The 144,179-nt window shown below is 39.7% G+C and overlaps 5 protein-coding genes across 9 annotated transcripts; 2 read left to right on the top strand and 3 right to left on the bottom strand.

The window, feature by feature from the left end:
- Window positions 1–44,953: 44,953 nt before the first annotated feature.
- Window positions 44,954–60,495, top strand: LOC143715070 (cationic amino acid transporter 2). Its single transcript, XM_077206680.1, has 12 exons — window positions 44,954–44,985; window positions 46,919–47,289; window positions 47,686–47,841; window positions 47,931–48,093; window positions 49,331–49,467; window positions 51,325–51,547; window positions 52,569–52,705; window positions 52,954–53,056; window positions 54,781–54,905; window positions 57,464–57,630; window positions 59,187–59,295; window positions 59,748–60,495. The coding sequence occupies exons 2-12, from the start codon at window positions 46,920–46,922 to the stop codon at window positions 59,912–59,914; spliced, it is 1,857 nt and encodes a 618-aa protein (XP_077062795.1). The 5' UTR covers window positions 44,954–44,985; window position 46,919; the 3' UTR covers window positions 59,915–60,495.
- Window positions 60,496–61,359: 864 nt separating this feature from the next.
- Window positions 61,360–85,297, top strand: LOC143715071 (uncharacterized). Of its 4 annotated transcripts, none has more exons than XM_077206684.1 (19): window positions 61,360–61,434; window positions 64,928–65,505; window positions 67,542–67,656; window positions 69,236–69,282; window positions 69,373–69,489; window positions 70,750–70,875; window positions 70,991–71,158; window positions 71,444–71,565; window positions 73,141–73,486; window positions 74,792–74,876; window positions 75,546–75,562; window positions 75,677–75,799; window positions 76,507–76,632; window positions 80,729–80,869; window positions 80,988–81,118; window positions 82,404–82,521; window positions 82,784–82,913; window positions 83,112–83,233; window positions 84,968–85,297. In XM_077206684.1, the coding sequence occupies exons 2-19, from the start codon at window positions 64,969–64,971 to the stop codon at window positions 85,016–85,018; spliced, it is 2,622 nt and encodes an 873-aa protein (XP_077062799.1). In that variant the 5' UTR covers window positions 61,360–61,434; window positions 64,928–64,968; the 3' UTR covers window positions 85,019–85,297. The 4 variants fall into 4 exon arrangements, with proteins under 4 accessions (XP_077062799.1, XP_077062800.1, XP_077062797.1 ...); XM_077206685.1 differs by having other exon boundaries at window positions 61,365–61,434; window positions 64,961–65,505; XM_077206682.1 differs by lacking the exon at window positions 61,360–61,434 and adding an exon at window positions 61,946–61,966.
- Window positions 85,056–105,307, bottom strand: tagln3a (transgelin 3a). Its single transcript, XM_077206686.1, has 5 exons — window positions 105,054–105,307; window positions 104,339–104,556; window positions 102,208–102,382; window positions 88,855–88,957; window positions 85,056–87,570 (listed from the first exon to the last, which is right to left on the bottom strand). The coding sequence occupies exons 2-5, from the start codon at window positions 104,528–104,530 to the stop codon at window positions 87,387–87,389; spliced, it is 654 nt and encodes a 217-aa protein (XP_077062801.1). The 5' UTR covers window positions 104,531–104,556; window positions 105,054–105,307; the 3' UTR covers window positions 85,056–87,386.
- A 16,980-nt stretch (window positions 105,308–122,287) lies between these two features.
- Window positions 122,288–131,773, bottom strand: abhd10a (abhydrolase domain containing 10, depalmitoylase a). 2 transcript variants are annotated; one of them, XM_077206689.1, is made up of 5 exons: window positions 131,608–131,773; window positions 130,991–131,174; window positions 127,447–127,558; window positions 125,647–125,784; window positions 122,288–124,473 (listed from the first exon to the last, which is right to left on the bottom strand). In XM_077206689.1, exons 1-5 carry the CDS (start codon window positions 131,690–131,692, stop codon window positions 124,132–124,134), a joined length of 861 nt encoding a protein of 286 aa, XP_077062804.1. In that variant the 5' UTR covers window positions 131,693–131,773; the 3' UTR covers window positions 122,288–124,131. The 2 variants fall into 2 exon arrangements, with proteins under 2 accessions (XP_077062804.1, XP_077062803.1); XM_077206688.1 differs by lacking the exon at window positions 131,608–131,773 and adding an exon at window positions 131,326–131,536.
- Window positions 131,774–138,263: 6,490 nt separating this feature from the next.
- gsx1 (GS homeobox 1) lies at window positions 138,264–139,160 on the bottom strand. The gene is made up of 2 exons (XM_077206275.1): window positions 138,739–139,160; window positions 138,264–138,616 (listed from the first exon to the last, which is right to left on the bottom strand). The coding sequence occupies exons 1-2, from the start codon at window positions 139,112–139,114 to the stop codon at window positions 138,264–138,266; spliced, it is 729 nt and encodes a 242-aa protein (XP_077062390.1). The 5' UTR covers window positions 139,115–139,160.
- Window positions 139,161–144,179: the final 5,019 nt, after the last annotated feature.

The raw sequence follows: 144,179 nt of genomic DNA on the forward strand, positions 1-144,179 counted from the left end.
GGCGGAGTATTCCATCCTCTCCAATGCACAGTTTGTCCCATTGACGCAGCAAACTTCTACCCTGTGCACTGAATGTCCTTAATAAGTGTCTGGAGGGTTTTTCGCCAGCCCTCTTACATTGTACCACAGGTCCAATGTGGATATCAATTCTCTGCGCTTGTCATACCTCATCGGTGGAAAAAGACTGGCCTGACTCCGCAACACTCTGTCGGGTCATAAAGCAAACTCATGGCTGTCCACGACATGGCAAGATCTTGAACTTCTACAGTCTGTATGGTTGCTTCGATGCAATCGGATGAGAGTTCCTCTGTATATTGCTCCATCATGGTTCCAACTTCCAGCGGCATCCTGGATAAGCTGTCTGCATCAATGTTTTTTTTGCCAGGGCGGTATTTTATGGTGAAATGGAAATCCGCGAGCTCCGCAACCCACCTGGATCCAGTCGCATTGAGCTTGGCACTGGTCAGTACATAAGTAAGCGGATTGTTGTCGCTGTATACTGTGAAGGTAGGTGCGTAGTACATATAATCACGGAACTTCTCTGTGATGGACCACTTCAAGGCTAAAAACTCAAATTTCCCTGAGTGAAGATGATAATTTCTTTCAGAGGCTGTCAGTGTACGGGATCCATAATCAAAGCCTCTAAGTTTCCCCTCTTGCCTTTGGTATAGAACAGCACCAAGTCCCTGGTTTTAGGCATCCGTATGGAGTATAAACGGCTGAGAGAAATCAGGAAATCCAAGGACCGGAGGTTCCGCCAAGCAGTCTATTAGTGTCTCCAATCTCTGCTGATGTTTTTCTGTCCATTAAATGGGCTTCTGGGAAGGCACTCCTTTCTTTTTGTTTTTTGTACACTTGGTGGTGGTTCCATTGTATCCTTCGCCCTTTGTCTCCACTTCTCCTTTCAGTAAGTCATAGAGCGGCCCAGCAATCTTGGAGAAATCTTTGATGTACTGCCTATAGTAACTTAACAGGCCAAGTACGGCTCTTAACTGTCCCACTCTGCTGGGTCTTTTCTCTCTCAGGGCTCTCACAGCCTCGGTGTCAGCAGGGTCAATTTTACTTCCTTCCGCGGACACAATCCTCCCCAGGTAACGAACTTCCCGCTTGAACACCTCACATTTACTAGGCTTGAGTTTGATCCCATATCGCCTTAAATGCTGCAGGACTCTTTTCACACCATCGACATGGTCTTCAAAGGATTTGCTGAACACTAGCGTGTCATCAAGGTAGGGGACACAGCAATCGTCTCTGAGATCCTTCAGGCACTCTTCCATGCAGCGTTGGAAAGCCGCGGGAGCGTTCATCAGACCAAAAGGGATACGAATCCATTCATACAACCCCCATGGCGTTACAAAAGCTGTCATGGGTATACTCTCTTTGGCCATGAAACCCTGATGGTATGCTTTTCCTTGGTCAAGTAGTGACAACCAGCTGTTTCCTCCAAGACTGTCCATGATATCCTGAACACGTGGAATGGGCTGTCGGTCGGGGTTTGTTTTCCGATTTAATTCTCTGTAGTCAATACACAACCGCAAACTACCATCCTTTTTCCGGACGCAGACCACTGGTGAGGAATACGGCGAGTTTGACTGTTAACCCATCCTTGTGCAATGAGATCATGTAGGTAATCCTTCATCTCTTTGTACAGGGGACAAGGTACTGACTGGTAAGTGCGTGCGACTGGGATAGTGTCTGTTAGCGAGATAGTCAACTGCAGCCCATCTATGCAGCCAATGTCATCATCGGATTTCGAAAAGGAAGCTGCTTCCTCTCTCAGCATCTGTCTTACAATGTGTCTTCTAGACTCACTTAGATGGCTTAAGTCCAGCGGTGGTTCCCATGCGATGTCAGAGGTATGGCAGGTTTCATCTGTTATTTGATTGACCCTCACAGAAGTTAAGTCAGGTCCCTCACAAGTAGCAGTTGGATACACTGCCTGTACAGGTTGCACTGTGCCTATGACCATTTTGCCTGCTAACAGTAGGTCATGATCCGTAGGGTTCTGTACACTGACAATTATGTGGGGAGATGTATGTTGTCGCAGGGTTACAATCGTCTCACAGAACTCCAACCCCTCCGCCCACTGTGGGTTAACGTCAGGCTCAAAAATTAGCAATGTATTTACTTTTGGTCGGTGTGACTGCACTCTGCATTCAATTTGTACTGATGTGTGTTTGGGCACATGAACATTTTCTTTTTTTGTTTTGACTAAATATTCACATGACGTTTCTGCATGAACTTGCTCAATGAAAGCTTGAACTTTTTCTCTCTCCACCGATTCATTGGTGATTGGCTGAGTTAATTCCTTGTTATTCAGTATTTGCTCAATCACGTTGTATCCAATGATAGAATGACGAAGCTCTCTGCCCTTCATTACCAACACAGGTATGACCAGTTCTTTTGTTTTCACTTCATTTGATACCAACCCAAAAGTCACTTCCATCCACCCTGCATAAGGTATGTCCTGCCCGTTTGCCGCCACAAGGCAGAGTCCTTCAGGCACATCAATTGCCTCTGCAACATTTCTCAGTCTGATATTTGACAAGTGTTTGTTTTTCCACAGTTCATCCACTATACACACTTGAGATCCTGTATCCCATAATACATCAACAATGTGGCCTTGGATGTAACACTGTACAAGACATTGCTTCCCTACAAAAGCAGTACCCATAGACATTTTCTCTTTCGATTTCCTTTTTGGCAGGGGCGGATCTACGGGGTGGCAAAGGGTGGCAGCTGCCAACCCTGGGATACAGTCTTGCCACCCCTGGGATACAGTCTTGCCAACCCTGTTGCCACCCCATTTATAAATCAGATTATATTTTTTAAGTATTATTTATGTTCATAGCCTACACGTTGAAGGTTTAGAATTTAGAATCCCCTCCCCCTCACAATGGTTTCACCCATCACAAGCACGGCAGCGACCCCCGCGAAATTTCACCAGTCTCGCCAGCAGGGCAGCCTGGACAGTGCCTCGGAGAAGACAGGCTGATAAGCAGTGAGTTTAGAGGTAAATTTGACAGACACCAAGTCGAAAAAGTCCATCAGACAGTTAACCCTGCAACAACCACATTGTTACGTTATTTACATCCGCAATACTTTGTTGTCTCATCGAATTTTTCTATGATCGTCAGGTCAGATAAGGGTCTAACGTGGGTCAAGCTCTTTGTGTGTTTAAACTACTGCAGTCACAAAATTGGCATGCATCCACTTTCCCAGAATCTATAAATATCCAATTTTGAAAAATGGTCGACATGCCAAATTAAACTGAGATATCTAAGCGGTGTCATAAACTGGTGATGCACAAGCACTGCACGTTTGACTCACATGGACACCTGTTATCAACAACGTGACCGTTTTCTCTCTGGTTGACCACGCATTTTGCAGTTAAGTTAGCCCTACATGACTGAAATTCTACTCAATCACAACAAGTAAAAGTAGCCCACTACTTTCAAATAGGGGAACGGTACGTATTCGTATTGAACCGAAATGGTACGGGCGACACGGTTCGGAGTGTGTGTGTGCGCGCGCGAGAGAGAGGCACGGGCGCGATCGAACTGTGTGTGTGTGTGTGTGTGTGTGAGAGAGAGAGAGAGGCGCGGGCGCGATAGAACTGTGTGTGTGTGTGAGTGTGTGTGTGAGAGACAGAGAGAGAGAGAGACGGGTGGGCACGATCGAACTGTATGTGTGTGTGTGTGTGTGAGAGAGAGAGAGGCGCGGGCGCGATCAACTGTGTGTGTGTGAGAGAGAGAGAGAGAGGCGCGGACACGATCGAACTGTGTGTGTGTGTGTGTCTGACTAAATCTGTCCATATTTCCTCAAAACTCACTAGAAGACATCATTTGAGTGGTCTTTTTTTTAATCTCCTGGGGAGCATACCCCCAAACTAGGGCTGGGTAAAAATATCGATTCATCAATGCATTGCAATTATTTGTTTCTCAATTCAATATCGATTCATCAAATCCTATGAATCGATTCATCCCACCGGCCAGTGGCGGCGCTGTTTGCAACACTCTAGTGAGAGCGTTCAGCGTTGTACAAGCAGTGTACAAGACGCGCTTTACCAAAACAACAAGATGACGGACAGTAGCTGCACTCCGTTCAAGCCTGCACCACCAACCAGGGACGTTGTTAGGCCTATTTTAGGGGCGCTGAAGCTACCCCAAAATGTTCCTAAGCCCCCCTAAATGATAATAAGAACAACAATGACCCTGCATTCTATTATTGTCAACGATCCGACTCGGCCCTCGGATATGACGCCACTTCCACACTTCACGCCCAGAAAGCTGTTGCTATGGTAGCACTGGCCGAGTACCAGGCGTTTATCAAAACGCTGCCATTTGAACTTCTAAAATTTTCACTTTTTTTCATGTTTTAGTTTATCTTCTGTTAGCAACGCTAGCCACGTTAGTAACACCCGTTTGAAACGAGGCTTCATTCAATATTGCTCTCACAACAAGACCAATTCCCATACCCACAGGCAGTGATACGGACGCAGTGAGGTATTGCAGTAATACGAGTGATTAAAATTGTCATTTAAACAACCAAAGCGGTCCAAAATCAACGAAAACAATTCATACAAGTCACACAGACCGCAGCCATCTTGGATTCCTTATCGGAATTCTTGCTCTAACATGGTGGGTTCTATTATTTATCCGTGTCGGAGTTCCGACTAGGTAGACAGACGTTGCCCAGCAACACGTACCAACACCCCTCCTTTTCTCGGATTTCCCAGCTCGGACGTCGGACAACCATGAGGACACCGAGCAAGAATTCCGATACGGAATCCAAGATGGCTGTGCCCTGTGTGACTTGTATGAATTGTTTTCATTGTTTTTGGACCGCTTTGGTTGTTTAAATGACGATTTTAATCACTCGTATTACTGCAATACCTCACTGCGTCCGTATCACTGCCTGTGGATATGGGAATCAGTCTTGTTGTGAGAGCAATATTGAATGAAGCCTCGTTTCAAACGGGTGTTAACGTTACTAATGTGGCTAGCGTTGCTAACAGAAGATAAACTAAAACATTAAATAAAGTGAACATTTTAGAAGTTCAAATGGCTGTGTTTTGGTACTCGGCCAGTGCTACCATAGCAACAGCTTTCTGGGTGGCGTCCATGTTTTTTCTCCGACTCGGACGCGCAAAACATACCAGAACTTGAAGTGTTGAAGTGGGTCATATCCGAGGGCCGAGCCGGTTCGTTGACAATAATAGAACGCAGGGTGTGTCCTCACGGTTGTCCGACGTCCGAGCTGGGAAATCCGAGGAAAGAGGGCGTGTTGGTGCGTGATGCTAGGCAACGTCTGTCTACCTAGTCGGAAGTCCGACACGGATAAATAATAGAACGCACCATGAGTCTCCCTCATATTATTAGCGGCTCCCTGATGTACGCAAATTAGTTCAAATCTCCCGAAATCTAGAGCTCGCGAGCTCCAAACCGCGTAGCGCGCGCACGACAGAGAGGAAGAGACGGAGAGTCCTTGCGCGCGTGTGCCTCACGAAGCGCTTTTTTTTTTTATGAGTATGCACATTTTGTGTTTCTGTTTACATTTCTTTTATAACTTGAATGTATAGGAAGAAAGAAATATACTTTCTATTACAGTTACATGCACTTTAGAGGTGTGTTAATAAAGCACCTGTTTGTTACAGTTGTGGTTTGTATTCAACACATGTACAATATTGTACAGTTTGTTCTGCTAAATAAACCATGACAGGAAACATGCTGGCGTTAATTTGTTCTTAAACAATGGTAATACTGCACACATTATTTAAAAATATACTCAGGTCCTTAATTACTTGTGTATTTACAAATTATTGAATCAATATCGAAGCTAATAAATCAATATCGAATCGAAATCAAATCAAAGCCTCAAGAATCAAAATCAAATTGTGAAATTCCTAACAATACCATGCCCTACCCCAAACCCCCCAAGAATTGCTTTTTCACAAAGTACAATTTAAGTATAGACTACACAGACTGTTGATAGTGATTGCACAGAGAAAGGGTCCACAATTCACAAATTAAGACCCACACCATCCAAAAACCCAGCTACTTCTCTGATTTGACTCCCACTCCGTGTAATGTAGTGTAGAGAACAAAACACATTCAATGAAAACCGTAGCATTTTAAATTATGAATAATGTCCATGGCCCCCCTCCTGAAACCTCATGCCACCCCTTTGCCACCCCAGGAAAAAATCTCTAGATCCGCCACTGCTTTTTGGCAAGGCAGAATTTATAATGACATTGGAGGACTGATTGTGTCGTTTCTTCTCTTCTGTCCCGTGATTAGATTGACATGCTTTAGAGCGGTACAATGTTTGTTTACCAGTCTCACAGTGTCTCAATATGAGGTCAGGGTGGATGGTGCCACCAAATGAACAGCTTTGACGGGACTCTTCCATCGCACTGGTCACTGCCTGTCCCGCGGTCGTGACCTGTCCTCGTTTAAAGAAGCATCTCTGTGTGTCATGGGCATCCGTGCTCGACAGCCAGCTGAGAAATGGTCGCTACCACCACACTTGTAACAGTGACTACAGTAGACATCCAATCCACTTTGTTGACATGCAAAGCATTTCCTTACTTGAGTCGCAGGAGGGTGATAGCGTTGTGCTGGGAGCCACTGTGGTCGTGGAACTGTCTCTCTCCTCTGGTCGTAAGGCTGCCAGTAATATTGAGGTGGGTATTGAGTCTGTGGTGGGGACGGACTAGTTAAAGGAGGGCACTGAGTAGAGATGACTTGAGGTTGCTTGATTGACTCTTTAATTTCGAGACACCTCTGCACTGAGGTCTTTCAACAGGGCCATACCTGAACGCATTTCCCTCAGCTCCCTTAAGATCTGAAGTTTGGTCTTCTCTGGATTGTGCTGAGGTAGTGTTTTTCCCTTTTTCTCCATGGTGGTAACACTGGATTGAACTGTGTGTACTTTAGTGGCGCATGGCTGGATGAATTTCTTTTTAGTTTGGCGCTCAGCTTCGTGGGCGCACGCCAGATTAACTTTATCAAAGAGTAGTTCGTCACTTACATCAGTTTGTGTCAAAAAGGGTCGCAGATCACCTCTAATGCTGTCATTCAGTAGTCCCGTCAGGATAGTGTGGAGAAACATGCTTTGGACTAGCTTTGGGTCATACTTCAAACTTGATTCGGCCTCCTGTAATGCAAACAGAATCTTTTGTCTTAAATCCAGACAGCGGACAAGGAAGCTCTGCGGGGTCTCTCTGCTGCTCTGTACCTCTGAGGTAAGTTGTTTATACAGCTCAGTGGCACCCTTTTCTTGGAAATGAGCCCTGAGAATCCGTCTTAATGTGGGCAGTGTAAGGTCTGTCTTTCCCTCTAAGTAGCTACGAAGCTGCATGCCTGGTGCAATTGCTCGGATTACAGCATCAACCATTTCAAGCTCAGAGAAACCTCTGCTCCGTCCATGTTCAATTTGGTGGGCTAGACTTGAGAAGGAGAGTTTGTCTTTTTGCCCAGGTTCACCTATCTGGCCAGATATTTTGAACTCCCTGCTCCATGTTGAGATAACTGGTCGTGTTGACGCTGAGTGACAATTTAGGTTGGTAGTTTGTGTGTCTAAGCTTTGCTGTGTGTTTGTGTGGTGAGGGGCACTAACATTCTGCTGTGTGCTTGTAACGTTGTTATGTTTTTGTTCAATTAGTTTTTGCAAAGCTAACTGCAACGTATCAATTTCTTTTTGTAGCTTTTCTTGCTCTGTGACCTGCACTACTGAGTCTTCAGTCACTCTCTGAACCGCCTGTGCTGTCTGTTGCTCGGAGGTATTTTCACTCCCCTGTTGAAGTTCACAAATTTTGTCTCTTACACACAACAGTTCTGACATGCCATTATCTTCCAGTTCATCTAACCCCTGCCTTTCAAGATGTCTCACTAGTGCAGAAATGACAAATGAGCGGCTTTTGTCGATAACATGTTCACTCCCTTCAATATTCAAGAAATCACACAATTTCACAAGGTTTTCTCTTGACAGTGAATACAATACTCCTATCACTTCAAGTCTTAAGTCCTCTAACTGATCCATGGTTCACTTGGGCTGTGGGTGTGTGCAGTGTGTGATGCAGAAAAGCAGTCTTAGCTGGTCGGAAAATGGCAATGTTCCGGGTAGCGACGATCAACCTCAGATAGCACGCACTATTCTTCCGAACTCAATGTGGACGCCAGCCGTTCTCACTCTGTTCTCCTCAGCCGCAAGTCAGAATGAATGACACTGGAGGTAGACCATCATCTATGGACGCCGAGCTTCACTGCATTTCATCCCAGCGGTGCCTCCAAAATGTAGTACCCTCACCGCCTGATAAGGGGAGATATATGTATAAATTAATACAGTACACGGAGCTGCTGCTGCTTCACTTATCAGAGTCTGTATTGTTTGAGCAGCGCGTGTGAGCCCCCTCCCTCAAGCAGCCGAACACTCCCAAAAGGTAAAAGCAATCAAATAATCGAACGATTGAGCAGGGACATTAATCGTGAAAGAAATAATCACAAAAAAAAACATGTATTAGAAATACATTCTCTTGTCGTCACATCTTACATATCATATATTTATTTACTACTATTTATCTACTTATTTATTTACAATTACTTATCTACTTTTGTAACCACCACATATTTGCATGTATAATTTTAGACGTAATGCTTTAGTTTTGATCAAGGACCTAAACAAATGCCAGCGCTGGCTTTAGTAGCCATTAGTTATGCTATTTCGTGTGTCTATGACTAAAGATCGACCAATTCATCGGTTTTGCCGATTAATCGGTACCGATAGTTGATTGGTGTAACTATCGTTATCGGCAAAAATCCACACCGATAGTTTTTCCGGGTTGCGTCTGTTGCTGGAGCGGCTGAGAAGTTTGCGGAGTCATTACACAGTACGAGAGCGCTGAGAAGAGACTGCTGGCATTATACAGAGCGAGAGTGGCCTCTAGAACAGTTGTTCCCAACCTTTTTTTGTCTGAGACCCCCCTTTTTCCCAAGAAAATATTTTAGGGCCCCCCTTCACATTTAATGATATTGTTGCTCTTGTAAGCTTGCACCAAGGATGACAAAATGTTTTGTTTTGAAACAAACAGTATGTTTATTACTATAGCCAGATATGTTTATGCACCAATAATAGCGTATACTGAAAATACTATAACAAAAAAATCAGTTGGCCGTTTGTAATTTAAAAACGTAAGCCTAGGAGTAGCCTATTAATTGGCCCTATTTGAAATGCGAAAACAAAAATATCAGTATTCACACTGGTGTGTAGGGAAAAAATAATTAATATAGGCTAGGCCTATAACGATAATGACTTTTGTCTGGGACCTCGTTGAAAACCCATTTTTTGGTCAGCCAGGGGATCGTGAATAAAATTAGCTCATGTAATCTGATCGTTTGGCGCTCTAGCGATTAATAAACAAGGGTTTATTAACAGAATAATGCGTTTTGCAGAAGAACATTCTAGCCCGAGCTACTTCTCTCTGCTTATGTCTATGAAGGGTCACGCAGGTAATGGGCTACATCGCAGCGCTAAGACCCGAACCAGTGTAAAATAGTCCCAATATAAACACTTATTATAGGTGTACCATAGTGACTCAGGATAAGACAAAAACACGGTTTGGAAAATGGATTCATGATGTACTCGCTCATTATACAAATTTAGTAAATTTTGAACACAAAAAAGGATACGGACTGCTGCTTTAATGTTCACTGTTCAACTCTTTTCAAAATATGACGTGACCCCCCAAAGAGCTCGCTGAGGCCCCCTTGTGGGCCCCGAACCCCCTGTTGGGAACCGACGCTCTAGACTAGAGGACAAATAACAAACTATCACTGGCTGGGTTGTTTACGTTAGCACGTGAATCTGCGCGCAGTACGGAGAGAACACGCAGCACAGAGAGTGCTGACACTTCAGACGCACATTTAAAACACCGACAGCGAAATGGTTTGAATACACAAAACTAAAGTATATTGCAATATCATTATAAAGTAATTAATTTGTTGACTAGATGCTGCATCAGCAGAGAAAGAACAGAAGTATGTTTGCCATCGAGCCTGAGAGGACTCTAACATTAGTTCCTCAGTCAAGTGGTTTAAACAATATGACAAAAACACACGCAGACTTGACCCAAATGTTTTATATTGCAATTGTTACAATCTATTTGCATTATTTTATATCCAGCTGGTCACTTTTATGCATTCATTAGGCGACAAAGATGCATATTTAAAACTAGTGACGTGATTGCTTTCTCAACATTGATATGTTCAAGTAGGGAGAGCGGGGTAAGTTGTCACATGGGTAAGTTGTCACACTGTTCATAACTCCAACACTAGAGGCTCTATCTCAAAAATCAAATAGCCACTTTGTGTGACTACTTCTTCTATAGTCAACTTCCTGTTCACATGTGGTCAAGATCACTCTAATCTGAGGTTAGCACAATTTTCTTATTTTTCTGCTTAAAAAGTAAAAAATGTGCACTTTACATTTTATGCAATACAACTTTGTTAGGTATGAATGTTAAAAATATTTTTTTTGCACAAAATAGAGGAGACAGTAACGAATCTTTTGATACTTTAGCTAAAGTGCTATGTTGAGCTAACCTTGAGATTTAGCCAACATTAACACACATGTCGGTTTGAGGCAAGTTGTCTCACTGACTTTGGGGCAAGTCGTCACGTGTGACAACTTGCCCCTGTACAAAAATCACTTAGAACATGCTCAAAAAACATTATAATATTGTAGGCTAATTTATTTGTAATTGCAATAAGGTTTTCGAAGGAAGGAAGGAAAGGCAGGAATTAAGTAAGGAAGGAAGAAAGGAAGGAAGATGGTTCGAAATTATCAACGAAAGACAGAGCATGGCAGTACACCACCTGACATAATGTTAAAGGCAGTCAGGCAGGTAAAGTTGCAGAACAAATCAATCAGAAGTACAGCGAAGGATTTTGACATAAATTACCGTACTCTAACTCGGTATTGTCAAAAGATTACCAGAGAAGACTTTGAAAGTCAGACAGCCATGCCAACAACAACGGTTGGTTATACAAAGCCACGGAAGATTTTTTCACCTGTTTTGGAAAAGCAGCTTGTTGAGTACATTACTAGGTCAGCTGACATTTATTTTGGTCTGTCGCCAAGTGAGGTCAGAAAGCTTGCCTACCAGTTTGCTGTGGCACACCAGCTGAAGTTTGCGCCTTTGTGGGCAGAAAAAGAAAAGGCCAGCAAAGAGTGGTTTACAGGCTTCTTAAAGCGACATACAACGCGGTCACTGAGAAAGCCAGAGGCTACTAGCCTTGCCAGGGCAAGTAGCTTCAACAGAGAGAATGTTAATGCTTTCTTTGACAACTTAGAGAATGTGTTACACAGATATGAGTTTGGACCAGGAGACATTTGGAATGTTGATGAAACTGGGGTCACCACTGTACATAAACCAGACAAAGTGTTGGCCAGACGTGGATTCAAACAAGTAGGGTCACTGACCTCTGCTGAAAGGGGAACCCTTGTCACACTGGCCTGTGCCATCTCAGCCACAGGGAATAGTATACCTCCATACTTTATTTTCCCCCGTGTCAACTTCCGCGATGATTTCCTGATCAATGGGCCACCTGGCAGCAAAGGAGGGGCAAATTCCTCTGGATGGATGAAAGACACGCACTTTGTTGACTTCCTGAGACATTTCAGTGAACATACAAAGTGCTCAAAGGAGAAGCCCTGTTTACTCCTTTTGGACAACCACGAGTCTCATCTCTCCATTGATGGACTCAATTATGCCAAAGAAAATGGCATAACCATGCTGTCATTCCCACCCCACTGCTCACATCGGCTCCAACCATTAGACAGGGCTGTCTACGGACCACTAAAGAGGCACATCAACAGTGCATGTGATGCCTGGATGAGGAACAACCCCGGGAAGACAATGTCAATTTATGACATTCCTGGGATTGTGGCAATTGCCTATCCCCTGGCTGCAACCCCCTTGAACATTCAGGCTGGCTTTAGGGTGGCTGGGGTTCAACCTTACAACAGAGATGTATTTTTGGAAACCGAGTTTGCACCATCCTACGTCACAGATCGCCCTATTCAGAACCCTGCCATGCCAGGCCCCAGCACCAACTCTGCTCTGCCAGGCCCCAGCACCAACTCTGCTCTGCCAGGCCCCAGCACTAACTCTGCTCTGCCAGGCCCCAGCACCAACTCTGCTCTGCCAGGCCCCAGCACCAACTCTGCTCTGCCAGGCCCCAGCACCAACTCTTCTCTGCCAGGCCCCACCACCAACTCTGCTCTGCCAGGCCCCAGCACCAACTCTGCTCTGCCAGGCCCCAACACCAACTCTGCTCTGCCAGGCCCCACCACCAACTCTGCTCTGCCAGGCCCCAGCAACAACACTGCTCTGCCAGGCCCCAGCAACAACACTGCTCTGCCAAGCCCCACCACCAACTCTGCTCTGCCAGGCCCCACCACCAACTCTGCTCTGCCAGGCCCCACCACCAACTCTGCTCTGCCAGGCCCCACCACCAACTCTCCTCTGCCAGGCCCCACCACCAACTCTGCTCTGCCAGGCCCCAGCAACAACTCTGCTCTGCCAGGCCCCACCACCAACTCTGCTCTGCCAGGCCCCACCACAAACTCTGCTCTGCCAGGCCCCAGCACCAACTCTGCTCTGCCAGGCCCCACCACCAACTCTGCTCTGCCAGGCCCCAGCAATAACTCTGCTCTGCCAGGCCCTAGCACTAACTCTGCTCTGCCAGGCCCCACCACCAACTCTGCTCTGCCAGGCCCCACCACCAACTCTGCTCTGCCAGGCCCCAGCATCAACTCTGCTCTGCAAGGCTCCAGCACTATCTCTGTTCTGCCAGGCCCCAGCACTAACTCTGCTCTGTCAGGCCCCAACACCGACTCTGCTCTGCCAGGCCCCAGTAATAACTCTACTCTGCCAGGCCCCAGCACCAACCCTGGCCTGCCTAGCAGGCCCAGTTATGCTTCTCCTATCACCAGCTCACCCTTACCCAGCAATGCTATTGCTGACAGCGGCCTACCTTCTCCAGAAGACATCCGGCCATATCCAAAAGCTGGCCCCAGAAAACCAGCCAGCAAAGGAAGAAAACGACGCAAATCAGAAATTCTTACTGACACGCCAGTGAAGCAGCAACTAGAAATAGAAAAGAATAAGGCTAAATCTAGCAAAAAGCTGTTCCAAAAGAAACAGAAGCAAGGGCCAAAATCTGGACCAACAAAGAACAAGGCAGCTAAAAGAAGAAAAATCATACAAGAGTCATCATCAGATGATGAAGAGTGCTTCTGCCTCGTCTGTGTAGAGCCATTTTCAAACAGTCGTCCAAAGGAGACCTGGGTAAAATGTGTAAAATGCAACAATTGGGCCCATGATGCTTGCACCTCCGGCCAGGCAATTTATGTGTGCCAGAATTGTGACTCTGGAGATGAGTCTGATTAGTCAGATACAGGGCATCTGTTTTGTTCAGAGGTTAAACATGTTAAATTAAACACGTTATCTGCAGCATTCCATTCAGTTATCATGGATGTGCAAGCCAGACAACGTTTGAGTTTAAAGCTCAAAGTAAAGTGGTCTTGCCACTTAATGTGTTTTGATTGAAATGTGCATTGTTTGGATTTAAATAATTGTTTTTCCAGGTTCTCCAGGCACAATTGTTTATATTTCCAGCTCTGGTTTAAAAAAAAAAAATCATAAATAAAAAAAATTAAAAAATCAATATTCATATTGAAGTAGTTGTGTTCTTATTTTTAGATAATCTAGTGTGACAACTTACCCGCCGAAGGGGCAAATTGTCTCAAGTGCACACTCTCTATTCTACAGTCTACAACTCTATAATGAGATAAGATATGAAAATGTTATGAATAGAACATATGTGCCCAAGACTTCCTTCTTTCATTTAGTATGACATTCATACCATTGTGATGTATGGTGCTCAGTAAATGTTAGACAGTGTGAAAAGTGTGACAACATACCCCGCTCTCCCCTAAGTTAGCCGACAGAAACATAAACAAATCAGAAACACGTTCGATTTAAGTTCTTTTTTTATCACTACAATACATCTTGTTATTTTGATTAGATAATCATCAAGTGTTCTGAAATAGAAGCAAATAAACCGAGAGACTATACATAGGCTATATTACGTAGCCTATACGTAGGCCTATATGCATTTTAATGGCCATCTTTAAGAATGACTCTTTGGAATTATATGAAATGGTAACACTTTACAATAAGATTCCATTTTTAGCGTTAACTAAGGTTAAAAAAAGTTGTGGAAGTATTATTCATTGTTAGTTTGTTAATTTCAACATTTACTAATACATTTGAAAAGGAGTTTGAATTCTTATATTATCTGTTATTACCTTAGTTAATGTACTATTAACTAACATGAATGATAAAGGTTCAATTGTATTGCTCATATTAATACATGCAGTAAAAACGTATATTGCATAATGCATATAGTTCATGAAAGTTAGCTAATACATCCTTGTTAACAAACACGACTTGCAAAGTGTTACCTATGAAATGTACGTATGTTTCTAGGTTATAGCTAACGAAACTTGTAATATTTTAATGTTTAAATTATTTTCTATATAGAGTAGGTCTGTAGAACTTCTTATCTTAATATATTCATATTTATATATTTATATATACCTGAATTTGTAATTATGTACTAATTTTGTAAATGTATTTCCATGTATACTTTATGACGCAATTTTTCAAGCTTGCATTCGTCTGGGAACCTGATAACCAATGTTAGCAATGAAATGGTAAAAAAATAACGAAAACATAAAACTATTATTCATTTTACATAGATGTCATAACCTATAAGTTACCTGACAAATTAAATTACTGCAAATTATAATATTTTTCTAAAATAACCTCATCACTTGAAGACTCATGGACGAGGTCGAACTGGAAGCCATGTTAATCTTGGACTACATTGGCCACCGTAGGAGTTAAAACGAAATCGGAATTGAGAGGAACAGAAACTAATATTCACTGGATGGTCATATACCTTTTCACCGCTAGATGGGGGTAAAGATCACACAGTGTAGCTTTAAGAGTAAAATGCAGAAGTGTACCGCCCCACTTCGAGGGCTGGTCTGAACGAAGATGCGATGCGAAGTCAAGTGGCTGTTTATGCGAAGTTCTATCTGTTTACAAATATGATTGTATTGTTGTACTGTTTTTTCTTGGTTTAAAAATAGAGATATGTGTTTATTTAGAATTTTTTTTTGTCCATATGTGCTAGTGCTGAGTTCCCAATTGATAGGCCATGCAGGTCCCAGCTGCTACAATGATTTTTTTTTTTTTGCCCCCCCTGGCTTGAATGTCAAACTCCGCCTATGATTTTGAGGTAATTCTTTCCAGGATTATTATTACTATTACGTTCAGTATATTTTGCTGCTATGTGAAAAAAATATCCAGCAAAACGCGCGTTTGTCGACACCAGAGGGTTAACTTTAGCCAAAGGAACATTAATTGTGATTAAAAATATATGCTTAAACTCACATCATGACGATCGTTTTCAATACTCGTAATTCCAACTCCTGACTTGCTACAGTAGTTTTGACGGAAGCAGATGCTGAGCTCGCACCAAGGGCGTGACAGAGTTACCAGAGAGTACCCCTACTTCAGCAGCTTTCCGTTTAACCTGAAGAGGGCAGCCCTCAGACGTTTTTACACCATATATTTGAAAATTAAAACACTTTATACCCAAATGTCAAAAACTGTACTCGAATCAAAGAACAGCATTTATGAAGCTCTATTCTTACAGATCATTAACAAAACAAAAAAAGTTGTTTCAGTGTTTAGTTACCCTTTAACTGCGCTCTCTTACCGGTAGGGCGTGGCTTAGGAATGGCAAATTCAAAAAATAACTTCACATTTTTATTACATAAATGACCCATTTTAAATACACATTCATCTTCACAGAGGTGAAGTATCCCTTTAAGTTAAAATCTATCTACCTTTGCCATTTTAACCTGTAAAAACAAATGCCAAAAACATTGCAACTTTCATCACAACTTTTTAGAAAAGTGGCCGCAACATCAGGCATTTTAGGCCGCAACAATCACAAAAAAGGCCCGCGAAATCCTGGAGGGACTAAATTACCGCTGCGGTATGTGGACCTGAAGCCTCTCTCGCTAAAAACAGCTCTTACGAGCGCTCGCCTCAGTCAAGAGTGGGCGATTTACAAGCGCTGTCAATAAGCGCTTCCTGCCTTGAGTTTGGGCCTAACGACTCCAGAGTCGTCCTTAAGCCAAGGCATGGTTATGTTCCACAAGCGTTCCCGTCTCTGTTCAGAACGCAGGTTATTTCACTAGCAGCTCTTTTCTCACCAGAAGACGAAAGAGGCGCGAGTTTACTCTGTCCCGTCAGGGCTATCAGAGTTTGTGGAGCGTTCAGTCTCATTCAGACAGTCAGATCAGCACTTTATGCTTTGGCGGCCGCACCAAGGGGCTCGGTGTGACAAAGCAGAGATTATCGTGTTGGATAATAGACGCTATCGTGCTGGCTTATGAGTCTAAGGGCCTGCATTGCCCCTTAGGGGTCAGAGCTCATTCCACAAGAGGCATGGGCTTGGTCAAGTGGGACACCCATGGAAGATATTTGTGCTATTTTGGTTACCGTCAACATTTATCAGATTTTATAATCCGGAAGTTCCCGCTTTGCAAGCGAGAGGTCTTTCAGTGTAAGTGCAAGCACAAACCCCCCTAGGCCATAGGGCCCGATACATATCTGGTTCTGGCTAAACTCGGACTACGGTCCTTATATATATTTATATACATACATTATAAGGATTTAGCCCTGTTAGGCCTATTTCCTTGCTTCCTATACGAGGCTCGTCAAATGACCGGTTTCTATTGGGATTCACAACTTTACTCATCTATGGGCCTCAGACATCTTGCTTCGGGCTACAGTATGAAGTGAAGTTAAGCACGCACATCGTTTTGAAGTGGGTTCCCATAGCGTAAGCTAGCTTACGCAATACGAGAGGCCTCTCCAAAGGGAACTAGTTTGGTTACTAACGTCACCTCATTTCTGTGCTGTGTTTGGGTATCGCTTCAGTCAATTAAACCTGGGCTCTCTAGGCGAGGCCTGGTCCTTTTATGGACATGGACCACGCCCATTTAGGCGGGCTCTGACGAGTTTAAGCGTCTGAGCTGCCTCGCCATTTTTACATTTACATTTATTCATTTAGCTGACGCTTTTATCCAAAGCGTCCATATCCAATCCATACACAGGTTCATATCACCGATAAGAGTCAGAGACAGGGGTCATCATACAAAAGTAAACTTTGACAATTTTAAAAGAGAAAAATATTCAAATGGTTAGGGAACACTTTGTTCCAATTCAACAGGCCGCCAAGGGTTTAGGACAAAGTCAAGGCCACGCCACCTCGGGTGAAGGAACACTGCACTTCAATGTACACACACGCACAGGTGTTAATACCAATCACAGCACCCGGTGAGATGGTCACAACACACGGTGAGGAAGATACCATCACCCACATAAGCCAGTCCTTTACCCCTAGTGCTCAGGCCCTGCCAACACACACAAAAAGATGTACATCAAAATAAATAGTCACTTTGGGCTGGATTTGAGTATAAAGCTCAATCAACTTAGTCAACGGACAACCAAAATAAAGACAAATAAATGTTTTAACTGATGAGTCAAAAAAAATAAAAATAATAAGCCCGTAAATAACCAGTTACTTAGAGCAAAGAATACAAAAATAACAAAAACAGCAAAATAACAAAACTAAACAAATATATTTCAAAAGAAAAATCAATAAAGAAAACACCAAACCTTATACAAAACTAAATATCCAACAAACAAATCTAATGCAACTGGACAGAGCAAGTAAAATAAAACTAAAGAAAACCACAAAGAAAGATTATTAGAATTATAGAAAACGTAATGGACAATTCAGACTTTAGAAACGATTCTAAGAGTCAAAAAGACCATTACAAATCAAAAACATCATAACAGTCGAAAATAAAAAAAACATCAACACAATTAACTGAAAACATACTCGGTTACTAACGTAACCTCGGTTCTCTCTAGAGAGGGAACGAGTACTGCGTAATATCTTACGCTACGGGGAAAACCTCTTTTCCAGGAGATATTGAAGCCAAAAATCATCCCTGCTCTTGGAGAAAAAGTTCGGACAGTGAGCGTTTTCTTGGGACGCGAACAGGTTCACCTGCGCTCTGCCGAATGTGTCCCACAGCAGTTGGATCGTCTGCGGGTGCAGCGACCACTCCCCTGCTGGGACATTGTTTCTGGACAGACGGTCTGGTCCCAGATTCAGGCGACCAGGCACATGCGCTGCTTTCAGTGAAAGCAGGTTGTGCTGAGCCCAGACCAGGAGGCGTTCCATCAGCCTGTAAAGGTTTCGGGACCTGACGCCACCCTTGTGATTTATGTATGCCACCACTGACATGTTGTCCCACCGGACTAAGACATGGCGGCTTTTTATCTGGGGACAAAAGCGCCGTAGCGCGTTGTCTACTGCTAGCATTTCTAGACAGTTTATGTGCAGGAGCTTCTCCCGTTCTGACCACTGGCCGAAGAACGGTCTGCCCTCGAGCAACGCTCACCATCCCGAGGTGGAGGCATCCGTGGACACCACCGTCACACTCGAGGGAGTCCCCAGACTCACACCTGACTGATACCAGTCGGCTATTTTCCAAGATTCCAGAGCCGAGGCGCATTTCATGTCGACCCTGAGGCGAAACCGGCCAGAGGTCCATGCCCGGGGTGGAACTTGCACTTTCAGCCATAACTGCAGTGGACGCATGCGACGCAAGCCCAGCTGGAGCACTGACGATGCCGAAGCCATAAGGCCCAGCATCTTCTGAAACCTTTTGAGCGGGACTATAGAGCCACGGCGGAAGGATTTCGCGGCGCGCTGAATGTCCATTTCTCGCTCTGGCGATAGACGTGCTGTCATAGACAGTGAGTCCAGCACTGTTCCCAGAAAAGAGATTTTCTGGCTGGGAAACAGAAATCTTTTCGCCCAATTGACTGTGAGACCCAGATTCTCGAGATGCTCGAGGAATGTGATCCTGTGTTCTATGAGCTCTGAATGTGATCGAGCTAGAATCAGCCAATCGTCCAAGTAGTTCAACACTCGCATGGCCCGAAGTCTCAGGGGTGCGAGAGCCACGTCCATGTACTTTGTAAATGTACGGGGTGCCAAAGACAGGCCGAACGGTAGGACTGTGTATTGATAAGCCTGGCCCTCGAAGGCGAATCTCAAGAACCGCTTGTGACGTGACGCTATTTGTATTTGGAAATAGGCGTCCTTCAGATCTATTGACATAAACCAGTCTCCTTGGCGCACTTGCGCGAGGATTTTCCTGGTTGTCAGCATTCTGAACTGGCGCTTCATAAGCACTCTGTTCAGCTGTCGCAGATCGAGAATGAGTCTGAGACCCCTGTTTTTCTTTGGTACCAGAAAATATCTGCTGTATAGCCCCCCTTCGCTCTGAGCCTGAGATAAAGGTTCTATGGCCCCTTTTCTCAGCAGTTTCGCTATTTCGGCTCGAAGTAGATGAGATACTTCGTTGTTCACCGAGGTTTCGACTCGCGCCGTGTAACGGCGGGGACGTCGAGCGAACTGTAGTGAATAGCCTCTCTTTATAGTGTTCAACCCCCACTCTGATACCCCGGGCAGCTTTGCCCACGCATTTGCGTGAATAGCTAGGGGTAGAATCAAATCCGGGCTCTTGCGGCGGCATTGCAGCGGTTGCAGAGCTCCGGTGTGCTGAGACATAAACACTGTGTTTACAACGTGCGAGGCGGGAGGCGTGCCGATCACGGCGGGCAGCCTGGTCGCGCTCGAATTCTCTATGACCGGTTGTGGAGAGAAAGCGAGCGGGACAAACCCCGTGGGGATGAGCGTGTCTGTGTGGGAATGTGGGCGCGGGACAGCGGGCACATACACTGCACTTATAACACCGTCGGCTTGTGCTGACTGAATGTGTGTCGGTTTCATTTTTACAGAAACCGAGGGACACGCATTGTGTAGTGTTTGTGGGCACTGTGTTGTGGGCACATTCACTACATTGTTTGCACAATCGACCTGAGTCGATTTTATTTGTGCTAGCCCTGCGCTGTGGCGGGCTGTGTCTGCGTGTGGGAATGGGCACTGGGACGTGGGCATTCTTACAACACTCATAACACCATCGGCCGTGGCCGGAACACCAGAAAATACACTCTTTATTGGATTTATCTGGGTAGACGTAAAAACGGCTTTTGTGTGCAGGCAAGCGGGCAAATGAACCGGCTTGTTGACTGCTAAATACACTGGAACAGTCACATTGCATGGAACTGGACGAGCGAAATGTTTTGGTGAAAACCCGGCCGCAGCGGGATTTGAACACCGTTGCTTTCCTAGAGAGGCTAGGAAGGCTTTGAGACCTCGGGCTTGATTTCGATCCTCGGCCGGGGCCCGCGCTGAGGGGGGCGGCGTCCGGTAGAGCGAGAGCGCGGTCTCTGCTCTCGGGCCTGGCGGCGTTGAGAAGCGGCGGCGGCGGGTGGTGCAGGCTGCGGCTGGGAGCTCCGGGCAGGCGGCTGTTTAGAGCGACCTGTTGCGGAACTAGAGCGCTTCGGGAGGAAGTGCTTCATAGCCTGCGATGTCTTTTGAACCTCTTGGAATCTGTCCGCAAAATCTTTGATGGCAGATCCGAAAAGGCCAGTTGACGAAATGGGCGCATCGAGAAATACAGCGCGCTCCGCTTCAGTCATTTCAGACAGCGTCAACCACAGATGTCTCTCAGCCACGGTGAGAGAGGCCATGTTCCGCCCAATGGCCTGTGCAGCTGATTTCGTAGCGCGTAGAGCCAGGTCTGTAGCGCTCCGTAAATCCGCAACGCTGATCGATTCAGCGCCTTCCTCGTCCATTTTTCGGAGAAGGTCGGCCTGGAAGATCTGCAGGATGGCCATTGTTTGTAGTGCTGACGCGGCTTGCCCGGCAGCGGTGTATGCGCGACCGTGCATGGATGACGTCACTCGGCAGGCTTTAGATGGTAGCGTTATCTCAGCCCGCCGTCCAGCAGAGGGCGGGCAGAGATGGGAAGCTACCGCTGCTTCCACTTGGGGAAGAGAAAGGTATCCTCTGTCCTTCGCACCGTCCACTGTGGAGAATGCAGCAGAGGCAGAAGTACGCACCCTGGCCGAGAGGGGGGCGTTCCACGACCTCGCAACTTCTTCGTGAAGTTCAGGAAGAAAAGGGGCGGGTCTGGATTGTGACGGCGCGTGGTCCTTTTTGAGGAAGCATCCGTCCAGTCGGTTGCGCGCGGGCTGCGCGGGCGCCTCCCAGTCGAGGCCGAGGTTGCGACGGCTTGAGAGAGCAGAGGCATCAGCTCTGACTCGATGCCGGCCCGTTTCCCAGCAGGCTCGCGGATAGCAGGGGGGAGGTCCACAGAACTCGCCCAATCCTCACTATCTGATGCCAGGATAGAGCAGACCTCGGCTGTTTCGTCAACCTCGATGGCGGAAGCAGCGGCGGACAGCGGCCGCTGTCCGTCGGTGAGCGACTCGAGCGATGCCGGCGAAGCTGGCGGGCGAACCGGCGAGCTTTGGCGGGCAGGAGAAGGCTCGAGCCGCGCTGTGCACGGCGCTTTTTACAGCGGCGCTGCAGCGGGTTGAAGTGCAGGCTCTGAGAAAGATGCCAGGCGAGTCCTCAGTCACCATAGGCAGTAGCTCACAGTGATGGCATCCGCCGTCGACGAGAGCGAGAGCCGCATGCGAGAGCCCACGAGAGCCCACTCACGAGAGCGAGAGCCCACTTTTTATGCTCGATTTGAGGGAACTAACATCCCCCTCGCGGAGAGAGTTCTCGCGGCTGAAGCTACAGAGGTTAGTACACTCTCCGTCTCTGTAGCGGATGTAACCCGATCTTTCCGTCGGGTGAACATCCGTAAAGCCGCGGGTCCAGACGGTATTCCGGGCCGCGTCATCAGAAAGTGCGCGAACCAACTAGCTGGTGTTTTTACGGACATTTTCAATTGGTCCCTCTCCTTGTCTGTAGTCCCCACATGCTTCAAAACGTCCATCATCGTACCTGTACCGAAGCAAACCAACATCACCTGCTTAAATGACTGGCGCCCTGTTGCTCTGACCCCCATCATCAGTAAATGCTTTGAGAGACTAGTCAGAGATTACATCTGCTCTGTTCTACCTTCCTCACTGGACCCACTGCAGTTTGCATACCGCAATAACCGCTCCACTGATGATGCTATTGCATCTACAATACACACTGCTCTCTCCCACCTGGAAAAGAGGAACACATATGAGAATGCTATTTGTAGACTACAGCTCAGCATTCAATACCATAGTGCCCTCCTTGCTTGATGTGAAACTCCGGGCTCTGGGCTTAAACAGCTTGCTGTGCAGCTGGATCCTGGACTTCCTGTCAAACAGACGCCAGGTGGTTAGAATAGGCAGCAACATCTCCTCATCACTGACCCTCAACACTGGAGCCCCACAGGGCTGTGTTCTCAGCCCACTCTTGTACTCCTTGTACACATATGACTGCGTGGCAACTCACAGCTCTAATTCCATCATCAAGTTTGCTGATGATACTACGGTCGTAGGTCTGATCACCGACAACGATGAAACGGCCTACAGAGAGGAGGTGCTCACTCTGACGCACTGGTGTCAGAGGAACAACCTCTCCCTCAACATCAGCAAAACCAAGGAGCTAGTGGTCGACTTCAGGAAGAACGACAGAGAACACAGCCCCATCACCATCAATGGAGCACCGGTGGAGAGAGTCAGCAGCTTCAAGTTCCTCGGTGTCCACATCACAGAGGAACTCACATGGTCCGTCCACACTGAGGCCGTCGTGAAGAAGGCTCATCAGCGCCTCTTCTTCCTGAGACGGCTGAGGAAGTTTGGAATGAACCGCCACATCCTCACACAGTTCTACACCAGCACCGTCGAGAGCATCCTGACTGGCTGCATCACTGCCTGGTATGGCAATACTACCAGCCGTAACCGCAAAGCCTTGCGAAGGGTGGTGCGCACTGCCAGCCGTATCATCGGAGGTGAGCTTCCCTCCCTCCAGGATATTTATGCCAGGCGGTGTGTGAAGAAAGCTCGGAGGATCATCAGAGACTCTAGCCACCCGAGCCATGGGCTGCTCTCACTGCTACCCTCAGGCCGGCGGTACCGCAGCATCAGGACACACACCAGCCGACTCCATGACAGCTTCTTCCCACAAGCAATTAGATTTCTAAACTCTTGATCCCTCATGATCAATAACCATAAACATTCTAACTGTCAACACAGCACAACATAACCTACTGCATTTACATAATATATATATATATATATATATTTGCACCTTACGAGTATCTACTCTATGTATAATTACCTCTTTTTGTATTTTTGTATACTGTTGTATATGTAAATTGTTGTATATTGTATATTGTTGTATATTGTAAACTGTTGTATATTGTACATTGTATATTATTATTGTTCTGTTAGTGTATATGGTACTGTAAATCTGATGTTTGCTGTAATTGTTTTCGTCACATCGTGTCATACTGCTATGTTGCTCGGAACTGCACCTAAGAATTTCACCCACTGTTGCACTTGTGTATATGGTTGTGTGACAATAAAAGGATTTGATTTGATTTGATTTGATGATCCTGACCCAGGCAGGAAACGCAGATGACATGGCGATCCTCTTCACTGAGTGTGGCTCGACACGAGCCGCAGGACCTATGCATCTTGAGAAAGACGCAGCTCTTTCAGGAGGGAGAGAAACAATGAAAAAAGTGCACACACTTGAATGGAAAGGATATGACGCCGGAAAGCGTAGCAGGTACGGCGGCTAAAGGCGGCGATGCCAGCGACTTCAGACTCAAGGCTTGTCCCGCTGTATGTTTTTCCTCAGACGGCGCAGCTTCTCACTCCAGATCCAGCGATGCAGATGTTTCGCTGAAGAGATGAAAATCAGTTTGTATCAGCCTATCGATCTGTATTTATAGGCCAAGGCCACACCTATTCTGGCGGGACGTGACGTATATTGGCGCGAAGTGCCCCATTGGGTGTCATGGCTCGCAGGGCCTCTGTCGATAGGCTGCTGCTTTTGCCACAGGTCAGCCAATAGGCACGCAAACTGCCTTGCCTATGTCTGCATGCTGTCGCAAAGCGTTTTACATTGATTAAAAATTAAGGATAATGCTTAGCTTCAATATCTCGTGGAAAAGAGGTTTTCCCCATAGCGTAAGATATTACGCAGTACGAGAGATACTCTCGTAAGAGAACCCAAATTATTTTGGAAACAGAACAGCACTGCAGCCGTCAATGAACGCGAAGCACCCTGACTGGAATGCAGATATGGGCCTTCACGAACCTAGAAACAAAATGGGACTGTTATTCTGCTAGATTCATTCTCTCCCAAACTCATGCAGGTACAGGTAAAACTAATACCGAACGTAGAGAAAATGAGTCAGTGCTTTAAGAGACAGTGGCAGAGTAGCTTTCTCTGGCGAGGAACAGCGCAGCGAAACAACAGCAACCCAATTACTGCATCAGTTTCTCACAACTGAGAAAGGGAATAGATTAGGCCACGTTCTTAAATAAAGACCACCGCCTCGAGAACGTGCACCTCATACCACTAAGAACCATTAGCAAGAGAGTAACAGCAAATTCTCCCTACGGTCTCCTGTGTCCACATCCAGTTTTTGCAAACAGCGATAACACCATAACAAGCTCGTACAGCGGAAGCACGCTCTCCAACACAAATCAGCGTCACTAAAATGTACATCAGAAAGAACGCACATCACGTAACCTAATACACTTCATACTACAAACTAGCTGTATATTCTCCTTACCGTCTCGGGTGCTCGCATCCAGTTTCCAGGGAGCGGTGACGAAGTGCGTTTACGACGCAGCAGTTAACAAAAAGTGACGTATAACAGGCAGCACAGACGTTACTGCACCCAACTGCTGCCTGTGCATGCTGCAACCTTACATTGTCAGCTCTCAACTGGGCTACCAAATCTCTCCATTCTTGTAATTCATCCTTGTAGTGGAAATTTTAATATTTGCTAATCAATAATAGACATTGCATTGAAATGCCATGTGGGTTCTGGTCTGCATTCTGTGTACAAGAATGGGGGCCTGTTGTTCTGATATTGTGTTTACACAGTTTAAGGGTTGGGTAAGATAGTTTGGAGATGGTTGGGCGATCTGACCCCAGTGATAAAGAGATCCTGAGTGGAGCCATAAAGTTCTTTTTGGTCATGTTGTCTAAACAACAGCTGACAAGAGATAGCTTGAAAAGAACACTGTTAACTGCCAACCAAATCTCAATATCTATCTTACCCATCCTGCAGCTGTAGGATTGACCAAGCCCTAATTGTTTATACATCTGAAATACAGAAGAGAGACACCTCAGGAACGGCTGAGTAGGGGACTTTTGCCCCTTGGGGAGCAGAGGTCATTAAGTAAAGGGGGCCTTTTGGGCCAATGAGTAGTTTACATGAGTATATTACAGCTATAACTCTGTTTATCTAAAGAATTTGATAAGAAGCCCTGCTTCTTTGAAGACCTTGGAGGGAAGCATAAAAGCTGCTCAGCCTTTCTTTGTGTTGTCTCACTCACTTTACAGCGTAACTTCTGTGTGGTGACTGGGTCCTTCTTGCAAGAATAAATACTTTTATAAAAGACCGTTGGGTTTCAGAGTGTCTCTTACGCAGTGATGATGGTTTGTTAATTTTTGCCACAACATCCTCCATTTTGATTTTCTTTTTCAAGAAAAGACCTACCACTGCAGGGAAGACGCCACCAAATGGAACAACTCTGGTACAATGCACTGCTGCCCTGTTTCCAAAAAAAACACAATACACAAGACACAGAAAGTTTTAAAAAACAATGTCTCTGACGCAAAATTGTGGTGATGTCCTGCCGACTACCCTACACCGTGGCGGGGTTACGAAGGTAAAACGGGTTTCCTAATGAATTGTAATAAATTAACAAAATTGTACCATTAACCCTCTGACTACACCACCCTGGGAATTTCTTCCAAAGAATTAAATTGAGCCCCTACAAAAGGCATACACAGGTTCATATCACCGATAAGAGTCAGAGACAGGGGTCATCATACAAAAGTAAACTTTGACAATTTTTAAAAGAGAAAAATATTCAAATGGTTAGGGAACACTTTGTTCCAATTCAACAGGCTGCCAAGGATTTAGGACAAAGTCAAGGCCACGCCACCTCGGGTGAAGGAACACTGCACTTCAATGTACACACACGCACAGGTGTTAATACCAATCACAGCACCCGGTGAGATGGTCACAACACACGGTGAGGAAGATACCATCTCCCACATAAGCCAGTCCTTTACCCCTAGTGCTCAGGCCCTGCCAACACACACAAAAAGATGTACATCAAAATAAATAGTCACTTTGGGCTGGATTTGAGTATAAAGCTCAATCAACTTAGTCAACGGAAAACCAAAATAAAGACAAATAAACGTTGCAACTGATACGTAAAAAAATAAAATAATTAAGCCCATAAATCACCAGTTACTTAGAGAAAAAAAAAAAAAACAACTAAACAAATATATTTCAAAAGAAAAATCAATAAAGAAAACACAAAACCTTATGCAAAACTACATATCAAACAAACAAATTAATGCAATTGGACAGAGCAAGTAAAATAAAACTTAAGAAAAACCACAAAGAAAGATAATTAGAATTACAGGAAACGTAATGGGCAATGTAGACTTTAGAAACGATTCTAAGAGTCAAAAAGACATTACAAATCAAAAACATCATAACAGTCGAAAATAAAAAAACATCAACACAATTAACTGAAAACCCAAATTATTTTGGAAACAGAACAGCACCCGTCAATGAACGCGAAGCACCCTGACTGGAATGCAGATATGGGCCTTCACGAACCTAGAAACAAAATGGGACTGTTACTCTGCTAGATTCATTCTCTCCCAAACTCATGCAGGTAAAGGTAAAACTAATACCAAACGTCGAGAAAATGAGTCAGTGCTTTAAGAGACAGTGAAACCGTAGCTTTCTCTGACGAGGAACAGCGCAGCGAAACAACAGCAACCCAATTACTGCATCAGTTTCTCACAACTGAGAAAAAAATCCATCTTGATTTTTTTTTTTAAGAAAAGACTTACCGACTTCCGGTTTTTGCCATGCAGTGGAGAGACGCGTGGTGTTAGTGCTCCGAGTCGAATTTCATATTTTTTCCTCATAACACTACATTTGGAGGCTTTTCAGCTATTTTTGTGCTACTGTTGGTCTTTGTTATTGTTATATGTTCCAGATGAGTAAGGGTACGCGAGCTGGTGGTAAAATAAATCCACAAACCAAGGCGCCTAATTCTGGGCACGAAAGCGGCAAGATGTCGGACGACGCCTCAAACCCGCTAACGACTGACACACTGGTGAGCGAACTTGATAAACTAAGGAGAAACATAACTGGTGAACTCACCGCGCTGCTGAATTCGTCGCTGGAGTCCATTCACTCATCCATTTCTTCTATTGGGTCTACCTTGGCGACTCAAGCGACTACCATCACTGACATGGAAACTAGTTTATCCGACCACAGCGACAGGATTACACATCTCGAACAGGAGGTCTCTACTCTTCAGTCGAAGTTGGTGTCAGCCACGGAGGAGAATGTCGCTTTAAGAGCTAACGTGGAAGACCTTGTTTCACGGTCCAAACGGCAGAATATTCGTTTGGTTGGTCTTCCGGAGGATATTGAGGGAAAGGACGCCAGGCAGTTCATGGCAGATTTATTCACCGAGGTCGCCGGCGACTCTCTTCCCTCCGCACCGGAGCTTGGTCGCGCCCATCGGAGCTTAAGGCCCAAACCCCGTCAAGGTCAAAATCCCCGTCCGATTATAGTGAGATTTCATCGCTACATAGAGAAGGAGGCTGTGCTAAAGTTCGCGAAATCGTCAAAGGAAATGACTTTCAATGGACACAGAATCAAATTCTATGAGCACTTCTGCGTTTCGGTGGCTAATAGGAGAGCTTCGTTCAACAACATCAAGGGCCTGTTGTATAAACGTGGTGTTCGTTTTGGCATGATCTACCCGGCCAGACTTCGCGTGTCATACAACAATACGGAGCATTATTTCGACTCTCCTGAGGCTGCAGAAAAATTCTACCACCAAAACTTTGCTGAGTAACTTTACGAGCGTCGTTGACGATGAGGAGATCTCTCTCTCTCTCTCTCTCTCTCTCTCTCTCTCTCTCTCTCTCTCTTCTCTCTCTCTGCGAATAGCTGTTAAATGCCAAATGCTTTAGACCATAATTTTTTCTTTCTAATTAATTCTTTCTTTCTCTCTCTCTCATCTTTTCTTCTTCACGGAAGCATTATGGGTGGGTGCCTGTATTCTGTGTATGTGTTTATATACATGCACATTTCATTTTTATTAATGTATTTTTATTATTTTTGTATTTTATCTTATTATGATGGGGTTGAGAGTTGAGTGCTTGACAGGCATAGATTGTCTTTAAATATTCTTCCTTTTTAGTCTTACAGCCAATAGCTATGTGCACTCGTTTTGCACATTTGCTGATATGCGGCACCCTGTCCACTCTTTTAAGGAGTGAATCCTCTTATTAGTGTTAAAGTCTTTGTTTGTTGGAGCCAACTTCACTACACAATCGGTTGTGATAACGTTTTTTTTCTGGCAACTCGTCATGTCTAAGTGGACGAGTATCAGAAGGGATTTTCTTTTGCTATTTCTGAGCAAACATGTGTTTTTGTTCTCTATGTTCTGGGTATGTTCGGGGGTTATGTTTGATGGAGGATTATTTTGTCTTACTTGGCTTTTAATGTCTCTTACACATGCTAAAAGGATTGAGCTTAAAAAAGCATTGTTTTTTTTTCTTTTGTACCCTATTTAAATTATTATGTTCTACTTTGCAGTTCTATGAATAAGCCACCTGTGAATTCTAAGGGGGGAGGGGTTGGACACAATATTAGAATCATTACATGGAACGTACGTGGGATGGGTGGCCATATTAAACGCTCCAGAGTTTTTTCTCATCTAAAATCACTGTCCTCTGATATTATGTTTCTCCAGGAGACACATTTGCGTACAGGTGATCACACCAGACTGCGTAAACAATGGGTTGGTCAAGTATTTCACTCCAGTTTTAATAGCAAATCCAGAGGTACTGCAATTCTGATACATAAAAGAGTCATGTTCCTAGCAGAGCAAGTACTTTCAGATCCTGAAGGCCGTTTTGTAATCGTCAGTGGTATTCTTTTTCAAACCCCAGTAGTGTTAGTAAATGTATATGCCCCAAATTGGGATAACCCTACTTTTATGTCTATGCTTTTCTCAAAAATCCCAAATCGTGACACTCATCACCTTATTTTTGGAGGGGACTTTAACTGTGTTATCGATAATAATCTTGATAAATCTGCGACTAAATCTTCTTCTCTTTCCGCTATGTCCAGGTCTCTAATTTCGCTAACAAATCAAATAGGCTGCATAGATCCCTGGCGCTTTTTTCATCCCTCTGACAAGGTATTTTCTTTCTTCTCTGGTGTGCACCATGTTTACTCTCGGATTGATTATTTCTTCCTTGATAAAGCCCTGCTTTCTTTGGTTAATTCTTCAGATTACTCTGCCATTCTTATTTCTGATCATGCCCCGCATGTGTTAGATATTTCCTTTATGCCCGCTTTTAAGAGCCGACCTCAATGGAAATTCGATGTAGGCCTTCTTGCTAGAACTGACTTCTGCGAATTTCTTTCCAAAAATATAGACTTTTTCGTTGAGACTAACAAAACGGAAACCGTGTCTGCTTCTCTTCTATGGGAGACATTTAAACCGTTCAATTTTAGAGGTTGATGGACAGTATTCAAGCGATCCCAAACCTGATCTTAAGTTAAAACGTTCAAAGTTACAAACTGAATTTGATTTGCTTTCAACAAATGAAGCTGAATATTTGATTAAAAGAACTAGAGCCACCTATTATGAACATGGGGATAGAGCAGGTCGTCTTCTTGCTTCCCAGCTTAAACACCAGTCAGCATCACGCTATATCACGCAGATTTATGATAACCATTCTAATGAGCTCGTTACTGACCCTCAAAAAATAAACTCTGTCTTTTCCTCCTTTTATTCCAGTCTTTATACTTCTCAACCTCCTTCTGATGCTTCCTTAATGGAGTCGTTCCTACATAATTTAACTATACCCACTATTAATACATTAACAGAGGAGACATTAGAGGTACCTCTCAGGCTAGATGAAGTTACCACCTGCATTGGTCTCATGCAGTGTAACAAGGCTCCAGGGCCTGATGGCTTCCCCCTAGACTTTTATAAGAAATTGTCTGCGCAGTTAGCCCCCTTATTGTTTGATATGTACAAGGAGTCATTTGAGCAGGGTTTTCTCCCACCCTCATTAAATCAAGCATCTATCTCTCTTTTATTAAAAAAAAATAAAGACCCAACTTTATGTAGTAGCTATAGACCTATTAGTTTATTGAATGCTGACATTAAAATTCTAGCAAAGGTGCTGGCAAAGCGCATCGATGCATGTCTTCCTGATATTATTTCTGAGGATCAGACCGGGTTTATTAGGGGACGTCAGATGTCATCTAATATCCGGCGATTGCTAAATATACTTTTTAGTCCTTCTCTGTCTAAGGCCTCTGAAATTATCATTTCTCTTGATGCTGAAAAAGCATTTGACCGTGTGGAATGGAATTATTTATTTACTGTATTAAAAAAGTTTGGCTTTGGGCACAATATTATCTCATGGATTCGCCTTCTATATTTGGCTCCCTCTGCTAGTGTAAAAACAAATACGGATAGTTCATCATTCTTTTCCCTCTCTCGTGGGACGCGGCAGGGTTGCCCTCTGTCTCCTTTGCTCTTTGCTTTAGCTATTGAGCCACTTTCTATCGCCTTAAAATCATCTTCGTCTATACGCGGGATCCATAGGGGAGGCACAGAACACCGTGTTTCTCTCTATGCTGACGACTTGTTGTTGTACGAACAGGATCCAGTTGGCTGCGCCAATGAGATTATGCACTTGCTCGACACCTTTGGCTCTTTTTCAGGTTACAAATTAAACTTTACCAAAAGTGAATGTTTCCCCATAAATGACGTGGCTAAAAAAAATTCTAAAAGCACTCTACCTTTTAATTTTTCTCCTTCAGGGTTTCGATATTTAGGTGTAAACATTTCACAGTCTTTCAGTTCTATCTTTAAGAATAACTTAACGAATTTGGTTGATCAAATTAAACTAGACTTAAAACGATGGGGCAGCCTACCCCTTTCTCTTGTTGGGAGAGTGGAGACCATTAAAATGAATGTTTTGCCGCGACTTTTATTTCCATTTCAATCTCTCCCTCTTTTTCTACCTAAATCTTTTTTTTAAATGTCTAGATAAAATCATCTCCTCATTTATTTGGGCTGGTAAAAATCCTAAGGTGAATAAAACTATTCTGCAACGAAATAAACGTGATGGAGGTCTAGCTCTGCCAAATTTTCCCTTTTATTACTGGTCCGCCAACATTTTTAAGATTTTCTCATGGTGTAATGCGCCGGAGATCAACTGGTGTACTCTAGAAGCTGATACTTGTCTTTCTTCTTCTGTTTCTGCACTTGTCTTTGCTCCTGTGTCCCTGTGTCCCTCCAATTATACTAGAAATCCTATTGTGCTATCAACTTTAAAAATCTGGAAACAATTTCGACAACATTTTCGGCTAGAGTCACTATCTGTCTTAAGTCCTATTTGCAACAATCACTTGTTTTTACCACCAGCTATTGATCACACTTTTAAAAGATGGAAAGATAAGGGGATGGCCTGTTTTTCAGATCTTTTTATTGATAATTCTTTTGCTTCATTCACCAATCTTATGTCCAAATTTAACCTGCATACTACAGGCTTATTCAGGTATTTTCAACTCCGCGGTTTTGTTAAGGCGAACTTCCCTAGTTTCCCTCAATTACCAGAAAAATCTCTGGTTGAGAACTTATTGTCAGCCCCTACAGGTGGCAGTCGTATATCCTCTGTCTACACCTTGTTACTTTCATCTAGTACGTCCTCTCTCTCCAGCCTAAAGATGACTTGGGAAAATGAGCTGCAAACCAAATTGTCGGAAGAGCTATGGTCTGAGGCCCTTGCTAGAGTTAATTCTACTTCTATATGTGCTCGGCTGAGTCTCATTCAGCTAAAAGTCTTTCATCGAATTCATCTTACCAAAGCTAAACTTCATAAATTGTTTCCAGAAACAGGAGACTACTGTAGCAGATGCTCCTATTCTCCCGCCGATCACACCCATACATTCTTCAGCTGCCCAAAACTGGCCTCATACTGGGCTTCTTTTTTTGACTTCATGTCTAGAGCTCTGCACGTTTCTCTATCTCCATGCCCTCTAGTCGCGATTTTTGGTGTATCTCACTCGTCATCCATCACGAGGCAGAAAGCAGAGGTTATTGCTTTTGCTTCTCTTATTGCTAGACGGTGCATTTTGTTGTTACTTTGTTGCTGTGGTTCTTTTTCTTTTTTCTTTCTTTTTAGTTATATGTTGGTAGGGAATGTGTAAAAGATAAAAGTGCAGACAATGTTTTCTCTTTTATGCTTGTCTCTTCAATGATTTAATGTACACTTTTCTTTGTCTGTACAATAAAAATTGTTATAAAAAAAAAAAAAAAAGACTTACCACTGCAGGGAAGAAGCCACCAAATGGAACAACTCTGGCACAATGCACTTCTGCCCTGTTTCCAAAAAAAACACAATACACAAGACACAAGACACAGAAAAAAAAGAAAAATAAATGTCTCTGACGCGAAATTATGGTGATGTCCTGCCAACTACGCTACAATGTGGCGGGGGTACGAAGGTAAAAAGGGGTTTCCCAATGAATTGTAATAAATTAACAAAATTGTACCATTAACACTCCGACTACACCACCCTGGGAATTTCACCCAAAGAATTAAATTGAGCCCCTACAAACAGGTTTGTATCACCGATAAGAGTTAGAGACCGGGGTCATCATACAAAAGAAAACTTTGACAATTTTTAAAAGAGAAAAATATTCAAATGGTTAGGGAACACTTTGTTCCAATTCAACAGGCCGCCAAGGGTTTAGGACAAAGTTAAGGCCACCCCACCTGCGGGTGAAGGAACACTGCACTTCAATGTACACACACGCACAGGTGTTAATACCAATCACAGCACCCGGTGAGATGGTCACAACACACGGTGAGGAAGATACCATCACCCACATAAGCCAGTCCTTTACCCCTAGTGCTCAGGCCCTGCCAACACACACAAAAAGATGTACATCAAAATAAGTAGTCACTTTGGGCTGGATTTGAGTATAAAGCTCAATCAACTTAGTCAACGGACAACCAAAATAAAGACAAATAAATGTTGCAACTGATGAATCAAAAAAAATAATAAGCCCGTAAATAACCAGTTACTTAGAGCAAAGAAAAATAACAAAACTAAAGGAATATATTTCAGAAGAAAAATCAATAAAGAAAACACCAAGCCTTATACAAAACTACATATTAAACAAACAAATCTAATGCAACTGGACAGAGCAAGTAAAATAAAACTAAAGAAAAACCACAAAGAAAGATAATTAGAATTACAGAAAACATAATGGACAATTCAGACTTTAGAAGCGATTCTAAGAGTCAAAAAGACCATTACAAATCAAAAACATCATAACAGTCGAAAATAAAAAAAACATCAACACAATTAACTGAAAACCCAAATTATTTTGGAAACAGAACAGCACTGCAGCCGTCAATGAACGCAAAGCACCCTGACTGGAATGCAGATATGGGCCTTCTTGAACCTAGAAACCAAATGGGACTGTTACTCTGCTAGATTCATTCTCTCCCAAACTCATGCAGGTACAGGTAAAACTAATACCGAACGTCAAGAAAATGAATCAATGCTTTAAGAGACAGTGAAACCGTAGCTTTCTCTGGCGAGGAACAGCACAGCGAAACAACAGCAACCCAATTACTGCATCAGTTTCTCACAACTGAGGAGGGAACAGATTAGGCCACCCTCTTAAATAAAGACAAGCGCTTCGAGAACGTGCACCTCATTCCACTAAGAACAATTAGCAAGAGATTAACAGCATATTCTCCCTACCATCTCCACATCCAGTTTGTGCAAACAGCGATAACACGTCCATAACAAGCTCGTACGGCTGAAGCACGCTTTCCAACACAAATCAGCGTCTCTACAATTTACATTATTAAGAGCGCACTTCTCGTAAACAAATACACTTCATACTACAAACAATTAGCAGTATATTCTCCTTACCGTCTCGGGTGCTGGCATCCGGTTTCCAGGGAGCGGGGACGAAGCTTGTTAATGACGCAGCAGTTCACAAAAAGTGACGCATAACAGGCAGCACAGACATAACTGTTATTATAGCCCAGGGGCACAGATAATAGGCTGTAATGGCAAATAAAAATGACGAAAGCAAAATCACCCTTCCTGCCACAATCTACCCCTCCATTTGCATCAGCTCCCCGACGATGGACTAAAGGTCAATTATAAACCACCCCTCCATTTCACTAACTTCAAGGCTTAAACAAAGCTGAAATGGTATTGGTTACAATCCCAGAAGCACTGGTCACTACATTTCTTACCTCCCCTAAAGCCCGGGGAAGACGATGTAAATTCGGCCTCGACCCGACCACTGAGGGGAAAACAAACTCTCATTATGGGAACTGGGAGATGTTTCACTTACCCTCACTATAAGTTCTACATCCCGTTCTTCTGATTCTACTAAAACCGCACCACCAGGAGGTAGATCCGCCGGCAAAAACTCTTCTTGCACCTCAAGCTGTACTGTGCGCCCAACACCCCGAGGTCCCACACCCTGGACAATCTGAGGAGTCTCTGGCACCAACACCATCAAATCGCCATCGTCTGCCCCTTTGTACTCGTGGGGGTCATTTTGAATTTCTACAACACCAGCAGGCTGATCGACAGGCAAAACCACCTCTGAACGCAAGCCTTTAGCAGAGAACGATGCACTCGCTGTACCTTGCCCAAATCTAACTGGCGCAATAGCATACACGACATCTCCTTCCTCTTGGGAACCGAATCACCTGATATGTCACTGGATTCCACAAGTCCTGAATTTTGTGGTGACCCCACACTGCATGATCTCGTAAGTAGACTAACTGACCCTCTGAAAAAGGTAGATCCCGAACACACTTGTCATGCTGCCTCTTCCGACGGTCCGCCGCGGCTCTCAGCAGAATATCCTGGCAACGCCTTCACATCTACCTGTGCTCCACACCCTATGCCAATGGCCTGCTGCAGCAATTCAGTGACTACAACACCAGCAGCTAAACTCTCGATCTCCCCTCAAACAACTAGGTTCTGGCGAGAGAGAGCATCTGCGTTACCATTATATCTTACCTCAAAATCAAAAGCAGCCAACTCTGCACCCGAACGTTGTTCCATGGCTCCCAGCTTTGCCGAGGCTAAATGACTTAAGGGATTATTATCCGTGAACATGATACACTTGTGCCCTAGGAGATATTCCGTGAATTCACTTCACTTCGTACTTCACTTCGAGCCTTAAGAAAGAACATTTCTTCAGCTTTGCCTTGAGTCCTTTTCTCTCCAGACGACACAAGACCATCTCCAATCTCTCTAGATGCTGAGCTACGGAGGAGGAAAACACAACATCATCGTCAAGATATAGGAGCAGGGACTGACACCGTTGATCACGAATAGTCTCTCCATTAACCTCTGGAACGTACTTGGAGCGTTACAAAGTCCAAAAGGCATACGGATCCATTCAAATAATCCAAACGGCATACAGAACGCAGTCTTTGGCTTATCCTGCTCAGAAACAGGTTACCCGCTGGCCAAATCCAATGTAGAGAACCAGTGAGCCCCAACTAGTGAATCCAAAGACTCCTCAATATGAGGCAGGGGAAATGCATCCCTCCTAGTCTTGGCATTCAGGTGACGGTAGTCTACGCACGTAAGCAGACTACCGTCCTTATTTTTAACCAGCACAATCGGTGATGCATAAGGGCTACAACTTTCGCGAACTATTCCAGCCTCCAACAACTGATGGATATGGGTCTTTTCCACCTCATATTCAGAAGGGGGTATTTGTCGGTATCGTTGACGCATCGGGACATTATCCAGAAAAGGTGTCGTGGGAAATGAGGCGAGTGCAACCTAGATCATTCTCATGACCTGAAAATACTGCCTTGCATTTCTGTACCAGAGCTCTAACCAGACCCTGCTCTGAATTTGACAAAATTGATAAATCAAGAGACTCCATTTGTTGGGACAAGGAGGGGCTCCCCACCACACTATGGGACTGGACAGTGGCAATTACTGGCTCTACTTAAACAACTCCTGTTGGCAAACTGGCTACATAAACCTCCCTTATATTACCCACCACCGTTCTATAGGGCGAAGGGTCACATCCACTGTGCCAACATTCACTACAGGCACATACACGGTGTCTTGAATCACCCTTACCAAAGCAGGTGATGCTAAAAGTCCAGCTGGGAGGCCTGACTCAGGGGGCTCAAATAGAACAGTACTGCCAAAATACTGGGCCAAACAGGGTGGCAGCCACTAGCTTAATTGTGCCACCTGGTATGCGACACACCCCACTTGATCCAAGCGCTCTCTAGCACTTACTTTCTGTCTTGTATTGTAGTGCACTTGACACACCTGGTAATTGCGTAACTACAGGTAGGTCAAAGAGAGAGGTGCCATGCAGCCAGAAAAGCTCTTTATATCACCGGCCAAGAATGTTCATCCACAGTACCTAGAAACAAAATGGGACTGTTACTCTGCTAGATTCATTCTCTCAAACTCATGCAGGTACAGGTAAAAATAACACAAGAATGTCGAGAAAATGAGTCAAAGTCAAAGGGAACAGATAAGGCCACATTCTTAATTAAAGACCAGCGCTTCGAGAACGTGCACCTCATACCACTAAGAACAATTAGCAAGAGATTAATAGCAAATTCTCCCTACCATCTCCTGTGTCCATATCCAGTTTGTGCAAACAGCGATAACACCGTAACAAGCTCGTACAGCGGAAGCACGCTCTCCAACACAAATGAGCGTCTCTACAATGTACATTAGAAAGAACACACTTCTCGTAACTGAATACACTTCCTACTAAAACAACTAGCAGTATATTCTCCTTACCGTCTCGGGTGCTCGCATCCGGTTTCCAGGGAGTGGTGACGGAAGCACGTTAACGATGCAGCAGTTCACAAAAAGTGACGCATAACAGGCAGCACAGACGTTACTGTTTTTATAGCCAAGGGGCTCAGATAATAGGCTGGAATGGCAAATAAAAATAGCGAAAGCAAAATCGCCCTGCAATCCCCCATTAATGACTTCAGGCGGCGTCCGAAATCAAATACTCTCTTGACTCTCTTGTGTGTAGTATGAATATAATCCGGATGTACTACATTCATCATGCTATCATTAACATGTGACCTACCAGCTTCAGTTATGTTGCTTCACTGAGCACACTTTGGAGATTAACACGTGAAACAAAACGATACCCAATCAGAAAGCGAGCAGACGGAAGATTCACCTCCAGCTCACGCTGTAACATGTAAAGTCCATGTTCACAACGTCTTCACAACTTCATCTAAACATTTTTTTTCTCTCAAATTTTCTGTAAAAAGCAGTTGATCGCGGCACTCCACACACTAATAGACTTAAATTTATAATTTCTTATTGTCATATTTGTGGCCTTTCACATTTTGAAAATCTTTTAAGATTTTAAAAATCTTTATGTGTGGCCCTATCTGTAAGGAGTTATGCTTTGTCTGTTCCTGTGTTGACCTAATTGCTAGTCTGTTTTTTCTTTCTTTCATTTAGTTCAACTTTTGTCAATTAATTAGCCTGTTAGTCATCATTTGGTTTAGTATTTATGTTTCGTTAGGTCAATCCCCTGTCTTAACGTCGTGTTTGGTGAGTGTTGCTATCTGTCTCTCTGTATTCCCCTGAGTAATTTGGATTAAAGTGGTGGTTGATAATGATTTCAGTTTTCTAACTTTAGTTAGTGTGTAGTAATATTGCTGTTTGAGCATTATGTAAAGTTACAACGCTCAAAGTTCTCTTTTACAGAAATCACTTTTTAAGGACTACAACAAACGGCTGATAGGGACTATACAAGTTTCCTCCCGGGTTAGTGACATCACAAACCCTAAAATTTACATAAATCCCGTCCCCTGGAACTCGCAACAAAGGGAGTGAGGCCATGATGGGAAGAGTATGAGTTAGAGTTGTGACGTTCTTTTGAACGGCTCATAAACATGAACGATGGGAGCCGAGTTGCGGCTGGAGGGGAGCCGTTCTTTCTGTCGTTCTTTTTTTCCTATGCGTGTTTCACACAGATGCACACAAATTAGCTTCTCAGTTATAGGGGAAGGGGCGCACCCAGCGCAGGGGTGCTACTGCCTAACAGCATGATTATAGTAGTTGTGCATGCGCGCGTATCCTTTACGTGAGTACTCCAGTGGAAAAAAAACCTACGTGCCTCTGTCATTGGGTAGGAGCGGAGCCAATGACTTGTGCACGCTGCCGTCACATGGTTACTCCAGTTAAAAAAAATAACAAATAAAAAAAACACAACACACGTGCGAGTGCCTCTTGTTCATGTTCATGTTCATGTTATTGTTTCTACAGTATATATTTAAAACTTGAAATATTTTTAGCTTTTTATCAAAATGTTCTTGTGTGATAACAATGTTCTTGTGTGGAAGTGTTTGATTTTGTAGTAAAAGCTGTTTTGCACAGAAATTCATTGCAGCCGGCTTTGTTTTTGATGTTTATTTTTTGAGTAGTTATTGTATGAATAACATAAGTCAACACAGCTTTACACATACACACACTTTGACTAAAGGTAAATCCAAAATAGTGATGTCACTTTCTAAGCAGAGGGATGTTGTGCAACCCTATGGAATATAGTCCACACATGACAAATGAGGTAATAATCAATATTTCAGAATAATTCAAACTCAGATATTGGTGTGTGATATCTGAGTTTTAATTATTTGGCTACAAATCTCACCTCATCATTCCTCCCAGTGATTATTTCCAGGATAAACTAAGATGCCCCAAAGATGGCTTCTTAAAACTGACTAAGTATTTAAAAAGAGCCAAAAGAGCCGTTCTTTTGAAGGGCTCTTTGAACGGAACGGATCGCCATGATCCGGATCCTCTCAAAGAGCCATAAATCCCATCTCTAGTATGATTTGTTGTAGTAGAGCACATATGTGAGTCTGCTCAAGCTGTCGCATCTATCTTTTTACATTTATATCAAAACAGTACATAACACAAAAGCAAAAGTATGTCTTTGTGTAATACTCTGTGGGCATCTTACAACAGTTCCCCCTTGAGCGATTTTATAGATTATCATGACAGAAAATGCTAATGACTTGAAGATAGTTAACTCCACATCATCTACATACATTCATCAACTAACCATTCAGAATCGTCCAGTTGCATTCTACATATTGTCACTTCCTCGAGTCTCTCCATCATTGTCCAACTGGTTTGAAAATAAAAGCCAGAACAGTTTCTGTCATTTTAGTTTGTGTCTGCAAGCTGCTAAGAACGAGCTCTTGAAGCACCGCCCTCTGTGCCGGAAGCAGCAGCTCATTTGCATTTAAAGGGACACAAAACGACGCGTTTTTGCTCATCCTTAAAAAGGGACAATTTTTACATGCTACAAAAAGTGATCTGTGGGGTATTTTGAGCTAAAACTTCACATACACACTCTGGTCCACCAGAGACTTATTTTACATCTTGTAAAAAGGGGCATTACCACCCCTTTAAAAGACTGTTCTCTTTGTTAATTCATCTTTGTGAATATTCTTGGGCAACGTACCATGACAAAAGACAGGACCGATAACAGCGTATATTTTGCGGCGTTTACTTTTTTGTTTGTTTTTTCTCTTTGTCACCATGGACTTTCCTGTAATCCAGTTATTATGCCTGGAGCAGAGGGACCGCTCCCTGGAAATTCACACCATAGAATTCATCGAACTGACAAACCTGATGCACTATCTGAGCAAACATGCCAGGGAGTGTTCCTCAACAAGATTTCACCGATGTGTGGAGTGAATGCTGGTAAACAACAACTCGGTATTCACCATCAGCCTTGTGGAGCCTACCACCACTCCTCCACCTAACACAGCACCCAGTCAGCAAACACCTAGCCAAATGAAGCTACAGCCTGATTCTACCGCAGACACAGAGCCTATACCTGCTCTGGAGAAAGACCCCGGAGTCTGTGCCCAATATAATGTCTGATCAGGTGCGCAAGTGCGCAACAATGCCTGTTGCCGAGGAGGGAGTACTTGTTGAGTTTGAGGGTATGGATGGAAGCCAACACTCCCGCCGCTGATTGTAAGGTAAATATGGACTATAGGGACTATGGACTTTTTGGAGGAGGACTTAATAGACTGGTTTACGGAGGCTATAACCGAAAATGTCCTATTTCATTGACAATACCAAATTCAAACATCCCTGTATCTCCAGTACTACCTGTTTCTCCAGTGCCCTTTCATCAGCTCTTTCTCGTCTGGTCCCTGTCTGGCCCTCAACTCATCCTGAGCTGTTTCCCTGCAGTACTGCTGATTCGCCTCGGGTCTTCCAGTCCCTAGTAATGCCTTGGCTTGAGGATCCCCTGTCTCTGCCTTCAGCCACAGTGCCCGGGACTCCACCTTGGTCCTCCGACCCATCGGCTCCACCTTAGCTCAATGCTACATCTGGCTCCTCCTGCTCCTGGCTTTCCCCTGGCTCCTCCCACTCTCCACTCCCCCATGGACTAATTCTTTGGACTTGGTTAATGTTTCGCCCTTTTTATGTTTCTCGACCTCCTCCAGAACCCCCTCCCTCCCTCCTCCGTTGGACCTTGTACGACAAGAGGACGCGCCTTTCCAGAGGGGGGCATACTGTCAGGAGTATGCTTTGTTTGTTCCTGTCTTAACCTAATTTTTAGTCTGTGTTAGTTTCATTTAGTTCTCCTGCTATCAATTAATTAGCCTATTAGTCATCATTTAGTTTAGTATTTATAGTATATACATAGTATAGTATAGTATTAATCTATGTTTCCTAAGTTCAATGACCTGTCTTTATGGCATCTACGTTAATATTAGTCTCTTTAGTCTCTCTGTTTATCCAGAGGTATATCACAGTCTGCCGGATCCAAGCCGTATCCAGATCTGATGAAGGACATGCGCCTGGACAAGGTGATAACGCAGTGACTGAAGTTGACTGAAGTGTCAACTAGTCTCTCACCTGTGAAGGCCTCCTTCCCTTTACCTCTGTACAGATAAAACGTTGTCAAAATAATTCCAGTTCACATGGCTACGCGGAAGTGATAAAAAAAATCTGTATTATACATTTTACACAACCGCGCATACCTATAGACTAAACAAGTAATACGCATGTAGCGTTTTCACAGATTCACATTTTACGAGTTTATGCAGAGATGATAACTTTTTTCAAAATGTTTTAATGCTTGCACCTGGAACCTATTTTAAGGTTTGCGTTCTCAAGCCACCAGGCACTGTTGTTGTGCGAATGAGCAGGCCGGGGTGTGTTAAGGGTTTTCTGTTAGAACGGTGTTGTGTAAGTTAATAACTAATGATCTTTGCAACGGAAGTGAATCAGTCAAAACAAAATTTCGCAGGACAATAACTTAAAGCTGCTGTAAAGCCAAAACAATCTCTGTTACTTTTATTTCCTATTATCACTGTAAAGCTGCTTTGAAACAATCTATATTGTTAAAAGCGCTATATAAATGAGGGTGACTTGACTTGACTTAATATCGTATTTGGTGAGTGTTGCTCCCTGTCTCTCTGTATTCCCCTGAGTAATTTGGATTAAAATACTGTTGTCTTTGTCAATTCGTCTTCGTGAGTATTCTTGGGCACCGTACCATGACACCAGCTTTAGCTTCACCGGATAATCGATCGATCTATGCGCTGCCAGCTGCATGCCCTAAGAAGTTATAACAGACAGGTTCTTCCCTTACATCACTGGTCCTGTGATCATGTGATCATCATCACAAAGAAAACTGACAAAAAGTTGTTTATATACATTTAGAGACAAGTTTGTTAAACTCAAAATAAATAGAAAGCTCCAAATATTCATCAAGGTTAATTCATTTAAACTAATTTGTATGATATGATTTCCCCTTCTCAATACAATTACGTTTAAACATTAGAGTTTGCAGTGAAGAAAAGTTAAAAGAAAATGCATAAAAACAGAATAAATAACAGCAAAAGACATTTGAGGCAAATTTACATTGATTGTCAGTCAAGGTCAGATTGATTTCAGATCAAAGTCACTAAATACAGATACAGTAGCCTATTTAGTATTTCAGGTGTAATTTCATGACTAGTGCACATACCCACCAAATAAGAACGTAAGATGGATAATTAGGAAGAAAAGCCTTAGGAGATCCATCATTAAAGATTATTAAAGAAAAATTAATGATTAGTCTTGTAACTTGGCAGTCTAGTTGGCATATTAGACCTTTGGTCTTTTTTCTGCTTTAGTTTTGCTTCTTTCAGCAAATAACTACATCAATCCACATGATCTCTTCACTGACAGTCACTCTAACTTTCTACCAACAAAATACAAAATCTATTTACTTAAGCACATTTACTTAAAAGAAAAAACTACCCAACAGTCAAACTTTATAAGTCAGCTTCAACCCACCTGTGGTTATTGGGTTGTTAAGTTGTAAATTGTTATAATCATTATCCTGTACCTTTGCCTTGCTGAACCTGAATAACAATATGATACACACATACTGATTCCTAATATGTTTTTAATGTGGCACCACAGAACCACTATAGAGGCTTTAGTTCATTTTGTTGTGATAGGTTGGCGTTGGCACATTTATATAGCAGAAATAGAATGAGTAGAATTTATTCTACCTATGCTTGGAACAAAATCTTACCATGCACACTGTATATTATAGGCATACTATAGTCTTATATATACTGTATATCGCCTTACTATGCCTTCCATTGTTGGTGAAGAAATATGCAAACTGGCCAATTATTGTCTAAAATGTAAGCTGCTCAATAGTAATAACTTGTTTAGGACTAATGTATAAAAGCTACGTACCATGACGGTAATATGCTATTCAGGATATAGTCATGGACTTCAGCCACTGATAATAAGAGTCAGCAAGAAGTAACAGATTTTGCCCCTTATCTTTCTAACTGTCATAATATCAGATTTAACAGTGAACCTCAGTATTTTCATGATTCATCAGCCAGTCATCTTTATTTCCTGAAACATTTCCTGTTTCATTTATTTATTATTCTCTTTACTTTTGTATAGACATATGTTAGAGAACAGTAGTATATTTCATATGGTTACAGTATTTAAAAAAAAAATCCTTTCAAAATGGAATTACTTTCTGTTATGTCTTCAATGTTAAATATTAATGGGTCTTTGTTATTGTCAAGGACTGTATTTACTTTGCAATCAGAAATGAGATTGATGTATGTTAGAAGAGGAGGTGAACATTCAACATTTGGTTGTGACTTTTTCTTACACTGTAATAAATAAGTAGAATCAACTTGGTTATACAAATTCATTTCAACTTAAATTATGTTAAACTGGCTTAAAAGGTAACACATTACAAGTAACCTGAATTATGTAATTAGATTACTTTTCTCAAGTAACTAAAGTACTGCATTACATGAATGAAATTATCATGAATGAAAACAGTGAAATGCAAACTCAGAATATTATGCAAACCTGCAATAATTATATACTTTATGTATTTAATCTCACTTTATTAACCAAAGTCTTTGCTGCTGACCTTTGATGATCCAGTTCAACCTTTACAATAAGCAAAAAAGCTTTAGATAATCATCACATTTATGTTTCACTCTTTTATTTTTATTGTTGAACTTTCTTATCTTGCGACCTATTCTTCTGCAATCCAGAATGGCAGCCGCTAAAAGGTTTGTTAGAGCTGCATTTTAATAGAATGTTATAAAAAAAAGAAAAAAAACCAGCCAAGGTGTGATAAGGTAATGTTAAAGTATTTAATTACATGACTTTATTACATAACTATAAGGTTTGGACATGAGAGTTTACAAATTCCTAGTGTATGCAAATACTTGGCAAATAAAGCTCATTCTGATTCTGAACTTATTTATTTAGTACTTAATTTATTAATTAACGTTATTCTTTCCGGAAAAAAAGTAAATAAGTAACGCCATTAGTTACTTTTTTAGGGAGTAACGCAATATTGTAACTTTCCCCAACACTGTGTATAACATAAAAAGTTGCTTAAATTGTTCTGATGAGTTACAGTAAGTTGCCATGACTTACTAATCATACATTTTTTTACAGTGAGTAATTTTTACAGTGATCTTATAATGTAAATTTAATTAGCTGCAGAATTCAGGAAAACATGTATTATGTGAATTATACATCAATTTAGCAGATGCATTTGCCAGTATAATACTGTAGTGTTTCTACTACATTACTAGATTGTGTGAATTAATAGAAAATGCTGGGTTGTTTTAACCATGTTTGGGTCAAATATGGACCAACCAAACAATTGGTTTAAATTTTTAAACCCAACAGTTGGGTTTGTTAGTGCCAATATTAATATTTTTGATTTTACAACTTTCATAAAATCATATCCCTACACTCCACACTTTTAGAGTTCTTTTGTTAAATACCTTGTGTCAGGCTTACAAGTGGAAAATTCTATTTTTCAAGTGTACATCTCTTCAGAAATCACACATTTCTTCGAAATGTAACAGAGTCTGTAAAAAATGACAAGTGAAAGTTTTGGACACGTGAGATTGAACAGGAGGGGCTCTGATTTGGACTGTGCTCAAAAACTCTGCGCTGTGAGGCAACACTCACACTTTCACACACCGCTTGGGATCTACACATGCAGGTAAGATACTTCATTACTGATGCTGTGAATAACGTGAAGATTCAGTTAGTTCTGTTCGGTCATTATTCAGTTTTATATGCTGCAGTCAAAGTCAAGATAGTTTAAGGAGACACTTTGTGTTTTTGTTTAAGATAAGAGAATACAAAAACAATTTAATTAAGAAAGTTTTATAACTGGCATAATTTCCGTACAATTCCTTAACTCAAATGATTTTTTGAAAAAGAGCCTTTAAAAAAATTAGAGAGATTTTAAGAAAGACATGTTGTTGGTTTTACTGAGTTTACAAGTTCACATTTTATAGGAGCACATATTGTCCATTAGTCATTTTAAGTGAACATCATAAAATCAAGATAAGAGTATTTACCAGATATTACGTACTTATAATGTAAGGTTTGAGATAAGTAATATAACTTCAGAACATTAAAAATCAGAGGATTGTAATGTAAACTAACCAGTTTTTAGACATTAGGCCAAAAAATAGTCAACTTCTTTCCATAAGAAATGATATAGGCTCTAAGCATTTGTTACATAGTCTTTCATTAATATATTTTAAATACCTGTATTGTCATTGTATCACTCTGGTGGCTCTCAATGGCACTCCAGCTGGTGACCATTACAGGTATACATTTTTTTTATTATCATCATTATTATTTCCTGATAACGGAAGCAATGTAAGTCTTCCACAAATGAATAAAATAAGAACAATGAACCATTGAAAATTTACTTTCACTGTCAGTGTCTAGACGTGCAGGGCACTTGGCATGCTTTTTTATTGCCTTTTTCCCCATCACATATTTTAGTAATCATCATACATTTGAAAGCTTAAACCCTAAAAATTCATCTAACTGGACATTGTACTTTAAAACCTTTTAGCGGTTTAAATTTTGTGATATCAACTTCAAATTCAGAACACAACTTGTTTGGACATATGGCTTTGATTTTTTATCAATTTTAGTGTCCAAATTATTTAGTGAAATATATATATCATGTATAAATTAAAAATGTTTAGTTCAGTACATTTGTTTTACAGTCAATTTAAAGTTATATAACTTTTTTGCTTTCATTTCATAGTACCTAAATCTGAGTGCTTTAAATAGGCATAATGAAAAAAACTGGTCACATTTCAACATGTAATTTAGAATAAGGTAAATTATCTGATGGAAACTGAACTAAAAGGGGTTCAAAAGTATGATTAATAAAAAAGATTAAAAAATGAATAAAACACTTAATAAATGAATAAAATAGAGAGAAAATGCTTAGTATATTTTAAGTCCCCACTATTTAACTTAAATGTCCAACTTAACTAAACTAAACTTAAGTTAACTAAACTTAATATTTTAAGTCAAGCAGGAACACTTCAATACGATGAGTAACAATGAATACTTTAAGTTGAAACAACACATTATTTCTTATTCTAATGTAGAATTTTAAGTTGTGATAAACAATCACAGCAATCATTTTTAACATGCAATCATTTATGTCTTTATGCTTTGCTTTTTCTAAGTGGTTTATGGACTGACCAATGAGTACTTTGAGCTGCATGTTACGTGCGAATAACATTTATTATTATTATTATCTCCTGATAACAGAAGCACTGTAAGTGTTAAGTCTTAAGGCAAGGCATGTTTAATTTGTATAACAAATTTCATACACAGTGCTTTTAGAGCATAATGAAGAAAAGCAAAAAATAAAACTGATCATGATTAAACATTATTTGTAATTTTATTACTTAAAGAAAATGAACGGGTTTAAGAGAATGAATAATAGCCTATAGAGAAAGATAGAAGAGTTAAAGAGCAACACGGTGCTTAATTAGAGAATGCACGTCTGTTTCTCTTAAATATATCCGTTATTAACATAATTCTAAAGAATGATAGACATGCTGCATATATGTGTGTTATTATTACATAATCACCTATATTATTTGTCTCAGGATGTCCTGTAACAAGGTGCTATCCTTTTTGAAGAGCCTATCGAGGCGAAAGCCACTGGAGCCCGATGGTGAAGAGTCCAACTTTAAGCGTTGCTTATCCACACTCGACCTAGTGGCCCTTGGGGTGGGAAGTACACTTGGGGCCGGGGTCTATGTCCTTTCTGGAGAGGTTGCCAGAACAGTGTCTGGGCCCAGCATCATTGTGTCATTCTTCATTGCGGCAGTGGCGTCTGTGTTTGCGGGGTTGTGCTATGCAGAGTTTGGCGCCCGGGTTCCCAAGACTGGCTCTGCCTATCTGTACACCTACGTCACCGTCGGAGAAGTGTGGGCCTTCATCACCGGCTGGAATTTACTGCTGTCGTACATCATAGGCAAGAACAAACATTATATGCCCAACATTCACTGACCATGGATTGTCCAAAATTCCGGGAATCATTTTTTTTTATTGATGTGTCCTTCCGCTTTGATAAGATATCCTGTATACACGTTTCCACCGGTGCCTTGAAACACACAGCCAAACCAATGTTCTTCCGCAAGACGCATGCTGTTAATATATTTTGAGTATAATCACAAAATAATATTGCAGAATCAACCACGCCTGCATTTTCAAAAGAATCATAAACATAGTAGACCGTCGACATTTATAAGGATATTTATCTGACAAGATTTACTAATAAATAGTTATATGGCTTATAATAAACTTGCTTATCAAATGTCTGTAATGTATAGCCTAAATGAATTGCTTGATCTGAATGACTTTATGACAGGCACATCCAGTGTTGCCAGAGCATGGAGTGGCACTTTCGATGACTTGATTGGAAATAAGATCGCCGGTTATTTGAGTGAAAATATACCAATGAATTTACCTGGCCTCGCTTCGTATCCAGACTTCTTTTCTGCTGGCCTTATAATGGTTTTGGCAGGCAAGTAAGATTTACAGTAAATTTATTGTAAAACAAAGTAATACAATTCAAAATGAGTCAGATTTGTGTTATTTGTTGTCCATTCTCAGGTATCCTTGCATTTGGGGTGAAGGAGTCTGCCATTGTCAATAAGATCTTCACAGCTGTAAATATAGTAGTTCTGGTTTTTGTCATCATTGCTGGGTTCATCAAGGGAGACCTTGGAAATTGGCAGATAACACAGGAGGACATTTTGAACTACACAATAACCGCGTATGTTACTTTATGACATTGAGCATTTGTGGTTATGGTAAAACTTAAAACTGCATACATGATACCGTTTCCAACTAAAAACTTTATGTGTTTTAGCCGTTGATTTACACAACAACTGCGCTTTTGGGGCCTGAAAACAGAAACTTTTGAAAACCGGTTTCAAAGTACAAGTTTTTGAAAACGAAAATGTTCTCTCTGTGTAAACTGCAAAAATGTGAATTTGTGTAAAGATTGACGTCATGCGTATGTGTATAGAGAGCCTAAGTCCCTCCCCTCCGCTTCCGGCTCATGGGACCTTATTTCGGAAAAAATTTGTATGGTAGTCAATGGCGAGAGACAACTTATCTTTTTATTCCGTCTGAACTGTGCCCTGAATTACACATATGATGTTTGTCAATTTAAAAGATAATTATGAAAGTCAAGAAAGTCACAGTTTGTCATAAAACAGAAGAGTAACATTTAGTTTTATGTGAAAATCACTCAATGAACTACATCTCTCGTCTCGCACTATGTACGTCACCAAGCTCGTGTGTGTGCAGTCTGGTACAAAACACACAGGCATGACGGCGTAGCGTTACAATTATAACATTAGACTATAGAAAACATGACAGACGTTAACTTCAGTAAAGTTAGCTTCATTCATTGAGAGAAAAGGTATGACATCACATGCGCGCCTTTTGGGTTTGTAGTCTTTGTAATTACGTATTTTCACAGTCTTATACCTCAACAGTTTTACATCAAACTGCGACTTTCTTGACTTTAAAATGTATCTTTTAAATTGGCAAACATCATATGTGTAATTCAGGGCACAATTCAAACGGGATCCAAATATTTGTTTGACTCGCCATTAACTACCATACAATATTTTTCCGAAATAAGGTCCCATGGAGGTCCACCGGAAGGGGAGGGACTTAGGCTCTCTATTATGTACATAGTCATAGATACAAGTGTTTCTTTACAGTGACATCGCCATCTACTGGCCTGGCAGCAGAATACAGCATTTTTAATCATTTTCATTTTCAGTCAATCAGTTTTGACAATGGTGTAGTCTATACGCAAAAAAATACAAAGGAAAAACATCGTTGTCATGTAAACGTACCCTTGGATCTGTGACTTTAAAAAAAAAATTAATTGACAATTTTAAAGCCTCTTTGATAATGTGTTTGCTTGTTTTTAATTACTACACTATCTGCTACGTTGAAATAGGTTTTAACAGGGCTTTTTTTTGTTTGTTTAGAAATCTTTCAGTTTCAAATGAAACTTTATCCAGTTTTGGAGCTGGAGGATTCTTTCCCTTTGGTTTTGAGGGAACGTTTGCTGGAGCTGCTACCTGTTTCTATGCCTTTGTGGGATTTGACTGCATTGCAACCACAGGTAGGCTACTTCATCAATAGAGTGCAATAGTCTGGTTCCGGAAGCAAAACCTCCATTAACTTTCTCCATAGAGAAATTGATTTTTAACAAAACCTTTAAAGACAGCCCTAATGTGAGAACTGAGGAGATTAATCGATGATATGCATTTGCTGAAGCCATCAGGTCATATTTCAAAATGATCGTGTTTAACAGTTGAATTTGTGGTAAAAAAAGAAAAGAAAAAAAAGTAGGCTACATTACCCATGATGATGTACAGAAACTTGCACGCGCGGGGAGCAAAAGAGCTCTGTCAAGCACCGCAAATGACGTTGAGTTGAGTTGGTCTCGCTTTACATACTTAAATATTTGTATATGTATATTTTGCAATAAACTTAAAATATAGATATAATTTCTTTAAATATAATGAACTACTTTAAATTAATAGTTGTATTTTTCTTCGTCGTTTTTAAGTTAGATTATGTCGCAAATTATGCTTTATGGGATTGTAGTTCTTTCACTAAAGCCGTAAAGTAGCCTACACAGTTTTGTATCTTTGTCCAATTTTCAAATACGTTTTTTCTCCAAATTAAAGTTTGTAATGTTGTGATTCTCCTCATAGTGATTATCATCTGGTTCATGCCTTAAAATGCTTTAACAACGACTTATTTAAAACTCTATGGAAAATAAGTGAAACAAATAGCCAACGACAGGTTTCGTGCCGAAAAGTGATGGTCCGCCGAAAATTGATTGCCGTCCGCGGGAGCGCGCGCAGCTTGTTAAAGCTGTATCGCCCAGTCTCTTTAAGACTACAGCTGCTTTTATGTGGATCAAACAGACATAACGTGCAAATGAAACAGCAGCTTATGTCCGTGGTAATAGCATAGGTATGTATGTGTGGTACTTTAACGTTTCCTTTAACTTAATAATCACAATCGTGGCCAAATAAGTGTTTGCAGTGTTTGCGTAATCAGGCATGACATTTACGCGATTAGAGGAAATAATAGATGCTTATTGTTGCCGATGGACTAAACGTGTTTGGTAGGCGTATGTCTAATATCCTTGTTTATATTTAAAAAACGGACTGTAGCCTATAATAACATGACTTACTGCTGAGTTATATATAAAATAAAGACGACATTTCTTTTGCAATTATCCGTATGACTGCATTAGGGTTATTTTACCTGCTGTGTACCAACCAATCTAGTAATTTTTACCTGTTAAAACACCTTTAGATGGCGAAAACAACCATTACAACAGTATTTCACTTGCCAAAAAGTGATTGAAGCCTCTACTTATTGATTGAAAGGTTATTTCGCCCTGAAATTAGTTGATTTCCTTTTAGCAGATTATAACTCACCTAGTACTTTTTACCTCTTAAAATACATGTAAAGGGCCAATACAACCATTATAATGCAGTATTTCACCTGCCAAAAAGTGATTGAAGCCTCTATTGATTGAAAGGTTATTTCTGCCCTGAAATTAGGGCAAATTACTTCAATCCCTTTTTGGCAGGTGAAATACTGCATTATAATGGTTGTATTGGCCCTTTTATATCTTATATAATTTATAAGAAACCGAATATATAAAATTCTGTTGTATTCACCCAAATGCTCCAAAACCAATTGCTGTTATTTTTTTCTGTGGAACACAAACATAATATTTTGTTATTTTGGGCTGTTCTTCACGCAAATCTTTAGACGTCTTGGAATATAACATAAAAATCATACATATATATATATATATATATATATATATATATATATATATATATATATATATATATATATAAGCATTGCAGGAAACATTACAAGAAGGTCTAATTCACTAGCCTAAATGATTTTGTACTTGTATTTTAAGTCTCTGTCTCCTGTCATCTAGGTGAGGAGGTACGAAACCCTCAGAAGTCTATCCCTATAGGAATTGTGGCTTCTCTTCTCATCTGCTTCTTGGCTTATTTCGGAGTTTCGGCTGCTCTCACCCTCATGATGCCTTACTACCAACTAAATATTCAGAGTCCCTTACCCGCAGCCTTCACTTATGTGGGCTGGGATCCTGCAAAGTATGCTGTGGCTGTTGGATCTTTGTGTGCTCTCTCAACAAGGTAAAGCATCACATATGGCCTATAAAGCACTTACTACACTAGACTCATACTACTAGGACTATAAAACACAGCATTGCATGATTAGTAGAAGATACTACAGTAGATGCTCATGAACTAAAAAGGAAAGTGTGTTCATCGGTTTGGTAAAATTAGCATCATAAAGTCAAATGTAGTATGAATAATGCAGGACTCTATGACTGTCAAACACAGTTGTCAAGGATGGATGTGGATGCAAGACAGATCAGAACAGAAGTTGATTATTTAACACCAGTGTTGGATATCCAGGTTCATCAGGTTCTTTATATGTTTTTAACAACTTAGTACAACTTAGTTATTACTAAGTTATAACAACTTATAAATGTAAATATAAATAAAAGTCGGCATGAAACGGAAGGTGCCATAGTCTTCCTAATTGTCACGTATATATACGAGTGAATCGGCTTCTCAAACAAGAAAAAATGCAGGACGGGACTTGATTTTTTCCATAGGGAACTGATTGGGTGGTTGTGGTTTGCTCTTGGTGGATCTCATGTGAGTGACAGGATGCTCCGCAGTAAACACATCAGTAAACATGTCAGTAAACACATCATAAGAGAAGAGATGTCACCGCGAGAGGGAAGGAAAGTTATTTTGATTAAAGATTACGAGGTCAATAAAAAAAAAAAAATAAAAAAAAAAATATATATATATATATATATGTGTGTCATGAATTCATAATAAATACTGCAGTATTACATACAATAAAAAAAAAATTCTATTTTGATTTCATGGTGACTTTATGCCCCTTTCAAAATCTTGATTTTCTTTGTTTTTGGGGTAAACAGAATAGGTTTTCATAGCTGAATGTTAAAAAAAAAAATTCTCTACCCAGTCTGTCAGTAACGCTCTGGGGTGCATTTCCCAAAGCCAACTATGGTTGTTATCAATAGAGTTCGATGGAAATTGCGATCATGTTTGCCAACAATGCTTTTGGGAAAAACCCCTGTTTAGTTCCCATCCACTTTTCTTTACTGTTCAACAGTCTGCTGGGATCCATGTTTCCTATGCCCCGTGTGCTATTTGCTATGGCCAGAGATGGGCTGCTCTTCAAACCACTGAGTAAAATGAGTGCCAGACAGAGCCCTGTCTTTGCCACACTTTCTTCTGGAGTAGTAGCAGGTAATTCTGATCGAGAACACATCAAAGTAATGCACCATGATAATAGTAACTAATCTAAGTGACATACTGTACCTTAGCTTCATACCATAAACATATTTAGGGCCTTGTTGCTAAAAAGGCATGAAGGGCTGTCCCAAAGCTCACTGAAGTTGAATACTTAGAACAACAAAAAAATATATTTTGTTTACTATAGTACATGCAAATTTGATTGTCTTGAAATTTTAAGAGTGAACTATTTGTGATTTTAGCAATAATGGCCCTGGTGTTTGACCTGAAGGCTCTAGTAGACATGATGTCTATTGGGACGCTCTTTGCCTACACCCTTGTTGCCATCTGCATCTTAATTCTTCGGTAAGATACAGATAAAGATACATATAATAAAGAATAATCTATATTATAGATTTTACAATTGTTTTTTCCCCCCCTGAAGTACCCATACAGGTTTCACAAAGCACACAGAAAATATATTCACATTGAAATATGTAATGCCACCTTAACCCTGTAAATCCTGACATATGAAATAGTAGCCAGAATTTTTTTTCTGTAAAGGTAATTGAAACTTTAGACATAAAAAAATCTTTTAAAAAGTTTGCATATTTGTTTTTTTTTTGTTGAGTACCATATTTGATACATCAGGCTTTTATGGCTTATATAGTAGTTTGAATATGGAGCTCACAATGAGGAAAAAGACTCCTCAATTTTATTCAGAGGCCCAAACTGAACAGAAAATATACAATTTGGTGAAGTTGCTGATATTTATATGGACAGAAGCTAAAATTCTGATAGCTTGTAATATCCGATATAAAATCACCAAGCATGTTTACATGCACAACAATACGCTGATAACTCCCAAAAATAAGCTTATTAAAATAGCCTGTTGTCCTGGTTTACATGCAAACCAATACCCAGGCATTTATTAATACTTTATCAAGACTTTATTATTAAATCAAGTTATTTCCCAGTAGTAACGTCAAAACGTAATCATTTGTGTGTCTGACACAGAGTATTACATTTGTAATGCCAGTTGTGATGTTAAATACAGCATTAAAAACCAAAGACAATTCCAGTATGTCAGCGGGAAACATACAGACTTCTAAATTTTCCTCTCATGCAGTTACAGATGCAGAATTTAACTGTACCACTTCTACTTCAGCTGCACGAGATAAGAAAGAATATATTTTAATAATGTTTGGGTCAATAAAGAGACTGAGTTTGCTAAAAAGAAAGAGTCAGAGTTGTGAGATAAACAGTTGCAATTATCTTTTTTATTTTTTATTCAGTGGCGGAAACAAGCTTCCATATAAAGCTTATGACCTTACACCGATAAAGGAAACTGCTGGCGAGATCTTTATGACAGTAGGCTATTGTAACAGTCTGGTGGTAAGCCAACACGAAGAACACTAGAATTCAGTCTAAACGACAGGTGAAAGTAATCATTAACTAATTAGAAACAAAGGAAACTAACAAGGATGAGGAGAACACTGAACTGAAAGTATATAAAGGGAACCAAAACAAATGAACCAAACACAATTAAACTAAATTTAACAGACTTCTTGCATAAAATCCATATAAATATCTGTTGTCACTCTATATTTCCCAATAATATGTCCTAGTAAGATTATATTAAAAGTTTGTTTTATGATCAAAGCTACAGTTTTATTTTGGGGGGCAAAACATGTAATCCAATGCAAATTAAAATAATGATTGAGAGATAAATTAATATATGTAAACAAATATACATGTATACTGATATGATGATTAAAAAAAAAAGTATGGATAACTTAAGTTGCTTTTAATGCTATTGACAATACACGTTGATTTTAAACTCAAATTCATGTTATAATGGGGACAAAAAAATTTAATGACAAGCAAATACAGCAAATAGTCTTCCACTGTAATCAATAATTAGTATTCGCCTCAAAAACATTTTGGCATTGGTAGTACTGAAAATGTGGAGTGCTCAGTAAACCATTGCATAATATCCAGAGCGAACACAAATATTCAAACAGCAAAGTTTGATGTAAATTACTGGCAACAGTAACAGTTGTGCAATAAAAGTATTTTTGTCCATGCAGGTACCAACCAGAGAAAGCTAAGATGACTGAGAATGTTTCAGTCCAGAAGTGGAATCCCTTTCGCCCCCCTAAATGTGCCACTGTTTCAAGTTCTAAAGCTGTGTCTCTGCTGACCGTACTTACCGGTGAGTTTCGGCTTTTATATTTTCATGCTTGAATGTGTGCAGTGATGAGTAAGTGTAGCTAATACTTCCTTAAAATCCCCCTGGCATATTTCCTTCTCTCCTTCTCACATCTTGTAAAAGATAGAAATCGTTTAGGCCTGTGCAACTAAACAAAGAGCAAAAGATGCCCAATAGTCTATAATTTATTCTGTATCTAGAAGGGTTATCATTCTTTTGCAATCACAAAACATTTTGGAAAATGTAGTTTAGCCACAGAGGTCTGTCAAAATAATATTTTTTTCCCCTATTTTTTTGTATTACCTACCAGTAGTACACAAAATGAGTACAAACTAAATTGTTCTTTTTTATGATTAATACCAATTCGCTTCTGCCATAATTCTTGGAAATTCTTGAAAAAACAACAACCTTGGAATTAATGAAAATTCCAGGCTTGAAGAAAATCCTAGATAATTGGTTTTCTGGTAATTATGACTGTATAGTAGTGCTCAACTTGTAAATATAATCATTCTGACATAAATGGACCATTAAGGCCCATTCACACCAAGGATGATAACTATAACGATAAAGATATAGTTTTAAAAATCATTCTAAATATATAAGAATAGCAGAGAGAGTCAGAAGCATGCCAACCCTATCGGCGCATCCCATTTGACTCATATAGTCTACTCTCTAAACCAAGACTTTTCTTCTATGCTTTACCTCCCTCCCTCCCTTGCGGGACAGGTGTAACGTAGGCCAGTAAGAGCTGTGTGTGTAAACCTAACTTCCCTGATCTCAAGAGGAGCGCTAGAGGCTACGGTCTTTAACGTCCTTGTTAGTGCGCACACCTCCCAAGCCGGTGACCTCGGTTCGAATCCCATTTGGAGCGGGTCAAGTAGAACCGGTTACATTTAGTGCCTTGGATGGGAGTGAGGTTTATGGGGGTGAGTTTAATGAACGTAGGTCAGTAAGAGCAGTGTGTGTAAACCTCACTCCCCTAATCTCAAGAGGTGCACTGGCGCCTCCCTTCAGTATTGCAACTCATCCAAGGAGGAGCATACATCCTTAAAGGGATAGTTCACCCAAAAAGGAAAATTCTGTCAGTATTTACTCACCCTCATGTTGTTCCAACCCCGTAAGACCTTCGTTCATCTTCAGTTAGGCTTCTAAGGGATTGAAACTTGATCCCCGAAAAGTTATTAAAGACATTGTTAAAATAGTCCAAGTGACTACAGTGGCTCAATCTTAAGTTTATCAAGCGATGAGAATACTTTTTTATGTACAAAAAAACAAACAAAAATAACGACTTTATTTCGCCTATTCATTTCCTTCTCTGTGGGCCTCTGTGAATTCACTTAGTGTGATTGTGTAGTGTTTCTGTGTTGTACGTCACACGTAGGCTCACTATTACAGGCCGACGCTGGTCATGTGTGTGATGTGTGTGACGTACAACACAGACGCACTACACAATCACACTAAGTGAACTGACTCGAGGCCCACAGAGAAGGAAATGAATTGTTGAAATAAAGTCGTTATTTTTGTTTTGTTTTTCGCACAAAAAGCATTCTCATAATTTGATAAACTTAAGATTGAGCCACTGTAGTCATTTGGACTATTTTAACAATGTCTTTAATAACTTTTCGGGGAACAAGTTTCAATCCCTTAGAAGCCTATGGAGGAGTGATCCAGCTCTCAGATTTAATCAAAAATATCTTCATTTGTGTTCTGAAGATGAACGAAGGTCTTACGGGGTTGGAACAACATGAGGGAGAATAATTACTGACAGAATTTTCATTTTTGGGTGAACTATCCCTTTAACTTTTACTCAGGAAAGGGAGGTTACTCAAATGAGAGTTGGACATAATGCAGTTTACGCAATCATTTTCATCACCCATGCTCTAAACCCCATGGAAGCCAAAGGGGAGCTTAGCCCTACTTAAGACCCCAAAGTCTCTGGGGGAGGGCAGCCTGCACTCTGCAAGGCACTCTGCATAACACACGCTATAGCTAGCGGTTTGTCTTTTTCTTTTAGTACTAGACAATAATATGCAACAGATAACAAGGTAGGATGCCCGCAGGCAAACTTTCTGTACTTATTAACATTGTCGAACCAGGAATATAGTAGAGCACACATCCAAAGGGGAGCATACATCCGTACTTGAAAACCTAACAGTAGTTGGGGAGGGAGGTAAACAAAGTGGAGGGAATCTATACTGCCCTTAGTTCCCAACATAACTCCGTTCAGCAGATGACGTGTAACTCAGGCGCGCCGTCTGCCAATGATTATATGTGTTTGTTTACACATGCCTCAGACACCGGTCACACTGATTGCATTCCCAATAGCGTCAATACCAAGACGCAGTGTCGAAGTCCCACATCGAAAGGGAACTCCAGCACACGCTTACAATAAACAGAACAATACTGTCCAATAGTGTGGACATTATTATAGTTTTCATTTTAGTTATATTTATAGTTATCGTTCTTGGTGTGAACGGGCCTTTAATATTTGTGGTTACTCAATGGGTATTTCAATGTTTCAATATTTATCCACTTCATATTTACTTTTAATGTTCTTTCAGTTGTTTTAGCGGTTATCCTGAGTGTGATCATCACAAAAGCTGTACCAGCTGGTCTGATTGAGGAGTGGTGGATGATTCTGATAATCACTTTGGTTTTGGTGGGTTTAATCGTGATTATCATTATTATTTGGCGGCAGCCACAGAATGAGACCAAGGCTGCATTTATGGTAAGTTTTCACCGGGTGAAAAAAGGCAACAACATTTAACTTTTCAAGTAATGCATAAACAAGATGTGCCTAGTTGTTGTTGCAGTGGTTCTCAACTGATTTTGCTTCAGAATCCAGATTTTACATTCAACAACTATACAGCTATCATAACAATACAGTGCCAAATTGCAGTAATTAAACCGTATTGTCACGGTTAAAATCCTCCACATTCACTTTAATTTATTTTCCAACAGTTTCGGAGAGAAATCTAGTTGCATGTTGATGTGCCAGTCGTGGGTTTTTCATGCGGAGAACTCTTAGTTTGCAATTTGCATTATGATGCATTTTAAAGTTAATGACCAAGAGTTTCATTAAAATTTTTACAATGCTGTTGCAGATTAAATATAATGTGGATAACATTAAAATATATATCTTTTCGTCAGGTTGACGAATTTCGTCATTACACGTCATTGAATTTCGTTCAGAGTTGTGCGAGAGTCAATTACTGAATGAGTGAGTGAATGAATGAATGAGAAGTGCCGTAAAATCAAACATATCCGTCACACAATGTCTGTGACTTCTCTTACAAAATAGCATTTAATTTCTGTGCAAACTCTAAAAATAGATCAATCCAATACTAATGTTACTAAGAGCAAACATGTTGAAGATTAGCCAATGGGCTGTTGATTCATTAAATGATAAGCTATTTCCTCACAAAAGTGGTTTCTTCAGCGTAGCGAAGCCTCTCCTACATTGACATCCATTCCAAAAAACAAAACAAAAAAATTTCGGCCACTGGTCTCACCTGCGTAACACAGCGTTAAGGTTTTTTCGTCTAATGGCTATACAGGCAGGTGAGTTTTTATCAGGGATGCACTTGCAGATAATGACATTTATGAAATAAAAGGTATACTTAAAGAGGTATAGGCTACTTACATTACTGTTACTTAACAAGTTGACTAATATACTAAAACAAATGTAATGTATTTGATTATAATTTTAACTGTAGCATGTTATTCAATATTACATTTAAAGTTATTATAATTTAATAAATTAAATAAATTGTCCGCTAAATTGCAACTTCATTCTTATAAATGTTTAATCACAAATATACTCAAATACAAGACATAACCCTACATGTTTCTATAGAAATGACATTAAAGTATAATTTAATTTACCACAAATGATTATCAGTACATTTGGCCGTAGACTTTCAAAGACAACAGAACTATGAAATTACATATAAAGCAGACCTATTAAATGGGTCAAAAGTTCAATTATAATTGCATTTAATATAAATTTAAATAATAATTAATTTGTAATTGCATTTAGCATGCATTTAAGTGTCCAAAAACATTACATCCAGTTTCCACTTCAGTGTATTCTTTTGAAGTATATTATTTCTGTAATAAGTCTTTTCAAAATGATATGCTAAGCTAAAGTGTACTTTTTTCACAAGGTTGACAAAAGAAATGTTTGCAATCCACCTGTTGAGAACTACTGTTGTTAAAAACAGTTGCTATGGAAATTTTCTGTTTTGAATTAGTCCTCAGAAACATTTTCACATTTTTCTGTAGGTTCCACTCCTGCCACTACTTCCTATTTTCAGTACATTCATCAATGTCTACTTAATGATCCAGCTGGGGAATGAAACATGGATTCGCTATGCAGTGTGGATGGCAGTGGGTAAGACAACAGAGTCATACATACACTGTCAGTTAAAAGTTTGAACACAAGTGGCTTATGCATAATATAATATATCGTACAATGCAATATATAGTCCATATTTCTCTCTCTCTATATATATATATGTATATATATATATAGTATATATTTATATATGCGCATATTTATATAAACATATACATGTATTATATATTTACAAACTTTAGTGTACACACACACACACACACACACACACACACACACACACACACACACACACACACACACACACACACACACACACACACACACACACACACACACACACACACACACACACACATGTAGACAGTCTATGTATGTGTATGCACTGTATGTGTGTTTACAAATCTCCTAAAACTTCAAATATGGTATAAATTGATGTGGATGTGTATACTTGCTGAAGTATAATTGTCTTTCCTAATGAAACATAGGCTTGCTCATCTACTTCTGTTATGGAATGCACTTCAGTGTACAGAAGAAACGAAACATGGAGTCTCCCAAACATCTCTTCCATGTTGAGACAATTGCTGCTAAACTGGAGGACAAGCAAAGAAATGGATCCATTACATCGGAGTCGGACCTACAAACCAAGTTTTAAAGCCAACATTAGTCTTGTGCTTTGCACTTGGGACAGGGAATTGTATATTCGATTTTTTTTTTGTCCTGATATTTTAATTAGTATGAGGATGAATTTGTATCTCAAATTAAAAAACCAAATGTTGTACACAGATGATGATTGAGACTGAGTACACTCTCTTTGTGATAAAAGTCTGAAACTATATTATATATTCGTATTAGTACCTTTGAGGGCACTGCCCCAGTGTCAGTAGTTATTATTACATTATATATTTATTGTTATTGTTACTAATCATAAAGCCTATGGATAACAGAAAATCTGGAAGCACTATGCATCAACCCGTGACATTTCTCTTTCTTTGTCACTGCTGTTACGTTCAATGTTTGGCTTTTGAAGATCAATTCAAAAATGTAAATAAATGCCATAGCTAATAAATATCATTGCACCACGCCACATTATTTATAGTTTATTGTTATTGTGCTTTGTGACCAGAACAATATATTTTCTATTGTAAAAAATTATTACTATGATTTACTATGTGTTCTTCCATTTGAACTATTGAGCTTGAAGTTGTGTAAGAGTAAACACAAAAAAAAGACTGTAAGAGAGATGTCTTCATGTGGTTGTGACCTGCCCTATATGTAGCATTAAAACTTTTTCCAGGCCTCTGTTAAGACTGGACTTTTTTCCCATCTGGGTGCACCATTAACCTTTCTCAATCTCCCATCCAATTTACATCCTATGACCCGGAAACCGATCGAGCTCAGCGATCTTGAAGGAAATCTCAATTCTCAAATTGCACCGCGAGGATCGAGCTTCCAGAGGAGTCATGAGCGATGATACACGGGTGTATCCTTTGCGGAAGAGTTTTATCGACTCAACGTGACTCACGTATAAATTCTCCTCCCCCTTCACATTGGTCACAATCATTTTAATTATACTTTACCTTTGCAGTTTATATAAACCAAACATCTCACATATTTCAACAGGGTATCTTGTTTTATAGTTATTTATTATGAATTTCTAAAATAACCAAACTTTAAAAACATAAGGAGAGCGCAGCTGTTGACGCTGTGGAGTGACGCTCGAGTGATCAATTATTCCAATGTTTTAAAAAAAGCTTTTATTCGATTCCTCCGTCCTCCTTTTCTTGTGCTTGCATGCCTTCCCTCGCTACCGGTGGAGCTGATACGCGAGGTTAGGAAACGAGGATGCACAAATAAGAATTGAGAAGCACCCTCGCTCCCTCGGTCAAAGTCGAGGATGCGAGGGTCTGTCCATATAAACTTCCCTCGTTCACTTCAAAATGGCGGCAGGGATTAGGGAAGTTAGTAAGTGCGTGTCTAAAAGTGGACTGGAACGTAGCCCATGTCAGCAGTCTCCCCCGGGTCCCTACTCTACTCCTTACGCGCTTCTAGCTTCAGAGTGATAGGTGGCGCTATTTGCATTTGCATTGCTATTACACATTTCAGAAGAAGAAATCCAGGGATCCTATCAGTATTTACAAATTGAACAAGGAGTGCTCCTTGACGGACATTTTGGTAATTATTAAGACTATTTGTTTTATTTTCTCGTGTTAGAGCAATTCAAGAATGTCCTGTTATGGTCGGTTTATTAGTTATAGGTGTTGAAAAAAACAACAGTGCCAAAGTTAACCAAGCCATTTCCCGAAGTTACCACCGGTAATTAGTTCTTTATCAGCGTGCGACACCTTTAATGCTCGTGTTTAAATCTTAAAGAGAACACCTGACAAATGTTAGCATATTGTGAAGATGCTCTTTTAGTTTTTGTGAAGAAGCTTTTGGCAAACTTCATGTTTAGCTATGGGTTAGCTATGGGGCTAACTGTTGTCAGAAGGAGGGTGGGTACGGTCATGTTTTGATTATTTAGTCATGTAAAAACTATCGAAACATAAGACATAAGATATGTTGAGTCAGCTAAAACTGTTAAATCAAACAGTGATATTATCTACATTGACTAATAACCGTTGTCTAGTAGTTAACATAAGCATTGTCCCGATGTTGTGTCAGTTTCTTAACCACCATCAGCCATGTGAATCGTTTATAATAGAAGGTAATTTTATTTCAAATATTTTTGTGAATGTGTAAATATTGTATGTTAGTATATGTGTACAGTGCTATAATTTAAAGGCTTAGTTTCTATTAAAAAATGAAAATATCTCATAATTTACTTACCATCAGGCCATCCTAGATGTATAACCTATGACTTTCTTTTTTCAGGCAAACACAATCGGAGTTATAGTAAAAATATATATTCTGGCTGTTCTAGGCTTTATAATGGGAGTCAATGGTACTTTTTTTTGAAGCCTCAAAAAAGTGCATCCATTCAATCATAAAAGTAATCCATAAGACTGTGGGTTAACAAAGGCCTTCTGAAGCAAAGCGGTGTAATTTTTGTAAGAAAAATATTCATAATTATAACTATTTAAACTATAATCCCTGGCTTCCGGATAAGGCACGAGTTTAGTTTTGGCGGAAGACTGACCTCATACATTAGACATACTTAAAAATACAGGTCCTTCTCAAAAAATTAGCATATTGTGATAAAGTTCATTATTTTCCATAATGTAAAAATTAAACTTTCATATATTTTAGATTCATTGCACACCAACTGAAATATTTCAGGTCTTTTATTGTTTTAATAATGATGATTTTGGCATACAGCTCATGAAAACCCAAAATTCCTATCTCAAAAAATTAGCATATTTCATCCGACCAATAAAATAAGTGTTTTTAATACAAAAAAAAAGTCAACCTTCAAATAATTATGTTCAGTTATGCACTCAATACTTGGTCGGGAATCCTTTTGCAGAAATGACTGCTTCAATGCGGCGTGGCATGGAGGCAATCAGCCTGTGGCACTGCTGAGGTGTTATGGAGGCCCAGGATGCTTCGATAGCGGCCTTAAGCTCATCCAGAGTGTTGGGTCTTGCGTCTCTCAACTTTCTCTTCACAATATCCCACAGATTCTCTATGGGGTTCAGGTCAGGAGAGTTGGCAGGCCAATTGAGCACAGTAATACCATGGTCAGTAAACCATTTACCAGTGGTTTTGGCACTGTGAGCAGGTGCCAGGTCGTGCTGAAAAATGAAATCTTCATCTCCATAAAGCTTTTCAGCAGATGGAAGCATGAAGTGCTCCAAAATCTCCTGATAGCTAGCTGCATTGACCCTGCCCTTGATAAAACACAGTGGACCAACACCAGCAGCTGACATGGCACCCCAGACCATCACTGACTGTGGGTACTTGACACTGGACTTCAGGCATTTTGGCATTTCCTTCTCCCCAGTCTTCCTCCAGACTCTGGCACCTTGATTTCCGAATGACATGCAAAATTTGCTTTCATCCCGAAAAAAGTACTTTGGACCACTGAGCAACAGTCCAGTGCTGCTTCTCTGTAGCCCAGGTCAGGCGCTTCTGCCGCTGTTTCTGGTTCAAAAGTGGCTTGACCTGGGGAATGCGGCACCTGTAGCCCATTTCCTGCACACGGCTGTGCACGGTGGCTCTGGATGTTTCTACTCCAGACTCAGTCCACTGCTTCCGCAGGTCCCCCAAGGTCTGGAATCGGTCCTTCTCCACAATCTTCCTCAGGGTCCGGTCACCTCTTCTCGTTGTGCAGCGTTTTTTTGCCACACTTTTTCCTTCCCACAGACTTCCCACTGAGGTGCCTTGATACAGCACTCTGGGAACAGCCTATTTGTTCAGAAATTTCTTTCTGTGTCTTACCCTCTTGCTTGAGGGTGTCAATGATGGCCTTCTGGACAGCAGTCAGGTCGGCAGTCTTACCCATGATTGCGGTTTTGAGTAATGAAACAGGCTGGGAGTTTTTAAAAGCCTCAGGAATCTTTTGCAGGTGTTTAGAGTTAATTAGTTGATTCAGATGATTAGGTTAATAGCTGGTTTAGAGACCCTTTTCATGATATGCTAATTTTTTGAGATAGGAATTTTGGGTTTTCATGAGCTGTATGCCAAAATCATCAGTATTAAAACAATAAAAAAAACTGGAATATTTCAGTTGGTGTGCAATGAATCTAAAATATATGAAAGTTTAATTTTTATCATTACATTATGGAAAATAATGAATTTTATCACAATATGCTAATTTTTTGAGAAGGACCTGTATATGTATTTAAGTGCGAACTGATTGTCACATTTTCTGACACTTAACTGCATGTTAATTGTAATTAAAAGAAAATGTATTATAGTTTAAATTTATATTACATGCAGTTAGCTAAACTTTAGATTGTTTTTTGGGACCCACTCAAGTACATCTTTATATGTAATTATTCAAGGTTACTATAAGTGTACTGACAAGCATTTATGGTAAACTAAAGTATACTTCAACGTTATTTTTATTTAAACTTGAATGCCATGTTTTTAAATATATTTGTAAGTACACATGTGTAATTATTGAGTTGCAATTTAGTACATTCAAATGTATTTGAAAGTACTTTACATGTGCTTTAGTCAACAGATCAAAAGTACTACTTTAAAGCAAAACAGATTATTAAAACAATTATTTAAAATGTGCTTTAAAATAAAACAATAAAAATAAAGTAATTTTTAAAAAAGTTATACGCTCAAGATTTTGAGTACACTTCAGGTGCAGATTGAATAAAATTTAGTGCACTTTTTCTCATGGGGACCCTCTTGATTGCATGTCAAGGTCAGTATGGTTATAATACCAGGTTTAGGCTGTAAAACGTATCAGCCTAATTGTACCAATAGAAAAGTAATATTGTCCACACTCGCCTTCAGGTTTCTTAATTGTAAATTTTTTGTTTAAAATCTGCTGCAAGTTATTTTCGCCATGTTGTATAATAATATCAGCCATGTCATGTATGGTTAAAGTATAATGATTTGTTAGCTATTATTGTGTCAAAAAAACAGATAAAAAAAATCTCTGGTTCCATTTTAGTCATTTCATCTGCTCAGTTTTTGAAAACATGTTATTACTACATCCATAATCTAACTTCATTGATTTCCCTTTTTATTTCTGACTGTGAAATCTCAGATGACTGCTTGACTCCCTCTGCTGTCTGTAAAGGCTTGACGATGGATGTGTTAGATGGTGGTGCCAGTGAAAAAACAAGCGGAGCCGAGACTGTGGGCTCGTCGAGCCTGTACGCGGCTCTCGGCCTGTCATCAGAAGATGTGGATGCACTTGCTCAGATTCCAGAGAGTGAAATCAGCGTTGAGACCCTCCCTTTTCTGATTATGCAGCTCAAAGCGAAAAGAGCCCATAAAACATCATCCACAACAGACACTGACCACAGAGGCAAGTCTCAGGACAAGCTGAATACACCCGAGAGATGCAGCAGTGACCGACGCAAAAGCCCCTTGTCTTCCAGCTCAGCGAGGCGCTCTGGGAGCCACGGGAGCCATGAGCATGAGCATCACGGCAAAGGGGAGGGTCATAGGAAGGTCGAGAGGTACACAGGAGGAAGAAAGGACGATACAGGAAGATACAGGAAGTCTTCCCGAGAAAGTCAAAGTGGGGATCACGTGACTGCCGAGACAGAGTTCGGCGACACCCCAACGGTTTTCCCACACAACTGCTCTCTTTGCAATTGTAAGCTGAATTCCATAAAGGTAAGTAGCAAAAAAAAGTGATTATAGTGTTTTGCTCATAAACATATGAGAGTGCCACTATGAAGCAAAATAAAAAAAAACATTATTTTCTAATCTATTCTGGTTGTTTTTAGTGTAAAATCACTCTATACACTGCCCTCCATAAGGAATTTAGCCCATTTTTTTGTAAGATTCACAAGTATATTATACTCGCGTATATTATTGTGTGTTTCCCACAATTAGATCTTACTCGTCACACCTTTCTGTTTAATCGTGGAGTCCTGCCAGTTTGATATCTTTTCCAAGAACAGTCAACCCTTTCCCAGAGGCAAGAAGCTTACAAGAGACATGTATTTCACGACTCTATAATAGTTTGATATCTTTTGTCTGTCACAGCCGTCTGTTGTTTGATTGAAATCCCCTGACTTTACAATCACTGCTCAGCGGACGCTTCTCACAGCTTCATAACACTGCTGCTACTGTTGCTTATTATATATTGAATAAAAATGATCTGACATTAATATATTTGGAAGTGGAGGAATGTGAAAATATCTAAAGTGTCCCAGACAAGACAAGACAAGAATGAAGCAATTAAGGCACAGCATAAAGTGGAGTTTATTTACTGTGCCCTCATAGAATTATTAGTGGTGCGGAAAAAAATCCATAAAGATTTTCATACTACACTCCATACTATTTTGCATTGGGATATTGTATCGATATTTTCAGGGAGTGAATTTCTGTTCGTGATTGCGAGTATAGAAGTGAAAAATAATCTATAATGCCATCTAGTGACCAAGTTATATGATGTTAATCGCAAATTTATGTATTTTCAATTACAGCAACAATATAAATATGATTCAGCACATAATTACATTTCATAACTGAATACTGTCAACTTCAACTTGTTCATTAGGGTGTTAGTAAGGTTGTTCTTTGTAAAACTGCTTAAAACTATGTTTATTGTAAAAACTGATACATTGAATTGAGTGTGAAATCATTTTTCAACTGTAATTTTTATTAGAAAATGTCTAAATTACGAGGAAGGAAAATATTGACAGGAAAAGGAGATAGATATGAAGGTGTGAAATGAACAGACAGACATGTGCAGTTGAAAAGTTGTACATTTATTTTTTTAAATTTATTTTTAATTTAACTTTTTATTACAGTAATTATAACATTTCCTTACAATTGGATGGTACCTGGAATCTTAGTCAAGGCATTCAACAATTGGGTATATTGGCCAAAAATAAATAAAAAAACATATTTTGTGAAACAGATATTACATCCAAAATTATAAGAGAAAGAAAAAAAGGGACATAAAAGTCATCAATTGTAGTAACAATAAAATATGTTGCAAGGCAATGTCAGCCAACCAAATATTACAGCTTTTTTGTAAATTCAGTAAGCTATAGTTATATATTTATTACTCTGCCTGTAGTTTGGGTACCAGATACGATCCGTTTAAAAAATTTTTTTTATTAACTATATACAAAAGAAAACATTTGAGGATGATGCATTTTAATCCAGAAGTACTCTCATTCCCAATATGGGTAAAAGTTCTACATTTCAATATATCATAATATGTTATCACAAGCATATTGCAAAATGTTTGAAATCGCAATAATATTGTATTGGGGGCCTCTGCCGATTCACACCCCTAAGATTTATAGTTTATTGCTGTTTTAAGGCTTCAGATGTGGCATCTATTCAGATTTTTGAGAAAGTTTTATTTTTTAGCTCCACCTTTGAGTTTGCATCCAACAAGCTCAAATAAGAAGAGAAAATAATCAAATGAGATCAATCTTATTATACTAAAGTAGTTGATTTACTGAAATATCCAAAATGGGCATTACCAGATGGATAAATATACTCTTACCATTATGTACAATTTTGGTCATTCTGTTCACCTCTTGCAAAGAAGTAGTAGTTGCATAATAATATAGGCTTGTATTTGATTTGATTTTTGACAACAATGTGTTTTAAAACTGTTTTGAAATGATCATAATCCCTCATATCGTAATCATTTCAAGTGCTCTGTTTTTTTTTTTTACTTTCAGACATGGAATGAACATCTATTAGGATTCCGCCACAAATCACATGAATCGCAGTCCTCTCCGCGAAGTTCCCGCTCATTTCCTTCTAAGAGACCCTTCAGCACCGACCCTGTCATGTGTAAGGAATGTTGTATCTATATTTGATAATGTTGCTTCCACAAAGAAAAATAATGTTTTTTGTGTGTAAATCATTGTCATGTTTAAAATGAATTAGTAATTGTTACATCTAGTGCTGTCAATGTTAACACGTTAGCAGATGCGATACATTTTTTCCAGTTTGAAGCGTAAAAGATATTTAACGCAGCATCCATTTTTCTGTCATCCTTTGGATACCGTTACATTATATGATCCCGCTCTTATTCATGGAAATGCTTTTAAACCATTCAAGCGACAAGACAAAAGAGAACGCGCTGCCTGTGAATCTCCTTACACACACACACTAGAGATGCGCGGATGGGCTATTATTTCATCCGCAACCGCATCACAAAACTCATCCGTCCGCCATCCATCCGCACCAACGCCAACGTTTTTGACCAATTTTCAAAACCGCACCTGCCCGCCATCCGCTGATTGGGCGATACAAGGCGCTGCTGATGACAGCCGCGAGACTAGAAACCGCCCGCCACCCGCCGGAATTTAATTAAAATAAATGTTTTGGTCACATCATCCGCCCGATCCGCGGTTTATCCGTGGAGTCCGCAGCTATAACCGCCAACCGCGCATCTCTAACACACACACGTCTGCACAGAAAGACGTGCGCCAGTATCGAGTCCTCTTTCGCGCTTGAACAACAATAACACAGTTATGCTAAAATGCCAATTTTGTCGAGTACTCTCATAAGAGCAGCCTTTAATAAGTTAAATAAAGTCTTAAATGAACCTGAAGAGTTTTGAGAAAATGGGACGCGTGTGTGATCCATGTAATGTGCAGCAGCGGCAGATCTTAAAGTCACAGTAGCAAATAATGCTGTCTGTCATTAATGTTAATCAAAGAACAAAGGTAACAGGGAAAATGACTCACTGCTCTTGACTGAATAACCTTTGTAGCTTTAATAAGGATAAATCTTTATTTAATTTATAATTTATGCCGTGAAGACTGTTTGATAACTTTATTCAATTTCTGTATATTTCCTACCTGTTACACAGGTATGGCCACAGGTAAATAATGTATGACATTTATTATGGGTTTATGTGAGGATTGTTTTAAGTTCACTTAAATTAAAAGTTGTTATATTTTTGAAGCCTAATAAATGTAAAAAAAAAATGTTTTAAAAGCATAAAAACGTTAGTGTTTTTAAGTACGATTAATCACAGAAAAAATGTGTGATTTAATCTAGGTAAAAAAATAATTTTATCGATTGACAGCACTAGTTTCATCACTTAAAGTGGAAAATATTAAAGAGAATTAAAGACCCCAGAAAAGGGTTTTGTGGCTTTTACTTTACATCTGTGAAAATGCTCTCATGATTGTGACATAAGCTAAAACCTATTGGCTTATTTAAAAATGCCAAGTCCTTCAGTATCTTGCTCCCCAACTTCCTGTTTCAGTTCACATAAAAGAAAACCGGCTGATCAAGCCATTTCATGGGGTCTTTAAATTTTAATGAAAGACATGTTATTCACTTTAATAGTTACAAAGGTACTGTATAATATTTATTATAGCAAATTATTGATAGCAAATTGATTTTTCTCTTCAAGGGGATCAGTTCATGACCACCACATCAGACCGTCTATACCCTCCTAAGGTAAATTTATTGATGTGGTACTGTTTTATTTTAATTTCCATTATTTGTGCAGTCAAATCAATATTTGTCTTGTGGCTATATTATCCTCAGCCCAATACAAGGGTGGTCGTTGCCAAGTTTTCTATGGGCGCTGTGACAGTGGAGGAGCTTTTAGTGCTTGGCAAACCATTCGGCACAATTGTGAAGCACCTAGTGTTCCCAGCAAAGGTAATAACACACCACAAAGACATTTAGATTCATACACAATGATTAACCATTTAGTAATTTCATATAACTTGGTGTCGAACTTAATAAACTGGTGTCGAAGACTCCATGACAACTTGCAAGCAACATTGTTTGCCTCACTATTGCTTTATTGTATTGTGATTAAGCAGTAGACATGTTTACTGTGTCCTGTAATATTATTATGAAGGCCTGTTCACACCAAGGATTACTATAACAATAAAGGTCTAAAAATCATCCACACCACAACTATAATAATAACAGCACAGAGAAACGATACCGTTGGAATCACTTTCAGAGCCATTTTTTCCAGTTGATGACCAATAAAAACATTGACAGCCAATCAGAATCCATCCTGCTTTAAAGAGCTTGAGCATTTAAAGCGACAGACGAGAAAACTGCAGCATGCGTTTAGAATAAACAACATTATTTTATCTTCTTTATATATTATTGTACTTTGTGTGAACAGCTTGAACTCTGTTAACTCTTTCTATAATCCTTATTTTTTTAAACAATTTTTTTTTTTTTTTAAAGCACTAGTCAGTTCTCACCACAGTTTTGAGAAATGCTACAATAGTGGTTAGCTGCGAGTGGAGTGGGAAGAGGGGAGTTAGAAATATGGCTTCGTATTCAGACAGTTTCATTTTGCTCTCATTGAGTTAAAAGCATCAAAGCTTCCCACAAATGCACGCTACAATTTACTATTACATGCAACATAATATACATATATATTATACATGGTTTTGTAAGTTGATCGTAAATTACACAAATGCATATGTACATATCCCGTGAATGCTATATGGTAATGCACAAATAAATGCACAGCCGTTTGCATTTGTACTCTGCATCAAAATATATATGAACACGCTGTTGCATCTTTTGCATCTTCAGGCATATTTTGCTGAATTTTCATAAGCCGTTTCATCAGTTATAGGGCCATAACATGTTGATTGTAACTCTGTGTTGATGAATCACAAAGCAAATTCATTGCCATCGATTTACTACAGTACAAGAAAATGTTTTCTCCTACAGTTAAAACTAACATGTGGTAACATCGTCCTCTATAATGTTTAACACCCATAACTCTGTTAAAATTTAGTGTAGGGTTTCAAACCTTTTTAAAGGTTAGTTTATCAAAATTGTTGCTCCAAATCTGCATGTTGTGTTCCAGAAATCAGTCACTCATACTCACATGTGAATACAGGTCTTAAAAACCCTGCAATAATATTGTTTGCTGGTTAACAGGGTTTTTTGGAGTTTAGTTCTCACAAGGAAGCTCAGAATATGGTCAGTCACTTCAAGCTGAAACCAGCCTTCATCAAGGACAACCGAGTCATCCTCTACTTATCACCAACAGTAGAAGGCATTCATGTGAGTAGGAAGCCCACAAATCACATCCTATACGCTTAGTCTCACAATGTTTAAAAGTCTATCCATTTATCATGGATTTCCTATACATATTTTTTGGGGTATTTCTGATTTGCAGTCACCACCCAAGTTTGATGAGCCTTCACAAAAACGAACAAAACGTTCGAATGCACCTTCTGTGGTTTGTTTTTCGCGTTTGCCGCCTGGCGAGGGCATTGAGGAAGAAGTGCTAGAGCTTGCTGGCATGTTTGGTGACGTGTGGCAGTCAAAGTTCACAGACTGTAAGGTAAGGTTACCATCCAGAACTTGTGATGATGTCAGCTGATGTATTGAAACTTAAGAGACTGACCTGCTATGAATGTTGAGATCTCTTTTAAAGTACAAACTAGGGCTGTGAGATATATATTTGCATATATATTGACCCTTCACAGATAATTATAGTCTCATATTTAGTCAAATAATTTTAATAAGTGTTAAAAATGTTTGATTGATTTTGTGTGCTGATTTTGTCAGCCCTTATACAAATTCATCACGGTTGTTCTTTTTTGTTGTTGTGTGTCTGTGTGTTCAGGCTTTGATAGAGATGGTTGACTGGCGTGATGCCGACATCATGGTGAAGTATTACTACAGTAACCCACTGAGGATTCAAGGCAAAAGTGTCAAAGTAGCCATGTCCCACATCACCAGCCTGCGGTAAGAGACTTCTGCTATCCCGAGCCACAATTTTCCTTCCTAATTTCAAGAAGACATTACATTCCAGAAAGGAAAAATAAAGAAATATCAAATATATCAAAGTGATTGATCACCACAACAAGCTTTTAAAGGCACATACGGAAAACCTTATCTATGCACAGCAGCAATTTAAACCGTATCTAGACTAATCTAATGGCCAGGAGAGCAAAAAAGGATATGGTCTTCGTTGTTACCTTTTGGCTTTTTTTAAATTGACAAGTGTCTCTCTCCATCCATTATGTTTTTATTTGAGTCATTAACATCAAGCGTGCTATATTTTGAAGTGACCGGAGAGAGAGAGAGAGTGAGTTCACATTTATTTATTACTTTCAATAATTTTTTTTTTTTTTCAATATTATTATTATTTATTTTTTATTTTATTTTTTATACTACACTAGTTAAATGTGTTTGTGAATATAAGATACAAATAAATACCAAAATAACTAATTGCAAACTCGTGAGCATCCTGATGGGCCCTAATGTTTAGGGTACTCTGCACCCCCATAACGGCACCTCTGTCTGTCCTTCACAGCCTCATTTTCATCCACATCAAATTACATATCGCTTTTTTTTTTCACGTCATGAACATAGACAGGGTAGCTGGCATGGCGTTTAACTATAAACAAACAAACATATAGCTTTTACTCTGATTAAAGTCCATTACTTCCTACATAGCAACTCTTCACATATTTTCATTTAAAATAAAAATGAGCTCTTTGACCAACACTAAAATCGTGATACATAGTTGTTTAGTAGACACATTACTTTAAATCTAACGCATTTATAACCACAAACTTTTCCTCAAGTATTGCTCTTTTTTTGATCAAATGTCAAAAAATGTCTAATTGTAGGTGCATTAAAAACTATGACATTTCAAAATTAACATCCTGTCCGAAGTTATTTCAGAAACAAAATACTTTTCAAATTTGACCAGTTTAAAAAAAAGAAATGAATACAATTCTTAATATAATTCTCTCATTCAGTTAAATAATGAAATCCCTAATTAAAGGGGGGGGGGGGGGGGGGAATACATTTCATGGTTGTTTTTCATTTATAAATTTTATTTATAGCATCCTAGTTATCACTCACCAAATCTTAAAATAAAAAATATATTTTGTAAAGATAGTGTAAGCACCTAAGCATAAACCTTTGGAACAAAAGGTTTTTCAGAATATGCATTCATAAACGTGCAAATATTTGACTGTTTAATGTTTAGGTCCTGTGGGCACATAATTAAATGTTAAAATACAGTTTTAAAAGCGTTGCAGTGACTCATTGCAAGTACCTTACTGTAAACAAGAATTAACACAAAAAAAATGCATTCATGCATGATTCATATTCATACCTAAACCTGTAAATGAGTCTCACATGAAACAAAATGTGGCGACCCTAGTAGATTTATTTCAGGTGATGTATGTTGTGGGAAATTAAGGAAAATAAGTTAATCATGCCTCCGAGAGCTGTGATAATAACAGAGGCTGTCAGTAGAGCTTATTTTAAAAATGTCCTTAATTGAAAACTTTTTTTTTTTCTCAGAGAAAACAGTACTGAGCCTCCATCCAGAAAATTAGACTCAAGCAAATACAGCAGGCAACGAGACGAGTCCACGTCTAGCAACAAGGACAAAGGCGACAGCTCTTTCCAGGAAGCCACAGAGAAAGAAAACCAGTTAATGGAAAGTGAAGACAAGGTGCCCGATAATGAGGAGGGAGTTCAGTTGGAGGATGAATCTGGGATGCTTGGTGAGCGGACAGATAACTCTGCGGTTAATACAGAGGAGGAAGAAAAAAAGGGAGAGGAGGAAAGGTTGGAAAAGGAGGGGGCTACTACTGCTGACGAGGAGAACAGAGAGAGAGATTCAGAGCAGAATCAAGACGAACGGGTTAGTTTGCACTGTACCACATGAAATTTGTATGTTAAAATATGCTATTAAAATAGCTAGAAGTAAGGATAAGCACTGTTCCCCAATGATGATCTCAGTAATGATGCTGAAAATTCAGCTTTGCTCTTTGATTTAAAATGTATTCCGATCGAAAAAATGTATTAATATTTCACACTATTAGTTTTAATGTATTGTAATGTAAACAGGGCAAATTAGCGTGAGGTGGGTGTTCTTCACATGATCTACTGATTATTTTTTATAATGACCAACACAATCCACCAAGAACAGTGCGAATTAGCATTTGGTTTAAGACATGCTTTTTTTGGGCGGTAAATAATGGCGAAAATACCAATAAATTGACAAGCCCAAACCTTAGTAAATCACCTTGCATGATTCATTTAAAAACTCTCCTCCCATAAATGTTGTGTCTGAAAGGGAAACTCCTATAAATGCATATGCAATAAGTTCAGCAGCAAAAATATTGTTCACGCCTTTTCAGCGGTAATTTCTCACTTTGTTTAGTAAATCCTGACAGTAGTTTTTTAACGCCAAAAGAGAGTTGGCGCTGGAGCAAGCTGTTAGTTAATCTGGCTGCTTGGCTTAAAAAAAATCCATAAATAAGGATCATAAAAAAATAAACAGCTTTGGCGTTAAGCGGCAGCAGTCAAGAAACTTAGATACAGGCCACTATGTGTCAGTATAAAGACTGTATAAAGTATAGTCAGTATAAAGAAAATTAAAAATGCTGTGCACCTGAGGAATACTGTAATGTGTAAATGAGTTTCACTGTCTTCACAAGTGTCAACAATTCTTCACATATGTTTTTTGGTGTAGAACTTTCACACTGACGCTTACTATACATTTACTTCAATTTATCTGGATTCAGTCAGATTTACTGAATAGAAAAGTGATGTTTGTGTACCTGCATCAAGCCTGACATTCCCCTCCCCCCAAATATTTCCAGTATTTTGTTGATTCACAAAAGATTGTGATTGTTGGAAAAGTACATTTTCACTGTATTTTTTGCTGTGCTATTTATGTGTAGCCTAAATTGGTTTGTCATGAAACTCTACTTGCAGCTACACTTCTGCTATGGAGAACGGTGCTGTTCACACAGGGGATGTGAATGACGTGACCTGTAACATGGGTGTCAAAATACATGCATCCGATTGCATGTGTGGTGTGAAAGATTTTCGTAAACGTGAAAAAAACAAAATATGCTTAAACAAGAACAACATGAACATTAATTTTGATGCAGTGTGACTAAAAGCACTATGTGTGCTTTTGTATGTCTTATTTCTCCAGGATGATGCTGAATTTCCAGAGAACATAGAGGATTTTGTTACATTGGATGAGCTGGACAACACTGCAGGGGGTGATTCAGCTTTAGGTAAGTACAAATCAAACAGCTCCTGATATCCATTTAAATTTCTAATGTGTCAAATCATAACTTAAAATGTTATTGCACCAAAACCAATAATTCCAATCATTTATTTAGTAATAGGTTTTAATGGCCATTTTCTACCCTCTCTTTGACCCTTAGAATTAAATGTGCTATTCTCAACATCACAAAATCAGACATTTTACAACCAAGAGTTTTTACAGTAAAGTCGTAATGTAATGAAAGTAGCAACAGATCTTTTCTTCTGTATTGTGATGAACGTCTGAGTGTGATGGATTATTGAAAAAAAAAAAGATTTGGAGTGGGGACTAATATATTGATTGTTATTTGGATGGAGGAAGATCTAATCTCGCATTGGCTGGGTTTATGCAGACTAAAGTCAGGAAACGTCACCAGAGAGAAGTCTGTAATTTCACCGGAAGATCAAGTTTTAACATTTGATTAGATATTACTAGGACATTTTAAAAAATGAAACTTATGCATGGATGTTCACAACGAGATCACTAACATGCATTTAGCAAATAGTGACTTTTCATTTCATGTCGACTTTTAATTTAAATGATCGTGGAAATTTTTCTTTAATCTCTTTAATATTTAGAGTTCTTCCACAATCTGCTTTTAATATATGACAGTAACACTTGTGCCCATTTATTCCAGATCCCTCTGTGTCACAGGTAAGCATCACATCTATCATTTTACTAACTTTAGTTGTTTAGTTGTACTGTATATATTTTCCAGTTCAACAATTTGAGCAATAGCAATGTGTATTTTTCTGCACACGCTCACAGGATGGTAAAGTAGTGGTGGTTTGGCCCGTAAAGAAGACGCCTGACTTGATGAAGGATCTTTGCAATCTGTCTGCACCCTTTGGCAGTATGGTGAAACATACTTTGTCGCTGTTCAAACAAGAGGTCAGTGTTTTGTGTTTGCGTTTGGTTGGGTACAAATATTAATTTTCCTTTAAATACAATCTTTATTTGAACAGAACAAAACAAGTTTTCCAGAAATTTGTATGTTTTCAGTGGATGGTTGAAACATTTTACTAAACATTTTGTATTTACAGTAAAGTATAATATTATCACAGTAAAATAAATAACCATTATATGTTGAACAATACTGTTTTTCATTATTTTAATAAGATAGTAGTACACAGTACTCGGTTCTTAGTGTGTGAAAATATAACTAAACCTAACGTTTGTGTGTGAATTTTCTTACTTGTATAACACTTCAGGTTGAAAATGAAAATTTTTACTTTAGTTTTCATGAACTTATAAAAACAATACCCTTTCTACCCTTTCTAATGTTTATTAACCTTGATGAATTATTTAAAAAATGTTACTTTCTACATATAAAGCACTTTTTAACATTACAAGTTAAAAACAAAGGGTAAGTTTGCATTAGGAAATGAGCTACAAAAAATAATTAATTGCAAATGCTAACATGAAATAAAATGAAAGCCAAGGGCTTGTTATTTGCAAAACAGCTGTAGTCAGTACTCTCAATAGTTATTGTGTCTATTTACTATGCTACCACAAATGATTTCCGTTTTACTAATCAGTTATCACACAATTTTCAAGTTTTGCCTTTAGACATTGTGTGTGTTGGTGTGTTCTTGTAGGCTATGATTGAACTGGAAACAGTTGAAAAAGCCCAAGAAATGGTGCAGTTCTACAAAGATCACAAGGCAAGGATGTGTGGCAGACCGTTGTCTATTTCCATGTGCCGTACCATGAAAACAATAGAGGTATGGTATAATGAAAACATACTAGACAGAAAAACATCCAGTTTATTAGTGATCACATTGTTTCAGTCAATATAGTGGTAATGTCACTGCTTCCCTTTAAGACTTAGGTTCACTACAATAAAAGAGAAAAACATTCTGTTGTTTAGCCTCCCTCATACTCTCCCTAAAAATGATATGATTTATTTTCTCCATAGAACACAAGAATGTTAAAGTCCCCCGGTGCTGAAAATCTAGCTTTTATTGTTGTTTATGTCTATGCAGTGTTTTTAATGTGCTTTAAGACAAACCATATGCAAATTCATGTCAACACCATTGCTGAGTATATTCTCCTTAAAGGGATAGTTCCCCCAAAAATGAAAATTCTGTCAGTATTTACTCACCCTCATGTTGTTCCAACCCCGTAAGACCTTCGTTCATCTTCGGAACACGAATTAAGATATTTTTGATTAAATCTGAGACCTGGATCACTCCTCCATAGGCTTCTAAGGGATTGAAACTGGCCAGCCCCGATAAGTTATTAAAGACATCGTTAAAATAGTCCAAGTGACTACAGTGGCTCAATCTTAAGTTTATCAAGCGACAAGAATATTTTTTGTGCGCAAAAACAAACAAAAATAACGACTTTATTTCAACTTATTCATTTCCTTCTCTGTTGGCCTCGAGTCAGTTAACATAGTATGATTGCGTAGAGCAGTGGTTTTCAAACTTTTTCAAGAGGGACCCTTTTTTTTCTTTTTTTTTGACGAGGCCCATAGGCTTGTGCGCAGAAAAAGATCAGCTCAGCACTTTTTTTAACCACTTTTGAGGATGCACGTGCACTTGCTGATCCTTGACGCGATTGCAACGCAAAGTCGATTCTGAACTAATTTGATCAAGCTATAGGCCTACATACAGGAATTTTAACCAGTTAATAGCCTATCGTTTGCTGCATGCTTAAAAAATAGACAAAACATAGTCCACAACAAACTCTTTAAATGTAATATTCAGAACAGAACAAGAATTTAAAAAAATAATAACTATAAACAAGCCAAAACGAAATAATTTAAAGCGAAAGTAAAAGTAAGGGGGATTATGCTCATGTAACTCTCTCATTAGAATCAAAATGTTTCAACATTCGCGAATCGCTGTGTATTTGATGGTAAACTATTCTTTATTACAGGCTTTGCCTTTGTAGCAACTTCACTCACGTTGCAATATCAACAGGAAAAAATCATCCTTTTCACATGCGCAAAAATGTGCATGGAAACATCACAGTTGAGCGGTGCTTACGCTGAATAGTACGAATTGTAGCCTACTACTGCTATTTAAACAGAGCAGTGTGATTTTTATATTAGGTAGACTATTTTATTATTTTAAAACACAACATTGTGCTTTTGTCAAACTGTAAACTCTTGTCAAACTTAACCTACAACTTGAACCTAGAAATATAAGGAAAACAAATATATTGATCTGAAATGTGTGTGTTGCTGCCAATGGAGCGAACGAGAGTGTGTTGCGGAAGCCGCAAGGAATGACAAGTGTTTGTGTGTTGCTGCCGATGGAGCGAACGTGTGTGTGTTGCGGATGGAGCGAAAGAGTGCGTGTTTTGTGTATATATATTAATGAGAAGGGTGGGCCTGCTTATTCTGCATAATCTAGTCCCAATCCGGTTCGCAGGACGAGAGTGCAACACGCATGTCAGGAGAAGCATTCAGTTTGTTTCATTGTTTCGTCTTAATTTTTTGTCAGGTGACATGTGGATTATTTATTTTGCATGAATTTGAATGGTTTTTTAGTGTACTTCTAATCAAAGCTATTATTATTAATATGATTAGAAAACAGATTTTTTAAATTTTATTTATTTATTTATTTTAAATCACTTGCGACCCATTTTTTAATTCTTACCCAGGGTTTGAAAACCACTGGCGTAGAGCTACTTATTGGCCGACGCTGGTCATGTGTGTGATGCGTGTGACGTACAACAACAGAAGCTTACGCTATTACACTAGTGAACTGACTCGAGGCCCACAGAGAAGGAAATTAATAGTTGAAATAAAGTTGTTTTTTTGTTTGTTTTTTTGTCGTACAAAAAGTATTCTCGTCGCTTGATAAACTTAAGATTGAGCCACTGTAGTCACTTGGACTATTTTAACGATGTCTTTAATAACTTTTCGGGGAACAAGTTTCAATCCCTTAGAAGCCTATGGAGGAGTGATCCAGCTCTCAGATTTAATCAAAAATATCTTAATTTGTGTTCCAAAGATGATCTCGGAACATTAGGTCTTACGGGGTTGGAACAACATGAGGGAGAGTAAATACTGACATTATTTTCATTTTTTGGGTGAACCATCCCTTTAAAACTGCAGTGAACCAAAGACTTCTGTTTCTCAAAAACACGGTTTTAAAATTGCTGGTGTTTCTGACGTCACAAACTACCTTGTAACCAATCAGGTCATCGTGTGATCGGCAACGAGTTTATCTCTGAGCTGGTGTGAGTGAGTGGAGGCGGGGCTGATTTGCTTATTCATAGAACTAAATGAATATTCATGGTATATATTCATATACTAAATGAGACTAGGGTGTAGAGTTACATTCAACTATTTTAAGGGTTGGAGATTTTTTTCAAGGAAAAGGCATTTAAATATGTAATTTTATATTATCAATGATGAGTTTTAAGGGGGGGGGGGGGGGGGGGGATTATTGACTACAGGGGGACTTTAAGATTGCAGTTTAAACACATTCACAAGAAAAACTCAAAAATGGATGATTACTGTATGATAAATACAAAGATATAAAAAAGAAGAGTCAGTATATAGATGCAGCCCAGAACAGCGTTTCTCAGAAATTGTTTGCTGCAGCCCGCAGGTCAAACAAAAGAGAAGCAAAACACTTACCAGGAGTCGCAAAAATAACTAATGTGGTCAAAATTATAGTTTTTATTTATTTATGTGAAATACACTACACAGCATGTTACGTGCATGCAATGTGCAATGCGAAACTTCTTCGCATTTGCTTGGGTTTCCGGGCTCCAGCGTTTGTATGCGTAGGAATGAAACGAAAAGTGTAGTTTGACCGCCCCTTGAGACTGCATCATTGCAAAATGCAAAAAAGGAAGGGTTATTTGAATAATATCTGAATATTTTCTGAATGCACTCTATGTTGACTGTAGGAAACTCTGGGCAGTGCTATATTCATCTGCCACATGCAGCGCTGATTTAAAGTATGTGCTGAGTATACAGTATAAAGTTTGTGTCCACAGCTGCTGAAAGGAAGTAAACTTCCTGAGGAGAGAATATATAAACAACAGCAGATTTATTGAATTTACATCAGCATCATTTTTTAATTTGCATCTGACAAAAGAGAACCATCATGATTTTGTTTGTTGGTTTTTTATTTAATGGCTTTACACTTAAAATCTGATGCACGTGTATTTTTTGTGAACTTAAAGTACTTGGAATGACATGAGGGCGAGTAAATAATGACAAAGTTTTGATTAATTCTGTGAACTGTTCCTTTGCTTATATTAATGACTAAAAAAACAGTCAGGGTACAAAACAGTGCTATAGTGATGATGTTTTTTTTTGTAGGCCAACCCAGAATTTTGCATCACACTTGTGTCCTCGACAAAAACCCAATAGGATTTTTCCGTTGGCTTTTGGATTATTGCCAATTAACAATTATTTGACTAACAAAAGTTTATTATTCTTACACGTTTTGTCCATCATGATAATCTCTATAAATGAACACAACATTTATGAATTTTGAAGTGTAAATACAATTGGCAGAAGTCGAAAGCTAAACATTGGCTATAAACAAACTACACCACGGTCACATGACTTCAACGTGACGTTTAGTTTGCAAGTTTTTCAAGACGCTTAACAGATTTAAAAATTCCAAGGGCCGTAAATGCCGTAGAATAAAATGTGAAAGTGTCTTGAGCTTGTGTTCACCACTGACCTTAATCCAGGCATTCAACCAAAAACCCATTTAAAAAATCATTGACTTTGAGTCTGGAAATCACGTTTCCAGGTTTTGGCCAACGAAAATGTCGTCCCTGCAGCACTCAATTAAACTAAAATGATTGTTGTGGTTTCTCAATCCCTCATATCCTTTTTAGAGCCCTAGTGGGAGATCCATTTTCATCAGCGGTCTTCCCAACAAGAGATTTCAGCATAAATACACAAAGGAATCCCTTTTAAAACTGGTTAAGCCCTTTGGAAAACTGACTGCCTACTCTCTAGCCAAGCGTCAAGCAACGGTACATATACACACAATTTTTTTTTGCTGATCATCTATGATGATCAGCATAGACTATTTTTTTTTTAAAACACTGAAATTCATTTTTCCTAAACCGTCCCTTTCTCGTTCCTTCTCAGTGTTACATGCAATTGGACAGTGCAAAGGCAGCTGAACAAATGGTTGCGCAGTACAGTCGACGGCCTTGCAAATTTTGGGGGTCTGTGCTGAAGATAGCCATGAGCAGGAAAGGAGACTCTCTGGTTCGTTGGTAGGTGAACATGTCTCAGTCATTCCAGTGTCACTCTGAAATCATGTTCTCATTAACCATCGCTGATGACACAATACATATTCATCCTTGTATTTGGAGTAGAATGGACTAGTACAGGCATAGTACAGTTGGCCTCAATATTTGAGAACACTTTAAATGTTATTGTTGCAGTAGATATCAAAATATCAGTGGAATCTGCAAACAAACCGTGCTTTCTTCATAAATACCACTTTTATATAGTTCAGCACATTAACTGTGGACATGTCCAGATATATATCTATTTTTTTTAACAAATACTTTTTGTTACATTTACGATTTTCTTAGTTCATTTGATCTGGACCGAAAAAAAAAAAAAAAAAAAGTCCTGGTCCGCATAGCGTTCACATTGGCATTTTAACACCAAATCTAAAGGAATAGGGATATGTTCACAACCTGATTGGTCGGCTTTTATTTAGTATATTTCAAGACGGACTTGCAGAACATCCAAAACAATGCTGTGTGCTGAGCTAAATGCGCTCGTTGAATGTGCGTAGCAACATATGATGTTATATTGACCAGCTGAGAACTGAAGAGCTTATCTCCGGCAACATCGCGACTGTGACGAGAACAAACAGGCATGCTTGTGCATTCTGTCCTTTTTAGGGTCGCATCTTGTGACATCATGTCCTGTTTTTGGTTTGTTCACCTGTCTTTGGTCCGTGTTGTGTTCATATTTCAGTCGAACCGCACGAGTTCGTCTGGAAGCGGAGCGAGACTCATGTTTTCAGTGTCTCGATCCTCTTGTTTGCGGCACCAGAGTTCAGATGGAAGCGTTCACACTTATTCAGATAAACCACACTAACAGAGCAATCGCACCAGGCTTCGTTTTAATCCAAAAAAACATGCCAAGTGTGAACACACCCTTAGTTTGAAATGTTTGCTTGTGCTGTTTTTTTAATAAATGGCACTGACATTAAGTGACTTACTAAGTGGCATCTGTAGTTAGACAACAGCAACAGTCAGATAAGTAGGAAAAAATATACCTAGTTAAAACAATTTTAAAATATTATCAACAATATGAATGATTGTATGTGTGTATAAACACTGTGTAACTGACTACCTTGAATTTTTTTAATGACTTTTCTGAAACGTACTCAGAATTTGATTAAATACAATTGGAAACTAAACGAGGTGTGCAGAGAGACCATCTGAATGAAATCTGCTTCTTTTGCATGAAGAACCATTGTGAAAGGAACAGAAATCATTTTCTGTGTCTTCATTTTTTTTTTTTTTTGCTTTATTATAGGAGATACACTTTAGAGCAAGAAACTGGGGAGAAAGAGTTAAAAAAGGAGGAAAAACAAATCAAACCAAGCTCTGAAAAAACAGGAAATGACCAGGAAATCAAGAGTGACGCAAAGGAGGTGAACATCAAACATTTTGGACACATTTGACAAAATCTATTCTCATGATCTTAGAAACATTTGGAATGATTGATTGATTGATTGTCAACCCATTTGATAATTTTCCTTTGGCTTCTCATAAAATGTCTGATCTAAAGTGTCATGCTTGTATGCAGAACTAAACTTTTGATTTACTTTTGTAACGAATTGAAAGAAAAGAAAAAGCAGCCAGGCATATACGGTATATCAATACTGGTTAAAAAGATAAATTCTGTGTTTGCAGAACCAGCAAAGTTCTTTACCGGATTGTGAAGGTGTTGGTGGGGATTCAGTTTGTGAAGGAAAAGGTTCAGAAGAGGTTGATCGACAGGACAAAACCCCTTTGAACCCTGATCAACCTGACCACATTGTGGGTAAGTCCATCAAACACTTGCTTGTAATAGAATTGATCAATACCTTATTATAACCACTGGATCTTCATTTAAAACATAGTTTATTTATAGTTTAGTCTTTCTAATGGTTTAAAATGTTTATGCCAACGGACTGCGATTTAGCGTGCAAGCAATTGTTGCAAAACTGTAAATCCTAAACACTTCTCCGCCTTATTTCAGGTGAGAACTACGTCATCCCAGTAACTGGTTTCTTCTGCAAGCTGTGTAACATATTCTACACCGACGAGAGCAAAGCAAAATCTGAGCACTGCCGCAGCCTGGAGCATCACAACAACTTCAAGGTGACTAATAGAGTTACAATAGAGATTATAAAACGGGCTGTGACAAGTCTTTTCTTCTCCACCTGTTTTTGTGACTCCGCTGCTCCAATGAGCATTATACTTATCCAATGGTCACACCTTTTTTTGTGCAATTTCTATAGTTTTGCATCCTCCTCATGGGCATTCCATATTTTTTTACTTTTCAGTGTGAGCTAAATCTCTCCTTTTGGCCCATTTTACCTGTAAAAGAAAACCTACCTAATAATTGTGCACATCTAAGTATAAGGCGTTTTTCATGACTTGACAAATAATTATACATCCATGTGTATATAAATATGGGGTATATATATTAGAGGTGTACCGGTTCTCTGTAAAAAATCAAACGGCACCGTTCTCCACCCACGATTCGGCACACACTTGCACCGTGATTCATCTCAAATCTGATGACGCATGCGCATCTATAATATGGTTTGTTGAAAATAATGCGTAAAACATTCTGGCTTCCCCTTAACTTTGTTCAATGCAAGTGCCGTTTGCTTTAATATGACCAGTCATTTACGCCGTCATCTCCCGGGTGTTGATAGGTGAGACCTGAACAGCACACGTTGCTATCTGTGTTTAAATAGAGTTCTCTTTCAAGTCTTGCACTTAAAGGGATACTCCACTTTTTTTGGAAATAGGCTTATTTTATAACTCCCCCAGAAGTGGACAAGACCATTAGCAATTCTAAAAAAAAAAAAGACCAAAGTGTTTCGATATTTTTCCTATTTAAAACTTGACTCTTCTGTAGTTACATCGTGCACTAAGACCTAGGCTAGGAACTATACTCTCATTCCTGCGTCAACACTTTGGTCATTTTTTTTTTTAGAAATGCTAATGGTCTTGTCCCCTTCAATGATGTATGCTAAAAGTGGTACCGCCAGAACCGGAGATCAGCCGAATGGATTCAAAAACGGTAAAACTCAACAGTTTAACTCTGGGGGAGTTGTAAAATGAGCCTATTTCCAAAAAAAAGTGGAGTATCCCTTTAAACAGACAAATTCACAAAAGAAAAAGAATTGTCAATATGCGCGTCTTGGTGAGTATCCTATAGCAGACAGTCGATTATGTCTCAAGTGGAGGTAAACAGTCGAGAAAGACAAGGCATATGTACAGTATCAGAGTATTGGATTAGTGCATTATGTCTTTAAGTCTGGCTGTCTGTGTTTTGTATGTTAATCAAACGACAAAAAAACAAGGAAATCACTCACTGCTCTTGACGGAGTAGCTTTTGTAACTTTGGTAAATCTTTTATTCAATTTATACATTGAAGATTATATGCAATCTTGTTTTACATTTGATTACTTTCAGTTTCTATACCTGAAAACTACTGTTGGATACCTGCAAATCATTTATTTTATTAGTATCTTTGCTCTATTGTAATAATTTGTGCTGTTGCTTGTAGTTGGATTATTTGTTCTTATTTGACATTAGTCTTTTTTTTCCCTGTACATACCACATACCGAACCGTACTGAAACTGTGACCCTAAAATCGTGATAAAAACCGAACCGTGTTAATCTGAACCATTACACCCCTTATAATATATAGTTTGCTCTACCTCGGAAATTACTTTCCCAAGTGAAAAACATTTTCATAGCCACTTTTCCTTTTTCACTCTGTAATACAACAGATTATCGAAGTAAGATGGGTTTCGAGTTCCTACACCTCTTGTTCTGGTTGTGTGGATGAACTTACATTTTCGCTTTGATTTTCAGCTCAAACATGCCGAAGTGGTGGAACCGGCAGACGGACACCCAGATGGTTGAAGGAAAGGGTGAACATGACAAGACAGAGACATTGTACTTTTGATTCATTATGTTTTTTTAATTTTTCATTCCAGTGAGTTTCCACATTCTTTCTGTTCAAATGTTTTGTTTTCTGAAAGCGCTTCAAGAGTGACTGTGTGGGAGAGAGAAATGCTGTGGATCAAATTGTGAAGTCATTGTAATGATTTGGATGTGCATTAGTAAACAGAATGAAATGTGTATCAGCTGAAGTAGAGTTACACTAAGCTCTTGAAATAAACTCAAGTTTGTTTACCGTCAGGTATGTTTACTCTCACCTGTATCATAGCATGGAAGCTTGTGCATTTCCACCTTGATAAGAGCAGGTTACCTTTAGTTATGCAAGCCTCTCCGGCGGATTATCTGTAATACTGTATGTGTGTGTGCGTGCACAATAACATGATCAACATCTAAAATAGTTAAACCTCACAGCATTGGCTCTGAATAATTTGTAAAGAAATTAGCCTTGACATCATTTATGAACGCGTGTACGATTTTCCATCAGTTTAAAAAAATGTTACAAATGTATCTTACCACAAACCAATACATTATTCCTTGCAACTTTTGTCTGGGAAGGTCAAAATTAAATGAATGTGCAATGATTTGTACAAATAGTGGCACTTTTGTGTAAATGTATTGTAATTTGTGCACGATTCAAACACAAAGTGATCTTGCACAGACAATACAAATAAGTACTAATGAACAGCAAGATACCGTTGCAACAGTTTGATAGATATTTGTGCACACGTTTAAAAGTTGAAACTTTTAACCTGTTGAGTCAAAATAGCGAAGTTTACATGCAAACAAATGATCCATTAGTAATCAGATTGATGGCTCAGTCGGATTGAAAAGCATTCATATAAACACCACAATTGATCCGACTGTGCTCAATCCGAAATACATTTTGGTCGGATTGAAAGGAGTAATGCAGACCTGAAATAATCCGATCAATGGGGGAAAAATAAGCATGTTAAATGCTTGAATCTTACTATTTTCTCAATCTGATAATTCCTTGCGCACATGCGCAGTGTCGAACGTGTGTGTATTATATTGTTTTTTTATACGTTTATGACTTCAGAACACATGTAATGCACATGTAAATTAATATGTAAATCAGATTGCAAAGTTTTGAGTTCATATAAATAACTTTTAGAAACTGAAATCGGATCGGATTCATACGGTTAATAAAATTTGTGCATGTAAACATACCTAATGAAAACGACTACATTCCATTTACATTTAAAACAGATCAACTAAAACTAATACATTTACTAAATAAATAAATAATGAAAAACAGTAATTAGTGTGATATAAGTGTGACTTAAATTTAAGACCATTACATTTTTTCTAACAAATAAATAAACTGGATTTAAAATCAAACCACAAAAATAAAAACAAGAAACATTGAACTTAATAGTCAAACATCTTGAACTATTTCAATCATGACAATTGGAAAGTTTTTTGATTGTCAAAGGTTCTGTATATAGATAAAACATGACGCTCCACAAAAAATAATGGTGTAATCAGCAATACAATCTTAGCATCATAAGCACATTTACTTTACATGCACGTTAGTTAATGCATAAAATTAACAACATTTGAAAACAGATTTCATAAACCACAGTTTTTGTATCAATTTGACATGATATTGACTCTTCAGAACACTTTTTCTTTTCTCACATCACTGGAATGTATAGCATCAGCTCTTTACAGTGACATCAGAAGAATTATGCACAACAATAACATTTTGGGTGCGTTCTGGTAGCAGGAACAATTCCCTTTATAGTTAGATGGTATACATCAATAATAGTGTACATTTGACAGCAATAGCACAGTATCACCTCGACCAAATACATTTATATCTTGACACACTGACACATATGGCTTTAAGTTAAAAATAGACTTTTCTTTTGAATGTTCCTATTGCAAAGCATGCATGATTCCCAGGAAACTATACCTTGAGTGCACTTTTAAGTTGCTTTGAGTAAAAGCGTCAGCCAAATGTGCAATTGTAAATGGACGTTAGATCTTCAAGAGATACCAGATTGTCAGCTTTGTAAAGGGCAACACGTTTAATAGTTGAGTATTAATAGTATTTAATATAGTTGATACTAATATTCAATTTATTTTGCACATATTGGACTTCAAATCTGGAGCTTGCCTGAGAAACAATAACAGACGGCACTATTGCATTGTGGGTGAAGGGACAACACTAATGTGTGTAATACTAGGACTGGTTTAAGCGCAACTTTAGTTCACTGTATATCTATACACATGTACACATTCCTCCTACAACTGGAGCTCTAGTTTCGGCTCCAGTCGAGATTTGACATATCAAACGGGTTAGTGTTTAGGGATTGCTCTGATCTCCGTTGTGTCGAGGAGAGTCGTACCGCATGATTTGTCGTGGGGTGCCGTACCCTGACATGCCAGCTTGAGATGCTCCACGATTGCTTCCCATCTGCATCCCGATAAGACTCCGGCCTTGACGCAGCTGCTCCTCTGAAAACTCCCGCTTGTGGCCCTTGGTTTTCCTAAAACACAATTCAAAAGATTTAAATGCAGAAAGTGTGTTCTTAGAGGATGCATGCGATGCTGTAGCTGTGTTTGATTTGATTGACTACTGGCATAAAGTCTGGTCCAATTTGCAGACAAAGACGGCTAAGAAATTACAGGGAAACATCTGTGCTTTTGTTTGTAACACTGTTAGCACAACAGAGAATGATTTGAAATGATGAACCTTACCAGTAATTAAACCTTCTTCATAATTGCTCATTGGCCTTTTGTAATGTCACAATTGTAAGCATCGCTGCTTATTATGTAATTTAAAAGAGGTATTTGCAATCTAATAAAATCTTCTGCTCATGAAAGACGTAATGAAAAGGCCACGGAAGCCCAATTCCACAACATAAGAAAATAAATAGTATGCTTTAGTAAATCATAATTTTGACATAAAAACCTGAAATTATGAAAGTCATTATTACATAACAGTTAACATTATGATATTAAAGTCATTATTATGAGATAAAAAGTCAAAATGATGACAAAAAGTCAATTAAAAAGTCAAAATTAGGACATTCTAAGCCATAATTATGAAACAAAAAGTCAACACTGATACATTAAAAAGTCACTATGAGATAAAAAGTTGTACAAATACAAATCAAAATAGTATGAAATAGTAAAGAAAGTAGTGAAATAGTAAAGAAATACAAATCAAATAGTATGACGTACTATGTTATAATTATGAGATAAAAAGTTGTTTTATACGTCATTGTGCTGTGCACAAGGCTATAGCTCTGAAACAATCATACATTGATACATTGGCACTTACCAATAATTATTTGATTTGAAAATAAGCCCTCCTTTCATTTTTAATACACCAACAGTTCTTACAGAGCGTCTCTAGCACTGTTCACACTCTAATTAGCTACATTACTTTAACGCGCGATCGATTTAAAGCCAGCCAGACAGCCTCTGCGCAGACTACACCAACCAGGTACAAATAAAACTGTCTGATTGACTGATTCATCAGAATGTAGAGTAGATTCGTTTGCACACTGTTGGCAATTCTGCAAGCTCTTAACTTGTGATGGATGCATTTTGATTAGATCAACTTTCGGTTTGTACATCAGGGAAGTGATTGGAAATACATAGGCAACTAAAGATAATTTAGAATAAAAAGAGGAAATATGTATTTATTTTTAGATGTTTACACCAGCAGAGAAGGCTTTGCTGGCCCTGAATGTTTGCCCACTGGGGTCTCAGTCCATCCCTGGGCAGAGTGCAAATGACTAACACCCTTTCTCTGTCCAGCTCACCTGTGAAACCAGTCTTTGTCCCCGAGGTAATGTCCATCATCCTTTGTGAGAGCTTCACTTCCCAGAGCCGTCAGTGTCCTCTGGACCGCAGCCATGTCCTTTCCTTTGAAACAGACCGAAAGGCTTATGAACATGATTCCTGTGACACAACGCCTGGCAAAGGCATCTTGTAATTTCCTTTATACACCATGTTAATGACAGCAGAACCTGATTTCACCAAGTACAACATGTTCCTAGATCGACATCTTTGTTGATCCTGGACCAACTTTCCAATCAACCAATCAGATTTGAGGGACAAGTTTACAGTTTATGTCAAGTTTAGGCTTCCGGCTAGGGTTATGTGCTTCTACATTAGTGTTATTCACCATCATTTTACTCTGATTTTAGGGGTATCTTATGGGTGGGGATATGGACTACATTTTGTTGGACAGGAATGTTGTTCCAGGATCAGCAAAATATGTTGACCCCGGAACGGATTTAACTCGGCTAAATCCTATGCCCATTTCCAGATAACATAAATGCTTCAAAACAGTATCCATCACCTAGGAGGAAGTTAACAAACGTATCACTTAACAAGTTACTGTACGTTTTTCTACCATACCTAAGTTATGTTTAATATGAAAGATAATGTATAGTCAACTGATCATCACAAAATAAACCCTGACAGGGTGACCTTGATCCCAGTGCAAAGCTGAGGTGTTATGGAAATAATTCATGACGATATAGTGGAAAATGTATTTCAAGGGGCCATGAACTGCATTGTTTTATTATTTTTTATTACACTGCTCTGTGGAATACTTGATTTTGATTGTTCAATAGTGACATCCAGCGGTAAATTATTCCCAAATAACAACCGTTCAAAACAGAAACGCAGGCTCATCCGGGGTCACTGAAGTCAGCAGCGCTATACGCTTGCTAGGAACGTTTTTTCTTCGTGGATGTTTTGAGTTTGGGGAGCTAATAAAATATTAAAACTCAGTCGAATCAATATTTTATGTACAGTTATTTAATTATGTCATCCAGTATCGTGGACTCGATACCGTTTCATACAAACGCTGCTGCCATTTTGTGACTGTTGTTTTGTACACTGTTGGATTATGAGATACAAACAGGTACAATTTTAAAACAATATATCTTATCCCCATAATTATTTATGTGGCGAAATGCTGTGTAATAAGTGATATGAATGACTGTATACTGTATCTCTTAAATGTCCATTTAGTTTGAACTTGCCACGCTGCAACTGCTCTCTCCGCAGGAGCTTTGCGTTTAAAGACCTAATAAAATATTTCAACTCGGATCAATATTTCGTGTCTAAATATTTAGTTATGTGGCAATTATCCGTGTAATAAGCGGGATAATGTACTTCAAGCTGGTGGTTTTCTCAAAATAACCCCCTTCAGACTGATCAAGATCCTCATCATCCTGTCAGGGGTTATTCTGAGAGAATCACCGGGCTGGATGTACATTATCCCTTACATAATGTTTCCTGGGTTGCACTTATAATGTTAGTATGATTTTTACTTCAAAAATTGTCATAATTTAGAAATAAAAAGCATTTTTCCTAGCCTGATTTTAGCCTCTGATTTGAACGCTCTGTTTGAAGGGGCGTGTCTGTGTGAGACGTCAGTATAAACGCCCACTGCTGTGATTGGCTGTGAGACTTCAGTCTAAACGTCCTCTGCTGTGATTGGCTGTGAGACTTCAGTGTAAACGCCCACTAACCCCCTCTGCTGTGATTGTCTGTGAGACTTCAGTCTAAGCGTCCTCTGCTGTGATTGGCTGTGAGACTTCAGTGTAAACGCCCACTAACGCCCACTGCTGTGATTGGTTGTGAGATTTCAGTGTAAACGCCCACTGCTGTGATTGGTTGTGAGATTTCAGTGTAAACGCCCACTGCTGTGATTGGCTGTGAGACTTCAGTCTAAACGCCCTCTGCTGTGATTGGCTGTGAGACTTCAGTCTAAGCGTCCTCTGCTGTGATTGGCTGTATGACTTCAGTGTAAACGCCCACTGCTGTGATTGGCTAACAGCTTTACATATGAAAGAGCTAGTATTACATGTGGAACTCTTGAAAACTTTAAGCACGTTTTTACTATTACAGCTCTCAATGTTAACTACTCGTGAAAAGTGATAATTATAGCATTACAATTAGATCTATGGCATTAAAATTTAGAACGTGGCAGCAATCTCGTCATTGCAACTTGATTTCTGCACACTAACGAATGCTTCGTTAGTGCAAACACAATGTAAATTAGAGATTTGTTGATTATTACAGGAGGTTTTGCGTGTCACTGATAAACAAGCACTGTTTGATTGACAGCTCCAGCTATTGTGAACGGAGCGTTCTTTGATCGCTTTCTATATATAATTCAATCAGTTTAAATAATAGATTATTTACACCATACTAAGAGAAACAATGTGAACTTGAGTGTTTAGTCACTGGTTTGATTTACTGACAGGACAAATAACATCTGACTGTAGCTACATGAATCATTACATCAGAAATCACTGGTCACAGATCAGGCATTACAATGATCAGGGTTACCAAAGAATCCAGTGAAATGTACCGAATACGATTATACTACAGGGCCGTGAATGCTTGAATTTGATTGGTTGACATTGAACGTTCTAAGGTGTGCAATTATATTCATGGAAACGCACGGCTAAAGTAGTTAGGTCTTGACCGCAATACAGTTCCATATCACTTCGCGTAGTTGACTGTAATAATGGAAAATAGGATACAATTCATAAAAAGAAAAAACATGCAGCCCCATGTGCTTGATCTGCAAATTTCGATGTCTAACTTCACAATCAATGAAAACATGCAGTTTAATTTGAATAAATAAAGTATATAGTCCTATCTATAATCAATAGAAAATTAAACTGAATATATAAATTGATAGTCCTGCTGCATGGGTTTTCGTAATTATTGCAGATAATATAACAAATAAATAATTATTGATAGGCCTACTTGTTAAAAGGGCTTTGTGTTTCATTTATTAGGCTAGCTTACTGTCAATAATAGTGAAAAAAACAGCGAATGAACGAATTTATTAAAACAAATTGAATTATTGAATAAATAATAATATTGACACATGATTTTTCTGTCTCATTATTGCAACATCTCTCTCTCTCTCTCTTATAACTGCATTAATAACTGCATAAAGACGGGACAGACTTACTCTAAGGCCGGTTATGAATGTAATTTGATACTTATGAATGATCATGCCCAAACGTGTGTTCAGTGCGTTCAGTCTGTGTTCACAGTCGGTGTTTAAGACCTGCTACAGTCGATGGAAACAGTCAGTCTTAGAATGTTTCAGCAAGTCGTAAGTGTGTCTCCAGCATTAGTCTGCTATCAGTGGCTCAAGCTCAAACCTCCGTTACTAACTCCAAAATGACGTTTTGGAATTAGCAATGGGGGCATGGGATTAGGTGAGTAAGAAATTAGTCCTATATACAAGAGCGATTTAATGACAAAAACTTGAAATACATCATCTGAAAAATATTTCGAGGTGTGGTAACTGTAGTATAAGCAGAATAATGGACTCCGCTTCGCGTCGTGACCGCATTACCACCTCGGGTGTGCATTATTTTTCTAATAATTCGACAGCCTGTCGTCAATTATTCCTTACATAAAGAGGCATATTCCAGGACGAGTCGTTCGCTGGGCCTGGTAACAATAAAAGCTGATTTTGGACTAACAAGGAATTTTATAGTTCTAAACTTTCAGGATATTCTTATACAACCCCAAATCAGAAAAAGTTGGGACATTTTGTAAAATGCATTAAAATCAAGAATCTGTGATTTGTTAATTCTATTTAAACTTTTTTTAACTGACAAAAGTACAAAGAAACGTTTTCACTGACCAACATAATTCACTGAATTATGTTTTCACTGACCAACATAATTGTATTTTGTAAATATGAACAAATTTTGATTTTGATGACAGCAACACAGCCCAAAAAAAGTTGGGACAGAGACCAAATAAAAGTAAAAAGATTTTCCAAATTACATTATCCAACTCTTTTGTAACAGTCCACAATGAGCAGGTGAATTGGTAATAGTTGAGGGTATCATGTTTGGGTGTAAAAGTGCTTCTCAGTCTTTTTAAGGAAAGATGGGTCATGGCTCATCACTTTGTGCCAAATATCATGAGAGAATTGTCAAACAATTAAAAAAAATTACATTTCTCAATGCAAGATTGCAAAGAATTTGTCTTTATTATCTTCCATACATAATATTGTTACAAGATTCAGGGAATCCAGAGAAATCTCAGTCTGTGTTGGGTAAGGCAGTAGACCTCTGTTGAATGTGCGTGACCTTTGAGCCCTCAGATGGCATTGCACAAGATACCATCATGTTACTCTGTTAAATACAGCCACATGTGCCCAGGAGTAATTTGGAAAACCGTTTTCACTGAACACAGTCTGACTCTGCATCAAGAAATGCCTCTTGAATCTCTGTTACTGTAGCTGAGGGGCTAAGGACTGTAAGGTGCTAGCTGTTGCTAATGAGATGAAGCTGATACGGGTGTGCCGGTTAGAACACCAAAGTCGGAGAAGGAATCCAGTTCAACAGATTTATTTGAACAAGCATATGCAGAGGGGGAGCCAGATCCTATCAGGTTGAGTTAAACAGTGCTCTCTGTACACATATCAAGGATGAGCATGAATACTGGCACTGAGTGGTATCGTCTCGTGCTTATGTCCGTAGACGTGGGTCAGCATATATGTGTGTGGTCTGTAACAAACAAATAAAAGATATGCTCTAACAAACAATGCTTCTTCCTTTTTACAATCACATTCATAACAACATAAATAGCATTAAAACTACTGGCATCCCCCAATCGTCAACACAGTGTTGCCTTTGAATACAGTAGAACTTAAACCATACACAAAGCTTACATGATTACACTGTACTGGATGATAACTTAAATACTGCTATACTTCACATTAGCATCCATTTTGTGTCATCACTCTTTAAACTTCTCTATTCAGTGAACAACAATCAACTCAACTCGTGTAACATAGTGAAATTTACAAGACTCACTTTCTCTCTGGACGCACACAACTTTAACACTCAAAGGAACATAACGACGATCCTTTAACGGCATTCAGTAAGGGAATTTTACGGCTCGTTCTCACTGAAGATGACGGCTGATGCCAGACTAGATCGCACGCGCACTGTGCTCTGAAGCAATCCACCGAATGAGCTGCGTTCCGCCAAAGTAAGAGTCCCCGCGATCGGGAAGAGACACTTATACATCCATGTCACAAATCAGTGTCATTAGTGAGACTTTCTCACAGCCGCCCCCAAATTGCATGCAATTTGCTCCAGAGGAAGGCTCACTGTTCAGCATCTTCCGTGGACACTACGACGGAATGCTTTCCCTCCTATGAATCTGGGATAGCTGGAAGGGCGATGAGACGGGCAACTGGTCTGGTGTAGACTCTGTCCTTGATCCGGACATCTGCTGACCTTACACGACTATCAGCACTCTGATGTACCTTAGTCACTCTACCGACTGGCCAAAGAGCCCTGGGAAGCTGCGGGTCCATCATCAGAACAACAGAGTCGACCGCAAGATCCCCTGTGGTTATATGCCACTTCTGTCGAGGCTGCAAGGTGGGCAAGTAGTACCTTATAAACCTAGACCAGAAGTGGTCTGCCAAGACCTGACAGTGCCTCCATCTTTTCCTGCTCAAGCCTTCACTCTTGTTGTATACCACCTGGGGCAAAGCACCATCTAGCCGCCCCATCAAGAGGATGTTCGGAGTGATTGCATCCAGATCTGCTATGTTGGCTGAGCTATATCCCAGGGGTTTTGTGTTCAGTATCGCCTCGACTTCCAACAAGACGGTACGGAGTACTTCTTCGGAGACCGGCTGAGCTCCTATAACTGTATACAAAGCAGATTTGACCGATCTTATCTCTCGCTCCCATGCCCCACCGAAATGGGGTGCTGCCGGAGGGTTGAAGTGAAAGGCAATCTTCTGCTTCGCTACAAGTTGCTGAAGCTCTGAGGATAGACCGTCAAATGTCTCGCGAAGCTCTTTCTCTCCTGCTTTAAAATTTGTGCCCTGATCCGAGTAGAGTTCAGCCGGCGTCCCTCTACGGGCAATGAATCTCCTGAGGCTCATTAGAAACGAGTCTGAATCCAAGCTATGTAAGAGGTCCAGGTGCACCGCTCGCGTAGTGAGACATTTGTATATAATACCCCATCTCTTCTCAGAGCGGCGTCCCAACTTCACCAGGAAAGGCCCAAAACAGTCTACACCTGTGGAATAGAAGGCTGGCTTATATAGACGCAGACGGGCCACGGGTAAGTCTGACATCTTGGGCACTGATGGCTTAGCCTTCCATCTTCGACATTCCTTACAGAGATGTTGAATCTGACGGATTGCCTCTCTCCCGCGCAGAATCCAAAAAGCGCGACGCATTTCTGCGTATACCCGTTCAGGTCCAGGGTGACAGAGACGAGTGTCATAGTCCTGTATAAGTAGCTTGGTGGCTGGATGACCAGGATCCAGGACGATCGGGTGTTTAAAAGCAGAATCGAGAGCTTCAGCACGCCGCAATCTCCCACCAACACGTATGATCGCCTCCTTAGAGTCTAACTCTGGGGACAAGGTAAGTAGGCGACTACTATTCGGTACTGACTTGCCCTTCTTGAGGTGATGCCATTCTTCTGGGAAACAGTCTTGCTGGATTCTCTTGTAGATTGTCATTTCTGCTTGATGATAATCTGAAGCAGTAACAGCGCTACCCTGTCCAGCCGCCCCGTGCAGCTCACGCACCGTAGCCTCAACGAGATCCTTCCAAGTGTGTTGGCCTCCTTGTAGAGAACATGGCCAGTCACTGTTAGTCACAATACCGCAAGAGACTGACTTCCTGTATTCTGACAAATCTGAAACAGACAGCTTAGGTGATTGGGACGGCCATTCGTCGAGTCCCTTGAGGAGGAAAGGGGGCCCTTGGCTCCAGCGATTAGGCAAGGCAAGCTCCCCAAGAGTCTTACCCCGTGTGACATCATCGGCAGGATTCAGTGAGGAGTCCACATAACGCCAGGCGCTGGGTTCTGTGAGTTCCTGAATTTCAGCTACACGGGTTCCCACAAATACTTTAAAACGGCACGACTCTGACTGCAGCCAGGTAAGCACTGTGGTTGAATCACTCCAAAGTATAGTCTGATCAACCTTCAAGGTCAGCTCCCCCTCCAACATCTTTGCCAGTTGGGCTGCTGTCAGGGCACCACAGAGCTCTAGACGTGGAATGGAGTGTCGTCGCCGAGGAGCGACTCTTGATCTCGATGCCAGGAATGAGAGGTAGACTTGGCCTTGGGCATCCTCAGTCCGCAGGTAGGAAACCGAGCCGTATGCTTTCTCAGATGCATCGCTGAATATGTGGATCTGTCTAGAGACAACCGTTTGGCCCACATGAGCTGGAACATATGATCGAGGTAAGGTTATGCGAGGCAACAGATTGAGTTCGGCTTCCCACTCTTTCCAAGCTCTCTGGAGATCCTGCGGAAGGAGGGGGTCGTCCCAGTGATGATGCTTATCCCACATGCTCTGGACAAGCAACTTGGCGCGGGTTGTGTAGGGTAATATGAACCCCAGAGGGTCATACTGTCGAGCCAGAACTTTATACACGTTGCGCATAGTCAGTATGCCATAGTCCAGCGGGCGGTTCTTATACCCCAAGATGTCCGATTCCCAATGCCAACTAAGTCCAAGAGTTGATTCGGACAGACCTGTGTCATCATGTGAGAGCCAGCGCTCCATACTATCCGACCTTGCTTCCTTCGGCAGATGTTCAATGACACTGGGGATGTTACATGCCCACTGACGGATCTCAAACCCACCCGACGCCAGAATCTCTCTGAGTTTGTCCACCAACCCCCTTGCTTCAGCTGCAGTTGCTACGCTCTGAAGGCAATTATCGACATAGAAACAGCGTTCTACAGAGTCTATGACACCATCCTCTGGAACACTGTGATCTCTGGCATGCCGTTGAAGAGCAAAGGTGGCACAACAAGGTGAGCAGGTGGTGCCAAAGGGCAGAACTTGCCACTCGAAGGTATCAGGGGGATCCTCTCGCTTCATATCTCTCCACACAAACCTGAGAAGTGGCCGGTCTTCTGGCAGAAGCTGGACTTGGTGGAACATACCCTTAATATCTCCACTAATTGCTACTGCTTGTTGCCTAAAGCGCAGCAAGACACCAAGAAGAGATGCGCCCAAGGTCGGTCCTGGAAGAAGGGCATCATTCAGATTCAGTCCACGGAACTGATAGGAACAGTTGAAAACAAGCCGATTCTTCCCATTATGGCTAACTAGGTGATGAGGTATGTACCATGTTTCACCAGTCATTGAGATCTCGTCTGGTCCCAACTTCTTGACAGCTCCTGATTGTACCAGCTGGTTGATTGCCTCACAGTAGGCTCTGGCACGTTGAGGGTCCTTTGCCAATCGCTTCTCTGTACTCCTCAAGCTCGGTAGAACGGCCTCTTTGGATGCCTGGAACAGGGGCATGTCCTTTTTCCGCAGCAACGGAGTAGCATACCGGAGGATGCCAGCAACCTCTACCCTCCTTGTCTTTGCCTCCAGGTGCTCTACTGCCTCCTTGTCTTGCTTTGATCTCACCACCTTCTTGTCACTCTGGAAAGGCAGCACATCCATTTGCCAGAGTTTCTCAACATTCCTCATCAACTCTGTTGTCTGCGGTGAAACACTGGTAAGGAGGCACTGTTGTGTGCATGCTATCCACTGGATGAGGTGAGTCGGCCCCTGAAGCGTCCAACCCAGTCTGGTACGGATAGCTGCCGGTCCTCCTGGAGGGCCTAACCTCACTGGCTCGACTGGAGTGAGCAGATGGGGGTGATCAGCTCCTATCAATACAAGTGGCTTGACATGCTCGAATGGTTCGATAGGGAGGTCTGCCAGATGCTTATATTTCCTCTTCAACATGGAGATGGGATATGAGTGATCCGCCAGGCTGAGACGTTGTGAAGTGAACGCCTCTGCAACCTGAAAGCTTTTTCTGGGATGTGCAAGGGGTGATATGCAGAATGAGACGGATGATCCTTTCAACGTTTGAACATCCTGACGTATTGTGCGGAGGACAAGATCTTCTTGTCTACCTTGCAATCCAAGTCGGTCAACAGCTTCTGGCAGGAGCATTGTGCGTTCTGATCCATCATCCAATACCGCATAGGTGTCAAGAGTACGGTCCTTGTTCCGAAGAAGCACTCTCACAACCTTTAATAGGACACGAGTGGAAGTTGATGGACGGTCCAGGTAAAGAACCTCGGTACCATTGTTAACTAAACAACTCTCTACTTTGGGTGGCTCTGCAGTGGGACGGGTGTTCACACTATGGAGAACTCTCAAGTGCTTTCCTTGGCACAGGTCACAAAGTCTTTTGAGGTCGCACTGTGCGGCTTGGTGGGACCTCCCACATCTCCAGCATCTTTTATTCACCTTGATCCATTCTATGACTCCCTCCCTTGTCAACTTCTGAATGGCTGGGCACTTATTCAGAAAATGTTCTGAACTCTCACAATATGGGCAATACTGCTTTATCTTGCCTCTCCTTTTGAAATCTGAGGGACTCTGACCTTCTCGCTTTGTGGCCTTAGTATCTCCAAAGCTCTCTGCCCCATGTAACACAGTAGCCGCTGATCTACTGTGTCGCTTCTCAGCTTTGTGGCTCAGTGACCCTTGGACTCGGGTCTCGGATGGGACGTCATAACTCTGACACCACGACTCATACTGGAGCCACTCTGCCAAGTCAAGCAGGGTATGAGTAGAGCCAGATCGATGGAACATCTGACGGCGGAAATTTGCCCTCAACTCAGGCGGAAGTTTCGTGAGCAGCCGTGCAACGTGTGAGCCGCATCTCAGCTCAACTTCTCCATCAGAGCCCAGGGTCTTCAACATGCCCACTAGCGACTGAACATGCAAAGCAAACTTCTCAAAGGCTGCTGTATCTCCCCGCCTTATCTCTGGTGAGTCCATGACAGCAGCAATTCTCTTTAAGGCGACGTGATGTGGCTGACCAAACTTCTCATTCAATGCGGCCATTGTATCGGAGAACGGCATACGCGAATTGATGTATGAGTCAGCTATAAGGCAAGCCTCCTCCAACCTCAGATGGTCCACAAGAACCTGATATTTGAAGAGCTCAGTGGCGTCCCTTGGCAACAGATTGGTTAGGGCGAGCTTCAGGCGGGAGAATTCCATGGGGTCCCTATGGATGAAGAGGGGAATTTTCGGTGTTGGCCCATGGTATTCCTTTTCCTTCACCATAGCTGATGAAGGCCGATATGGTACTTCTTGAGAGGGGGTACGATGACTCATATGAGGTCCTGGTACGTGTTTAGGCGGAGGCCCAGATTTAGCTGGGTTCATGACAGAAGGAGAGTTGATGCCTGGTGAGTAATACTGCGACCAGTGAGTCAGAGGCTGAGTATCATGAAGAGTCCTAGCTGGTGGTCTCTTAGGGGTTGAAGAAAGATGACTTCTAGTTGCTGAGTTAGATGCAGCACTATCTCTGAGTAGCTGGAGTTCCTTCATCATTCTATCAATCATAGTGACCATCTGTGTCTCCTCACCCTCTGGAGGCATTGACGGTGGTTCAGCAGAGGGCCATGGTGGAGGCGGTAGCCAGTCGTCATACTCCTCTTCTTCTTCCCCTCGGGTCGGAAAGTGATCCTCTAGAGGAGGGGGTGGTACTGGCCACGATTCTTGACGTGCCCTCTGCAGTGTCTTAACTGAGGCTACAGGAGAATGCGTTTCCCTCTGGATCCCCCAAAACCGTGCACGACCGATCTGCCTGCTCTCTTCTGGTCGATATAATGATGTGTTCTCTCTACGCATCTCATACAGCTCATTTCCGTCTTCTGCATAGGGTGTCAGAGTGTCTGTCCACTCCGCACGTCGGCCAGTCGAACGTATATCATAGCTGGGAGAGTACTCTTCGTCGTGCTCACTAATATCGGAGTCCCACTGAACCTGACGAGGGGACCTTGTGACATGTGCACTTTCAGCGGGCGTCATCATAACCGCTCCCTCATGATGAGAGCTCCACCCCTCTAGCCCTTGCATATGCTGTAACGAACTTGTATGAGGTGAAACATGTGTCTGTTGGCTCACTGGACCAACCTCATAATCCTCAAGATACTGCGGCGGTCTCCGCTGCCTCTTAGGTCGAGTCGATGGGATCCAGGATGCTTCACCGCTTTGTTGCATGTTCCCGGAACAGCTTGTATCCGGCTCGAAGGACCAATGTAGCTGAGGGGCTAAGGACTGTAAGGTGCTAGCTGTTGCTAATGAGATGAAGCTGATACGGGTGTGCCGGTTAGAACACCAAAGTCGGAGAAGGAATCCAGTTCAACAGATTTATTTGAACAAGCATATGCAGAGGGGGAGCCAGATCCTATCAGGTTGAGTTAAACAGTGCTCTCTGTACACATATCAAGGATGAGCATGAATACTGGCACTGAGTGGTATCGTCTCGTGCTTATGTCCGTAGACGTGGGTCAGCATATATGTGTGTGGTCTGTAACAAACAAATAAAAGATATGCTCTAACAAACAATGCTTCTTCCTTTTTACAATCACATTCATAACAACATAAATAGCATTAAAACTACTGGCATCCCCCAATCGTCAACACAGTGTTGCCTTTGAATACAGTAGAACTTAAACCATACACACAGCTTACATGATTACACTGTACTGGATGATAACTTAAATACTGCTATACTTCACATTAGCATCCATTTTGTGTCATCACTCTTTAAACTTCTCTATTCAGTGAACAACAATCAACTCAACTCGTGTAACATAGTGAAATTTACAAGACTCACTTTCTCTCTGGACGCACACAACTTTAACACTCAAAGGAACATAACGACGATCCTTTAACGGCATTCAGTAAGGGAATTTTACGGCTCGTTCTCACTGAAGATGACGGCTGATGCCAGACTAGATCGCACGCGCACTGTGCTCTGAAGCAATCCACCGAATGAGCTGCGTTCCGCCAAAGTAAGAGTCCCCGCGATCGGGAAGAGACACTTATACATCCATGTCACAAATCAGTGTCATTAGTGAGACTTTCTCACAGTTACGCAAGGAGAAAACTTTACATCGGTTCTATGTGGAGATGCCGGCGAGTTCTCTGGGCCTGAGCTCATCTCAGATGCTCTAGAAGACAGTGGACATGTGTGCTGTGGTCAGATGAGTCCATGTTACAGCTTGTTTTTGGGAGAAAATGGAATCAAGTTCTCAGTCCCAAAGATGAAAGGGACCAACCAGACTTTCACCAGCGACAGGTCCAAAAGCAAACATCTGTGCTGGTATTGATGTGCATCATTGCAAACGGTATGGGTAACTTGCATTATTGTGAAGGTACCATTGACATGGAGGCATGTATTTGGATTGTACAGAGACATAAACTACCATCAAGATGACATCTTCACTGGGAAGCAAGACAATGCCAGGCCTCATTCTGCACATGCTAAAACTGAGTGGTTTGTAGTCTCTTATGGAAAATGTATGACCCATCATGAAAAGGAGAATCAGGCAATGATGACCACAGACTGTTGAGCGGCTGTCTTGTATCAGACAAGATTGGGCAAATATTCCACTAGCAAAACTCCAACAATTAGTATCCTCAACTCTCAAATGATTAAAAAGTGTAATTAAAAGGAAAGGTGAAGTGACACATTGGTAAACATGTCTCTGTCCCTACTTTTTTGGGGTGTGTTGCTGCCATCAAAATTTGTTCATATTTACAAAATACAATTATGTTGGTCAGTGAAAACATTGGAAAACTTTTCTTTGTACTTTTGTCAGTTAAAAAAAGTTTTAATAGAATTAACAAATCACAGATTCTTGATAATATAATGACCTCTTATATGTCAAAACCTCAAGGAAAATTGTATTTCTCATTCCTTGACCCCTTTAAATGTAAATTTTACTTTATTCTACTGACTTTCTACAGTACATTTGGGGCGGTACATTTTTTAAATGCTTTTGAAAGAGGTCTCATTCTCACAGAAGCTGCAATTATTTGATCAAAAATATAGCAAAAACAATATTGTGAAATATCTTTACACTTTAAAATCTAACATATTTGAATATATTTTAAAATATAAACTAATTGAACCATCAATACCACTAAATTACCACTAAACTAACTGTTGTGTGCGAGTGTGATTGTGTGTGTGTGTGTGTGTGTGTGTGTGTGTGTGTGTGTGTGTGTGTGTGTGTGTGTGTGTGTGTGTGTGTGTGTGTGTGTGTGTGTGTGTGTGTGTGTGTGTGTGTGTGTGTGTGTGTTTTACCTTCCCAAAGATCAACAGTTTGGAATATGTCTCCCCTGTTAACACCATATTCTTCAGCAGCCTGCAGGAACTGAGAAATCTTCTCCATTTGTTTAAAGACCATTTTAGTTTCTGTAATTTTCTTAATTGGTTCCTCACCGCTGGGGTATAGACTGTTGATGAGCCGGCAGAGAATCTGGGATGGGGTTAAGAGAGGGAAGGGAAAAAGGAGGAACATGTATCATTTAGATTCTGTCAGATTCTTAGTCCTAGTGATGACTAAAGCTTTGCGCTGGGGACTCGGGGTCCTGATCACCCTGTCAGGGTTTATTCTGCGATAACAAGCGTCTGGATTTACTTTATACTTTACGTAACCAATTTAGTTAAGCCTGGAATACATTACACGACTTTTGTCGAGATTTTTGTCTGATTTGCAGTCTGGACAAGTCAACACTAACTGACGAAAGTAAGAGCCAGTCTGCAGACTTGGGGAAGTCGAAGTTCACAGACTTCACAGAAAATGGCATAGTGTATTATGGGCAGAGATGTTTTGGCATTTTTGGGCAGAGATTTTTTAGCTTCAGACTTCAATTCCATCCATTCTGAAGATTTTTGATATTTTTAGCTGATTTTAGAACATGCTCAATAAATTTTCACTTGTCATGCATCTCCTATATGATGCCTAGTTTTTCTCTGTAACAATTTACAAAGTCAACAAGTGTATGATGCCTTTACATGTTAATGTTTACATGCAAATTCATCTAAAGGAAGTTGTGTGGTATTAAGACAATTTCATGGCAACACAGTATGTACTTATTACTTGTAATAAGACTTGTGTACTTGTCCATCATCAGCAAAGTGAACAATTTCAGTGCATAGTATGCGACTTTGGATGCAACCATAAATTTAAACTAATGCCCGGTTTACAGCTGGTATTAAGATGCGTTTTGGTCGATTAGATCACAAGTAGACGAGGGAGACTCTTTCCCATTTACACCTGGTGTTTTAATCTGTTTCTTTTGTCCACTTTCAACCACTTCTGTCCTGATTTCTTCGAGGGGAGCGTCTATGGGCGGTAAATGTATGGGGACGACTGAAAAACAAATGGAGAGCATCGGCTTTAGTTTCTGCTCTGACAGATGCAAGATCACACCGAACACTGTGAGTGTGTGTTAGAAATCAGGAACGCTGAGAGAACATTGTGATCGGTACGTTTTTCCTCTTCAATCCAAACTTGAGTCTCCAGCCGACAAAGTTTATATCCCGTCTGGCTAGAGCTCTTCCCATAATGTTTACACTTTAGTTCAGTAGACGGAGAGTAGACGGTCTTCTGTGTACAAAAGCAATCCGGTCGAATGTGTTTTCCACTACCTCTGGAAGTGTTTGAAAGTGGACAAGCTCAAAGCGTTTTAGACCCCGTTTACACCTGTATTTAGTGTCGTCCACTTGTGATCCGATCGACCAAAACACATTTTAATACCAGCTGTAAACAGGGCCAAATGTATAAACAGGGCCATACATTAGCACACGACAACACTGTAAAAAAAAATGTTTTAACGCTGCAAAAAAAAACATTATTGGAGTATGTTTATAAGAATATACAATTTCTGTCTTTCTACTTCAAAATTTTACGTTACCTGCCATTTCTTTTTAATTATTTGAGAAATTTACTAGCAATTTTTTAGTAAAAATGGTTTCTAAACCAACATTTTCACACCTCCACAAAGGTTTTTTTGTGTACCGTGTCATAATCATAGTGAGATAATGAGGACGTAGTATAGATAATATTACCGTGCTAGGTGGTTATTATTCCAAAAAAAAATAAAGATTCCAAAAGGGGGTTTCCACAAAGAACCTTTCAGCGAACAGTTTTAAAATAACTTTTTATCTTAATGTGATCTATTCTAAAGAATCTTTTTCCACTATAGAACTATTTGTGCATGGGAAAAATTCAATGGATGTAAAAGATTCTTCATGGAATCATAGACGCCAATATGGAACCTTTATTTTTAAGTGTGTATCTAATGACTATTGTAGTGTTGTTTCAGGCTCCCCTACTTAAAAATGAGTTGCTGACATTAATATAACCAAGGTTACTGGAATGTTCGATCTAGAGTTTAAGTTCCTTCCCCATTCCATTTCCAGCACATACTGTTCCACTCGTGAGCCATTTCTGGAAGTTCTGTTTGCCAGGTTCCGGTCGCTCCAAGTCATCACCACACTGGATCAGGATCCATTCCACAAGCCGAGTCTCCAACTCCACATTATACTTCTGGTCAATCTTCTCTTGGACCTCACGACTGAGCCCATAGCTTGGTCCCCTGTTTGCCATGGCAGCACACATTAACACTGACCTGCAGTGGTGATAATCTGAAACACACACACACACACACACACACACACACACATATGACTGAATAGACTAGATTTTATTTTCAAACACTATATGCCTATAGACTATGTAAAATAGATTAGAGCATTGGTTACTGCTTACTCTGAGACTATAACCCTATTGACAAATATTTTTGCCCATGTTTAACTGGAACTAAATGGCCTAAATTGATCAATTTGATAACGCCATACAAAAAAACTGATGTATTTTTTTAATCTTCCATTGGTTTCCATGCAACACACGTCGAGTCGATCCGAAACATGAACGAGCAAAATCATCATATTATTTGCGCTGGTTTAAATCTACTACAATCTCAATTTGATCGAGATTATCAACAACAAACTGATCAAAACGTCAATTTGAGCCTGACGCACTCTAGTAAAAAAATGACAATAGGCAACTGCGCATCACTAACTGATAGTGTAATGCAGTGTAATTTTCCGACAATGCAGTGAGATATTATGCATCTACTCACTATGATGGAGGCTGTTTGTTGTTTTCCTCGCCCGTGTAATGTCCGTCTGTTGGCACCATGGATGAGCACTCGAAGGGCCAGTGGAGGGGGAGGGACTGGAACCAGCTCAGCATCCGTCAAACCAGAGCATCACGCGTGCTCGCTGATGGAGAGAGGGTTGGCTAGGAGCTGGACAGTAAGTGTTACGTAAAACTCAAGGTTGCGCGCATCAATGGCTTGACATGTTGCAGTGTGACTGTAAAAACGCGTAAAGCAGCGAGCCAAAAAAGGCATCCGGAAAAATGGCTTGTGTGCGTATTAAAGCATCAGTGTCAGTGTGTGTACATGAAAAGTAGGCCATGAAGAACACGGTCTCTATATGCTATAGGCTATATGCAGTCGGGCATGATGCAGTAAGGGCACGCGTGAAATGATGCCATCTTTACTTTACTCTAATCAACTCTAGGCTCAAATGCAGAAATGTCTCTTCATACGCATACTCTTCTGAAATGCTGAACATTATATTTCTAAAGCAATTTTCAGTGAATACAACAAAGGTGTCAAATGCACAGTTTATTGTTAAGTGCAAATGCACTCTGTTTTTACATTCAACTTAATAGATAAATCTAAAGTTGGCAAATAATACATCATATGATAAACTTTTTACATTAAAACATAGGTATGCTATTAGCCTATATAAATAGTATCTATTTAGTTGCTGACATGGTCTCTACTTCTAGTAAATACATTTAGAATTTTTTTTTTTTGCAGTTACCTGTCAGTGCTCCAATAGAGTTAAGTAGGCTAAATATATTTCGTTTTGTCTGAAGAACTACATAATTTAATAATTATAGCCTACCAAAATTTAAACCAAAATTTTTTAAACCAGTTTTAAATGGAGTACAGCATGTCACACTACATATTAGCTATATGGAAGGCTAAGAGTTTCACAATTCCACTTAAAAATGAAGAAATCAACGACCAATTAAAAATAAATAAATAAATAAATATAAATGTTCAAATTGAAGGGAAAAAAATTATTTACATTTTTTATTTTTGACAATCAGTTTTATTCAACTTTTTGCATTAAAATTACTTTTTTAAATGTGTTTTCCATTGACTTTTTCTTTATCTCAAATATATTCAATAATTACTTAATAAACCAATAATTGATTTATTTTAATTTTATTTTAAAGTGGCTCTCCTAGCCTCCATTCTGCATACTGTATAAAAAGCCTTCCTGCAAACTAACTAATTGCAATCTCTGAGTGAACATATGCAAAAAAAAAATATTGGCTGCTGTCCTGCCCACATCCCTTAGATCAGCAAAGCAGCCTCAGCACTCTCCATTGACTTAATCAGTCAATGGGTTTGTCCATATCAATCACTGTTGGCCTGTGTGTGCATCCAGCTGTGCTCTTACATTCCTCAGCATATCCAAGTAGAGCCTATTGTTCTCACTATGGAGAGAAAAAAAGGACTTTCATTTCTTTGTTGTTTTATTGCTTTGTACTTTTGTTTTCGCAGTCTTATCATTTACGACAATGTTCTACTTATCACACTTTTAAAGAACATCTTAAGAAGTGGCTTATGAAAAATCAAGTGTGTAAACAATTTTTGTGATGTGTTTTTATGTATTGTGTTTTTAGTTGAGTCTTGTGTATAGTGAGTATTTGTTATTGTGTGTACCTACCTAGGGACTATTGCGTAAATTGGCAATATTGCTATAATCCGGCTTGTTTACATCTTGTATACTGTACAAATGTTCATCAACATGCTTTGTCCCTATCAAAAAAAATAAAAAATAAAATTTAGAGTACTTGGGATACTCACTCAGCCAGAGAACGGTCAAATACCAGGTTTCCCATGTCCATATAGTATTGAGCATTTGCTCTCAAATCAGTCCAGTATTCATTTGCCTGCATTCCACAGAGACACCATGTTCCAGTAATATTATTACTAATTACTTAATTTCATTTGAATAGAATGAATACAATGTTTCTATCTATTGCACTGGTCATATTTAATTTGTTTTAATCACTTTCCTTATGTCATTGTAAATACAGGCTAACATTCTGACCACTAGCGTAGCCAGAAAAGCGTCTCTGGGTGTGCATAAGAAAAATTGGGTGTGCCACATTTATTGTCAAATTAATGTGCAAAAAAACTCGGACCCGGCTTATCACTAACTTTACAGAATAGACTGGGCTGATGTGTAAAACTGGCTTGCCACATAAACATAATACTAGGCCTACAGTATATAAAATATAACTCAGGGATCAACATTAAGGCTTTACATGTGCTTGTCCTTCGAACAAGTAAATCGGCCATTCTCTTGTCCAAGTAAAAATCCAGAAATCGGTTTAAATGTATGCTTCATCTTTCATTTTAAATTCTTAGATTTGATCAATAAATTCAATGAAATAATAAGACACTATGCTGTTACCAATCAAATTAATTAATTTACACTGAAAAATTACAACTGCATTAAATAATGTTATGAGATTGTTTTAATTTTTTTTTTAAAGATACAAATATGACATATTGGAAAGAATGATAGCCTACTTTTAAACTCGAAACTAAACCACCAGTAGGGGGCGGCAGGTGACCGTCTTGATGAGTGAGTTATTGAGTCATTTATTCAAATGATTCGTTCAAACGGCTGAATCGTTCAGGAATGAGGCAGTTATTTAATGGGTCATTGAATTTTTGACTCAATCGATTCATTCAAAGCGCTGAATCATTCAGTAATGCGGTTATGTTTTCAGGTGAGCTGCGCTGTGGTTCTGCTGTTATCTTTGTTTTGAATTATTTTCGCTGCTCAAATAGAACAAAAACAGTCAATATTGTGTCTAAAATGTTAGTGACTTGATATTAATTACTTGTTTATTGAACTGTCATATGAAATCAGTGTCATATTTTCAATCGTGATGGTATTCACCACTCTTGGTCACTGTGATGTTGCTTAACTGTATCATATCATATGTTATAAATATAAAAACATAAATTTGTTAACCGCTTTATTTTCATTAAGTTTCTTTGTGTGATCTGCGCTCATTTGTTTCTATTTCTCCTCATGAGGCGCGAGCCTCAACAGCACAACCGTATTACCAGTCAGCGGCTGTTTACGGATTGGTTGGCACTTGGCAGTCAGAATGTAGGCAGATATTTTTTCTAACGATAATTATTTAAAAATTAAAATACATTTTAAATGTACAAATATTTTAAGTAAACAACAATAGTCCAAGTTTAGGAAACGTTTTTATTAAAACTTTAAAAAATAATTCTGCATCTATTTTAGGTGTGCCAGCTGCCACTGTGGGTGGCACCGGCACACCCGTGGCTACGCCAGTGATTCTGACAGCTGATGTCTTAAAGGTGCAGTGAGCAATTTCTGCTTTAGAAAGTGGTTTGGACCGAGCAGCACAACACACTTGTAGCCAATCAGCAGTAGGGGGCGTGTCCAATCATGATGGGGGAGGAGAGAGAGAGAGAGAGAGAGCGCAAGACTGATAAAAAGACAAGGGTGCGTCCGAAATCGCATACTCTCTTGAGCAGAGGTGGAAAGTAACGAATTACATTTACTCGCGTTACGTAATTAAGTAGTTTTTTTGTGTACTTCTACTTTTTAAAGTAGTTTTTAAAATCTGTACTTTTACTTTTACTTAAGTACGTTTTCTTTGAAGTATTGTACTTCGCTACATTTGAAATCATATCCGTTACTGAGTAAAAAATAATAATACAGGGGGGGGGGGGGGGGGGGGAATCACACACTCCGGAAACTACTGAATTGATTGAAGGGCGGGAGAACAAACGCGCAAAAAAGGTGACGCCCAGCTGAAGCTGAAGGCTAAGCGCCAAGCGAATTATGGCCAGTATGAAAAGTAGAAAAAAAGCGTGGTTGTCCTCGAGGATAGATATCCAATTTGCAAAAAATGTGGACACAAAGTGGCTGCAAAAAGAGGATATAGGAGACCATCCCTCCTGCAGATAAAGGTATGTCCCGATTTACGTGATGCAAAGGGAATCCCGGAATCCAGTCATGAAAATGGAATTCACTTAATGCAGATGTCACGTAAAACATACAAAATAATGGATGGATGAATACATGGAAAGTAGAACTGTGCAATAAACCCAATCGCGACATGGTCTGTGGATAATTAAGCTAAGCACAAAAATACTGCAAGTAAATATATAAGTTAACCCTATTTGTTCTGCTGAGCTGCGTTTGTCTACTACATACTCAAGTACTCGTGACGTTCATGGTGTTTTCAGCGTCTCACAAACAATTTGAGGATACGAATACATGAACATTTCCAGAGCTAATCTGAGAGAACGCCAAATGAGCATTTTCATAATTTTTTTTGAGAAAATCCATTGTCAAATACACTTTTAACAGGTCTTCACGAACCGTCAAAATAAAAGTTCGGTTTTACTAGGAGAAATTATGACAGAAATATATTTCTATTGTAGGCATACAGTAGAACGTAGCCTACTTCTCAAAATAATAATAATAATAACAATAATAGTACATTTTATTTGAACATTATTTATAGGAATATTTTTTTTTGTCCATGGTTTAATTTAGTAAATCTTTTTTTTGCAGCGCTTCCCCAAAAAAATAAAAGGACACAAGTTTAAATTTACATTTGATTAGCCTACCACCGTTTTTGATAATATATTTGGATTAAATCATAAAAAGTAGGGGTGTAACGATACACAAAACTGACGGTTCGGTTTTCCCACGGTTTTGATGTCTCGGTTCGGTTCGGTTTAGAAAGCTAAAAAAAAAATTAAACAGTGGTTTAATGAAAAAATTGTGTCTTTGTCAGTTTTTGCATTAACTTTACTCTAATTTGTTATTGAAATATAATAATTTACACAGTTGCTGTCATTTTCATTAAAGATATTTTAAACGTACTTTAAATAATCAAGATATAATTAACAGGTTAAGTAAAATATAATATATAGGATAATATTGTGCATTTATTTAGTGCAAGAGTTCATTTCTCTAGGAACCAACAAGTTGTGGACACTTAATCACTAGCCTGCTGAGGTAAATATAATGCTAGTGACAAGCTATGCAGTTTTATTGACGTCTTTGCGCTGATGAAACACTGATTGAGCGATTACACGAGTTATGATGCCTTTCAGTAAGTATACTGTATTTTTCAACATATCTTCAGGTGTCCATTCATGTTTATTCTGTAACTGAGGAAGAGATGATCGCGTTTACTCGCGTTTCCTCGCGTTTACTCCGCGCTACCGCTACTGTTACAATCCGTGGTGACAGATAGTTTTAAACTGTGGGTACAGATTGTCAATTTACATCCATGTGGACAGATTGGTAAACTGTGGCTAGTTTTGTAAAACTGTGCACACGGTAGTTTATTTTTCTTCTGTAATGAAGCTTGGCTGTCCATCTAGTGAAAAATGTTGGTACTGCGGACAAATAAAATCTTACTGAAAGCTCATTTTTTTAGATATCAACCTAAAATTTGGAACACAACTTCTTCAGATTTTTGGCTTACATTTTCTGGCAGTTTTAGAGTAAAATATATTTTGTAATATATATATTTTATATAAAATATAAATAATTATATTTTTACATTGTTCATTTTCATAAACTCAAACTTGTATAACTTTTTTTCTGTTTCACTTTCATAACTTCATAATACTTCATTTCAACATTAATCTGGCAAATGTCTTCTTTAAAACAAGACCAACCATAGGTCTATATTCGAAAGCATTCTTGAATTACAACCATTTAAGTTTGAATAGTGATTTTCATGTCTATGCGAAAAAAGGGGGAGTGACAGTTAAAGGGTTAAACAATATTAAACTATAATATCTATATCTATAATATCTAAAATATAATTTATATATAAAAACTCTCCTACAGTCCAGTCACCATCAGTCGCGACAGTCGCGACTCGCACGTATTTTCATTTAAACGTCACTCACTGACGTTTTCCTAACCAGAAAAAAAACCGATTGCCCTGCTCTGCCTCTGATTGGCTAGTACTTATTGCCATCTGGGTCAGAGCCAATTAGAAGCAGGATGTGGGTGGGGAAAAAACTCTGTGTATAGGGAAAGGGGAGAGACAGAGGGAACAGGCAAGACAAACTCCTACGTTTAAATAACATATAGAAAATATCTGCTTGACAACGAGCTGAGAACAAGCCCAAATAAGCAACTACACTTTAGAAACAAGCCCAAAAAAAAACGCGACCCGCGACTACCAATATTTGTAAGCGACTTTACAGAAAAAACAAGCCCAAAGTCGCTTATAATAAGCGGACTTGGCAACACTGATTCCAGGTCCAATCAATTAGCCGGGCTGGGCGGGGCCGGGGTAGCTTGCAGGGCGGGGCGTGTTCGGTACGCCATGAGAGTATCGCCATTCGAATCGTGGGTTCTGTATCGCGGTTCTTCGGTTTGGTTCGAATATCGTTACACCCCTAATGAAAAGAAATATTAATTTTCTGAATAAAATACATTTCATAGGACAATATTATTCTTAAACATTTTAATAAATTATTAATGTTAAAAATAAGTTGTTAATCTAATTCATTATTAATTATCAAATTTAATTGATTAGACATGTTTTATTGAAATTTTAATAAACAAACAAATTATTTCAAGTTTGTTATAATAAAAGCATTTGTTCAACCAAAAAAAAATCCTGTTTTCATTAATTTAACTGTCATTTTAACTGATGATAATAATAATAATACCCATAATTTAATAATACAGTTTATTTATTTAACAATTGATTAATACTGTAAACCGTGATATTTTCTGAGACGTTACCATACTGTTAAAATCTTATACCATTACAACCCTACACGGGAGGGTCCCCCACCCCACCCCCGCTGTTAAAAAAGTAACTCAGTAACTTTTACTCTGAGTCAATTTTAAATGAGCTACTTTTTACTTTTACTTGAGTAGATTTTTAGACCGGTACTTTTACTTGTACTTAAGTAAAATTTCATTGAAGTAGTAGTACTTTTACTTGAGTAGAATATTTTATTACTCTTTCCACCTCTGCTCTTGAGTAGGTACTAATTTTGAATAAGTAATTACTTCACGGCCTCTCCCGTGGCCTCATGGTATAGTAAAGTGTCCATTCATGTTCACTTCAGAATCTCGCTGAAGTACTAGGTCATCCAGGTACTTTTTCCCTACTCTTTTATGAATACTGTGAAATACTTCCTTTGTCACATACTGTTTTTCGCCTATTATATACACTCACCTAAAGGATTATTAGGAACACCATACTAATACTGTGTTTGACCCCCTTTCGCCTTCAGAACTGCCTTAATTCTACGTGGCATTGATTCAACAAGGTGCTGAAAGCATTCTTTAGAAATGTTGGCCCATATTGATGGAGATTTGTGGGATGCACATCCAGGGCACGAAGCTCCCGTTCCACCACATCCCAAAGATGCTCTATTGGGTTGAGATCTGGTGACTGTGGGGGCCATTTTAGTACAGTGAACTCATTGTCATGTTCAAGAAACCAATTTGAAATGATTCGAGATTTGTGACATGGTGCATTATCCTGCTGGAAGTAGCCATCAGAGGATGGGTACATGGTGGTCATAAAGGGATGGACATGGTCAGAAACAATGCTCAGGTAGGCCGTGGCATTTAAACGATGCCCAATTGGCACTAAGGGGCCTAAAGTGTGCCAAGAAAACATCCCCCACACCATTACACCACCACCACCAGCCTGCACAGTGGTAACAAGGCATGATGGATCCATGTTCTCATTCTGTTTAAGCCAAATTCTGACTCTACCATCTGAATGTCTCAACAGAAATCGAGACTCATCAGACCAGGAAAATTTTTTCCAGTCTTCAACTGTCCAATTTTGGTGAGCTCTTGCAAATTGTAGCCTCTTTTTCCTATTTGTAGTGGAGATGAGTGGTACCCGGTTGGGTATTCTGCTGTTGTAGCCCATCCGCCTCAAGGTTGTGCGTGTTGTGGCTTCACAAATGCTTTGCTGCATACCTCGGTTGTAACGAGTGGTTATTTCAGTCAAAGTTGCTCTTCTATCAGCTTGAATCAGTCGGCCCATTCTCCTCTGACCTCTAGCATCAACAAGGCATTTTCGCCCACAGGACTACCGCATACTGGATGTTTTTCCCTTTTCACACCATTCTTTGTAAACCCTAGAAATGGTTGTGGTTGAAAATCCCAGTAATTGAGCAGATTGTGAAATACTCAGACTGGCCCGTCTGGCACCAACAACCATGCCACCCTCAAAATTGCTTAAATCACATTTCTTTCCCATTCTGACATTCAGTTTGGAGTTCAGGAGATTGTCTTGAGCAGGACTACACCCCTACATGCATTGAATCAACTGCCATGTGATTGGTTGATTAGATAATTGCATTAATGAGAAACTGAACAGGTGTTCCTAATAATCCTTTAGGTGAGTGTAGTAGGGAAGTATGTGATTTCGGATGCAGACATCCACTCTTGCATTGCATGTCAATGCAGTTTGGAGGCATAGCAATGAAGGGAGGGGTGTGTGTTTGTTTGGGTTGATTTCAAAAATCAACAGTGTTTCTCAAAAACCGCTTACTGCACCTTATTTAAATAACTAAATAATGACTGTATAAAGAGATTCTTGATTCTTAATTCAAACATCCAGGATAAATATAAAACAAAAAGTATTATAACCTCAAAATAGAACAAATAGAACAGTTTTGCATGTAAATAGTGCTATAGCTTAGAGGTTCCAAATACGAAGCAAGTGATACATGTATTTTGGTTCAATTTCACTTCTACATACAAAAATGATAATCAGCTAAACAATGGCAGCAGCTTGCACTAAACAAATCAAATCTGAGGCTGTGGATATATCGCTATAGTGTTCACCTGCTCTTGTATGGTGTAACCCCATTGGTTCTGAGAATAATTGGGATCCCAGTAGCCAGACTGTCTCTTTACACGTAAATATTTCGTGGCCTGCTCCCCCTTCACAAATGGAGCGGTGAACACACCTATGTGAAAACTCCATTATTCATTTGTTGACTTTGCAAGTCAAATACAGTTCCTATTTAAATGCAAACATTTCATGAATAGTTCTTTGCTGTACACATGCAGCCAAAATTAAAGTGCATTGATTAACTCACCACTTATGAGAGTCATCAGAATCACTATATGCTTCATGCTTTTCATCTGTGCACAAGCAGGGAAAATGTCTCTGTGCTCTCTAAATAAAAAAATATAAATATAAAATATAATAAATATATCTACTCTGAATGAAAAAAACATGAGCCTAATTTAATAACATTTACAATAAAGTTACATTAGTTAGCGTTAGTTAATGCATTAACTAACAATGAGTATTGCATTTGTTACAGTATTTACTATTTATTAACATTTGTTAATAAATGTAACTGTTCATTGTTGGTTCACATTAGCCCAGAAACATTACATAATATTAACATATGCAACTTTTTGATTTTACTAATGTATTAGTAAATGTTGAAATTAACATTAACTAGGATTTATAAATGCTTTCGAAGTATTTTTCATTGTTAGTTCATGTTACCTAATATACAGTATTGACCAAAAGTGATGTCTGGCCTATAGGAAAATTGACATCTTCACTCAAATATTATTAAAAAGATTTTGTAAGCATATTCGTATTTGTGCTTTGGTCAGTTTTATGTGTTATAATAATGTAATGAAACATGCCAGATTGTGCGGACATAATTATTGGCCACAATGGCAAGGAGTCATACAAAGATGAAATTATGAACATCTGAGTCTATGATTTTTCCTGTGAGCTTTTTGCTTTTTTTGTATAGTAAAATTAAACCTGTAGCTGCAGTTTGCCCTTTTTTGTGCCAAATAATTTGTCTATTTAATAGCTTAACCAAGTTTAGTGTTTTGTTCTTCCCTCATATTTAAATAAAACATTTTTAATTGGAATATTTTCCTTTTGGTTATCACACTTGTAGGGTCATTGAAAAGAAATATCACCTCCGAAGTTCATCTCGACCACTACGGTAGTTAACTAATGTTAACAAATGAAACCTCATTGTAAAGTGTTAACCCTAATTTTGTCTAAAATATTAAATTAGCTCAACACTACGCTATACTCTTTACACTATTAGCTGTATACTAATGAAGTGCTTTCAAACAAAGTAATTATCAAATGTAAAGTGAACATTAAACAAAATCGAAAGTCTGTCAAGAACATAAGCAACTTTGGTTTTAACTATTACAAGTCGCACCTTAATGAAAAAAAAAAACACTGGTGGCTTTCAGCTGCTAAATAAATGAAAACGTCAAAAAATGACCTGTGCTGCGTTTCTCAAAATCATCGTAAGCTTCTCAGAAACGCAGCCCAGATTTGTTACAGTATGTGCCTCACAAACTGTATTAAGTCAACCCAAAATGACCTATGCTGTCACTTTTTACACAAGGTTTGCTGAAACTCAAGTTTAGAGTATTGCTGTGAGTTTTACCTGTACAGAAGTCTCCAGAGCGAGGATCACGAGAGGCAGCTGCTAGAATTTGGAGCTGTGGTGTGAGAGGGAATTGGAGACTCTTTCAGAACAGATCTGAATACACAACTGTGTGGAAACCATGACCAATGAAATAACTATTGACCTAGAATGGCAATAACATTCACATCAGCAAATATCTCAGCTTAACACAAATACAAATATACACTACTAAAAAGTTTGGAATAATTAAGATATTTAAAATGTTTTTGAAAGAATTTTCTTGTGTTTGCCAATGCTGCATTTATTTGATGAAAAATACAATGCTATGAAACATTTAAAATAACCATTATCTGTTTAAATACGTTTTAAAATGTATAGGCTAATTTATTCCTGTGATGGAAAACCTGAATTTTCAGCATCATTACTCCAGTCTTCAGTGTCACATGATCCTTCAGAAATCATTCTATATGCTATTTTTTTTTAAAGAAATATTAAGCGGCAAATAATGATCAACATTGATCAAAATTAGAACCATTATTGATATCTGAGTGATAATAATAAATGATACAATTTGAGCAGAAAATCAGCATATAGAATGAAGACTGGAGTAATGGTGCTGAAAATTCAGGTTTTCCATCACAGGAATAAATTAGCCTATACATTTTAAATTCTTTGATAAATAGAAAGTTCAAAAGGAATTAGAAAATCGGTCACTTTCTCAAAACTTTCCTGAATAAAGTAGAATTTTTTCTTTTCTTTTTTAAATTCTTGACAGTTCCGTCAAAAATACGAAGCAGCAAAAACTGTTTTCAACATTGAAAATAATAATATATCAGGATCATGTGACATTGAAGACTGGAGTAATAATGACACTGAAAATGTAGCTTTGCATCACAGGAACAAATTACATTTCAAAATATATTCTTTTAAATTGTAATAATATTTCACAATATTACTGATTTTATCTTGGAACGACAACACCCTGAAGACTGTCTTCGGGAGTGGTTAGAATAATCATCTTTTCCAACAGTTAACAGAAGGAACTACCACCTGTACCCTGGAACGATATCTAGAATATGTACTGTGACTGAGTAGCTCCCTCACATTGGATGAAGTGGATGAAGACGCCATCGCACTTCAGTCTCCCCAGCCCACTTAAGTCCTTCTGGTGCCGTCGGTCTTCATCTCAGAGGCGCCACCCGCCTCGAAACTCCTCCCTAGTCCTTGTCCACCTCTACTCACACCAGCCACCGAGCCAGAGCCTATGACTGCCGCAGACCCCGAGCCCAGACAGCCCCTTACCCAATCCACCACAGTCACAGAGCCAAAGCCCACCATAGACCCAGAACCTGAGCCAGAGCCCAACACGAGTCAAGAGCCAGAGCCAGAGCCAAAGCTAGTGCCCTCCAAGGATCTGTTGCTAATAGAGAAGGTCACCCTGGAGCCAGAGCCAGTCATCGTGTCTGAGGAGATGCGAGAGCCAGCACCTATGGCCGTCCCAGTGGGGATCTTATGTCAAGTCAAGTCAAATCACATTTATTTATATAAAAGCTTTACAGAGATAACAGGAAAATAATGCAGCAAAGTTTTTTTCCAGAAGAAAATAGCGTCACAGTCCAGCTTAAATAAGTTCAGTGATGTTTCATTTTTGTTGTAAAAAAGTTAGTAATATTGTTTATATACTGTATATATAGCCGCTCTGGAAAAAAAACGTGATGTCATCGTCTAGCTCAGTTCAGTTCTCATATAATGGAGTCAATGCAGGCAGATCAATATTATTGTTGAATATTAAATTAAATGTGGAATTTGAAAGGTGTGGAGTTGGCTTCCATCAGTCTCCCCTTCCCTGATGTACAGTTGCTGCCTATGAGCACGATCAATGTAACGAACTGCCTGGTTCCCTCCTGTATCCAAACCAAGTTTCCTTCGTCTCCACTGGTCCCGTCCAAATCCAAGTTTCCTTCGTCTCCATGGGTCCCGCCCAAATCCAAGTCTCCTTCGTCTCCACTGGTCCCACCCAAATCCAAGTCTCTTTCGTCTCCACTGGTCCTGCTCAGATCCAAGTCTCCTTAGTCTCCTTCGTCTCCACTGGTACTGCCCAAATCCAAGTCTCCGTTGTCTCCAAATCCAAGTCTCCTTCATCTTCGCTGGTCCCGCTCAGCTCCAAGTTTCCTTAGTCTCTTTCGTCTCCCCTGTCCCGGCCAAATCCAAGTCTCCTAGTCTCCTTCGTCTCCACTGGTGCTGCCCAAATCCAAGTCTCTTCTGTCTTCACTGGTCCCGCCCAGCTCCAATGCAGGCAGATCAATATTATTGTTGAATATTAAATTAAATGTGGAATTTGAAAGGTGTGGAGTTGTCTTCCATCAGTCTCCCCTTCCCTGATGTATAGTTGCTGCCTATGAGCATGATCAATGTAATGAACTCCCTGGTTCCCTCCTGTATCCAAACCAAGTTTCTTTCGTCTCCACTGGTCCCGCCCAAATCCAAGTCTCCTTCGTCTCCACTGGTCCCGCTCAGCTCCAAGTTTCCTTAGTCTCCTTCGTCTCCAATGGTCCCGCCCAAATCCAAGTCTCCTTCGTCTTCGACGGTCCCGCCCAAATCCAAGTCTCCACTGGTACCGCCCAAATCCAAGTCTCCTTCGTCTCCACTGGTCCCGCTCAGCTCCAAGTTTCCTTAGTTTCCTTCGTCTCCAATGGTCCCGCCCAAATCCAAGTCTCCTTCGTCTCCGATGGTCCTGCCCAAATCCAAGTCTCCACTGGTGCCGCCCAAATCCAAGGCTCCTTCGTCTCCACTGGTCCCGCCCAAATCCAAGTCTTCTTTGTCTCCACTGGTCCCGCCCAGCTCAAAGTCTCCTTCGTCTCCACTGGTCCCGCCCAAATCCAAGTCTCCTTTGTCTCCACTGGTCCTGCCCAAATCCAGGTCTCTTTTGTCACCACTGGTCCTGCTCAGGACGAAGGTCCCTCTCCCGCCTCATCTACTTAAGCCAGCCAGTCCTTCTGCCTCTGCTGGCTCCCTTCAGTCCCTCGGCTCCTCCTCTATTGTCAGTCACACTTTGTCTGGCTTTGAATGTGGATACAGACTATTACCTGTGTTAATTCTTTTGTCTCTCCAGCGATGTCCTTTGTCTTCGTGCCTGAAACCTGTGGAATAAGATTACCCGTTTACTCACCGTGCTTGCGTGCACTTCACCAGGTCCACAGTCATCATTACCATTCTCAACCTACAACAAAAATAAATGCAAGTTATCCACCAGCATTCATTTAAAGACTGTTTATTTGCCATTTACTCATCTGAATTGTGCCATTCTCCCATCTGTTCAATAAACAACTGTTTGGATTGGTTATATCCATCTTTGTGTCTGGTTTATACTGACACATTATTCCACAGATAATTTTAGGTTTTAAATGTAAAATGTGGTACCATTTTTCTGCAAATGTCCCTTGCTTTAACAATGTACTAATGCAATGAGTTGACCTGCATATATTTTCAGTATGGCAAAAAAAAACTTTTTCGGGCCACTATATTATTGCTTCTTGATTACTTAAATCGTTAGTTAATCCAAAATACTCTGATTTTGACATACACACACACATTGTGTTTCCATGTTTTATGGGGACATTCTAAGTAAGACTGTATATGGCTGATCGATTGCTCCTGTCTGCCTTGCTGCTGGTTTGCGTCTGTATACTCCGTTTAGCTTTCTGCTTTGAATCTCTATTTACTATCATTCCTTGTTGTTTATACTGATAAATATAACTTACTCATCAACATACACTGAACAAAATTATAAACGCAACACTTTTGTTTTTGCCCCCATTTTTCATGAGCTAAACTCAAAGATCTAAGACTTTTTGTATGTACACAAAAGGCCTATTTCTCTCAAATATTGTTCACAAATCTGTCTAAATCTGTGTTAATTAGCACTTCTCCTTTGATGAGATAATCCATCCACCTCACAGGTGTGGCATATCAAGATTCTGATTAGACAGCATGATTATTGCACAGGAGTGCCTTAGGGTGGCCACAATAAAAGGCCACTCTAAAATGGGCAGTTTTATCACAGCACAATGCCACAGATGTCACAAGTTTTGAGGGAGCGTGTAATTGGCATGCTGACTGCAGGAATGTCCACCAGAGCTGTTGCCTGTTAATTGAATGTTTATTTCTCTACCATAAGCCGTCTCCAAAGGCGTTTCAAAGAATTTGGCAGTACATCCAACCGGCCACACAACCGCAGACCACGTGTAGCCATACCAGCCCAGGACCTCCAAATCCATCGTCTTCACCTCCAAGATCGTCTAAGACCAGCCACCCGGACAGCTGCTGCAAAAATCGGTTTGCATAACCAAAGCATTTCTGCACAAACTGTCAGAAACCGTCTCAAGGAAGATCATCTGCATGCTCGTCGTCCTCATCGGGGTCTCGACCTGACTGCAGTTCGTCATCGTAACCGACTTGAGTGGGCAAATGCTCACATTCGATGGCGTCTAGCACTTTGGAGAGGTGTTCTCTTCACGGATGAATCCCGGTTTTCACTGTATAGGGCAGATGGCAGACAGCGTGTATGGCGTTGTGTGGGTGAGCAGTTTGCTGATGTCAACGTGCGGATCGAGTGGCCCATGGTGGCTGTGAGGTTATGGTATGGTCAGGTGTATGTTATGGAGAACGAACACAGGTGCATTTTATTGATGCCATTTTGAATGCACAGAGATACCGTGACGAGATCCTGAGCCCCATTGTTGTACCATTTATCCACGACCATCACCTCATGTTGCAACATGATAATGCACGGCCCCATGTTGCAAGGATCTGTACACAATTCCTGGAAGCTGAAAACATCACAGTTCTCGCATGGCCAGCATACTCACCGTACATGTCACCCATTGAGCATGTTTGGGATGCTCTGGATTGGCTTATATGACAGTGTGTTCCAGGTCCTGCCAATTTCCAGCAACTTCGCACAGCCATTGAAGAGGAGTGGACCAACATCCCACAGGCCACAATCAACAACCTGATCAACTCTATGCGAAGGACATGTGTTGCACTGCGGAGGCAAATGGTGGTCACAACAGATACTGACTGGTTTTTGGTATGGAGATCCACAAGGCTCAGTACTAGGATCGTTGCTGTTCACTCTGTACATGCTACCCTTGGGAGATATCATTAGGAACCATGGAATAGTTTTCATTGTTATTCAGATGATACTCAGCTCTATATCTCTTTGTGCCCGACGAAACTTGCCAATTTAAGAAATTTACAGAATGCATAGCTGATATAAAAATTTGGATGACTAGTAATTTCCTATTACTTAATTCTGAAAAAAAACAACAGAGTTTCTAATGATTGGACCAAAAACCTCTGCACGTACTAACCTAGAATACTGTCTAACAATTGATGGCTGCTCTGTCAAGTCTTCATGGGTGGTTGCCCTGCATGCATAATAAACAAACTACAGCTGGTCCAAAATGCAGCAGCTAGAGTTCTTACTAGAACCAGGAAGTATGACCATATTAGCCCGGTTCTGTCAACACTTCATTGGCTCCCTATTAAACATTGTATAAATTTTAAAATATTGCTGATTACTTACAAAGTACTAAATGGTTTAGCTCCCCAGTACTTGAGCGAGCTCTTAACGCATTACAGTCCTTCACGTCTATTGCGATCTCAAAACTCTGGCCAGTTGATAATATTAATATTAATATTGATACCTAGAATATCAAAATCGACTGCTGGCGGTAGATCCTTTTCCTATTTAGCACCTAAACTCTGGAACAGTCTTCCTAACATTGTCCGGGAAGCAGACACACTCAGTTTAAATCTAGACTAAAAACACATCTCTTTAACTTGGCATACACATAGAAAATTCATTCCTTTTATTCAAATCAATTAAATGATTATTAGGCTGCAAAAATTAGGTCAGCCGGAACCGTGAATACTTCCTATAACACCCGATGTACTCGTTACATCATAAGAAGAATGGGATCTACGCTAATGTTAGTCTTTCTGCTTATTCCGAGGTTTACTGTAATCAGCTGGACCCAGGCCGTATCCAGATCAGATGGTGGACCTGACCACAACACATGACGTAGTCAGCCGGATCCAGGCCGTGTCCAGACCAGATGGAGGACCTGCACCTAGACACGACCACAACGCATGATGTAGTCAGCTCGATCTGGGCCGTATCCAGATCACATGGAGGACCTGCACCTAGACACGACCACAACGCATGATGTAGTCAGCTGGATCCAGGCCGTGTCCAGACCAGATGGAGAACCTGCGCCTAGACACAACCACAACGCATCCCTGAAGTGTCAGCAGAGATTGTGTCAACTAGACTCTCCCCTGTGAAGGCCTCATTGACACGACAGCCATCGGGACACTGATCCTCAACAAATCCATCTCCATAACGGTGTGACTCCGATCTTCAACCAGATGGAACTGGATAGTATTCTGATTGTTCCAAACCAATCTGACTTCTGACCTATAATGCTGCCTGAATCATAATCATACACCGTTTGTTCATTGGCCAGAGGAAACATAATGTAGGGTTTACCTGACACACACACTAATAATATTTGCTAGAGCCCATTTAACCCTACCCCTAAACCTAAGCCTCACAAAAAAATCAACGATAAACATAATTTGGTCAAGTCTCTGAAATAGTGAATTCAGCTCACAATTAAAATAAAGTCAAACTTTTTGACTAGGATATATCACAAATTTACATTAAAACAAGCACACAGACAAGAACCAGACAAACAAATGACACAGAAAACCTGCAGTTTCTCACTGTCCAGTTTAATAATGAAAACACCTATTTTTATACATGGCATAGATTTTTACATATTTGAAAACATAACATGTTGCATTTTAAACTTTATAACATTTTTAAATGTTTAATATGACCTAACAGAAATTTGGCTTGGAATGTCTACATATATATATAATAAATGAGATAAATAATAAAACAAGCATAAACCTGACAAACAGAAGATAAGGGTGACAAAACTTGTGGTAATCAATCCGTGGCGATATAAGTGCAACAAAAAAGGAAAAGGAAAAAGGAAGACAACTAAACTTTTGTCACTAGAAGAATCACCATCACACTAAAAATGGATACTTTAACAAACGTATATAATACCACAGTTGGCGGTGATAAAAAAAAAAACTCATAAAGAGATAAAAAATATATAGTATTTTTGAGTATATATATTAAACAAGAGAACAATTTGAAGAGAAACAAGGCTCTTGAAAGATGATATTTTTCTGAGGCTGCATCACTGCACTAGTGCATGAAGAAAAAACAGGTGGTGAAACAGACAGAGGTCAAAGAGAAAAGAAATCAGCAAAACCCTCCTAGCGTTTACACTCCTATTCCAAATAATTGGCTTTATACGGTGTTGTTCACCAATCTAGTCTGATCATGTATAGTCTGTAGCACAACAGAAAAAGTGTTCTACTTCTATATTTTTCATTTGCTGTGCACAAAATACAGAACTCAGAGTGATTTAAATTGCTTAAATATTCTGTCCCATTAACTGAATACCTTGTTATATTAAAAGCAAGTACTAGCCATTCCTTTCTGTTTCTCTCATTTAGAAATTACAAGGTTCTTCAGAAGTGTGTCCTACTGGAAGTGATTAAAAAAAAAGACATGCACTCTTAATATGCAAGGCACAGACACTGTGAGCTACTGTTCAACCAAACCCTCACCAAGTGAAGTGAAAGACGATGTTATGCTACGTTGAAAACAAAAAACAGTTAAACAATAGGCCCAACAGTTTAAACCATTACAAAAATCATCACATTAAAATGGGAAACAATACTAAAAATCAAGGCAAGACAAATGTGGAGTTCTTTTTACTTTGTCTACAAAGGTTTAGCATTTTGTGTTGTGATGAAACTGAAGTAATGTTAACACTTTACAATAAGGTTTCATTAGTTAACAACATGAACTAACAATGAACAATACTTCTACAGCATATATTAAAGTTTTATTAATATACTAAAGGATATATAAGAAATATAAAAAAAGTACATTTACTAATGTAATAGATCAAAAGTTGCATCCGTTTACATTAGTTAATGCACTGGGAACTAACATGTTTATAAATGCTGTAAAAAATATATTGCTCATTGTTAGTTTAACTAGTTAATGTTAGTTGTTAGTTAATGCATTGAGACCTTATTGTAAAGCGTTACAGAAGTGATTAATCACTGAAATCCTTGCCCCGTCAAAGCTCTTGAATCTCATTATTGCTTGTGCATATTCAAACTTGGAACATTTGGAAGGTTTTTTATCAAATTTGCTTCTTGTGAGCTATAGGAACAGGCAAGATTTTCAGTGAATAATGATTTAAATGTTGGCCTTTACCTTACACAAAGCTATTGTATGGCTTCAGGAGACTGCTGAAGGAATAGAGCACACGAGTCAAATAGACTTTTCGGAGTATGGCAGCACCTGGTCGCTGTATGCTGTTCCAGGATGGAACAAATAAAGTTTTGGTTGACATCCCTTTCAATCGCTTTGTTTTCCGTCACTATATCTACCTCGATTTTCCAGAAACCTGAGACCTGTTCACACGGCTTTTCCCATCCCAACTGGTCCTTTCCTCACACCCATTCTTCACCCTAATGTGGTTAATTTGTCTATAAGGTCATCAATAGTGTACACCATGAGCTTAATATCATCTTTCTCTGACATGCGATGAAGCCCATGCTTGCGGAAAATGACATCCACGTCATTGCTGAGTACCCGCTCTGCGACCTGCATGGAGACGTGCCAGGGTACGTCCGAGTCCTTGAGGCCGTGAATCAGTCGGACAGGGCAGGACACAGGGATGGGGCTCTGGAGTATGCAGTGGTTCTCGGCCTCCTTCAGAAAGTCCATGCTTAGAGTGTAGAAACCCTCTTCATTGTGCTTGGTAGGGAATTTCCAAAAGCCCTGTTCCTCGATCTCCTTCTTTGCCTGTTGAAAAAGGGGAAGATATGGATCAGGAGGCAAAGGAGGCAATGCCAGCTCAAAAAATTCATTTTCAAAAATCAAATTTTTAAATTGGTCATTTTCTAGTTTCTTATTTCATTTAAAATCGAAAAACAAACAATGTATAAAGATGAAAATAAACAATATTTACAATAAAAAAAATTACAATGAATATTTAAATTTATACTTATACAAATAATTGTTGTTGTGTTACATCCTTAATAGTATAAACGGAGATATTAACAATAAAAGCGTAAAACTCTCATTTACTTTCCGATCGTTGCATAAGTATGAGCAATAGAGTGCCGCAGGGACGACGTATTTTTGTAGGCCAAAACAAGTTAGCATTTTAGCACTTACATTTCCACCGTTCTGAAATGAATGGGTTTTTTAATGGGTTTTTGGTTAAAAGCCCAAATTAAGGTCTGTAGTGAGCAGAATATTCAGTACACTATTCTACTCACTATTCTAAAATACACCAATTTTGTTGCTAAATTATCAACTTTTTACACTCCTTTAGCGACATTTCTTCAAAATACTAGAGACTAGCAACAAATCTAGTGAATTTTTGGACTGCTGGTTAACATGTAGTCAGTCACTATATCATACTTGTTCAGTTCATCTACATGATGATACATCTAAATGAGAACAACTTTATTGGACATTCGGCTATACGTTACATTAAAATACAGTATGTAAAAAAGATGTAAAGTAAGGGAAATTGTTTTTAAATAAAGACTGAAAGAGTTGACTAAAGCTTAATGGCGACGGATAATTGAAGTCATGTGACCAATGTGAAATTCGTTTATAGCCTATGTTTAGCTTTTTACTTCTACCAATTTAGGCTTCAAAATTCATAAAAGTTGTTCATTTGTTAAAATTATCATGGTAAACAAAGAATATGTGTACGAAGCATATACTTTTGTATGTCAAACAGCTTATTTTCTGCAATAATCCAATAGCCAATGTAAAATCATATTGATTTTTGGTCAAGGGAACCAGGGTGATGCTAACTTCCCGCCCGGTTGATCTACAAAAAAAACATCATCACTGCAGCGCTCTATAGTAATAGTGATGGTATTGCATAATTTGTGAAACTTGTATTGTATTATTATCATTTATCAATATTTTCTGAAGTTTCAAAGAAGTCTTTCGTACCTCTATTGGTAGGGCGTTGAAGGCCATGACAAAATGATCTGCAGCGGCTGAGATGCCCACTAAAGCAGCCGTCTTCTCTGGCCGTGCAAGAGCGGCTAGCAACATCAGCCACCCACCCATGCTGGAGCCCACCAGGATCTTGAGCAAGTGACAAGACAGAGAAATTGACCATTTGTGTGCGAGTTTGAGTTAAAAGGAAGAAAAAATACGTCAAGTTCCAAACAATTGTCAGCAGTGTTGAGGAATGGCTAACTCCGAGCTAACTACAACGCTAACTTAAAGTCCCTGTAAAGGCAATTTAAAAAAAAACTCTAAACACATTTTAAATTTTAGAAATGTATTGCTAAAACATATTACAAAGACTGTGAACTGTGAAGTACTGAATTATGGAGTTAGACCGTTAAAGCTCCTGAGCTCCTGGACAAGCCCCTACTTGATGACGCACTAGAGCCACCGAGGCTGGCCGCTCCACTAACAATATAAATAGAGCACATTCACATCAGTTTGCCGCTCAATCGCGAGTTACTGTCAGCATCATTAGTTACTAAAGCCTACAGTTTGCTAGCTAGCTTTGCGTTCGTCACAGAAATGCGTACTACCTGTATGCGGTCACGTACAAAACAAATCGGTGTCCTTATTTACATTTCCAAAAAACGATCACATCAAGAAAAGGTGGATTCATTTTGTGAAGAGCCACCTTGATGGAGAGCTGAGGAAGACCGCAAACACCCGCCTCTGTAGTGATCATTTTACACGGGATAGTTTTATAAACTTTCGTCGGAGACAACTGGGATTCGCTGATAATCCGCTGTTACTGGTGAATGGGGCCGAACCGGCTATCTCCCGCCTCGGCCTTCATCCTCCCGTCGCGCCGACAACTGGTGAGTGCTTCCCGCGAGTGGGCGTGGTTTCAGCGCAGCCAGCGGACACGCCCCCAGCGTTTGAGAGCAGAGACTACTGCTCATTTTTTCAAGATTTTGATAGCTTATTTTATGTACTTGCCGGCTTTTTTTATCATTCAAATTTGGCTGGGTGGCTAATAACACATTTATTAGCCTAGAATCGACTAGTAAAGGTCACACTTTTGTAATGTAATTTATGCAAGCCAAAGATTAAAATGCACTCTGCGTCAAAGACTTCAAGCTCATGAAGGTGAATAATAGCCTTTTAAAAATGTATTAACTGTCCTGCTTTAATGCAATCTATATCAAATGTCCATTTCTGATTTTATGATGACACAATCATAGTTCACTCTGTCCCGCCACAGTTTTTTTTAAAGAACCTAAAAGATCACCAACGTTGTGTTTTGCGCCATTGCTTTAGTTATTTATTCAGTTATTTTTGTAATATGTCTTTGTAAAAAGCCTTGTAGCTAGCTAGTTTTTGATAGTAACCTGTAGTGTGGCTAACTACTTTTTATGAAGGGTAGCTTTACTATAGTTTAACTACTTTAACTTATGTGTAGCTTGTTTGTTAGAAATGGAAATGAAATGGTCCAAACGAAAAGTGCCCCAAAATCTTGGTTCTTTATTATGAACAGATAATACAATAAACCAAGATTTTGAGAGTAGCGTCCCCAACACTGCTTGTCAGAACCTTTTAATAGGGAAAAAACAATGTGAACATGGGATACTGATGACAGAAAAAGTTTGTAATAGGGCTGATTTCTCTTTGGTTATGTGCATAATTTGATTCATTCGTATTCTGAAGTAACTGAAGGCATACTTGTCAATAAATGATTCCTGGTCAAATTCAATTCATCAAGACTCTCCAGTGTGGTAATGCTGTTAATCCGCTCACCTGTGGCCCTTCTACTAATTCATCCAGTACATATAGTACGTCCTTCTTCCAGGCACCCATGTTGAAGTTACCTATTTCCCCTTCAGATGACCCACAGCCAGAATAGTCAAACCTAAAGGAAGAAAATTCAACACAATAGCATAGCATTAGAGTTAAAATGTCGAGGTGGATAAAGAAAACACTGTACACTGATAATAGTGACACTCAGGACTTGACATTAACTGTTTTGCTCACCGGCCACTGTGGCTAGTAGTTTTCCAAAGTTACTAGCCACTCAGCATTTTCTCTGGCCACAATTTTGACATCAATACCATGGGGAAAAACTGCCATATAGATAGTTTTAATACTATACCATAATTTGGCAGTAGGTATATTAGGCTGCTGTCACTTTAAGACCTGACACATGGATCCGTTATACATGTGTTTTCTTTCTCAACTGTTTACGTTCACTTAAAACAAAACTTTGTTTACGTGAATACTCGTCAAGACCGACATTTTACCGTTTAAGCTCAATAAACAGCGAAAAATAACTCAATTTAGTACTCAGAGTGGGGCTGCACAATTAATCGCACTGAAACCGCACGCGATTTGGCAAAGGCTGCGCAATTATTTTATGCGCAGCTTGTCAGTGCAGTGCGGCTGATCGGCAGTAAATGCTGCTCCATCTGAACACCAGAGGGCGCTCTCGTGCAGACATGCCAAATATACCTCATCACAGAAGTAGACAGTAGACACCATCACTCCAGTAAATCCCTATTGCTGTAGCTGAATAAACAGGAGATTGAAATGCTTTGATTGATTAAACATGACCAATTAACACACACCTGCCTTATTCTGTGTAAGAAGCCGCATCATCTCACAGAAGGATGCTCAACTGTTGTTATGAAGTGAGTTTGGAGTAAAAGCATTTTATTAAATGTTTTTGTTTTTTTCAAATTCACGTTATAAGTGATTCAAATTCACAGTGCTTTCAGATGGAGCAGCGTTTACAGAGCCGTACATCAATGACAAACTGCGCATACAAAATAATCGCAGCATTTGCGATTTCAAAATCGTGATAAGCCATCTCGATTTAAGTGCAATTACATGGAAATTGCGATTAATGGTGCAGCCCTAACTCAGAGGCGGCTTTATGTGCGCGCACTTTAGGTGTAAGCACAAAATCTGCGGGATTGAGTAAAATGATGTGCAATACACACAATCCCACGATAAAACTCAAGCCCACTAACACTAACAATATCCATCCGGAGCAAATGAAACGAGTGAGTGAGGAGAAGAGGGTTTTTTTGTCACTCGCTGTCGGAGAGATGAGAGACAGAGAAAGAGCAGCTGTCACATGTATCTATTCTGAGGAAAGTGAGTATTGACATGCTGCAATAGTTGCTGTAAGGAGAAACCGCAGAGAAAAGACCGCGTGTGATAGAAGCGAGAGAATTTTCTCCACTTGTGTACATTAGTTTGAAATGCCAGAGGAAGAGGTTATCCGAACATATTGTTGGGCAAGTCACGTTATTTTTAATTTGCTGGGCACGTGTTGTTTTAGTTGATTACCCACACCTGATTATCATCGGCTCTGATTGTTTGTGACTGTAGACGATAATTTGCGCAGCTCTTGGTAGATTGTGTTGGTCATAATAGAAATGAGCTGCAGCGTCTGTTTTTTAATGTGCACATTGTCAGTTAATCAGCCACAGAACTTCAGGTCTCATGCCTTGTTTAATAAATCTGTCCCATAGTCAATAAGTTAATTGTTTAAAATGTGTTTGAGTTAGCTAATTCAGGTTAAACTATTTATTTTTATTGTTCATTTAATATCAATTACTCAGTCTTGTTAATATCAATTACTCAATAACATTAAACATAAAAATTTCAATCACGCAGAAAAGTTCAGACAGGCTACATTTACACATGGCCAGCTATTTTCATAAACGGACATTTCACCCTCTCCGTTTTCAAAAATAACATTGTGCACACCTGTCAGTTTTCAGAAAAGTGTTCGTTTACACCAGGGGTGTCAATCTCAGTTCCTGGAGGGCCACTGTCCTACAGAGTTTATCTCCAACCAGCTCCAAAAACACCTGCCTGGAAGTTTCTAGTAATCCTGAAGACCTTGATTAGCTGGATCAGGTGTGTTTAATTAGGGTTGAAGCTAAACTCTTCAGGGCTGTGGCCCTCCAGGAACTTAGTTTGACACCCTTGGTTTACACGAACCCATGTATATATGCTGTTAAGAGCATGCCAAACCTGTAGGTGGCAGTGTAACGAGAAGCTCAAGCCCATGTTAGCCAATCAGAATCCCGAAAATAGCAACAAATCACTTCCTCTTTCTCTTCTGAACAAAGAGGTCACTCCATTACAGGAGGTGGCGGTATGCACCTTAAAAGTTGGTATGCGACCTGCCAAATAAATCCACAGAAGAAGAAGAACAAAGAGGTCGCGCTTTTGACGCAGGTGCAAGTTCTGTCGCATACGGTCACATCGGCTGCCTAAAACTCAGTTTTTCTCAGTTAACATGCAAACGGAGTTTTCCAAAATCTCCACTTTGGCCGGAGTTTTTAGAAATAATCGTTTTCTGTGATAAAAACCGGGTTTTCGCATAAATGAAAGGACAAACCGCAGGGAAATATCTGCATCTTCCCTTTGTGTAAACAGGGCATCAAAGATCCAATCACAAAAAACAGTAATGCTATCTATCATGATGTACTAGTACCAACGCTATACTTAGGTATACTTACTAAATTAGGTATACTTACTAAGGTAAGGGTTTAAGTTAGGGTTAGAGGTTAGTATTGACACAACCAATGAATTCTTTAGAATCACCTATGGGGCGGGGTTTGCGCAACTGCATTGAGGAAAAAAGCATGCTTATTAAGTGGGTGTTGTTTACACGACACAGATTTCAACTAAGACCCTGTTTGCATATTTCTGTCAGGACCACTGGATTGGCGGTATGGTTCTGTTCTGTTAAACTTTTTTATTGGCTGTTACAACTCATTCGACCACATGAGTGCTTACACTACGAAAGCAATACATTTGAATGTGTTTTCAACTACATCTGGAAGTGTTTGAAAGTGAACGAGCTCAAAACTTTTAGACCCTGTTTACACCTGTATTTAACGTCGTCCACTTGTGATCCGATCCACCAAAACGCATCTTAATACCAGGTGTATACAGGGCCTAAAGACTGAAAAGTTTTTATGGGTTCTGCTGGCCATTAATTATACAACAGCTGGGTTTTGGGGGCCTGAAAATGCAAGTTTTTGAAAACGGGTTTCAAAGTGCACGTTTTTGAAAACAATACCCTTATCGTCTCCGTGTAGACTACAAAAACGCACATTTGTAAAAAACGGTGACGTCATGCGCATATGTTCAGTCTATAGATCCATATAGTGTTTCTTTGAAAAAGTGACATCGCCAACTACTGGCCTGGCAGCAGAATTCATAGTTTCTAGTCGTTTTCGTTGATCCGTGTAATTTTTTCACCCACATTTTTTAAAAACGTATTTTTTTTCTTGTTTACTAATTCTACTAAATAGTGAGGCACCTGAGGTATGAGTGACCCAAAGACTTGCAGAACTCCTCTAATGCTTCTGCTTTCTGTCCACCCATGTGTGAGGCAAAACCAGGCAAGAAAACCACTCCAGGACTCTTCCCTTTCAGTTTCCTATAGGCCAGCTTTGGCAGATCAGGTCGGGTAGCATACTGAATTGTGCTCTTGTGTCGAACACCTAAAACAAAGCAAAAATGCCATTTTATTTAAAAGTAATTTAAAGCCTGAGAGCTAAGCATACATACAATAAGATATTACAAAACACAATTCATTTTCTTCCTTGCAAACTTTCTCTCTTTATTACAACAGCAAGAACAAAACGATTTAACTTGATAACTGTCGTTGGTGGCGCTTAGATAGGAGACCAAACACGAATGATTTCTCCTCCTGTGTGTCAGCTGCCATCTCAAACGCAGGTTTGCATGTAATCTCCATTTTAGCAGAGTTCAAGCTTCAATTACGAAATCGAAAACGGTGAGTTACATCAAGACATCACACTCTTCTCGCCTGTGCATTACTGAACACGCTGGCCACACCTCCAACATTTACGCCCCCTGGCCGCAACACATCGAAGTTCCTGTATAATTACGTTTCGTAAGGACTCTGCTTACCCGTGGAAACGTGCGGGAGGATGGTGAATTTCCGGACGTTTATTTTAAGAACATTTGAGCAATTCCTGAGCACAGTTGACGCCATACTATCCCGCTCTTTGCGGAGACACAAGAATCCAGCCTGAATAGTGTCCTGAAGGAGACGGAGACCTGACCGCACAACACTGCCGCCTGGTGCCGTGGAGCGCCAGTGTCACACACACACACACACACACACACACACACACACACACACACACACACACACACACACACACACACACACACACACACACACACACACGCACGCACGTACATGTATGTGAAATTAAAATAAGTATGTCCCAAAGCTTGTCTACTCTTCTGCTACACACTCAAAAGTATGCACTTTTTCGTCACAAAAAGAGTACATACTTTTAGGGCGTAATAAGTAGGCGAATTGAGACACAGCAACAGTTACAAAAAGCTATTATGTTAAAGGGATAGTTCACCCCAAAATGAAATTTCTGTCATAATTTACTCACTCTGAAGTTGTTCCAAACTTGTACACGTTTATTTGTTCTGCTGAACACAAAGATATATATTTTTTAAGAATGTCAGTAACCAAATATTTGATGATTGATTTCCATAGTATTTTTATGTAAATACAATCTATGTAGCCTATTTATGTAACTCACTCAACAAAGTTATGATTGATGAGTAACTATAGATAGATAGATAGATAGATAGATAGATAGATAGATAGATAGAGAGAGAGAGAGAGAGAGAGAGAGAGAGAGAGAGAGAGAATGAGAGAGAGAGACTGAGATAGATAGATAGATAGATAGATAGATAGATAGATAGATAGATAGATAGATAGATAGATAGATAGATAGATAGATAGATAGACAGATAAATAAAGAGACTAATAGATAGATAGATAGATAGATAGATAGATAGATAGATAGATAGATAGATAGATAGATAGATAGATAGATAGATAGATAGATAGATAGATAGATAGATAGATAGATAGATAGATAGATGGGTCTGCTTAACTAACTACTGGGTCTTGTGCGGTGCTTGTCCATCAGGTGTCGCTGTAACTCCACCGTGAAGCAAACGCTCATCTCAGCCTGTAGCAGGAGAGACTGGCCACTGGAGAGAGAGAATGATTAACGGACTAAGTTCAGGTAATGAATTCACCTTATTTTCCTATTAGAAATAAAGTGTTTGGCAGATACATTTGGGCTATAAATATAAGTATAAATGGGGATCAAAACTTGCTTTACCTTCCAATGATGTTAGAAGTTAGTCATTATCTCTAAACATATGAAATTACTTTAAGTTTTGTCTATAGAGAAACACTTAATTTATATTTCTGCATGCAAGTGAAGTTGGTTTGAAATTGTTTATAACCCTGTGGTTTTATGAATGGACAGCAGGAGAGAAAGACAGACTTTTTTGTCACGATAGGCTAATCATATTTTCAGACAATGTTAGGTTACTAACTGTAAAGTTATTCGAAAGTATAGCCTACAATAAAACTGTGGAAACTTCCTATCATAAAAAAATAGCCCAGATAAGATAAAATGACGTAGGCTATAGCCTAGGTTACAAGGTGTTAGTCTGAAGAATAGCCTATGCCATATTTAATATATATTTTTAATAACTTTATAGGGAGGGAGTCATATTCGAGAGAGAGACTCTTCTGAAGTGGCTAACCGTGGCGCTCTGCAATTTTAAATATAGCCTACATTTTGTCATTAAAAATGTGGTTGCAAGGATTTAGTGGATGATATCTAACAATAGGTCGGTTATCAAAAGCTCTTGAAAGTGACACGAGCAACATTAATTGTGTTTCCATGCCTCACTAATACACTGTGCCCACCCTCAGAAGTGTTTGTGAGATGATTTGTTTAACTAAATGACAGAATCCGCTTCAAACTGAAATGATGCAGCTTAAAAAAAAAAAGATACAGCTTCAACCCCCTCCTCCTCTTCGCTTTTGCGCGTGCACGCCCCCTCATTTCCAGAACGATTCCTTGTTATGACATCCCGGTAAAAGACAGCCACAGAGGTCTCTCACCTCGACGCTAAATTCAATCTAATGAATGCAGACCCCAGCGCCCTCGTCGCTGAAAAGAGGCCAACAATTTAGCAATTTCTGCTGCTTGTGACAGGGCTCATGACTAATTCCCATATTTAAATGTGAACAGGCAAAGCTGGCCCATTTGACGGCAGCCAAGCGCATTTTATCAGGTCAGAAAGACATCAATGGCACCGGGGGTAGGAGGTGGCTGGAACTGTTTAACTGTGCAAAATTCAATCAAAAAGAGAATTTAGATGGCTGTGAAAGTTTGGAAGGCGCCGCTGAAAACATACAGGCGGATACGCGAGTGTTTTTTCCTTAACATTATTGTGCGTCTTGTCTCTTTATATCAGTTTACAAGAGTTAACACTTGAAAGCGCAGTTCTAAGTCAGCCCTGTTCATTATTTCTCGACCTCTTGACATCGCAGGTGCAGATTCTCTCTCTCCCTCGCATCGGAGTGATTCAGTTCTGCATGAACAACATCAAACTGCGTGATACTGAGTAAAAAGCTCGCTGAGAAACACTAAATTAATGTTAAGTTTAAAATGCTTAGCTCTGTCCGTGAGACCATGGCATATTGTGTTGGGAATGTCTGATTAGATGTTTAGTTTCTGCATGCGCAAACTTGGATAAAAGAATGATAAACTGCTGGTAAACAAAGATGCTCTTACAAAGTCAGATTTAATGTGTCCTAATAAATTTTATAATAAAAATGATGCATAGCCACCATGAAGAGAGCACTCTGTGGCTTCATAGTTTATGCCTATTTGTTCTCAATCGCTTATTTCAGAGAGATTTCATAGTGCAAAAGTAAAACACTGCGAGTTTACACGGAGAAAAAAGAAAGGCTGTTCATTGCTGAAAAGGGACTAAAAAGTATATATGGATAAAAACCTCTAGAAATGTTTCTAACTGTTTATCTGTACACAAAACGCATCTACAAACCGACAAATTTCCAGGGAAATTGTCTCTTATTTAACATTTTAAAGCATTTCACACTTAAATAACTGATGTTAAATTCAAATTAAGGGTTCTGTTTAAATTCTCTAATTCTCTAAATTCTCTAATTCATAGGATTTCGAGTGTCGTACAAAAACAACCTAGGCTATTTTTTTTTTACGAAGATAAAGGAATTTGCTACAGCCACTTGGGGATTACTCATTAAATTTACATTTATTAACGTTAGCGTATATATATTTTTTATTATTATTATTGTCGTACTATATTTAACTTCATCTAGCTATACTGTGCTTTACGAATCTGAGAAAATATCCAGTTTAAACCTCGTTTAAAGTTTGTAGACGCGCTGCGAGCCACGCGATTCCCAAGAAGCTCTCATTGAGAGGCCACGTGTCCGTTTCCAAAGCCTCTCCAACTTAACCACCTCCATTGTACGTCTAACCCAGATCGGCAGCGTCCCTCCACATAAAGGGATTTGCAATTTCAAGATATTCCAGCTTAAATGTTTTTGACAGTTCCCTCGCTTTTGCCTCAGCCTGCTTATTTTAACTGTGCCAAATGGGTCACCTTGGGTAGCTGTCTGCGCGCAAAGGGCTTTTGCGCGCATTCAGTCCGAATTTTTTCCAACTTTCCTTGACAGGGAAACCAGCTGCTGGTCGTGAAAAGACGGCTTATTAATTGTCCTTTGTCATGCAGAATTGCTTGATTTCTAAAGAAACATACAAAGGCTCTTTTTCAGGATTCAAGTATTTTGTTTCGTGCGCATTTTCAACTCATCGAATCAGCTGCAGCGCCTCACCGTCTACCAGACTCAGGTACTGACGGCCTGCCTCTTTTGTCCGCTTTTAATGCTCTTGTAAATCGGGCAGACTGATTTGTTACAAGCTGCTCTTTTAATCTGATAGATAAGAGACAAGTCTAAGAAAAGCCGTAAATGAAAAATTAGTTGGAAGAAAGACAAGGGCGAGTCTGCTAGATGGGGGTCTGTTGACTCAAGCGGCCCTCGAGCGTCAGGCAAGCCCTCTCAGCAGCCCCTGTCAGGGTCACGTCAACAATTCGCCTTTCTTCCCCTAAAAAGACACTGTAGCCCTTTTTGCTTCAATGAATTGATCGGCGCAAAATTAAGAATAAATAAATTGAGAATTTTGAGCAGCATGCAGGCTTTAAACTCCCACAGGGCGCACGTACCCCCGGGCTATTGAACGGATAAAGGGCGCTTTGCAAAGGACGCACGGTGCAAAATGAGACTGTATGGTGTAATTAACAAAATGGCCTAATCCTATATCTTCACAAATGCAAATATTAGAGTTTTGTTAAAAATGTTTAAGTGAACAATTAAAGGAGAGTTTCCAAGAGCAATCCGGGATCCCGAAGACACAATGACTGGAATAATTTAGTAAATGTGCCCGATCTTACCAGACCCTTTGTTGACACCGATAGCTGATGATAAATTCCCAGCAAAGGAAATAACATTTAAAACCAATTCAATTATTTAAATGAAGATTTAAAGTGCCATGGTATAATGGAGCAGGGCGCATCGAGTCCAGCATCCAAGAGTGCGGTATAGTGCTTTGCTAAAAATGTAATCTGAGCTCCAGTTCTGGTGCGCGTGAAGAAGATGAAAAATAGAAATGCATGGAAACAGCCTATTTACGTAGGCCTAAATAAAATGATGTGTGATATATTTTTTTCACAGAACGCAAGCCCGCAAACCTTTCTTAAATTATTAAGGACATTAGTATCTGATGTCGACACGAGCTCATTTTTTTTTGAGACCTTGAGCAAAAAAAGTGAATTTTATTAACTAGCTAATTTTTTGAATAAATAACCAATTCATAGTATAGTTAGGCTATGATTTTTGAGACGAAATGGTCGTTTTTATTAAACGCAACAAGCAAACACAATAATCACCCTCATCAGGATCATCACCAAGTGTCCGCTTAGACCCCTTTAAATAAATTTAAATACAAACATCGATTAATCTGTCTCGTTGACTCGCATATTTTATTCATTTGCGCTTTATTGTCTGTGTATTAATACACTACTTTGGGTTTTATTAACCCGCTCTCACGAGACTGTTAAGAACCGTGCGCTAAAGGGCTCAGTGTTTAACGGAGAGGCCCCGCGCCTGGGGGACACCAGGCGCTTTCAGCTGCGTCCCCAGGGAATGCCACAGGGAACCCGATGAATACGCGTCTCTTTGGACTTCTTGGCGGAGATCGATCCCGATGCACTTGAGTTTTAAATAGAGGAGCGCGGTGATCCAGTGATTTAGATAAGCGCACAGACTCTCCGCGCACCCAAACTCTCTCAACGATAGTGTTTTAAAAGGTCTAAATCTTTTATCAGTTCTTATCTTTACTTAAACACAGTGATCTATTACAGACGGTCACAGAAACACACATTTCTTCCCTTTAAAAACATTATAAATTTTTTTTTATCTTTTACTTGTTGGATTGCGCTTAACACGCGCGCTTGTCACATTGGTGAGCATTAAATTGCGCCTTGAGGTTTACTTCCCTTGGCGAAGACTTTATATGTAAATATACATGATGCTTTATATAAAATACATTAATTTAAAATTGCAGAACATTACAACCCTTTATTGCGCACGCATTATGGATACTTTTCCCTGAATAATCACCATAGTCCCAGCGCATTAATAAAGTCTCACATATTCTTGCAGTCATGATTAAGTTTTTGTTTTTGCGGTACGTGTTTTATTTGTTAGTTTTTGGGGGAAACAAAACTGATTACATTCAATATTGCACGAAGATTCACAGAACTTCCAGTGTGTTCATCCGCTATTTCGGATTTACACTTTTCCAAGTCACACGCGTAGGAGAAAGTTTTCTGTCTGACGCTGAATTATTAAAATGAGGGATTTTACGCATGAATTACTAAAAGCTGTTACGATTCAGAAGAAAATCCAAGCCTTATAAATTATAACCTTTGAAGGCTCGGTCTTATTAGGAAGAAGAAAAAAGAGAAAGTCATGTGTGGCTTTTGTTGCTTTCAATATGACAGGTTCACCCAGCGTGTGAGTTGTATTGGATAATGTGCATGTAAAACCAACTGATACGAGACAAATTGTGTCACTAAGAAATATTCTTTATTTTCAGCATTAAGGTTTTTTAAATAAATAAATATTCTCATTACAATAAAAGTACAACAAATTCTGTCACTGAAGTGACTTATACATCAGATACATCCCATATTTCCATTCTGTCCCCAAAAATGTGCTTAAAGCTACCCTGTACTCACCATCCATACAAACAAAGCAACAGTTCTGAATATCTCCTTAAAAAAATAATACAAATACAAATGAAAAAGTCAGTCGAATGAGCTTTGTTCATGTTGGACTGATTTTAAAACTGATTTTTGGTGACAGGAAATGTATTTGGATGCGGAACTACGGCCTTAAGTTGTTTTCAGAAAAAAACTACAAACATAGAACATGTATACAAATATACAACATTAAAGGGATACACAGACCCCGAACATATATAAAGTTTTTCTTCTTTCTCGCTATTTACAGGTGACGGCGCGCGCGTCGCTTTTTGGCTGCATTCAGGATTCCACTGGAGTCAGTGGCGCACAGAGTCTTTTGAGGTGGTGGTTTTGAAGAGCAATGCGCAAAGAGTTCACGGGCTAACGGACAGATCTGCGTCCTCTTTTTCTGATGTCGGGGGTGACATGGGTAGGTCATCCTCTTCCTCGGAGCACCGGGCGGAGGACAGGGACGACGAGCACTTGCAGTTGTGCGCGCCCGTCCTGTGGGATCCGCTTTTGCCTTCTTTTTTGTGCTTGACGCGGCGGTTCTGGAACCAAATCTTGACTTGCTTCTCTGACAGATTGAGGTAAGTTGCGATCTCTATGCGCCGAAGTCTCGAAAGGTACATGTTAGAGGTGAACTCCCTTTCCAACTCCAGGAGTTGCGTGCTGGTGAACGCAGTGCGCATGCGCTTGCTGCTCTGAAGTTGACTGCTGTTGTTCTCTGTTGGAAAGACAAAAATAGTTAAACTGCAGTTGATGATGTGGGTGACATTAAAACAGAAAAGAAGTTACAAAGTCTACTTTTTATGATGATTGGCGACGCGTCTGACACTACCGACTTACCTATGGATATGCAGTGGAACTGTCGTGGATCTGGAACCGGATAAGTGGCTTGGTACAACCCCGAGCCGCTGAGGTTTACGCCGCTGGATGTGGAATGCTGTCTGGAGAGCGCGGTGTGACAGTACTGGGAGCTGAAGGCTGGAAAGGATGCCTTGATGAGCGGTAGCGCTGGAGGAGACGAGTGGAGCTGAGATGTGACGCACAGCGGGCAAAAGCACAGCAAACCCGCTTTTCGAGAGTGGCAGGAGCCGGCGGAGAGACCATGGAGTGGATGAGACGGATGCATCGCGTAAGGAAACAACGGCGGGCTGTTCTCGGTTCCTTTTTCGCTGTTCTCCCTCAAAATCAAGGAATCCACAAGAAAAGATCTAGGCATCTTGGCAGGCCTGTGTCTCTTCACCTAATATCTGAGAGTTTGTAAAAGTTTCTCTTTGTCAGTCTCGTACCTAAGGCTGGATGGCTGAATGGTGCTGAAGAGAAAGTGTTCCTGCTTAAATAGTTGGAGAGCCAGTGCGCCCATGTGACGGTTACGCTGAGAGCTCTCAATAGGGTTTTGTGCCTTTTCTCTCGGCATTCACTCTGCACGCTTCCCTATTATTTCACTTGTTAACTAAATGAACTGCATAATGTAGTCTATTCTTGTCAGCCCCACCCACACTGCAAGAGGCGGTACTGCCCCTTCTCCCTTTTAAAAAATACCCACGTTTTATACTATTACTCTTTAGTGTCGTTTTAAACTTTATTTTCTTTCTCACGCGATCACATGGACACTATTGCTCTTTTAATTAATTTCTTTCAAAGAGGCTCGTCATTTGTTCAGCGTGAACTCATTAGACATTCGGTGCAAATGACGTGCGTCACGAGGCGCATCGGCCCGGATCCACCTGCAACTCAGCCCATCATTAAGTATTATAACAACAATTATAGGACTGTTTCCGAGAGAGTGTTTCAGGGGTATTCTAAAAAATAGATTGCATTATTTTTTGTCTATTATATTGAAATAACATTTTCATAGAGGATAGAAGCACAAAATCTAATAAAAGTTTTGTTGTTGAAACGGGACTTTTCTTCGACGAACCAAAAATTCTATTTCAGATATCGATCGTTTGCTACATTAATTTAGGATGTTATTTTTCGCTTGGTTTTTTCCCCCTTGAACTCTATGCCCGTTTTTATTATTTTACCGTTACAGGTAGGCTATACTTTTATTTAACGAATATACTAAATTGATACATGTAAATTGATACTGTTTTAGTGAAACGTTCTATTTGGATTATATTCGATACATCCTCTGTTTTGGATGCACACAAACGAACAGAACAATTTCGAGTATTTTTAAAAAAACATAATTTTACAACAAGAACTTTTTAAATATAAGTTATAAGGCACATGTAGGCTATCATTTCCAGTCTCTCTAGAGTCTCTCTGGAGAGAGAGAGAGAGAGAGAGAGAGAGAGAGAGAGAGAGAGAGAGAGAGAGAGAGAGAGAGAGAGAGAGACGCGTCGCGTCACAACCTCAAAGCGATGAGGTTAAAAAACAGTGATTAATTCCTGCGCGCGGGCCCCCGCAGAGTCCGGGAAGGAATATATAAAAATAACCAGGTTTTCACTCTCCCAGCCCTTATTGAATGTCATTGTGGAGAGTTTTCAATGCGAGAGAGAAAGGCTCGAATTAAAGTGTGTGACAGCGGCGGACAAAGTGGCACAAAGCCGACTCTGTCAGTGAGGGCCCGAATGCACGGCGAGTGAAAGCCCCTGCCCGCCGCGCCCTGATTGAATTAAGTAATAGGAAAACAGTTTCTTTCACTTTAGGTTTGCTAAACAAGATGTTCAAAGGAAAAGGGTATACTAATGTGTGAGTAAACATTGAAACGTGGATTCAACGTTCTAATTGGAATATATTTTAAAGTTCGAAATCATTACTAAATGCATGGAGAACCAAAGACAACACATTATGTAGGTATAGACTTTGAATAACATAGACATAAAAAAGAAAGATACATCACTAGACTAGCTAAATTAAATTTGAGTGAGACGACATTCTCAAGGCAACAGAGATGTTATGTGTGGCCTACCTCATTTTTAGGCTAAATGTAAACAATCTTAAACACCCATTACAAATTTAATTGATTTTTAGTCACTTTAATTCTTTCAGGGAGAGTTAAAGGCCCATCGAAGTGGCTTGGAAAGAGCTGCATTATTCAACGTGTTGACATTGAAACAGGAAGACAGCAGCTTTAAAAACAGCCAGTAGTGTTTCATTTAGGATAGGCCTATATCACAGCTCGGCCAGAGCCGTTGAGCTCTGTAAAGCCGCAGTTTCCTCCTAATAGTTTGCACTCTTAATCTCCTCCAAATTGCTTTAAAATATAGCATCCTGTGGCTGTTCTAGTGACACTAACGATTGTGTGTGAACAAGTGACCGATTTTAGCCAGTGTAGGGGCGGGGAACGCTTCAAATTCTAGAGAGCATTTGATTGGACAGAAAATCTGATGAGAAGCTGAAGTGCAGCAGAGTGATGTCTTCAAAATCATTGATCCATATTGGCGGAAGAGAGAGACTGCAAGTTTTGAATGCTTACATCTTCTAAATGCAAATTTTGTCATTGTTTTAGAGCACACGTTAGCCTATAGATAACAGTAAGGCTAACATATTCTTACTAAAACCCCAAAAACCTCAATTTTTAATTCATGGGGACTAACATCCTTTATGCTACCACGTATACAGTTTGCTTTTTCAACTAAAATACTACAATACTACAAATCTGATTGACAGGTTTTCAAACCAGGCTTGCAGTGAAAGCTTCGATCATCTCTAAATGCACACTGCGGATGATGATGGAGGCAACAAAACAGCATACTGTGCAGTTTACTGGACCGTATCAGAGGTATATGTATATGACCTAAACATACGTGTAACATCAATCCGGGTACCACTGATGGTTCTTGACAAATGCAACAATTATTCTTTCCCTCTTACTGCATCCTATATCCTCGGAACCGAGCCGGCTCGCTTATTAGAAAGCTCTTGTGTTCAGAACCGCCTGGAGCCTGATGGTAATGGACTGTATAGGCCCAGCCATTTGTTTTATTTTCTGGAAAATGACGAGGGACCCTCGTCTATCGCTCCCTCCCACCAATCCTCACTCCACTGGAATCACCACTCGACTCACATAAGGGGGATAATTTGGTTGCAACTTTGCAGCACCATAATAGTAGGTCTTTGCCGGACAAATTAGGAGCAATTAAACCCTTAAACAAGCAGCAGGTACAGAGTCACACGGACAAGAGCCTGTTATCCGATAGGGAGCGAAAGCGGGATGGTGAGATGGGGGATTGAGCCTTTCATTTTCCTCGACACCGCATGCCAGGCGCACACCATTAACTAATTGAAGAGTGAGCTTCTATACCCGTGCCCCACCAGACCTTGTTTTATTCCAAGTCAATAATTACCAGTGGCTTGATGATGTTATTATAATGTAAAGCGGACTTAATATCAAGACATTTTGCTTTATTTTGATAACATTAATTACTGCCATTAGAGTCTCCTTGGGGATTAGTTAGTTCGACCATGTAACCAAGTTTCAATTAGTGAACAACAGGGCTAAAGGCGCACTGGGGTAAAAGGCGCCTTTGGTTTTATTTTCCTCTAAACCACTAGATGGCACAAAACTTGCAGCACTTTCCAAAACATCAAAGTGCACTGGAAATTTGGCTGATCCTTGACACTGTGCTAACTTGATCTATAATACTTGATGTTTTTTAAAACGTTGTAGATTTAAGTAGCAAATGAGAATCGCTAAAATGATTGAGTAAGACATCTCGTTAATGATTTTCAATTTTGTTCAAGGTAATTAAAGCAATCGTTTTTCAATAACGGAAAAATATGCAAAAGTATTGGTGTAAAAAGCGCCCCAAAAGGTACAATAATTAACATGATAATAAACAGCTGGCTGACTTTTCCATTTGTTGACATGACATTGTTAGATTCAGATGCCATATATATCATAATATCATATATTAAGTTGAGTGTCCACTTTAGAGATAATCACCGTATTTAGAATGAAACCATCATATTTAAAGATGTGATATTAATCATATCATCTAATAAAATATAATTTTAAATATATATTACAAAATATATATTGTTACCACTGTAAATGTATATTCAATTATCATGGGATCTCCTTCAATGCTTTCAGAATCATTACTTTTTAAAATAAGTTTTTTTTACTGAACATATTTTAATGACAGTATATTTATTGAACAAAAAATAATTCTTTTATTTATCAAAATAAACTGAAAATAGTACAAACCTTGCTAAAGTGATTGATTTGAACAAGCATTAACTTCTTTTTTTAGCTAAAGTATTAGTGTAAATAATTTGTGTCTGTGGGGCGAAAGGCCCACCTCATACATTTACACGATTTTTAAACGAAATAAACCACTTTTATGATTTATTTTCACACAAAATCTGTCGCTCCATAAATATTCAATAGGCCTACAAACTTTTTTTCCCCTGCAATCATATACTATGAAAGTAGTGAAAAGGTGTGCCTTTAGCCCCGTTGTAATCTACTCTAAAATAGTTTCTCTTGTTTGATTTTGAGTCATTGTAGTTTCCACGGAGAAACACCTGCGATCTCTTTATCAGCGAGTGAGTGCTTCTGCTCAGGGAAGCTCATCCTCATTTGTACTCTCGACTGGAGACCGACAAATCAGTTTGACCTCCGCGGAGGAGACGCACACTGCCCTCCAGAGGAGCGCAGGAGAACTGCATACGACGCGCATCAACGGCTACGTTTGGCATATTTCTTTAAATACATAATTATATCAATCCTGGATAGTGTGAAATGATCTGAACAATATTCGTGATGATAGGCGTGGTTATTAAATAGCCTAGTTTGGATTATTGTATTATTTGGCTATATTTATAATCATCTGCACAGAGCCACAAAAAATTACAAACACATTCATTCAGTTTGTTATATGGTACGCCAACAAAGTAATCTTTGAGCGCATAGTTTTTACATTTTTCTAAAAATTGTTTTTAGAAAGCTTCATTAACTGTGTCCAGAATCACTGAAACAACAGAATAAATTGGTAACACTTTACAATAAGGTTTCATTAGTTAACAGCAATAATTAACAATAGCCTAATTCTACAGCATTTAATGTGATTTAGTATTAATTTCAACATTTACTATTAAAATCAAATGTATTTGTTAACATTAGTTAATGCAATGTGAAGTGACAAACAATGAACAACTGGATGTTTATGAATTGAATGGTGACATTGTAGAATTAAAACACTTTAAACCCAAATGTCAAAAAATGTACTCGAATCAATCAACAGCATTTATGAAGCTCCATTCTTGCAGATCATTAACTAAAAAAAGTTGTTATAGTGTTTACCTACCCTTTAACTACCATTAACAAAGAT

The sequence above is a fragment of the Siphateles boraxobius genome, unplaced genomic scaffold (assembly GCF_051911475.1).
Source record: "Siphateles boraxobius isolate OS27281-9 unplaced genomic scaffold, OSU_SipBor_1 56, whole genome shotgun sequence".
Lineage (NCBI taxonomy): Eukaryota > Metazoa > Chordata > Actinopteri > Cypriniformes > Leuciscidae > Siphateles > Siphateles boraxobius.

Coding starts and splice junctions, on each gene's coding strand:
- LOC143715071 (XM_077206684.1), top strand. CDS start 64,969: ATGGATGTGTTAGATGGTGGTGCCAGTGAAAAAACAAGCGGAGCCGAG. Junction 71,159..71,443: donor CAAAGTTCACAGACTGTAAG/GTAAGGTTACCA, acceptor CTGTGTGTTCAG/GCTTTGATAGAGATGGTTGA. Junction 82,522..82,783: donor TCAAGAGTGACGCAAAGGAG/GTGAACATCAAA, acceptor CTGTGTTTGCAG/AACCAGCAAAGTTCTTTACC.
- tagln3a (XM_077206686.1), bottom strand. CDS start 104,530: ATGTGTGCTGCCATGGCAAACAGGGGACCAAGCTATGGGCTCAGTCGT. Junction 102,383..104,338: donor AATGGCTCACGAGTGGAACA/GTATGTGCTGGA, acceptor ACCCCATCCCAG/ATTCTCTGCCGGCTCATCAA. Junction 88,958..102,207: donor AACTGTTGATCTTTGGGAAG/GTAAAACACACA, acceptor TCTGTTTCAAAG/GAAAGGACATGGCTGCGGTC.
- abhd10a (XM_077206688.1), bottom strand. CDS start 131,431: ATGGAGATTACATGCAAACCTGCGTTTGAGATGGCAGCTGACACACAG. Junction 131,175..131,325: donor CCACCAACGACAGTTATCAA/GTTAAATCGTTT, acceptor GCTTTGTTTTAG/GTGTTCGACACAAGAGCACA. Junction 127,559..130,990: donor TTGGGTCACTCATACCTCAG/GTGCCTCACTAT, acceptor TTCTTCCTTTAG/GTTTGACTATTCTGGCTGTG.
- gsx1 (XM_077206275.1), bottom strand. CDS start 139,114: ATGCCTAGATCTTTTCTTGTGGATTCCTTGATTTTGAGGGAGAACAGC. Junction 138,617..138,738: donor GTTCCACTGCATATCCATAG/GTAAGTCGGTAG, acceptor TCTTTCCAACAG/AGAACAACAGCAGTCAACTT.
- LOC143715070 (XM_077206680.1), top strand. CDS start 46,920: ATGTCCTGTAACAAGGTGCTATCCTTTTTGAAGAGCCTATCGAGGCGA. Junction 52,706..52,953: donor TTCTTCTGGAGTAGTAGCAG/GTAATTCTGATC, acceptor TTGTGATTTTAG/CAATAATGGCCCTGGTGTTT. Junction 53,057..54,780: donor ATCTGCATCTTAATTCTTCG/GTAAGATACAGA, acceptor TTGTCCATGCAG/GTACCAACCAGAGAAAGCTA.